This window comes from Chrysemys picta, chromosome 3, assembly GCF_011386835.1.
Source record: "Chrysemys picta bellii isolate R12L10 chromosome 3, ASM1138683v2, whole genome shotgun sequence".
NCBI lineage: Eukaryota > Metazoa > Chordata > Testudines > Emydidae > Chrysemys > Chrysemys picta.
This window is the reverse complement of record NC_088793.1, coordinates 166,229,462-166,373,640: the sequence shown is the minus strand read 5'-3', so window position 1 is coordinate 166,373,640 and position 144,179 is coordinate 166,229,462. Positions and strand designations below refer to the sequence as shown.

Here is a 144,179-nt window from a genome sequence, read left to right as displayed (position 1 = left end):
TCTTCAAAAAGCTGTGGACCACCATATAGATTTGTCATGCCAAGTCATAACGTTGGTCCAAATCCACTGTCTGGTCTCTGAGAGTTGCCCCTACCTGATATGCCAGGGGAATGAAAAAAAATGCATAGTTCAGTTAGTCTTCCAGTGCTATATGTAGTAACTGTGTATTCCTTTCTGACCCCCTTAGCCATCGGTGTGCACCCTGAAGTGTAGGATTGACTTACCTTTCCCTTAGCAAGTGAAAACTGCAAGTGTTCTTAGGAGCAATAGAATTATACAGCCCCTTTAAGAAATTCAGTGACAGTATTTGATGCATTAACTGCCTGAAGCAGTTATTTGAATCGCAGAGGCTGACTCAGTGGTGTCTGAGCCAGTATTACCTTCCACTCATTGCATTTCCGTGTTCTTCTAGTAGGGGATAGCATGTGTCACACATCCTACTGAGCATCCCGTCCTGTCCATCCACGAGGAGTGCTGCGAGGGGAATCCAAACCAACGGTGGTCTGGATCCCTAGGTGTTCCAAGTCCCTGGAGCCTGAATAGAGTTTAGTCACTGCCCCAATCTCAGGTCCTTAGGCACACTGTCAGGGTGTGGACATTATCTGGCATCCTCCTCTGAGTGTTGGAACCTGCTGTCCAGCTGCCTAGCTTCTCTGGGCGCAGTGCTGACTTCAGGTCCCTAGTACTTAACAGCCCACCTCTTCCAGAACTCCACCCAAAAGATGTGAAGCACATACACACATACACCCATGCTTTGCCCAGTCTGACATCTTTATGCTCTTTGATTTAATCCTGTTCAGCACAGGAGAGTACAGATTCTAGAAAACAATAAATGCACGAAAGCACAAATGTCCCCCGCTTTCTATCGCCCTTTCCTTGTGAGTCCTGGAGGAACCATCTGGGTCCGGGAGGGCAGGGTGTCCCCTCTTCATGCTGGCTGTTGCACCCTGGCTGAGCTCTCTCTTATGGAGCCTCTTCCCAGCTTCTGTGACCTTGCTCACTCTTTCCTGCCCCATGCTTCCTCTTTCTGGCCCCTCTTCCTGTGTGTTCCTTCATTTAAAACCCATCCTGATCCGCTGGTCTCTCTTGTTCTCCTCCTGGTAACTTCTATTGCTCTGACAGGATACTGGGCTAGAGGGACCTTTGGTCTGACCCAGTATGGCCATTCTTATGTTCTTATGTCAAGAGGTGAGGGTGGTCAAGTACCTCTGAAAAGCAGACTGCCCATTGAGGGGCCTGGCCATGGGTTTAGGTGCTTCACTTTGGGCATCCAAGTTTGAAAATGCTGCCTTGTTTCTCTAAGCCAGAGGTCCCCAAACTGTGTCCCTGCAACCTTTGGGTTGGGGGGCTGGGCCAACCCCCATGTGGGGCAGGGTGGGATTGCCATTCAGCCCCTTCCCACCCCCCAGCTCTGCTCCGGTCCTGCCCACAGCTGTGTCCCTTGCTCCTGGCCCCATCCCCATCCTCGGTGCGGCTCACCTCCGGGCCCAGCCCCCAGCCTCGGCCCCTGGCCAGGCATGGAGCCACACATGGCAGTGGGCCGGCTGCCAACCTCCACCACAGCCCGGCTGCAGCTCCGCTCCTGCTCCCATCTCCAGCCTTGGATCCTGGCTGCAGCTCTTGCCCCAGCCCCAGCTGCGGACCCAGCCTTGGCCCCCTTAGCCCTGGTCACGTACCCCCCCTCCCAGAGCTGTGGCCCCACTCCTGGCATGGTCCTCAAAATTTTGGGGACCACTGCTCTAAGCACAGGTGCATTGGAAGGCTGCTGGTAGTGACCTCTTTTCAGTAGGGATGGGATTTTAATTCTTAACAGCAAACTGAATAAGATGAAGAAAGAGATACTTGTTAGGACCATTTTACAGTGTTGTTGGCTAAGCTTGTGAAGGCCTTACACTCCACTGGACAGTATTTCTGTCCGTGTATCTGTCAAATAAACGATAACCTTTTGTGACAGAGTGTTAGGTAGGAAACCCTGAGTCAGCACTCTGTTCACAGCAGCGCCAATCAGGCATAGCATAGCAGATTGGAGTTGATGAGGCAGACCTGTCCCTAATTTGTGGGTGGGGCATGGCAGGGCAGAAAGGCTAATTAAGCCATTAGCCAGAGCTCACAAATAGGTGCAGGAAGGAAGTGAAAGGGAGGAAAGCAGGCAGGAGTGAGTCAGCGCTAGGCATGCTGCCAACGTGGTGGGACTCAATTATAAATAAAGCGCACATGGTGTTGAACCAGCACAGGGGTCTCTGAGTGGTTTGTCGACTGAGACAGAAACAGGACCGAGGAAGTCTGTTACACCTCTAAACACCGCATCTGAGCAATTCCAAAATTTCAGGGAACGTTGTAGGCATTGCTGGACAGAACCCTATTGATTTTGGGGAAAACTGAAAAAAACAAAAGGGGGGAAATGGGGAACATATGGAACCCCTGCCATGTGTTTAGCAGACCCACAGCTTCAACCACCTCTGTGATTGTCTGTAGATCAAAGAACTGATTGACAGCAGCCATTAATGCCTTCCAGCATAACAAGCCCCCTAATCTCATCTCTGCTCATCTTCCCAGCAGAGTTTAACACACTGTGACATCCTGAATGACTAATCTCCCAGACTGAAAGAAAACAAATCATAATGGTTGGGTTGGGGAGAATAGGGGAAGCATGGGGTGCACACAGAGCCACTGTCATGGGGGAGAAATGGAGGACTCTGGTATGAGGGGAGGCATAAGTGGGGCATGCAGAGCCCCTAGCAAGTGCGGGGAGGGAAAGAAATGGGGGGTCATACGGAGTTCCTCGCATAGGAGAGAGAATGGGGGAATGCTAGTCTCGAGGAAGGGGGAATGGAGGCATGCACAGAGCCCCTACAATGGGCAGGAAGTGGGGGGACCCTGCTTGGGGGGAGGGGGTAACAGAGGGCACATAGAACACTTGGCCAGGGGCAGGGGATTGTAGGGCCTTGGTATGGGTGGAGGAAGGATGGGGGTACACAGAGCCCCTAGTATGGGGGGGAAGTGGAGAGTTTGGAATTGGGAATGCACACAGCTACAGCCATGTGAAGAGAATGGGGTCCTCAGTATGGGAAGAGGGGAATACGGGGCACATAGAACCCCTGGCAGGGAGAAATTGGGGGAGATTGGTATAGGGGAAGGGGATCACAGAGAGCCCCTGGCAGGGGGAGACTGTATGATGCTGGCAGACCAGGTGCCAGCTCATGCCAAGGTCCCCATGTCTCCACTGAACTCCGACATATATAGCTGGAACCAGTCTGGCTCACCTTGGTGTTAGTATTGTTAACACAGGTGTTAGAATTATAAGAACCTGTTTAGTGATTCGACTTTATGGAATGCTTGTAAACTGCTGCATGAATTAATTTCACTTACAACATCTGTATCCCATATTGTAAGATAATATTTGAGCATTTGCACTGTTAGCCTCTGTAACTGTGTAAATCACCAGACAGGAGAGAGACACTAATTATCAATTATTTCAGTGTTTCCTTGTACTCCCCCATCTGTATCTCTCTCTTGTCTCTTATACTGGGATTGCAAGCCCTTTGGGGCAGGGACCATCTTTTAATTCTGAGTTTGTACAGTGCCCAGCACAGTGGGGTCCTGGCCCATGCCTGGGGCTCTTAGGTGCTGTGGTAATACAAATAATCGTAATAAGGGAGTAGGTTGGGGAGAATTGTAGGGAGTCCCTGATGTAGAGGGGGATGGGAGGGTGGCCCACGGTAGCTCCTGGGATGGAATGAAGGAAGGTAAGGAGTCCCTGCTATGCACAATGAGCTACACAAGCTAAGAAGTGTGTGACCCTCTAGTACATACAACATTCAAGCTGGCAGGAGGATAAAAGAGGATTTGTGGAAAAACAGAAACCCCGACATCTTTTCTTGACTGAAAATGTCCAGTTACTGGGCGGGGGGAGGAAGGAATTCAGTGTGTGAGACTCATACAGACGCTCATAAAGCTACCTTCCTTACCACGTATTAACAGGGTTTCTTTAGGAATGTTAGGATCATGCAACCGCATTTCATTTGAGTCATCCACCGGACGAACATCTTCATGCAAAGCCTAGACAGAGGGAGCCCTCCACCGTTCATTTCATGCACTTGCGCCTAGCAGTCCAAAGGACTGTTTGCAAGCCATTGATAACAGGAATAATGGCCATAAGTGTTCCCACTGTTGCTGTGGCCTTCATATATGCAAAGTAGGGCAGGGCACTATGGCTTTGATACACAATAGGACTGAATTTATTAGTATAAATATTCAAATTCATGAACAGATTCTAACTGGAAAGTATAATATTATGAGATATATATCTATAGATCTCAACATGGCTACAACACTGCAAACAATATTATGATACTCTGACAATGCATAGCATTCCCTTGGGTTTATATGATATCCTTAGAATATGATTCTTTTTAGACAAGGTAGAAATGTTAATATCATGCGGCTACTGTGGTACTACAGGTCAGATTTTAAATCTAACCTTTCAAATCTAAACCCTCAGATGGCTTTGTAATTATACGGAAGGGTCTTTTTTGTATCACACTTAAATTAGCTGGCAATTAAAATAATGAAGGTAAAACTCACTTCTATGACTTTATGATCAAATTAGCTGCTGTGGCCAAGAAAACAGCGCTGCAACAATCTCCCTGCATTCGGAATTAGATTGCAGGATAACAATATTATTCATTTTAGCTTTAGAAATGTATAGCAGTAGAGTGTGGCGTGCATTCATAAACCAGTTAATTACAAAATCAAAAGCATAATGAAACCTCTGCTAACAACCAGCCATCCTCCTAGTCCCTAATTTTACCAAAGGCCAATCAAAAGCTTGACCAAATAGTGAGGTCAACACAGCTAACAAGTACTGTTAACACAACTAGGAGTCTGGTGGCACCTTAAAGACTAACAGATTTATTTGGGCATAAGCTTTCGTGGGTAAAAACCTCACTTCTTCAGATGCTCAGTGAGTGCCTGAGCTTTTGAAAGTCAGACCTGTCTCCCGTTAATCAGTAATGTAGGTGCAACCATGGGGCATGTCCTGTCCATTTTTCTGACTCATCTTCATTTTCTGCTCAGTGCAGCTGCAGGACTCATTTGATTTCACTGCTGGTCCCACAATAACCCCAATTTTTAAAATTTGCATCACTGGTCTACCAACACCCTTATATGATACCACAGTATCCGAGCACCTCATAAATGTTAAAGTAAGTATCCTCACAACAGGCAGGGGAGTATTTGCATGGCCAATTTATGGATGGGGAACTGAGGCACAGAACAGTTAAATGTTTTGTCTCAGGTCACACAGGCAGTCTGCAACAGAACCAGAAACTGGCCCCTGCTCTCCCGATTCTTGTTCTAATGCCTTAACCACAAGACCACCCTTTCATTCTGTACTGACTCCCAGTGGGTTGTGGTCACTCTGTAGTTGTATCACAGAGTCACCGGGCGATGCTCTGGAACTACTCCAGATGAAGCCAGTCAGGACTCTGGGGGAGCCTCCTCTCTCTGAGCATAGTGTCTGCAGGGCAAGAAGCTTACACAGCTTCGACCTTCCTGGGTCTGACCTCGGAGCATTCAGCATCCCCTTCCACGCCATGTGCTTCCTGCAGCGAGTCCGCCCAGGCAGGGCTCCTGGGGAAGCCAGAGGGCCCTGCACCCCAGCTCCGCAGTCAGACGTGACTCTCAGCCAGTGTAAACCGGAATCATTTCCATGTTTATTAGTCGACAGGAACACAGCATAGAACAGAACTTGTTAGTGCAGAAATCAGTGACTTTCAGCCACGTCCATCTTGGGGAGTCCTGGGCCAGGCGGCCTGGAGTCCCCCTCTTCCAGTCCCCCGAAGCAGACTGCCAGGTTCCAGCGACCCGACCTCAGACACCGCTGTTGGTCCTCCTCCTTGTCTTTGTCTCGCTTCCCAGGCAAAGAGTCACCTGGTCATCCCCTGGTTGCATCCCCCTCCTGAGTCTCAGGTTACGAAGGGCACTGGTCATGGCATACATGCAGACAGCTGGAACAGCCTCACCTGCCCCAGAGGTCTCAGCCAAAGTCACACACCCCTATTCCCACCACAGAGGTATTGGTGCCACACACAGGGAAACTGAGGCACACATTATTCATGCAAAACAGTAAAACTCACATAGGCTCAACAGTGAGACTCACATACAACCTAACAAGGGAAAAGCCCCACTTCGTCACAAGCTGCATATATATACATTTATGAATATAGAGTTCTTTTAAACGTGTCAGGGGCTTCTGCGGTGGGTTGTCTGTTAACTGGGATGTCTGTTAACATCTTGGTGCCCTTCCTAAATGCTTGCTGCTTATATTGCTCTGGAGCCCCATCATGGAATTTACACTGCCCATTAGGGAAAAGGGGAGCAGCTGGCTTTGCAAGCATGGATCAGCTGAGTGATGGAAGTGTTGCACAGGGAAATTAACAGCTGTGTATGGAGCAAAAAACCTGGGAAGAAAATAAATGTGCATAGTTTGCTTTAGGGTTTGTATATCAGGGGGGGAAGTGCCCTGCGAACACTGATGGAAGAATCACCACCACTGCTTCTGATTTAAAAACAAACCATAAATCATTATGGAAGTGCTAATGAGATGCTGGTTACAGGCCAGCAGCACCCAGCTCCCCGCAGACTGTCAGCTCCAGAATGGTCTGTTAGCTTTGTTCCTCATCTGGGCCTGCTGCTTATTCCTCACGGAAAGTCACAATCCCATTTGCAAAATCACAATCATTTCTGTGTATGCCGTGTAGCTGTAGCCATGTTGGTCCCAGGATATTACCTCACACTCCCCTTATCTCTCTCTAATCATTTCCATGGCAGCCTATTGTGATGTTAGGCAGAATTATACTGATTTCGCTAGAGGCAAGAGGGGGGATGGCAAGAGGGAGGTGGTGAAAGCATAGGATTTGGAGAGATCTGACTTCCCAAGGGCCTTTGAGCAAGTCATTTAATGCTTCCGTGCCTCAGTTTCTTTATCTGTAAAATGGGGACGATGATAATACTGATCTTCCATTCTAGGGTGTTGCGAGGTTGGGCTTTGAGATTCATTCCCAGAGGGAAGTATAGTACACGCAAAGGGGATATTTAATTTAGGGTTCAGGACTCATGCATCCAATAGTTTTTGCCTCCCAGGATTCCCACACAAATGCTACCTAAAACCTGGCCTGGATTATACAGTCATGGAATGGAGTGTTGACGCCCCCACAGGAATTTACCACATTACGGAACTGCAAAGTATTATCATTTATCATATTTTTCTGCAGGAGGAGTAAACAGAAATGAGCAAAAATGAACAGTACAGAAGCAAAATCCTGTTCTCATGCCAATGTCCACAGTTAAGATTCAGGGTCAATGGCAGAGAAATATGGAAAGCATGTGATGAATTGTCCATTGCTACCAACATTTTCCGCAAGGTTGTGGAATCCCACGGTATTCTAGCTGGGCAAAGGTATCACTGAAATTATGATCAGTTGGGCTCTTTTGTCTTTCCTTTATCATTTTCTATGGCCCTAGCTATGTTGCCTTGGGCTGTGATCCTGTAGCTTTGCCACAGCTAAAGAGTGTTGGACTCAGGCAATACTTAGAAGTGGGATTTCCAGGGAAGCCCAACAAATGGTGGTGGTAATTCAGTAGGTGGCACTGCTTCCCTCACAGTCAGTACAGAGCTAATGTGCTCTGAGGGGCTGATGTGCTGCTCCTGGGGGGATGGCTTTCATATAATATAGAGTGTAAAAGCAAGGCAAGGGCCCGGCCAGTTGTGGTCATTAAAAGTCTTGTTCTGGAGCCTCAGTTGAACTAGGACCCTCCTTGGCTCACCTGTTAGGGGGACAGAGGTGATGTTATGGCAACTTTCTGCCCCCCTCCCAAACCTGAGGGGTAGCTGTGGACCACCAGAGGAACTGCACTTGAAAAGCCACAGAGCTGCTGGAACTGGCTTGAACAGGTTCCTAGGGACTGTTCTGTTGGCCAGGGCCGGCTCTAGGTTTTTTGCTGCCCCAAGCAAAAAAATTGTGGCTGCCCCCCCCCGCCCTCAACCCTCCTGCCGCCCCAGCCTTGGGTCACTGGTAACTCGCTCCCAGGGCGGGTCATTCAGCAGGAATTTTGGATGTGCACAGAACACAGACAGGATTGGTTCCCATATGGTTACAGAACTGCAGTAAAGTGGAACAATTTTCAGCTTGTGTGATTGAAGGCTATCTGGAGGCATATTATAAGACTGTCCTACATAAATGAGGAAAAGTTGAGGTGCCTTTATTATTCTTTTGTTCCACTCTTTGTTTCTATGTGGAATTTGCCAAGGCAATATCACTGTCTTCCTTTTAAACAAATAAAACTAAAACTTAATAATAATAATAATAATAATAATAAAAAAAGCAATGGCTGTTGAAAATAGCAATTCCAGTCCTAATAACCACTGGGAAGCATTTCTTGCTCAATTTATTCTACTTTTTCCTACAGCAAGTTACAGTGGATCAGTATATTTGATTTGGGAGAAATGAAGTAACAGCTGCCCAAATTGAGCTTGAGCACTCCTGAATTTTGAGGGTGTTCAAATCTGGACGGCAGGTGCTAGATTCCCTTTCTGAATATTAGCTAAATCTGGAAAAGAAAAGTCAATTTCTGCTTCCATGGCTCAGAAGTGTAAATCCTCCTACGTGCCTGGTACTGTATCTAAAGCTGCCCAGTCTAGTAGAGCCTCCCCTCCCTTACTTTTCATTTTAAATTCTAGTGGGATCCATATACCTGCCTTGCTAGGCTTCAGATAGAGAGGTGCAATGTCCATTTAGTCCACCCAATTCTTTCTTTGGGGGAGAGCCCAGGCTGGGGCGGCAGGAGGTGCGGGTGGGGGGGAAGAGCCCAAGGCTGGGGCGGCAGGGGGTGCGGGTGGGGGCCAGATATGGGGCAGCAGGGGGAGGCCAGGGCGGGGGATGGGGGGGACAGCAAAAAACCTAGAGCTGGCTCTGTTCCTACCATTCACAGCAAGCTGCAGATTTCAGTTCCATACTCCTTTCCCACACCCTTTCCTGTTGCTAGTGGCCAAGGGAATGCTGGGAAATGTAGTTCTTTCCCTGCTCCGGGGCTAGCTCTATAGGCAGGGAGTTAACCAAGGAACTACAGCTCCCAGGGCCCCCTGTTGATTCTCAGCTCCCATGCTGGATTCTTGTGCCCCTTGCAAATCTGCCGCCCCAAGCAATTGCTTGCTTTGCTGGTGCCTAGAGCCGGCCCTGTTTGGGACCATGAGCGAGTCTCTTCACCACTGGGTGCCTCGGTTTCCCCAACTATCAAATAGAGCTAATCAAAGTTTTGTTTGTTCTCCCCATTTTACAGGGTGGGAAACTGAGACACTGTTGGGACCTGTCTACACTACAGGTCTGTAGTGCATTTGTAAGCTGCTGACCCCCACATGCTGTTCAGAGCCTATGGACAACACGGCTCCTAAAGGTGTGTTTCTTCTGTGCTTATCCCCTATGTACCAGCAGGGCTGGATGGCCTTTTCTCACTGTGCTGTGGAGAGCAGGTCCTGGGTACTAAGGGTCTGAAGAAGCTCTCAAGGACTAATTTTTTTAAATAATGTTTATCAATGAATTGGGAGAAAACATACAATCACTGCTGATAAGATTGGTGGGTGACAAAATAGTGGCAGAGTGGTAATTACTGATGAGGAGAGGGCATTGATACAGAGTGATCTGGCTCATTCGGCAAGCTGGACCCATTCAAAGAAAACAAGTTTGACCAGAACCAAATGCAAGGTCCTATACCAAGCAACGAGGCCTGCCGGCCACACCTTCAGAATGGGGAAGTGTATCCAGGAAAGCAGTGACTCTGAAAAGGATTTAGGGGCCATAGTGGAGAAGCCACTCAACATGAGCTCCTAGTGTGATGCTGTGGTGAATAAGCCCAGAGTCCGGTACTATTCAATATTCTCATTAATGATTTGGAAAATGGAGTGGAGAGTATGCTTCTAAAAGCTACAGATGACACCAAGCACTTTGGAGCACAGGATTGGAATTCAAAACGCCCTTTACAAATTGGAGAATTGGTCTTCTTGAGCCAAACTCCCTGGCTGGGCCCCTCTCTATAGACTGGGCTGAAGTGAAACCTCCAACAACCACCTGGCTCCTTCCTGCCGTAGGCCGCAGCCCCTAGGTTCCATAGGGAATTTCTGAATTAACCCTCTAGAAAGCTGCCTCTGGCTCTCTAGAAGCTCTCACACAGCCCTGTCACGAGAGGTAAGGAATAAGGTCCTGCCTCCCCCAACTGCTCAGGGGAATCCTCTCAGAGAAATCAGAGCAGGGCTTTATGCATCTTTATAAACAGATCACTTTGCATGGTGTTGTCAAGAAGCTGCACGCCCCTTGGCAGCTCTTTTTAGAGCAACATTAACTCCCACAGGGATTTCTGCTCTAAATGCTCCAGACCTGAGGGAAGGATTCTGTGGAAAACAGGCCTTTCCCTTGCTCCAGTCCAGGCTCTGCTGTTCTGATGCTGCAGAGCTGATAGGGAAGGCTTGAGGGTTCCTGGTGAGCATGCTGCAACGCCACCAATCCCATTCTGCCTCAGCCCTGGGGACACGTCCTCTTTCTCCCCCCAGCACCTTCCAATGGAGGGAAGAAAGGGACATGTGAGATGGAGTCTCTCCCTGCTTACAGATGACTGGAATGTTAGTGTCACTGGTTACAACCCACTGAGATAGGGAAGAGAGGGGAAAAAAATAGTGGTGGGCAGGGTTGCACTTTACATTAGACCAGCGGTTCTCAAACTGTGGGTCAGGACCCCGAAGTGGGTCGCAATCCCATTTTAATGGGGTCACCAGGGCTGGCTTAGACTTGCTGGGGCCTGGGGCGAAAGCTGAAGCCCGAGCCCCACTGCCTGAGGCCGAAGCCCAAGCCTGAGGGCTTCAGCCCTGGGCAGTTAGGCTCAGGCTGCAGGCTCCCTGTCTGGGGCTGAAGCCCTTGAGCTTCGATTTTGGCCTCCCCACGCAGGCTTTGGTTTTCCCCCCTCACCTGGAGTAGTGGGGCTTGGGAGGGGTCAGACTTCGGTCCCCCTTCCTGGTATCTTATAGTAATTTGTTGTCAGAAGGGGGTCAGAGTGCAATGAAGTTTGAGAACCCCTGCATCAGACACATCATGACCTGTTTTACATTCTTGGTCATTGAGAACCCCAGGACCTCGAATGGACAGGGATCAATCTGCTAATGACACAGCCCAGCAGGGGAAGCGGTGGGGGGCTGGCACAGTTCACTGAATCCAAACCAGCAAGCAGGAAATGTTTCTCCTTTTACACCTGTCTGTGACTTGTGGGAAGAAATGAGGTTAGCATGGGGGACTTCCTATTGGGAGACAGACAGGGGAGGTCTCACGTAGCCAGGAGTAAATCATCCTTGGAGATTTTGAAAAATGATAGATACTTTTCTAATACAAAGTTTTGTACCCAACTAGGAGTGACTCTATTGTGGGCCTCCTTGTGGTGGATAAAGATGAACTGATCACTGGACTGGATGTTTGCGGTTGCTCTGGGGCCACTGATCATGACTTGACTGTATTCAGTAAGGACCAGTTTTGGAACAAACTGATAAATTAAACAGCAATAGGTCACCAGAACCAGATGGTATTCGCCCAAGAGTTCTGAAGAAACTCAAATGTGAAATTGCAGTACTACTAACTAACTGTGGTATATAACCTATCCTTTAAATCAGCTTCCGTACCAGATGACTGGAGGATAGCTAATATGACATCAATGTTTAAAAAAGGCTCCAGAGACGCTCCCAGCAATTACAGGCCACTAAGGCTAACTTCAGTACCAGGCAAATTGGGTGAAGTTATAGACACATAGATAAACACAATTTGTTGGAGCAGAATTATTAGACACATAGATAAACACAATTTGTTGGAGAAGAGTGAACATGGTTTTTGTAAAGGGAAATGATACCTCACAAATCTACTAGAATTCTTTGAGGGAGTTAACAACATGTGGATAAAGGTGATCCAGTGGATGTAGTGTACTTAGATTTTCAGAAAGCCTTTGACAAGGTCCCTCACTAAAGGCTCTGAAGCAAAATGGGGTAAGATGGAAGGTCCTCTCTGGGATAGGTAACTGGTTAAAAGGCAAGAAAGAAAGGGTCTGACTAAATGGTCAGTTTTCAAAAAGGAGAGAGGTAAATAGTGGTGCTTTCAGCTTGGAAAAGAGATGACTAACGGGGGATAGCATAGAGGTCTATAAAATGATGATGGGTATGGAGAAAGTAAATTAGGAAGTGTTATTTACTCCTTCTCATAACACAAGAACTAGGGGTCACCAAATGAAATGAATAGGCAGCAGGTTTAAAAACAAAGAAAAGGAAGTATTTCTTCACACAATACACAGCCAACCTGGGGAAACTCTTTGCCAGAGGATTTTGTGAAGGCCAAGACTATAACAGGGTTCAACAAAGAACTAGATAAGTTCATGGAGGATAGGTCTGTCACTGGCTATTAGCCAGGATGGGCAGGTGTTACCCCAAAATCTCTGTGTGGAATAATAAGGAGGTGACACATACAACAGGTTCGACTCCTACCCGCATCTATCATCTGGGAGAATTAGAAATCTGTGTGCCTCCCGCCCGTGTTGCATTGAAATAAAGAATAGAGAGAATATAACCTTAAACAGAAGATTTATTAAGGGATAGATACAACTGGGGGAAAATTCACTATAGGGAACACTACAATATCCACGAATAGATTCCAGTAAGGGGCATAAAGCCCAGGCCCTTAAACTGTCCCTTGGCTAAACTAATAAATGCCAAAAAATAATTACTGTCTCTCTTCTAGTTGCAGATGGAGGACACTGGCAACCGATGGTCCGTCTCAGGATCTCTGGAACATCAGAGGATTTGGCTCTCTACTGCCGAAGCAGGAGATCAACAGATCTGAGCGGATAGCACAGACTTCACTGGATCCTTTGGTGGATTACAGGAGTCAGGTAAGTATCAGAGTCCTTGACAGATGTTAGTAGCCGAAGTCTTGATCTAATGCCGCACAAAGGACCTGGACGTGGCTGCCTCGATGGTGGACAGCACCTGCATCACACTAACAGTCCCTTATACGCTCTCTGAGGCGCACATTCCTGAGGCACACTCTGACAGGCTCTCAACCGGTTCCCGCCAGTTCTCTGTCCCTCAGGTTCCATGAGGAAAACAGAGTTTTGGCGGGAAAATGCCATGAAGAAAGGGTACCATAATGGAGTTCAAACCCTTCCTATCATATGCGCCATCTTCAATTTCTAAACTCCACTTTGAATTGCAGCAACATTCATAACAGAATATGACCATGTACCAAAATCACCTTACACAGGGATCCAAAACCATGCTCTTGAAGTGTCCCTAGCCTGTGTTTGCTGGAAGCTGGGAATGGGCGACAGGGGATGGATCACTTGATGATTACCTGTTCTGTTGATTCCCTCTGGGGCACCTGGCATTGGCCACTCTGGGAGGATAGGATTCTGGGCTGTATGGACCATTGATCTGATCCAGTATGGCTGTTCTTATGACCAACAGAGGGCAGTCCCAACCAGCAATATTTATATTTGGTGCACTGAAAGGGCTAACTTTCCAAAGATGACCAAAATTATTAGTGAAAGTGTTTTGGAGAAAAACATTAAACAGAACAATGTGAATGAAAATTAGGAGCTATTGTTTAAGAAGCTTGTTAGATGGGGCATATGCCACATTGCATAATTAGCTGAGCTTGCAATAGTCTTCTGCTCAACTCACTGACATTTCTCCATCTGTAAATGTGGTAACCGTTTTAAAATCTAGATCCAATCAATTACAACATGTCAAGAAACATTCTAGGCATCAATGGTCTGATCATTGGGTTGATGGCGGTAAACAAGAGATTCCCATAGGGCTCCTGCCTTCCCTCCCTCTCCCTAGGAGCCATCCTCATCCTTTCTTTCCCTTTCTGCTCCCTCATCCTCTGCTGAGTTTTGGCATTAGTGAAGAGGAGATATTTAAAAAATTAAAGAAAAAAAATAAAAAATTATGCCAGCCAAGTTAAGAAAGGTTAGGCCAAAACTACTGACTTCCTGATACATCAATAAAATTCCTTTCAAAGAACAGGTTGCAAAGCCATGCCCACATAATATATTTACTGCAGTCTAGAAATAGATTTGCTCCCATTTGTAGTGCAGCAGGACTAATAGAAGTGCTGCACGTTGAGAATCAGGGAGTTTTCATCCCAGGTGGATATATTAGTTTCTCCCATGGGCTGTTTTTTTTATTATTATTTCTTTTGGGCTTCTGCAATTGACAATTTTTTTTCTACTATATAATTCAGCCTTCTGCATTCTTTCCTGAAAACTGGGATTCTCATGTTTTACTCTTTCTTCTCTGGTATATCACAATTTGAAGTTATTGTGTATCAAAGCAAGAGTTGGATTAATGAGACCTTATTTTACAAGCATGTTGCTTCCAGTATATTTTAGGAGGAAAAGTTAAAATAAGTGAACTTGGATTTGTGGTTGTTGTTATTAACTCCGATAACCACAGCATGGAGCTGTTCGCTTACACAACCAAGTTTGTCCTAAAGGGCTTAATTAACTTTAATGGTGCAGGATCATTTCACAAACCGCTTGAGCTTAATATAATATAGATATTTGCATTATATTTTTGATAATCTGATATTTCATTTTGATAAAATTATAACAACAACTGATTACAAATGTATGATGTTCTCTTTGGCTGAAATTCATCCCACTGCAGAGGGTGGTCTGTACACTGTCTTATGCACCATTTAAGCCCTTCAGTTAAAGTTGTTTGTAAGGCCACACTCAGGCCTTCCAACTGGGGTGAATTTCACTCTTTATGTACTATATGCTACCAATAATCAAGATATCTTCATGAATACTACAATCTTTGACCCCATGTAGGGTCAAATTCACTGCTTGGTGGATGCAGCTACAATGAGGTTGCACCTACTTATGCCAGCAGTGTATTGGACCCTTAGATTAATTTGCACTTCAATTAATTCATATTTCTGTCAATGTCTACTTTTTGGTCATTAGTCAATTTTTAACAAAGTCAAATAAGGGAGTATAGAATTATATACAATAGATAGAAAAGACTTTCAACATTATTAAAAAAAAAGTAGGAATTAAAAACCAATCTCTAGAATGTACCCACCAAACACTTCCCCTCAATTAGATACACTGACACATATTATCCTTTGTGTTTAAGGTCCATCAGCCACTTTTTAATCCACGTGACATTGTTTATATTCAAGACAGTATGAATTGATTTTGATCTTATGATAGTTTAGTAAAATGCTTTAACATAGTATAATTCTGATCCAAGGCCATGAGGATTGCAGCCAGCACTCCTAGGAGAAAACGCAGGGTAGTGGTGGTTGGTGACTCTGAGGGAGATGGAGGCTCCCGTCTGTCGGCCTGCCATGGCATCCCAGGAGGTATGCTGCCTGCTAGGGGCCCAAATCCGAGCCGTTACAGAAGGATTTTCGAGGATCAGCCGGCCCTCGGACTACTACCCCATGCTACTCATCCATGTGGGCACTAATGATTACTGCGAGGTATGACACTGAGCAGATCAGAAGTGACTACAGGGCTCTGGGAGTAAGGGTCAAAGAGTTGGGAGCACAGGTGGTGTTCTCTTTGATCCTTCCAGTCAAAGGTAGGGGCAGAGACAGATGCATCCTGGAAGTGAATGCCTGGCTGTAAGAATGGTGTTGCCAAGAGGGCTTGGGCTTCCTTGACCATGGGATGCTGTTGTGGGAAGGACTGCTAAGCAGAGATGGGGTCCACCTATCAAGGAAGGGGAAGAGCATATTTGGATACATACTAGGTAACCTAGTGAGGAGGGCTTTAAACTAGGTTTGACAGGGGCAGGTGACAAAAGCCAAAAGCATGGAGACCTGGGAGAAAGGTCAGAATCTGAGTGTAGCATGAGCCATTATAGCAGGGATAAGGGAGAGACTAGAGAGAACATAAGGATGAAATCAAATCAGTATCTTAGATGTCTGTATACTAATGTGAGAAGTATAGGGAATAGCAGGAAGAACTTGAAATCCTAGTTAATAAACGCAACTATGACATAGCTGGCAGGTGGGATAATACGCATGACTGGAAGATTGGTATAGAAGGGCACAGTTTGCTCAGAAAGGACAGGTAGAGAAAAAAGGGTGGTGTTGCCTTTCATATTAAAAATCTATACACTTGAACTGTGGTTGAGATGGAAATAGGAGACAGACTTGCTGAAAGTCTCTGGGTTAGGATAAAAGGGGAAAAAACAAGGGTGATGTCATGTTAGACATATACTACATACCACCTAACCAGGAAGAAGAGGTGGATGAGGCTTTTTTTAGACAACAAAATCATCCAAAGCACAGGACTTGGTGGTGAAGGGGGACTTCGACTACCCAGACATCTGTTGGGAAAATAACACAGAAGGTCATGGATTATCCAACAAGTTCTTGGAATATATTGGAGACACTTTTTTATTTCAGAAGGTGGAGAAAGCTACCAGGGAAAGGCTGTTCTAGATTTGATTTTGTCAAATAGGGAGGAATTGGTTGAGAATTTGAAAGTGGAAAACAGCTTAGGTGAAAGTGATCATGAAATGATAGAGTTCATGATTCTAAGGAATGGTAGGAGGAAAACAGCATGAGATAGATAATGGATTACAAGAAGGCAGACTTCAGCAAACTCAGAGTTGGTAGGTAAAATCCCATGCGAAGCAAGTCTAAGGGGAAAAATAGTTCAAGAGAGTTGGCAGTTTTTCAGAGAGACATTATTAAGGGCACAAGAGCAAACTATCCTACTGCATAGGAAAGATAGGAAGTATGGCAAGAGACCACCCTGGCCTAACCAGGAGATCTTCAATTATCTGAAACTTAAAAAAGAATCCTACAAAAAGTGGAAGCTAGGTCAAATGTCAAAGGATGAATATAAACAAATAACACAAGTACATAGGGACAAAATTAGAAAAGCCAAGGCATAAAGCGAGATTAAACTAGCTAGAGACATAAAGGGTAACAAGAACACATTCTACAAATACATTAGAAGCAAGAATTGAGACTAAGGACAAGGTAGGCCTGTTACTCAATGAGGGGGGAAAAACAATAACAGAAAATGTGGAAATGGCAGAAGTACTAAAAGACTTTTGTGTTTCATTTTTCACCAAAAAGGTTAGTAGCAATTGGACGTCTAACATAGTGAATGCCAGTGAAAATGCGGTAGGATCAGAGGCTAAAATAGGGAAAGCACAAGTTAAAAATTATGTAGACAAGTTAGAGGGCCTGATGAAATGCATCCTAGAATACTCAAGGAGCTGACTGAGGAGGTATCTGAACCACTAGCAATTATCTTTGAAAAGTCATGGAAGGTGGGAGAGATTCCAAACTGGAAAAGGGCAAATATAGTGCCAATCTATAAAAAGGGGAATAAGGATAACCAGGGGAATTACAGACTGGTCAGCTTAACTTCTGTACCGGGAAAGATGATGGAGCAAATAATTAAGCAATCAATTTGCAAACACCTTGAAGATAATAAGGTGATAAGTAACAGTCAGCATGGATTTGTCAAGAACAAATCATGTCAAACCAAGCTAATAGCTTTCTTTGACAGGGTAACAAGGCTTGTGGATGGGGGGAGGGGAGCAGTAGATGTGGTATATCTTGATTTTACTAAGGCTTTTGATACTGTCTTGCATGACCTTCTCATAAACAAGCTAGGGAAATACAATTTAGATGGTGCTACTATAAGGTGAATTCATAATTGGTAGGAAAACCGCTTCCAGAGAGAGTTATCAGTGGTTTGCAGTCAAGCTGGAAGGGCATATCTAGTGGGGTCCCACAGGGATCAGTTCTGGGTTCGGTTCTGTTCAATATCTTCATCAATGATTTAGATAATGGCATAGAGAGTACACTTATAAAGTTTGCAGATGATACCAAGCTGGGAGGAGTTGCAAGTGCTTTGGAGGATAGGATTAAAATTCAAAATGATCTGGACAAACAGGAGAAATGGTCTGAAGGAAATAGGATGAAATTCTAGGAGGACAAATGCAAAGTACCCCACTTAGGAAGAAACAATCAGTTTCACACATACAAAATGGGAAATGACTACCTAGGAAGGAATACTGCAGAAAGGGATCTGGGGTCATAGTGGATAACAAGCTCAATATGAGTCAGTGTAACACTGTTGCAAAAAACCCAAACATTCTGGGATGTATTAGCAGGAGTGTTGTCAGCAAGACACCAGAAGCAATTCTTCCACTCTACTCCATGCTGATTAGGGCTCAACTGGAGTATTGTGTCCAGTTCTGGGTGCCACATTACAGGAAAGATGTGGCCAAATTGGAGAAAGTCCAGAGAAGAGCAACAAAAATGATTAAAGGTCTAGAAAACATGATCTGTGGGAGAAGATTGAAAAAGTTGGGTTTGTTTAGTCTGGAGAAGAAAAGACTGAGAGGGGACTTGATAACAGTTTTCAAGTACATAAAAGGTTGTTACAAGAAGGAGGGAGAAAAATTGTTCTCCTTAACCTCTGAGGATGGCACAAGAAGCAATGGGCTTAAATTGTAGCAAGGACAGTTTAGATTGAACATTAGGAAAAACTTCCTGTCAGGGTGGTTAAGCACTTGAATAAATTGCCTAGGGAGGTTGTGGAATCTCCATCACTGGAGATTTTTAAGAGCTGGTTAGACAAACACCTGTCCGGAATGGTCTAGACAATACTTAGTCCTGCCATGAGTGCAGGGGACTGGACTGGACTAGATGATCTCTCGAAGTCCCTTCCAGTCATATGATTCTATGATTTTTCTTTTAAAGATGCATGGCCTAATTCTCATTTACACTAGCACTACTTTACCCTTAACTGTGAGAGATGGCTTTATAGAGAAGGTAAATGTAATTTATGCTCAGTTAAAAGTAATTTTACACTGCCAGAGTGGTATACCGTGGTGTAAATGAGAATACATTTTTAAAAGAAGTTCAGTATTACATTCATGTTTGCAGAAGAGGGGGCTAACGGAGTTGGCTGTCCAAGATCCATTGGCTTTTAGTGGGAGTTGGGTGCCTAACACTGTTAGGCGCCTTTGAAAATCCTAATCTCAATCATTATTAATTTAATGCCCATTTATTTCTGAGATGCAGTCTTTTTTCTTCTGACACATGTGGTGCTCCACTCCCCTATGAGAATGTGGGAAAAGGTCTATTCAGTCTCAGAGCAATGCTCATTACCAGGCTACTGGGGATACATAGGGTTCCTTTGGCAATTGTAGATATCTGAATACTTCTAATGAAGGAATGGGCTTGCTCTTTTTACATTGGATTGACAGGCATTGCTGAAGTTATGCCTTATGCAAAGAAGCACGAACTTTGGAATTGAGGACAAAGATGCCTGAGTATTCATCTGTATGAACACAGGAAAGCCCTGATGGCATAAGGAGAACAGCTGAGTGCAGGAAAGGTGTTCCTTTTGGCTATGATTGTGTGAAAACTTACAAACATGCTTACCTTTACACACATGAGTAGTCCCGATTGTTGCTGTTTAGATTGCTAAACTGCTGCAAATAAAAGCAATGCAGTACAATATTTCATACAATAAACTAGCATAATGTTTTCTTTGATCTATGAAGACACCTTTATTGAGGTATTTGTATGTGTAAGCTGCTAGGCTCAGAGCAGCCCAATGGAACCAGAACTAATGCATGGCCAAATTAATGAACAATGGATGACAACAATTAAATTCAAGCATCTATCACAAGTGCTAAAGGTAGAATGCACAGCTGTGGACTAAAGTACTGGAAGTGAAGGAATAGTTTGCAGTGTCTATTTGCCATGTTGTTCACGATCTCTTTTTTAGGTAGGCATCTGAAAACATACTGTGACCATGCTGCTCCACTGATGTTTGCTATTGTCCACATTTGTGTGAGTGTTCTGATGGAATCTTTCCTGGGGTGCACAGTACATATGTAAACATTTGTGCCAAGTAATTACCCCAATAGCATTATTTAAAAATATTTTCTTTAAATTTTATAGTTTTCCATCTAGTTTCACATAAAATCATGTAACCAAATCTGTTTGGGTTGGCTTGTTATTTATGAGTGATTGACTGCCTGTGTTATTAATAAAATAAATGATTATTATTGTCCCAAAATTATAGAAAGGAATCATGCCACCAATCAACTATAGTACTTATGCACATGCTTTAAGCATGTGAGTAATCGCATTGACTACCGAAGTAAAATTAAGCAAGTACTTTTGCATGTTTCGCAGGATAGGGCCCATGTGCTAGAACCATAGAAAAGTGGTGTACTGAGTCAATCTCTCCAAAGATTACTGAGAAAGGATCACACATTGTACTCCCTATATTTTCTCTAAACCTCTTTGGCTGCCTTTAATGTATTCTGTCTTTTTCCTGAAAGTCTTGATTGAATCTATAGACTTGTTTAGATGCCTTCCCCCAGTAAGCTGCAGGCTGCTTTGCACTACTCCAGTGAAGTAAAGTGGCTGTAAACTCATTTTAAAAGGGCTGGTTAAGCCATGAATAGAGCTGCTTTGTGTTGCTAGAGTGGAGCAACATAGCCAAAGTAGACGGGTGAATCTCTCCCTGGATGTTTACAGCATGTGTTTTGTTTTTCTTTAACCTCGGAGCTTTGATCAGTCCCTTGTGAAACCACATTTCTACTGATTATTCCTTATTTTTTTTCCTTCTCAGAGATGTAGCCTGTTGTGCCTCAATTAAGAAGGCACATCATAGCTTTGAAAATCTCTATTCTTAGGTACAAATAAAATTGCAGTACCTAGAGATAGCTTCAGGTTTGTTAGCGGCATTGATTTTTTAACTTACCCACTTGTCATCCCAAAGCATTCATGTACAGAGGAAATAATAAAGTAAACACAGTGAAAAAACAGGACTATATAAGTTCTTGGACCCTGAAACCATAAGCTCACTCAGTAAATGCTGTGACAAAGCTCCGACCTTGTCTCAGTGGGTCTCATGCTTTCAGGCAGATTACATTAGCCTCAGAGTCTCACTGTGACCCTCCATGTAGCCCTTCTCTCTCTAGAGTCAAAGGTCACAGCCTACTGAGCCATTTTTATCATAAGCCAGCAAGGGAGGTGGGAAGAAGCAACCCTTCCTTGCACAGTGTCTGTTGTCTCACAGCCTCTGTGATTAATCATGGAGGGGATGGCAGAGGGAGCCTGGGCCCACCCTCTACTCCAGGCTCCAGCCCAGGGACCCTAATAGTAGCAGCTATTGGTAGCTGACTTTTTGAAATAGGATGAGTACAATTCCCTGGGCCACTTCCCCACAGCAGCCCCCACTTCCTCAACATCTACTTCACCCTTAGCTCAGGGCCTCCTTCCTTGTGCCTGATAGGATTTGTCCTGGCCAGTTTCTCCAGCAGTGTGGCTTCCTCCTACAGCTCCTGACATGTGCCTCTAACTGACTAACTGGGAGGCTTTTAACTAGTTCCAGACAGCCTTTGATTGGCTTCAGGTGTGTCCCAATCAACCTAGCTGTCTCCACTGCTTTCTAGAAGGATCTTAATTGGCCCCAGGTGTTTTGATTAACTTGGAGTAACTGCCATTTGGTTACCATGGTAACAGGGATTTGTTTAGCCTGAGGCTAACTCTGCCACGGCAGAGCTTTAACGTGCCTTGTGTGGTCGTGGCTCTGAAAAAACTGCCTCCACAAGGGGCATAGCTACCAGCGTTGCAGTGCTGTAAATTGCCAGTGTAGACAAGCCCTTAGTTGCTGTTTGGCCCTCTTTACCCTGTTCCTCCAAGCCCACAACCTATCCACAATGTCTTTTCTGAATCCTGAGGGGCCTCTAAAGTGTGCAAAGTGGAGCCTTGCTCCCACATATCTTAGTTGCTTCTCAGTTGGGGAAGGTGGCTGCCCTGCAGAGCTCACGAACTCTGCCAGAACAAAGGCACTGTTCCAGCTGGCTTTAGGAACTCCACAAGACACACACTTCCACAATTTAAGCTTATGGCCTACCTAGGAAATCTTTCCATAATATCTTATTATTGAGTGTAATTTGGACTATATTAGAGGTACCACAGGTTTAAAATTCCTTAAATTGGTCTCCTTAGATGTGACCAGAGATTTTGCCTCAGTTGCCCGAAATCAGGATGGATTAAAATCAGTGATTTTTTAAATCGGATTTTTAACGGAAAAAACCTATCTAAAGATAGTTCTAATTAAGATACATTATAGCTCAAAGATATCTCATCATGGAATATGGGTTATAAATGCTAATTCTATAGTATGAGACAATATATTCATGTAATGTTTAAGAAAAGTTTTGTAAATGAGTTCCAATGATTCATGGATTAGGAACCCAGTTTTATGGGGTTCCAGGGGCTTCTGCATAAATTATTTAGGTTAATCTTTCTGTTGAATTGGAGATAGTCCACCTCTTCAAAAATATCTGCTTCAATTATCTTTGGTAAGTGAAATAACCAAACAATCATTCATTTTCTGATATAGCTGTAAAACTAATCTGAAAAGTTTTCAAAATAAATGACTGTTTAAAAATATATAGTGTGTACCTTCTAAAAATGAAACCTACATCTATCTCTGAGTTGTGAAGAATATGTATTAAGGTTATAATAACCAACAAGAATGCACTTTTATGTAGACATCCATGATTAAATCGAGTCTTCCTGACTAGTGATTTAAATCAAATCCACTCTGCCCGAAATGCCTTACAACACTTTAAATTGGAGATTTGCAGGGGGGGGGGGGAACCAACCCTCGAGAAAGGGTTTAAATTTCAGAAAAATTACAATTGGTTTAATGAGACATAAAATGAGTGGTGATGGTATCAGGACCCTTTGAAATGCTTAGACTAATAATTAGTTTGAGGAATAAATCTTTAATTAAATAAAAATTAAGAATAGTTTAAATTAGAAAATCTAGTAATGGCGGCTATAGGGTGATGTAATATAGTGGGAGATTCCATTTCTAGGGCACATAGGGGTCTACTGCATATGATGTAATAACTTCACTTCCTATGACGCAATGGTAAATTCCACTTCCTGTGGGGAATGACTCAGCAAAATCCCACAGAGCTACATTGTAGCCCATAGGAATACATGGGACTTTCAAACAGGAAGTAGCTAGGGTTCATCCAAAGGTCAGCTGAAAAACTCCATAGGAATACATTGAGCCCACAAAAGTCTTGGGAGGAGGAGCAGCCACTAGTACACGTGACTAATTAGCATATAATTAACATACGCTGATATCTGAAAGCTGATTGGCTGAGTTTGGCACATGACATAAATTAGCATATGTAAATCCCTGAAAGCTGATTGGCTGAAGTATGATAATACATTATAGCTAAGGAACTGCAAATCATATATAAAGGTGACAGCCAGCAGGCTAAAACCTTGTAGGGGACAGGGACCTGAAGGAGAGCAGAACGCTGCAGGACACCTAGAAGAAAGAACACACTCACAGAACTACGGCAACCACACCAGTGGAACCCTGCTGGGTAAGAAAGCTAACTATTGCCTTACAGCAGCAGAGTAGCTAGCTATCCACGATCACAGCATCAACACCACTCACTAGCCGCAAACAACAGTCACTACTGCAGCAGCACCACAAGCCGTAGCAACGGCTTCTGTAAGTAGCTAACGGCCTTTCCATCCTATCCACGCCGCACAGTAGCACTGCAACCCACGCTCGCTAGCACCCAAGGGTGAAAATAATATTAAATTCTTACCTATACCGGGACCAGCTCCGGCCCCCTTGAAGGGGCTGGGCCTGGGGCAGAAGGGGCAGGGCTGGGAGTCAGCCTCCCCTAGCCAGCCCATCTGTGTTGCCTGGCCCCCGCCACTCGGGGCTCCAGCAGTGATTTAAAAGGGCCTGGGGCTCCGACCGCTGCCATGGTAGTGGCAGCGGCGGCTGGGAGACGAGGGCCCTTTTAAAATGCTGGCCCCGGGGCAGCTGCCCCTTTTGCCCCCCTGTTAGGGTGACCAGATAGCAAGTGTAAAAAATCTGGACAGGGTGGGGGGTAATAGGTGCCTATATAAGAAAAAGACCCCAAAATCAGGACTGTCCCTATAAAATCGGGACATCTGGTCACACTACCCCCTGTTGGCAAGATTTTAAGGCCAGATGGACCATGGGATAATGGAATCTGACCTCCCTGGATAAGAAAGACCATGAAATTTCATCCCCTCCACTGAGCCCAATAACTTGTGTTTGAGTAAAGTATATCTTCCAGAAAAGCATCTAGTCTTGTCTTAAAGCATCAAAAAATGAAGAATCTACTACTTCCCTTGGTAATTTGTTCCTGTGGTTAATCTCCCTCACTGCTAAAAAATTGTGCCTAATTTCTAATTTGAATTTGTCTGGCTTCAGCTTTCAGCCGTTGGTTCTTATTACACATATCTCTACTAAAGAACCCTTTATTAGCTGATATTTTCTCTCTGTGAAAGTACTTATACCAGCAATCAAGTAATCCATCAGCCTTCAGTTTGATAAATAGATTGAGCTCTTTAAGTCTCTAATCATATGGCATTTTCTTCAGGCCTCAAATTATTTTTGTTGTTTTATTTTTGTATTTTTGTTGTTCTTAGCAGCATCCTCTCCAATTTTTCAACATCCTTTTGAAAATACAGTCATAGAATCATAGAATATCAGTGTTGGAAGGGACCTCAGGAGGTCATCTAGTTCAACCCCCTGCTCAAAGCAGGACCAATCTAAATCATCTAACTAAATCATCCAAGCCAGGGCTTGTCAAGCCTGACCTTAAAAACCTATAAGGAAGGCGATTCCACCACCTCCAGCAAATAGGAACAATAGAACTGTAAAAAAAGTTTTCATTTTTGGCTGAATAATTTAAATTCAGGAATACTGGCACAGTGCCTCATGGGAAGTGTAGTTCATTTACCTCCTTTCTCCTCTGTGGACCAGGTTCCCCAGTCTCAGTACATGTCCCATGATGCACCATGGGCTTGATGCAGTATGGTGGCTCAGCAAGAGACCATGGTGCATTATGGGGAGATGTAGTCTGGCCAGGGAGCCTTGTCCATAGGGAAGAATTGGGACATGAGGCACTTGAACAACAATTTCTATGAGGCACCATGGTGACATTTCCATATAGACATATTTGGTTTTAATTCAAAAGATTTTGGCCAAACTGTTTTGTTTTTTAGCCAAAAATGTTTGGTTTTCAATTTTTTTACCAAAAAGTCAAAATTTTCTGTAGGAAATTTCAACAAAAAATATTGTTGATTGTTTGCTTTTTTGACATTTTCTGTAGGGGAAAAAAGCATTTTCCAACCAGCTCTATGAACAATGAAAAGTGGAAATTCTCCTTCATTCTTCAGGGCATCAAACACCTTTCTTGTGATATCCTTTTCCCTTCTCCTGAAGAGGCACTAAGGAAACTGCCTTGTTTTCTTTGTCCATGAAACATTTGCCTCAGACCACATTCATTATGCTAAATGATTATTTGTCTACTCTTGGGGGAATTCTGCACCAAAAAAAATCAAAAATTCTGCAATAAAAATATCAAAAATTCTGCACCAAAAATCGGCATATTTTAATTATCAAAAATAATGCAATATAATCATACCATTTTCACTTATTTTGGTAATTTATTTAAACTACCACACAGAAAAAAAAATCACAATAACTGTTTAGCATTATCTAAACACATGAAACTTGGTAACCAATACCCTGCATTCCAGTTATAATCCTGGATTTTCATTTAAATTACATTACTTTTATTTTGGTGTTTGGTGTTCTGTAAAGTAGAATGTTGCTTTAAATTGCTCAGACTTTCACACATGAAAAGTTTTGCTAATAATTGTCCTGGATTTTTTTTAATAGATAAGTAAAATAGATCCTGAGCTGTAACCTAACCCATTGTGCATTTCTGGCACAGGAAAAAAAGTGAGAAAGCCCATAGACCTTCCTAGCTGAGATTCCAATACTGTCATTTACAATAAGGCTTCTTTACACCACTCTGGCAAGGTAAAGGAGCGGGGGGAGCCAAGAAATGTGCGGAAGATACATGGGCGCAGAATTCCCTCAGGAGTATTTGTCTTTTCTTTCTGTCTGAAGATCCCCTTTCAGTACTTGCCTCTTCAGGGCCGGCCCACAACATTTTGATACCTGAGGCGGGGAGCTCAACTGATGCCTCCATGCTCCCTCGCTTGGGCCAAAACTTTGAAAGGTCTCAATTCTGCCTTCTTCCTGTTCTACTCCTCTCATGGTACTGCTCTGCTACCTACCCCAATAAAGGAGAACAAACAACTTAAAATGCCTTGTTCAAAAATTTTAAGTAACACTTAACTTTCAAACTCCTGAACAGCAAATGTAACTTTTCTTGTCTGCAGAGTAAATACTGGCACTTTTATCTGTTTGAATAATCAAAGTGGTGCTTTACGTGCCTTCTTGGTTGCAAAGATCTGAATTGCTTCCTGAAGGTCCACAGTCTGGGCCAGCTCATGCTCTATTGAGATGGTTGCAAGGCCGACCAGCCTCTCCTGTGTCATTGTGGAGCGTATATGTGTTTTCATTAACTTCAGCTTGGAGAAGCTGCGGTCTCCACTGGCAACTGTTACAGGAAGTGTTAGAAGTATGCGCAGAGCAACAAAAGCCTTTGGAAAGAGGATGGTCATCTTATTTGTGCACATGTATTCCAGAACCGCCTTTGGAGTTGATCCTGCTGAAATGTATCTTGAAAGGGCTTTCAGTTCATCACTTAAATCACTCGCATCAATATCACGCATGTCATCATGTGTCAACACTGTCTCTAGTGCCCTGCATTGCTGGTGTAGGTCTTCTTTAGGTATAGTGAGCAGTTTTGGAATATCATACAACATCCAAAATATATTGCTGTGTTCCTTGAGCTGCATCAGGGTATGGTTGCAGTATGGGCACCCAAATGGTGTAGGGTTCAATCTGTTGTGGTCAAAGACACCCACGCAGTGATTTTAGTTCAAAGACTCAAGCCTGAGGCCAGTTTATTGACATACATACCAGTGCACTGGGGTGCAGTCCGAAGACTGACACCCCAAGGACCGCTCGCAGGCGGGTTTTTATTTCATTAAACCACAAGCAAAGTACAAACAATACGTCATGAGTTAAGAAATTGGGGTTGTGGGTCAGCCCCCCCCCCTTCTCCACCCTCCTCATTATTTCCCAAGAGTTGGGTGTTTATTTGGGTAGAGGGGCGTTTGATGGTTTTCCCCAGGGGTGGTACTTGGCACCAGTTTGAGTACATTTCTCGGCAAGGCACATGCTATTTTCTGGGGGTTTTCGGTGAAGGGTTAAGGGGGGTTACCATGGGATGCCTAAAGACGATCTATGATTGGATAATATTGCAGATAGCTGCAACTGCAAGAGTGATTAGCTCTTTGCAAAAGCAATTTCTTAATGTATTTCATAAACTTGCGGTTATTATATTGCTAAAGCAGTTTGCATTGTTCCTTCCCCCTCCCTCCTCTGGCCATTACCCTTGACTGAGTTTGGCAGAAAACGGTGTTGTTCAGTCTTGCTCAGGCTTAGGCCTGTACTACTTTGTGTAAGGGCAGTCAGCATAACAGCCTTTGTTGGAGGGTTTATTTTGGGGCCTTCAGATTCACAGCTCTGGCTATTAAAAAAAAGGCCCCCCTGTTCTATTTCCCCACAAACCAAAGCCCCATAGTTCCAAATGTTGGTATATTACTTATGTCACCCACTCATCTACACACATGTTCTGCCAGTGTGGGAAAGTAAATATCACGTGCCCCAAACAATTTCCAACATCCCTTTTAAATTTAAAATTTTCAGTGCATTGGTTAGCTGTTATTCCAAGTATTATTAATATTTCTAACTATATTGTGTTTAATTTTTCATGGATTACACCCAATGTTTTTCTCCCATTGGCACACACCCGGGAGCAATTTACCATGTTCCAGACAGATGCCTCCTCCTTTACAATGTTGCAGCACACATTCAACCTAAAAAAAGCTGCCTTTGCCACAGCCATTGGATGGGGCATCTATGTCAACAAGGAAATGTATTATGCTATGTTACTAATAAAGCCAAAAGCCACTACTGGCTTGTATATGCAATTGTTGCTGCCCTAATAATTTTGTTTTTGCTATATTGCTGTTTGTGTAGGAGGCCAACGGTAACTCTAGCCACAGGGTTAGAGGGAGGGTGAAAACCTAAGTGGTGACCCCTTACAATGGGGTGTTAATTCGGGATCAAGGGGGGGACTGTCACAATAAAATGCCCCCCTCCCATGGGGTCCCTTGGGTAAGCACCAGTGTTGTGTATTGCTAATGCCTTTATACGCATTGAAAAGTATTTTGGAAAGGGTTAAAGGTGTAAGTGTGAAGTGAAAGATTCCTTTGCAGGTTACAAATGGCTAAAGGGGAAGAAAAAAAAAAAGGGTTAACTCAAAAATCCAGCTAGGCCCAAAGATAAAAAACAAAACTGCAACCCAAGGCCAGCGCACATAAACAAGCTCTCTGCTGCCAAACAACCAGAAGCCTGTGTCTCAACCCTGGCCAGCCGTGAAAAAGAAAAACCGAGCCAGACAGAACTGAAGGGGTGCAAAACTTGTAAAACTGCAAAGGTCAGTAAGTTAAAAAACAACAGTCTGGCAACCCTAAGACTGGTGTGTTTTGGGAAAACTAAGAAAGCTGCAAAAGGCCAACTGGTACCAAAAGCACGGGGAACAAGGGTCCCTAAACAAAAACACTCCCGAAAAAACCCAGGGCTTAAAACCCTCCCAAAAGCTAAAGCAAGTCAAAAATTTACAGCAAACCCTAAACAACCTGTGCACAAGGCAGAACTCTCATCTACTCTTCCCCATCTTCTTCTTATGTTACACCCAGGCTTGGCCTGCCTTGGGTTGTGCATGTGTAAGTATAAAAGTGGGTTAGGGCTCGGGCAATAATGCTTTCTTCCTCCCTCTGAGTAACATGGGGCACACCCAGCACTCACCGCTGTTATTTGGTTTATAAAGCTTTAAACTTAGTGTGCTCCTTCATCTCCTCCCCTAAAAATCCTGCGGCCTCAGCCTATCGCCTAAATCCCCAGGCAAATTGGTAACATAAATCTGTCACAACATCCCAAATATACTGCTGTGTTCCTTGAGATGCATGAAACATTCTTCAACTGACTGTATTGCACAATCTAGCACCTGGTTAAAGAATTCAACTTTGAATTGTTGTTTGGGGTCTCTTATGGGATTATCCCGTGCCTCGTAATCAAAATGTCGTCTTCTTCGGTGACTCCTGTATTCTTGAATGGGTGGGAAAATAGCTTCAGTGTGAAGTTCCTCTGCCAACTTCTGTGCACTCTTCAGAACATTTTGAAATCCCTCATCTGACCAGTAAGACTGTAGGTATGGCTTTGCTTTGTCCAGTTGTTCCATTGCTCCAGCTATATCAAGGTCGACACCTTGGAGTCTCTTGCTTACAACATTTATTTCAAACTGTATGTCATGTCACAACACTAAGCCACACAGAAATTTGAAGTTATGTATGTTTCTGGTGATTCCATTTCCCTTTGCCACTGTTCTCCCACGAACAGTTCCTGTCATAGCATTATCCTCCATAATGGCAACTATGGCATCATCTATCTTCCCAATATGGTGTTTGATAGGCTTTATCGTTTCCACTTGACTTTCCCATCGTGTGGAACTCAGTGATTTCAGTGTCAGAGAGGCTGTTCCCAGATGTTGCTTCAAAATTTGCCATTGATGAGTTGATGCAGAGAAAAATACATAGATGCTTTGAATTACATTAAAAAATTCAGCAGCCTCACTAGAAGCTGATGCTGCATCACTGACCGCCAAGTTCAATGAATGAGAACTGCATGGGACAAAAAAAGCTTGAGGGTTTAACTCTCGGATCTGTGGCTGTACTCCTCTGTTCTTTCCTCTTATGTTGGCACCATTATCGTAGCCCTGATCTCTCATGTCACCTATCGCAATTCCCTATTCATATCGTCCAGCTTTTTAAGAAGCACATTTGTCATACCAGCTCCTGTAGTATCATCAATGTCAATAAATTCTAGAAAATGCTCTCTGATAGTCACCATTGCAGGGACATTTTCACTAGGTTCTGTTGTTGTTACAAAACGCACCATTAAAGTCATTTGTTCCGTATGGCTGATGTCAGGTGAGCAGTCCAGAATAACAGAGTATTATCTTGCTGACTTCAGATCTGCCACAATCTTCTGTTTTACTTTTGTTGCCAGTAATTGTGTGAACTCATTTTTATTGTTTTTCCAAGGTAGGTGTGTGTGCGCATTTCTTGGGTGGTGACTCTTAGATGCTCCTGGAGTACAGCATCAAACTCAGCCATCAGCTCCACAATTTTAAGGAACTTTCCATTGTTTGGCACATTCAGCTGATCTCAAGTGCCACGCAGTGCTAGGTTTTGGGTAGGATGCATTCTCACAATGGGTGGTGACTCTTCTTAGATGGTCCTGGAGTACAGCATCAAACTCAGCCATCAGCTCCACAATTTTAAGGCCTTTAACCTTAGTCTCATCTCAAGCTCTTTCCACCTATGGAATGCTCTCTGGTGATTTGCTGCCTTCTCATGGCATGCCAGATTTCTAGCCAGATTTTTCCAGTCCTTTGTTCCCGTAGAACCCAATGTGGCTGGAACATTAGACTGGAAGAGTTTGCAACAAAAACAGTATGCAGCATTCTGGGTTTTTGAGTACATAAGCCATGGCCTCTCCACTTTGTCACCATTTGGGATTTCATGCCGGTAATGTGTTGGATAGAAACTTCTATTTTCATTGTCTTTGGGGAACATGAAGTTTTTCACTTGCTGTGGCCCATACAGTATAAGGAAGTCCCTCAGGTTGCTGCTCAAGTGGGTCCACAGTCCTGGATCATCTAGACTTAAGGAACTAAACTCAGCAGTAGCTGTTTCATGCGCCTCCACCACACTCTTCTCTGATCTACACTTTTCTTCAGGAATGTGCATGGTTACATCCATTTGAGATGGAGATATGGATGCTGCAGTAGCTGCCAGGTCACCTGCACTCTAACTGGAAGATCAGGCATCTCCTAACCACTCACATCCTCACTGGGGCCGGAAGGCTCACCGTGAACATTTGTGTCTATGTATCTCAGGGAGCTCCTTCCTGCTTAGATAGAAAAGCTTCCTTTGCTTTCTTTCTTTTTCTGAATGCTGCCCCAGAGGGGCATTGTCTTCTTTCACTCATGACTGCAGTTTTGTGCCAGATATAGTGGCTCTCAAAACTCTATTGAAGGGGACAAATAAGCAGGCTGGTAGCAGGGCCTGAGTTAGGGAAGATATCGGCGTCTTAAGGGTCTAACGGGCTCCTACTACTTCAGTTGACTGCCTGTTCTCCTCAAGTGGGTTCAGGGAAGCTGCAGGAAACAGGAAGCTCCCTGAGAAGCTGGTGTTAATCAGTCCAGGCTCCTGGGGGTGCTAGAGAGGTACATAAGAGGCTCCTCCTCCTCTCTCTCCCTGCAGCTCCTGCAGCTTTCTGTTATTCCCTCTCACCTTTTCTCCTGCCTGCCTGTTATGTCTCTTGTGACCTCCTTCCTCCAGCACAGCACTCCACCATCTCTGTGCAGCTAGAGCAGAGAGAAAACATATGCACCAGCAGCAGACACAATTTTCTACACTCTGGGTCCTAGTGGCGTCCACCCACAGTCTGGCACCTGAGGCGGCCACCTCATTTCGCCTCATGGTAAGGCCAGCCCTGTGCCTCTTGCTACTGGTTAGGGTTATTGATCTTCATGCAGCTTTTTTTTGGTCTAGTCCTCTTCCTTCCTGTCCAAGGCAAAATACTTGTTGCAAGTAACAAAGTTAAGGAGCTCCATCCATCCATGTCATTCAATTCCTACAGTTTTTAGTCTTTCTCAATGCCAAATCATTCCACCTACCTTCATTTTCACCTTCCCCAGGGCCAGCAGGTACCATGGGCTGGGGGAGGCGGTGCCTCCGCAAACAGCCTGGCATGGTCCCTCCCATGCTACACCCCCAGGTTCTCCCCTTCCCACCCGCACTGTGTGGGGCAGTGTGCAACTCCAGTCCCCCTATACGGTAGCCGTGGCTCAGGCTGGGGCCGCATTGCCTGCCCTCCGTGAGTGGGGAGGCTGCGGCTGCACGCTGCTCACCCTCCTGGCACTGTGGAGCTGGGGGGGCTAGCCTGGGACAGGGGCCTGTGGCTGCAGGGGGCTGGGCAGCTCTGGGCTCCGGCAGACGGGTGGCTGTGCAGAAGGGGTGAGGCTGGGGGCTAGCCTCCCCTAGTCTGTAGTTCATGCACTGTCCACTACCTTCCCCTTGTCCAGTGTCTCTATCCTTCTTGTCCCTTCTGCTGATTATTGCCTTTGGTCTTTCATCTGATTTGGTATTGTCTTTTTTGAAAGGCCATAGCTACGTAGTTTGTGCTAAATACAGGAATTCATTGTAGAGGTCACATTAGCAGAGATCCTGTTTTTGGCGGGGAGGGGAATTGCCTTCCTCTGCAGCATGGGTCATGGGTGACTTGCTGGTTTGGACTAGAATAAATAAATGGTGCATTTTCTGTAACTTGAAGTCTTTAAATCATGATTTCAGGACTTCTGTAAGTCAGTCAGAGGTTATGGGTCTATTACAGGTGTGTGGGGGTGAGGTTCTATGGCCTGCGATGTGCAGGAGGTCAGACTATATGAACATGATGGTCCCTTCTGGTCTTAAAGTCTATGAGGGCTGTCAACATGGCATGTTTCAGAAGCACTAAATTAAACAAAAGTTTTAAAAATTCCAGGTCTGATCATAATAAAAAGTGAAGTAAAATTTTACACTACATTAGTTTAATGTCCTCTTTACCTCAGAAGTAATTAGTGCTACATCATCTTTGTGTTCAAATTACAGACACGATGCTGGACTCATGAAAGAGAAGAAGTAATTGCCAACTCAGACGCTATATTACACACACACACACACACAGTCTTATTCATGACAGAATATTCAAATTTTGGACATCAGCTCTTAAATTACATGAGAAAGAGAACATAAATTAATAATACATATTGAATCCATTTATCATTTACTGAAATGGGCTAATTATCATGAAGGCTGCCAATAACTTGTATTGTTCCATTTGCTTACAGGGAAAAAAAAATCACATTTTAGAGAGTATGTAAAGAGAAAAGAAATCAAATTGTTCACACACGCCCAAAGGAAAATCTTTGTCTCACTCTGAAGTGCTCAGATGGTAGTATTAATTTTTTTCTTATTAATTTAGTACTTCTGAGAAGTGTCAGATTAACAGCACTAGGGAATGAAGGTCTCTCTGTTTATCCACAGAATAGGACCAACTTGATGAGGAATAGAGGTGAAAGCTTCCCTACACCGCTGTACTAATGTGCCTCAACTCTGATGAGGAGGGACTACGTCTGAGGCTCAGGTAGTTTACAGGCTAGAGTCTGGGTGAAATTTTTTGGCAGAAACTTTTTTTCAGCGAAAAATGAAGAATTTTGTGAATTCATGTTGGTTTTGCTAAATTGTGTTGAACCTCTCTCTCCTCTCAATTTTTTTTTAAAAAGAACACACACAAAAATTTGGTTGAAAATTATTTTTTATTTCAACGTTTCCTCCAAATTTATTATAAAAAATATAAAACTTTAAATTTAAACCTTTTCATTTGACAAAAACTTAATTTTTTGCCTTTTCAATTTGATGAAAATGTCAAAAAATAAAAATCATTTTTGCGTGACTTGAAAAGAAGGTGTTGTGTGGGGAGGTGGTTTTCCCCCCAGAATTGCCAGCAAACCAAAAAATCTTTATTTGTATAAATCTCCAACAGGTCCATTTAAACATCTCTCAGCCAACTGGGTTGCGAACAAGGCAAACAGTTACTGCCAACTGTCTTAGTATTTTTTGTCACAGGGACAGCTGTCCCTCTAGGTTCCAAACAGAGATCACCACCATCACTTAACATTTATATAAAATAGTGTTGCATCCTTACCTGGAATACTGTAATTAATTTTCAGTCATCGTATCTGGAAAAAAATAGCAGAAATAGAAGAGGTTCAGGGATGGGCCATACATTTTTTAAGAGGCCTTTTTATGGGGAGAAACTGAAATGTTTAATTTAGAGAGAAGATGTGTTAGAGGGGATATGAATTGATATGATAAAGGCAGCAGCAATTGAAATAACTCATTTTGGAGAGCAATGTGCAGAATATCTAGAGGTCCTTTATTCAATTCTGGATTTCAGCAAGGCTTTCTTCTAGGATGCACTCAGATACTTTGGTGATGGCAGTATACGAACATAGAAAAGTAAATGAACAGATAGAAGGTAAAATTGAGTACTCTTATTTACTCTCATGTAAATAAGTAAAGAAAATGGCAGATGCAAATAAATTGATAGGCAACACAAAACTAGTAAATAAACTAAACTATAAAAACTAAGAGGATTTTTTAAAAACATGATGCACAGAGCTTACTAGCAATTTTAAAAGAGTATTAGACATTTATGTGCATAATAAGAACATCCACAGTTACACTAGACACTTATGAAATGCCAGACACTAACTGATGTAAGTTAAAAAAAACAACAACACGTAACCATATGTTGTTCCATCCACTACAGGGCTCTTTGAACCATTCTCTGACGGTGTCCATTATCAGATCCTTTGGAGGTAAGATACTGAACTAGATGGCTCATTAGTATGATCCTGTATGGCAATTTCTATAGCAGGGATCAGCAACCTTTGGCCCGCGGCCCGCCAGGGTAAGCACCCTGGTTGGCCGGGCCGGTTTGTTTACCTGCCGCGTCTGCAGGTTCAGCCGATCGCGGCTCCCACTGGCCGTGGTTTGCTGCTCCAGGCCAATGGGGGCGGCGGGAAGTGGCGGCCAGCAGAACCCTTGGCCCGCGCCGCTTCCCACAGCCCCCATTGGCCTGGAGCGGCGAACCGCAGCCAGTGGGAGCCGCGATTGGCCCAATCTGCAGACACGGCAGGTAAACAAACCAGCCCGGCCAACCAGGGTGCTTACCCTGGCGGGCCGTGTGCCAAAGGTTGCCAATCCCTGTTCTATAGTCTTACATATGCTACTTAACTGTAACAATTCCCTTGGACTATATTTGCTGTGGTTAACTAGAGATGAAAACCGAGTGTGAAATCCTGGCCTTATTGAAGTCAATGGTAAAACTCCCATTGACTTCAATGAAACCAAGATTTCACCTCAAGATTTTCAAAAAAGACTAGTGCTTTTGGATGCCCAAACTGAGACACCTAAAAGGGAACTGACTTTCAGAGCGTGGGTACTCAACATTTTCTGAAATTCAGTCTTCTTTGAAGTGCCTTAATTTGGGCACTCAAATAGTGAAACATTCAAAGTGACTAATCACTTTAAAAAAATCTTGGCTGCAAAGTTCTACATCTTGTTACCGTCCCTTGAGCCATCCTGTTAATCAAACTCTAGTTATAGATTTTTGCTTCCATATTGGCAGAGAAAAAATTTATATAACTATGGATGAAATATCTGTTTTATGGAAACTTTGTGAGTCATACAAAGGAATAACGAGCCCATTTAAGGATTTAATGCATGAATGACATTACTATTTTTTATTTATTCACTTTTGAATTTAAATGAATAGTTGCCCTTTATAATTTGTGATTTCCTGTGTTTTCAGAAAAGCAGCTCGCATAGTACATTAATATCACATTATGAATGTCTGTTTTTCTATGAAAAGAAGAGATAAATCATCTCTGGAACAGAGAAACAACAAAATGTAGTTCTGCTTATCAGGTAAAGTTCTACTAATGAAACATACTTACCGGTTTGTCCTTTTCAGGTAGTAGTGCCCAAGCCTCATGTTAGTGGACATCATCCATACACAAAAACTACATTGACCTCATGCTGCTTTATAATTTGTCCCCTAAAATGGAGGGTCCTCTGCTTCTCAATCAAGAGATAACAGAAGAGAGTTGTATTGAAATCTTGTTGCTGAACCTTCATTGGTTTAATTTATTACAAAATATTCTTCTATCTAGGTTCTTTTAATGATTTCTATTGCTATATTATTTCAGTTTGCAGGACTGGGCTCCTTGGGCCTGATCCAAAGCCCACTGTAGTCAATGGAAAGACTCCCACTGATTGCCAAGGGTTTTGGATTGGGTCTTCTGTTTATAACATTACAATATTTCATTAAATATGGCAGCTATTGTAAAGGAAAATTTTCCTATCTGAGAAATGGGTTTCTGCAAAGACATCCTCCAATCTTGAACTAATGGATTGTTTCTTCTCCCCTCCTTTCACCCAGGTAAATGGACCAATCCACTTTTTAGGACATTGGCACCCCTAGAAGCAGCACACATTAAATGGAGGTTACTTACTTGTATCTGGAGTTCTTCGAGATGACATTGCATATTCACACTTGTAGGCAAAACAGGTTGCAGGCACTTTTGTTTAAGGACGCTCTTGCTGCTAGACCTTCTGGTTCTGGGAGATCTTCAGACCCAAAGGCTAAGAGGCCCATATCAGCATGGCTTCATTGTCAAATAAGGCTAAGGTGCCTAAGTTGTCTCTGATATCTGTGTTGTTGGTCAGCTCTGGCTGTGGCCCCATGGTCAGGAGCCAGTACTCACTGGATCCTTTTATCAATGCTGCCAAGGTGTTGAAGGCACCAACTATTCTCACAGCAGCAAAGGACCGTATATCAAGGCCATCGGTTCCAACTGTGTTGATTCTGAAGAAGGTGGTGAGGGAGAAGGCTGCCACTGTTAGCAGGTCAGATCTCTCAGATCCTTCTGATTTGGATCTGTCTTGCATGGTTCTGGTTGCAAGACCTAAATCTAATCTATTTTAGGCGCTGTCTGGATTCAACTATAGCTAAGCCTACAAGACTGTTACTGCTGCCTTTATCAGCTCCAGTATTGATGTCTGATCTGAAGAAAACTATTACAATGGAAGCAGAAGTTCCCTGTGCTGTATCAGATCATTTTTCAGATCCTAGTGAGAGATCACTTAGGGAAAGGAATAGAACCACAGTGGTTCCAAGGTCTAAATCCTCCACTTCTGAAAAAAGGGGTAAGAAGGAAGATATATTAAGTTTTTAGCCAGCACAATCTCTGCCACCATCTCTTGCTCCTCCTTCTCCTCCGACTCCCATAGGATCACCAGGGAGATTTTTCTCGCCTTTCATTTCTCTCCTTCCTCCAATGCCTTTGTTATCTTGGGTAATCCAAGGTTGGATTCGCAATTAGAAGAGGACGATAGATTCAGAAGATCTGCCATCTAGGACTGCTTTCCCACAACCTTATGGACAGTTTGTACTGCCTCACCCTATAGGTACGTTTCCTGACCTTACCTATTAGAAAGACTAGCTCCGTCATCTTTGTGCCTAGAAAATTCTTGTAACATCCACAGCATGGATGACTTAGTGGGCCTCCAGCTGATAGGGATCTAGTTGTAGTGAGCTCTTCGGATCCAACTGTCTAACATATTGTCCGGAGAAGAAGAGGAGCTGGTTCCTTTTATGGAACAATAGCAGGTGAATAGAAAATTGGATAGGCAATTGTCTCCTGATGAAATGTGGGCTTTTCTTCTGCATCGTCTTCTTCAGAGGATACACTACTTTAATGAGTTGATGTGTCATAATGGGGTCTACTTTAAACTTACCCTTCTTTTGCTATAGAATAGACATCATATCCAGTTTTTGACATTTTAGGAGCTCCTTCAAGAAATAAGATGTCTACCTGTTTTGGATGGACTTTTGCAAAGTGATAAAGCCGTTTGGGCTGCTCCTGCTTCCTGCCAACCTATCTCTAAGAAGGCAGACAAACTGTATCAGCTCCCGCATTAAGATTTTTCATATTTTCATATTCATCTTGCCCCAAATTTTTTGGTTATTGCAGCAAAGTATTAGATTTAGGAGTGGTCAATCCCATTCTAAACCTGCTGACGAAGACAGGAAGAAACTGTGCCTTTTGGAAGAACGTTGTCTCCTTCTTGTCACTAATAGAGTAGCGAATTATTAGGCAGTAATTAGAGTAGTGAACTACCAGGTGGTAATGTCCCAATACCAGTTTCATTGGTGGGGAGAAAAAAATGGCTATGTTTGTTCAGACTTATGGGACAATCAGAGAAAATTACCCAGTGCTTTTCTTACAGAGGGTCAGAATGTGGCAAAACTTGTTCCTTTGAAATTTCTGATTCTGTGGCCAGGGCATTAGCATCTGCTGTTATTTTAAGAAGACATACATGGTTGAGATTTTCTTTCTTGGCTATGGACACCAGGTTTAAAGTTGAGGACCTCCCTTTGGATGGCTATGTTCTTTTTAGTACCAAAAATGAACAAACTCCTGGAAAAGTTAAAAGAGGCCATATCGACTGCTCAGTCACTTGGCTTGTATTATACTGCTAAAAGGAGACCGCCTACATTTTCATGACCAGAGGCAATTTTATCCACAATCCTCTTCAGATATTTCAACTCAAAGGTAACACAACCACCACCAGCCTCCAACAGCTTTGAACCAGAATCAGAACTTTACTAACTAACTGAAAAACAACTAACTTTAATTTTGCATGTATAAAAGTTCAAGACTATCAGTCCCCATAACTACCAGGTAGCCGTTCCAGACAGGGTGGAACTCTGCAGGAATCCAATTTTCAGCTAGGAAAATAAAATTGCTTTTTGCACTCAAGCTCCCACAGTCTGGAATTGAAAGGCTTAGCTTAGCAGTAGCAAAACACCATTAAGCCTTGTCTGCACTTAGCTGCTTTTTGAAATTTTCAACAGCTATAGTACCTTTAGTTGCTGCAATGGTGGGAGCATTAGCGTACAGAAAAAGCATAAGTATTTTTACCATTGTATTTGGCCTTCCTCAAAGACCTTATAATCTAATACAATATCCTGCTTCTGATGGTAGTCAGTACCAGGTGAACGTCATGGTTATCCTACAGGACCAGGACACACTATTTGTAATTAATTAAAAAAAAAATTTTCTGTGATAAATGTTTTGCTACAGGAAATGCTTAAAATTAATTAAAAAAGAAAACCAATAGCCAGCATCAGAGAGGTATTTCTTGCATGCATATTGGAAAGGAGATTCTAAATGAAACCAAAAGTCAAAAGGCATCAGGATGTGCTGTTGGAAGAGGGAAAAGGGGTAGGTGCAAAGGAAAGGGAAACCTGATGGGGAGAAAAAGATCTACAAGCTTTGGATGCATTCAGCACTAAAGCCTGAAGAATGTTTTTAGTCGTCACTGAGAATAGTGGGGAAAAAAGATGTCTGATGTTTTTTTTTTTTGTTTACTTTTCTTTCAACCATTTTTTTTTTTTACTATACAGACAGCAGGGGACACAAGACAGGACTCTATGTCCATTTCTGCTACTGATTTTCTGGGTGGCTTCAGTTGTCTTTTTCAGAAATTGCTGGGTATCCACAACTCTAGCTGGCGGCCGAGATCAATGAGTGCTCAGCACCTTTCAAAATCAGGCCCTAGGTGGCTAAGGCCTGGTCTACATGGGGGAGGGAGGGGGAGTTTTCGACCTAAGATATGCAACTTCAGCTACGAGAACAGCATAGCTGAAGTCGACGTATCTTAGGTCGACTTACCTCGTGTCCTCACGGCGCAGGATCGACTGCTGCCGCTCCCCCGTCAACTCCACGTCCGCCTCTTGCCACGGTGGAGTACAGGAGTCGATGGCAGAGCGATCGGGGATCGATTTATCGCCTCTACACTAGACGCGATAAATCGATCCCCGATAGATCGGATAGTGTAGATGTACCCTTAGTTTGCTGTCCTCAATTAGATAAAATTCCCATTGAAGTCAATGGATATTTTGCCTGAATGTAGACTAGAGCAGTGCTTCTCAAAGCCAGTCCGCTGCTTGTTCCCACAGACCCCATTGGCCTGGAGTGGCGAACTGCGGCCAGTGGGACTCGCGATCGGCCGAACCTGTGGACGCGGGAGGTAAACAAACTGGCCCGGACCACCAGGGGCTTTCCCTGAACAAGCGGCGGACCGGCTTTGAGAAGCACTGCCCTAGTCTACATTCAGGCAAAATATCCACTGGACTAGAGGATTAGCTATATAAAAAAGCAATGCATTGTTTTATTTTAATATAATTAAAATGATCCAGTGATGAATCTATTGATGCCATACCCAAGTTTCACATGAGATTTAAACATGGGTAGAAGTTAACCAAAACAAGCCAATCAGAACATGTAATAATGCTTAAACCATATGAGAAAATATCAGCCAAAACACACAGAAAAATTCTAGGAAGAATATTTGTTGAAATGAATTACTGAAGGGACATATCAATAAGGACAGATCATATTGTATTGCTGCATGCCAGACCTATCTGGTTTGAATCTTATGAATTTCTAGCTGCAGTTACTGGGAGTATGAACATAGTATCTGCCATTCAAGAGTGCAATCTGATTGCAATGAAGAGGCTTCATCTTTGAGAGGAATAAAAAACAGTTAAGATGAAGGCTGCTGATTTGAATACTGCCTGATATAGAAACACAGAATAGCAGATTAGATCTGTATTTGGAGGAGTCAGATTTGATTTGACAATTTTCTTCAGGCTATAACAGCATTTGTATGTAAACAGTTACACTGACAGTGGTTTTCATGTGTGAGAAAATTCTTCCTGAATATTCACAATTTTCCTTCAACTTTTATTCCGCAAATCATTAGATACTCATTTGTACGTGTCCACAGTTGTCTGTAATCACAGTACTAATAAAAGCAGGTGCTGGTGACATATTTTGAAAGTGAACTAAAAAAGCTTTTTACTCAGCATAATGCCAGCAGAGGGCTTTGTGTTTCCCTTGACTAGGTGATGCCATCACTAATACTTAACAGTGCAGGGAACTATATTCTTTGCACTGCTTTAGGTGTTTACAAGATCAGTAGTAGTATGGAAGCTTAGCAGCACCTACGACTCAGGTCTTGCCAAATTAGCAAAGGAAGGAATAATTTTCCACTCAGCAGATATCCAGAGAGAGGTCAATGGTACCAGCATCTGTCTTCTTTCAAACTGAATTGCTCTTCCCTGCTCCCTCACTTTGAAAGAGTTAATTCCACATTTCAGACACCTGTATATTTTTGCCACCGCCAAAGTGTGTCCCTTTTAGCATACTCTGCTCTAAGTACTCTTTTGTTATGTAATAAATTATTATTGCTATGTTTTATCTTCTACTAAACAATGAAAAATGTTTTGATTAAAACAGGGACTATAAACAAACTGATTTCCTGTTGTTGTGTTTCCAGCAGGAAAATATTCATTTTAACTGAATTGATTTTTTAAATTATTTTGCAAAGCAGGTTTGCATTATTATTATTTTGTATTAAATGTCTAAATTAATCATAAAACTACTCAAACTTTAGCAAGGGCCAGTTTACGAATGTTATTCTGGGTTGTCATAACACTTTCCCCTACAAATTAAAATTAAAATTACTTGAGGATCAATGCTTTAATATCTCTGAGGTATGTAAGAGCTTTCTCTATATGGACCATTTCTGGGGGAAAGAAGGTTAGCTTTAGTAAACTATGCAGAATCCATATTTATGGCTCTATAATGTTTAATATTTGTGACAGTCAGATGTATCTGAGTGTATGAGTTATAATTTTTATTAGACTTATAAGGCCAAATTTTGCCAGACATAAACCCCATATAACCCACATTAAATCCAATGGATTGCATTTATCCTTGGTGTAGTTCTGAGTTTAGGATCAATTTGCTCAATGAGAATTCATAGTCCAAGTCCTTGTTCTTACAGTGAGCTCAACATAGGCAGACCCCTGAGGTGAATTCCTGGCCCCACTAAAGTCAACGGCAAAACTTCTATTGAATCCAGCTGTGCCAAGATTTCAGCCTGGGACTTTATGCAGATTCTGGGGTCTGCTCATGTAGCGCTCCTTGCAGGATCAGGACCCAAGATGGTGTTTCATTTGTGGGAAGTCTGTTCATTAATAAGTAAAACACACTGTCTTTTTGATACCAGTTTCAGCTCACTCTAATTTCTTTGTAATACAAACATGCATGACTATTAGATTATATTAGCCCTCTCCCTCAAACTAATGACCATCAGCTGCCATTAACAATTCCAATATACATGTTGAAGATAACTTCACAGCTCTGCTCAGCTATGTACTACAACAGAAAAATTATAACTTTATTATAGCATAGGTTTGAAGTCAATGGAGTTGCATAGGGATTACTCATGATAAAATTTAGTCCATGGTTTTAAAATATCTTTGATGTAATTATAATGCAGAGGAGTAGACTATGCTCTTCGGTCTCCCCTATGACCCAGAGTCAGGCCCTATCAGACACGGTCCTTCATAGATAGAGATTTAGGCCACAGAGGAGCACCAAAGCAGGGATGGTTGTCTCTAAATTTAAAAATACTCAGAAATCTTTCCTGATACAAAGAGAAACAAATGTGAAGGCACATTAAGCTAAATTTCATAGATCCAGGATCCAAGAAGTTTGATTCTAGGGAAGAAACAAACAAACAAACAAACAAACATTCTTACGGATATGGGAGCCAGCTCCAGCCCCTGGAAGGGGCGGGGCCTTGGGCAAAAGGGGCAGGGCTGGTGGGTCAGCCTCCCTCAGCCAGCCCATCTGCGCTGCATGGCCCCCCCACTGCCCGGGGCTCCAGCAGTGATTTAAAAGGGCCCGGGGCTCCAGGGCAGCTGCCCCTTTTTCCTCCCCCAGAGGCGGCCCCAGCGGGGCTGCCGATGGGGAAGGGGCAGTGATGTTAAAGGAGGGTCCTTTGCCGCGGCAGTGCTTTAATGTTGCTCCCCCTTCTCCCCCCCCCGCCCGCAGCCCTGATGGTAGGGACCCTGCCAGCAGGGCTGCTGACAGGGGAGGCAAAAGGGGCAGTGACGTTAAAGCGCTGGCTGCGTATGGGCCGATACTGGTGTCTTACTGGTACACCGTACCAGCCCACTTTCACCCCTGCTGCCATGTAAAAGACATATTCTCTGCAGAAACATACAATATCTTCTCATTTTTATAGAAAGAAAAATGGCTTAAATAAGGTTACATTGATTTTTCTGCCTACTATTAGATACAAAAGCATTTATTCTTGTCTCTTGACACTCATTTAAACTCCCATTAAATATAATGGGTGTTACAAACCAGCTTAAGGGAGAATAAACTTGGCTGTGTGTAACTTTAGCTTGTGACAGGGTCAGTTCTGTTCTATTGTACAGATTGTACTTTCACAGACAGCAGTTCATTCTATGCAGAAGGTGTTATTCTTGAAATAAAAGGATTTCTTTTATTAAGCCTCAGTCACAGTATCACAGTCCCATGTTCCTGTATTTTCACAGCTAAAAAACAACAAAATGTATTGTTAATCAAAAGTTAAGGTTAATAGCATACAAATAAACAAAAGCCAACTCATTCTCAGTCAAGGTGCTCACCTCAGCCTTAAGTCTACCTACCTCTCTGAGTCCTCACCCATATTCAACATACAATTTGAGACCCTAACTATACTCGCTATCTGTGTACAGGATGAAGACAAATGTAGTCTTCTTCCCAACAAACAGACACACAATGATGATGATGATGATTTATTATTTGTAATACCATAGTGCTTAAGATCCCTAGTCATGGAACAGAACCACACTGTGCTGGGCAATGTAGAAACACAGAAATAAAAGATGGTCCTTGCCCCAAGGAACTTACAATTTAAGTATAACACAAGAGAGAACAGATGGACAGACAGACAGATAGATGGGGGAATACAAAGCAACCATGAGACATTATTGGTCAGCAAGACAGGCAGTGGTCTCTGCACACCAACAGCCTAATCGTTGTCAAGGTTTTGTAGGCATCCTGGCAAACGAGAGTTTGGAGGAGAATAATGAGGTAGCTTTGCATATGTTTACAGGGAAGGCAACCCTGGTGTGTGCAGCAGCGTGGGAGAAAGCATGAAGGTGCTTGTTTGAAAAGGCAGTAAGTGGGAGATGGAGGCTGGCATCATGGGCTGATCAGAGGTGAGCCTCAACAGCTCTATAGCAAATAACAGATAATAGGTAGGGTGGGCATTGACTGTGGAGGGCCTTGAAAGTGAATACAAGCAGCTTATAGTTCATATGATAGAAAAGGGGGAGCCAGTGGAGGGATTCAAAGAAAAGGGTGGCATAGGAAAGGAAAATTAACTTGCATTTGTCAAGGCCAGAGATGCTGTTGCAGTAGTCAAGATGAGAGCTGGGACAAGAGTTTAGCTGTGTGGATAGACAAGGTCTTATCTTTAAAATGTTAGGCAGAAAGAATTGGAAAGACTTAGATATAGTCTGGATGTAAGGACCTAGAGAACGGTCCAAGCTGAAGATAATGCCTGCATTACAAGCCTGAGTTACAGGCAGAATAATGGTGCTGTCCACTGTTAGAAAGGAGGTAGTGCAGAGGCCTTGGGAGAGGGTGATAATTAGGAGCTCTGTTTTAGCATATTTAGCTTGAGCTAATAGCTATGAGGAGATGTCAGAGAGAGAAAGGCTGAGATTTTAGTTTGGGCAGAAGGAGCCAGGCTTGAAGTAGAGAGAGAGAAATTTGTGAGTTGTCAGAGAAGTTAGTTGAATTTGTGTTTGCAGATCAGATTACCCAGAGGCAGAGGGAGAAGAGAAGTGGATCAAGGATAGAACCCTGTGGAATGCCCCCAAAAGGTTGGAGGGAAAATGAAGAGGACCCTCGAAAGGACACGGTGAGTGACTGATTAGAGAGGCAGGAGGAGAACCAGTAGAGGTTAGCAAGTCATGGAAGCCAAGATAGAACAAGATTTCAAGAAGAGCATAATTGACTGTGTTGAAAGTAGCTGATAAGTCAAGGAGGATAAGGATGGAGTACTGATGCTAAGCTTTAGTTAGGAAGAGGTCACAAGAGGCTATGGCAAGAGCAGTTTCAATGGAGTGCAAAGAGCAGAAGCTGCATTGGAGAGGATCTATGATGGGATTGGAGGAGAGGAACTCTCCAGTGATTGTAGATGGTGCATTGAAAGAGCTTATAGATGAAAGAGAGGTGGGGTGGTAGTTGAAGGGGTAAGTGGAGACAAGAGTGAGGTTTTTGTTAAGATAGGAGAGACTACAGCATGCTTGAAATTAGTGGGGAAAAGAGCCAGAGGAAAGCAAGACGCTAAGAAGAAAAGTAAGGGAAGCGATGAGAGTGGGCACAAGGGAAATCAGGAGATGAGATGGGGTCACTGAGGCAAGCAGAGACATTAGAGGAGAACAGATGAGACTCTTCTTTGCCTGTGATGGGAGAAGGAGGCAAAACGTGTAGGAGGGGAAAGGGGAAGGTTTAGGTTGTATTTTGTCAATTTTCTCTTGGAAGAAATGCTTCCACTTGTCCAATACACTCAAGTTTGAAAGCTGCGTCAGAACTGAATTACTATTTTTTAACTCAGAGAGGTCTACACAATACCATGTGGTGGAACAAGCTGCTGACCAAATGTGCTTTTACATATTATTCTCATTACCAATAAGAAACCATGTCTAGAGAAGCAATCAATATAAAAGTAGATATACAATACTGCAGTTAGAAAGTTTTTTCTCAAACAACCTCTGAAAATCATCATCAACAATATGCGCTGATGCAGAAATGTTAATAGAGAAGATTACAGGGTTAAATTCCCAATGGACAGGCACTTAAGGCTATATTTAAAAGCATTTAGGAGCCTAAAAATGTAGATAGGTGCATAGAGGGATTTTTCAGAAACACCAACCTGCCTAACTCCTATTGAAATCAAGGGAAGTTAGGCACTTAGATGCTTTTGAAAATTCCACTATGTGCCTAACTGTGTCTTCAGGCACCTAAATCTGACCCTGGCAGCTCAGTTGTGCCTTTAGGGAACAGCACTGGGCAAGGAGCAGTCTGGAGCTGTACTAACCCAGGGAAAACTCCAGGAGGCACAAGAGCTACCACAGTTGCTTGGAATGTAATGAGAATTTGCATGTTGCATCATCCCACATATAATGTGCTTCCTTCTCCATTGCTAGCCACTGCCAGTTCTGCTGGCTGTTGCAGAAGGATGGGAGCGGTAGGCACCTCAGGGGTTGGCTAAGAGGTGAGTGCAAGGGGAAAAAGACTCCTTGTGCCCTTCATCTGCTGCATCTGATGCGGGGAGGAATAGCTCAGTGGTTTGAGCATTAGCCTGCTAAACCCAGGTTTGTGAGTTTAATCCTTGAGGGGGCCACTTGGGGATCTGGGGCAAAATCAGTACTTGGTCCTGCTAGTGAAGGCAGGGGGCTGGACTCAATGACCTTTCAAGGCCCCTTCTAGTTCTAGGAGATAGGATATCTCCATTATTTATTTATCTGAGCAAGTCAAAGTCTGAATTTTAGCATGAACATATAAAATAGCTTTTAGTAATAATAAAAATGAATGTTTTTTCATGCGTTCCTGTTGTTCCAATGCTGGTCACTTTTCCAAAACTATTTTGATAACATTCTTCTCTCTGGAGGAGCTGCTTCATGGGCATTGACATTGCAGAGAGGGTTGAGATCACAGCCCTCAGAGATAGTGAACACTTCTGTTAGGTTTCATAACCCTCATTTCTTGCATTTCATCATTGCCTCAGGGCAACGGAGGGGCCCCTATCACTTGTACTAGATCAGTAGTTGTGATGGGAGACTGGCAAAATGCGGGAAAGACTACAATCTGGAATTTAAAGATACACATGCTGGTGATATAGAAAAGGTAGACTTGTAGCTATTGGAAGGAAGAATTCCTTCAACTATTAGAACAATGCTCTTTGAAAGAACAATGGCCAAAAGGTTTGATCCTGGAGCACCTTTATATTATATATTATGATTTACTATTTGTATTACCATAGCACCTAAGAGCCAGGTCCCCACTGTGCTAGGCGCTGTACAAACACAGAACAAAAAGGTGGTCCTTGCCTCAAGAAACTTACAATCTAAGTATAAGACGAGAGACAACCGAGGTATACAGACAGATGGATGAGTACAAGGAAACAATGAGACAATATGTGTCAGCATGGTAGGCCGGGGTCTCTGCACATCAGTGGCCTGTTATCAAGTATTTTGCAGGCATCCTGGCAACAGGGCCGGCTCCAGGCACCAGCGCAGCAAGCAGGTGCCTGGGGTGTGTGTGTGGCAATGGGAAGGGGTGGCATGTCTAGGTCTTCGGTGGTAATTCGGCGGCGGGTCCTTCAGTCCCTCTTAGAGGGAAGAACTTGCCACCAAATTGCCGAAGAATGAAGTGGTGACGGCAGAGCTGCCGCCGAAGTGCTGCCAACCATGTTTTTTTTTTTTTTTTTTTTTGCCACTTGGGGCGGCAAAAACGCTGGAGCCGGCCCTGCCTGGCAAGAAGAATTTGAAGGAGGGATTTGAAGGAGGACCCATTTGTAAAGTTAATGGGAGTTGCAAGAGCTTCCTGCCTCAAAGAAAAACCAGGCCCCTTATGTATGTGCCTAAGTATATTGCCTTTTGTTCGCTCTTGTAACAAGAATTGCTACTATTAAAAACAATTTCTGTCTCAATGCAGCTACAGCAGTTCCTTGCACACTTCGAGTGGCTTAACCTAAATCTGTTTTCAGAACCTATTATAAATGCATGATATTCTGCCTAGTTGCACGACAATAAATTAACATGGTTAACAGAGCTGGGAAAATAGTTCTTCTGGCACACTGTGTAAACAGGTCGGCCAACCCCCGGTAAAGCTGAACTTTGAAATGAAAAACCTGCTCCATTCTTGAAGGAGTATTTGTTTTGCAATGAGAATTGTTTATCATTTCTGAAAACTGCAGATATGTAAATATTGGTTCAGATCCTCAGATTGCGTAAATTGCTCTAAATCTAGTCTTTGTTTTTCCAAGCTCTGATCATCACCCTTGTTGGGTTCCTTCCCTGTTCCCTTAACAATTATCCGGAGCAATTCACTGTGTCATCATTCCCTCTGTGTAACTGACAGAACAATGATGATTTCCTTAAGGAGCATACATTTGAATGAAGTTTCTGCTTCTCTTTATGGAATAAGTATTAGAAATTATTTTTTTTTAAAGTTTTGAAATATATAACAAATGCCATGGGGGCACATGACCAGTCTCCTGAAAAGGTTAGACATGTGCTAATAAAACCAATGCACATCTAGGGTTAAATTCTGGCTTCTGGTGCCTATTAAGTGGGGGGTGGGTGGGTAGGTACATGCAGAGCTATCATTCTGAAGCCACGGTGCTCTGAGGTTCTCCTCCTCTGCAGGCTAGACATAGGTAAAAAGACTGATGTATTTGTGAAGAGCGACTCCTTATGCTCACTGCAGAATATAGTGGGTACATTAACTCTGACTGTGCCTGCTTCCCAGCACCAGCAGGAGAGCAGGACTGTACTGTAGTGGTGTCGCCAGCCGACAGGTGTCACTTTGGAGGCATACTGCAGCTTTGAACATACCAGCCAGACCTTTTGTCTCAGGGAGAGCAGTGGCAGTGTTCTGCTCATGTTCTGTGCGGGTGCAGTGAGGGAGGTTCAATGGGTGGGGAAAAAGTTCTCTCTTTCCCCTGCCCAGTGGGCCTGTACAGGACAACACAGAATATGGTGCCTACTTAAATTGTGCTGACAATATGCTCCCATGAATCTTATTAAATCAGCACGCCCCCTTTCAAAGCTTCTCTTTGTTCATTTGAAGATTTTCAAGATTATTTATTAACGTGTTTGTTCACTAGTATCTGAAACCTTGTCTGTCTAGTTTGGAGACATGCTGTTTTTGAACTATTGTACAATTCACCCATTGCAATGTAATTTACTCTGTTTCTTATAGCACCTAATTATGGACGTCCACCACCATGCAAACCTGTTTCTAACCAAGATCTAAACTAGGATTTCTCAGTACCAGATTAGCTAATCCAACCATAGGGAAAACATAAGTGTCAGTGCTATGCGTTCCAGTATAAGACTTACTGTTTTGGTGTGTAAAGTCAAAATGGTGTTGTAACCGAGACTGGGAAAGAGACAGTTTTTGAACTGCTGGAACAATGCTAGCCTAGTAAAGGAATAGTGTTGTGCTAGGACAGTAACTGGAGCTTCTTCTGTAGCTTAATGCAAGGTACCATGTGGCGTGGGGCTTGCTGATATGGATACTTAGTGTGTGGCAAGCCAGGGTGGGAATGTACAGTGCACTAGTTGTGATGCACACTAAGTTGCCATGTGGACCCTGCTCCCATGCACTAGACATTTCATATAACAGTATGTCAAAGCGCGCCACAGAACTTCTAGTGTATGGGAGCAGCATCCAGGTAGTGACTTATTGTGTGACAACCTAATATGCTGTAGATTTACACCCCATCTTGCCACGCACTAACTGACCATGTAGACAAGCCCATAGAAAGTAGTTTACAAAGTGTTCATACACCAGTGCTTAAATAAAAAGTGGACGCTCACTTTTAAAAACATTATTTGAAGCTCACCCCGTTGTTAGATCAATTTAAGCAATCATTTCCCCTCTCTACTACTAAGCACCTCAAAGAAGAGAGAGGCTAAATTGATTTAGTACGAGTATCATGTAACTGCAAATGAAAGGATATGTCAGCTTCTTACCTACTTGACTTACCTCTGAAATTGTGGACATTAACAGTTTTGAAGATGGCAATCTTGAACATACTGAAAGCGTTTTTTCCTAGAGAACATCACAACTTCAGACTCCTCTGCTTGCGCAACATTAATTTCTTTCTTCAAAATACTGCCCTCCAAATGTAGTGATTCTTGAAATGTTTTGCAAATGTGGCAGGCTCCCACTAGCTCAGCATTCCCACTAGAAAGGAGGATATTTGTGGTATGTCCATAAGTTAACAACTGGGGTGCAATATCTAGAGCTGTGTGGAGGATGGAAGTTTTGTTTTGTGAAGGATTTTGAGATTTCAAAATTTGGATTTGTTCCAAATCAGAGCGAAAACCCCAAATTGTGAAATTCTTCATGAAGGAAATTTCAGAATAAAATTTCTTTGGGGTCATTTGAAACATTTTGTTTTGGCAAAATCATTTCATTTTGATTTAGACTTTGTTAAAAAAATGGTATTATATTATACAATTTCCAATACAAGTAAGATGTTTCAGTTTGTGCCAGCTCACTCCACTGCAGTACACTCAGGCTGACCCTTTCCTTGGAAAGTTTTATTTTTGTGGTGGCATCCAAAGCATCTAGACATGGAAACCTCTTACCCCAATGTTTGTGGAAGTGGGAGATTGAACAGGTTCACAAGCAAAGTAATTGTCCTTTCCCAGACTACACCTTCATTTGTGTTGGCACTCATTCTGCAGCGTGAAAGCCAGAAACTTGTCCCATTCATTGGCTCCTACCAGTGGACTCAAGAGCAATCCAGTCTCAATTATACACCATATTCAAACCTATGAAAGAGGTTTGTGTTAAAGGTGAAATAAACTATGAAAGGTAATAGTCGTTCAGTGTTCTGTATGACATACAGTTGTATAAGTATAGAGGAATATCTGTGCTAGGCAATTATATCTTAAAAGTACTGTATTGTTTGCTTCCAGAAACTAGACTATACCTAAGAATGCAAATTTTACAGTTCAGACCCAGCAGTTTTAAACTTCTCTGTTAGTATGGATTGCAAAAACCAAACCACCCACAATTTCAGATTCACCCTTTGTTTCTTATATTCAGCTTTAAAACTCTACAGGTAAAAAAAATCTACAGGTTTCAACTCAGGTTCTTTGTATTTAGGTCAGGTGATTTCCACCCTGAATCTACAGACAAGAACAAGAGCTGTCAATAAGAGAATCACAGAAATCTGTGTGATAATATAATACATATATGAATTACCTTCTGAATAAATGCAGTATCACTTGGTGAACATGTATCTATGCTAGAGGGCATTCAAGTAATGAAAGCAAATTAATGAAACTGTTAAAATCCAGCAGGTGTGCAGATAGGGAAGGACTAGTCTTAGAAAATACCATCATATTCTCCTCTGGGACAATTTTAGGGCCAGTAAATATTTTTCTCTGCTTTCAAGAGCTGGAAGGATGTGTCATTTTCCTCCTGGTGCTTTCTGAACTACACCCCAAAGCAGGGGAGAGGATGCCCATGTGCTTTTCCTCCCGCTCAATCTGGAATGTTAAAAAATAATTTGATTTCAGAATGATTGATGATTTGATACTGACCCTCATGTTTCACCACTTTAACTAATCACTGTTCTGCTTCTTCAAGAGCTGTGTCTTCTCTCCCTCCCACCTACTCTGCTACTGCTGCTCCTAACTTTTTGAAAACCAGAGGCAGGTGCGAGGGCACCATTTCAGATTTTTTGGGGAGGAGGGGAAAACTTTAACCATGATTCCAAGGGCTATTTGGGCACCTGAAAACTCTATTTTTTTGCAGGTAATAATTTAGATACAGTGCTCCTGTCAGCTAATTTCTAATTCCTATATAAAGAAAGAAAATTAAATAAATATTAGACCCACTCAGCTCTAATATATGTTCTGACATCTTGTGTCAAGTCACTTAAGGGACACTGGTTAGGTTTAAAATTTTAATATATATTCTTACTTTGTTACTAACTCTTGAATACAACAATTGAAACAATTGTAGAAAAATCTAGATGAATTTCTATCACTTTTTTGCAATTCATCAAGCTCAGAATAGATCATTTCACTTTTGGAAACATCCTACTAGGGCAAGGCCCCATGAGTTTATACTGCACCTGCCTGGAGCTCTAGGGGTGTTACCCCACTACAAATAATGGACTAGAAACTGACTTCAAACAGGAGTGAAACTGACACTTTCCAGTCACTTTCACAGTATTGTCAACCCCAAATGTTCAAAAATCATCAATCAGGCTCACCAAAAATCATGAGATTGACTTTAAAATCATGAGATTATGTAAAAATAATAGATTTGGTGTTCTTTTTATTTCCCTTTTGCTTTTTGAGACTTTAGGGTGCACTGGGGTCACATTTTGAAGCTTTCTCCACTACCACAAGGGCTAGAAACTTCATTTTTCTTTAAGAATGAAGGCTGAAATCATCACATATTCATTTGAATTCAGGAGCTGGGACTTTAAGGAAAACAATGGTTATCATGAGACTCATGGCAAAATCATGAGAGTTGGTAACACTGCTGTCTCTTCTGTTTAAAGGCTAGTTACTTTCTAGAAGGCCCTTAAACACAACAGTACAGTGATTGAGTTGCAGTTCTCACAGAAGAATATTTAAAACCAAAACACCAAGAAAATTCCACATTTTAAATTTGAGAAAAAAATGGAAACTTATGGGGTATATCCTGGCCACTGCAGGCAGGAAAGGAAAATGAACTTGTACAGGAGCTCTGGGCAGCTCTTCTTCTTGAAAGAATGTTGGAGGGTCAAATCTTCTAGTCCTTAATCAATTAAAACTTCTATTGCCATCAGCACCTCCACTCATAGATATTAACATGTGCTCAATAACTATACACTTCATACTTAAATATCTGAGCCATCTTATCCAGGGCTACACATCTTATATGCATTGGATCAGGGACTACATTTTCTGGCATATTCTGAACAGCGCTGAGCATACAGATGGTACTCCGTTAATAATACAAATCATGACAATAATCGTCGATTTTATGTACTCTGTGGATGCAATTTTTGTTATATCTTCTGGAATTGGCCTAGATACATCTGAAACCCTAAAAATTTGAGGCATAAACACGTCTGATGTTCATGTGATACTTTTTCATTCCTTCCTTTCCTCAAACTCGGAACAAAAAATGACAAAACAAAATGGTTTTCAGTTAAAATGTAAAATTGCTTGGTGCAGAATCTGACACCCCTTGGGGTGTTAAGTGATCTCCTCTCATCTGACTCTCATTCTCTCTCTTTCTTCATCCTTCCTCACCTCTATGCTGATTTTCATGCTGTCAACCATGACATCCTGCCCAATGGCCTGGGAGCGTTTGCTGGAGTCTCAGAGAACTGGCCTTCTTGGTTTTGCTCCCATCTATCAGAGTCCTCTTTCTTATTTTGCAGCATGCAGCAGAGAGATAGACTGGTCCAATGGATAGGGAGTTAGCCCTGAGAGACCTGGGTTCTACTTCCCCCATGGACTTCCCATATGAGCTCAGGCCAGTGCCTTAGGGACAGAGCTTCAAAGGTTTTTAGGCACAGTCACAGGGTCCACCTTCTTGTGCCTGTGCCCTGTGTGGGCTGGTTAAATAAATAGCCTTCACGCCTTCTTCAGTGCTTCACCCTTGTGTCTTTATTTACAGTGCAACAGTGCAACCCCACTTGGTTCTCCCAACAGTTATCCACATTTAGACCCTCCCCAGGGTCTGCTGGCCCATGAAGCTCCTTTCCTTGGGTGGGGAGACAGAGATATAGCCCTTCTGTCTCCTCCCAGGCTAAGCCGCCTCACTGAGCTTTCCTCAGGGCTTTTATAGCCCTTCTTTACTCAGCCCAGCTACTGGCATGCAACTCAAGTCATTGCTGTGAGTCAGCCCTCATTAGGGCCTGCAGCTGGGCCCTCTGCTGGCTGCTCGAGCCCCTGCACTTGGCCTCCTTACCAAAAAGCAGGGCTTAACCAGCATTTTAGCAGGGCATTCAAGGAGTTTACCCCTGCCCTGCCACAGGCACCCAAAGATCCAGGTAGACTTCTAGTGGCGTTTACAAAGCACCTAATGAACCTTCTAGGTTCATTGATTTCAGTGAAGTTACTCTGGATCTATATTAATGTAGTTGACATCAGAATCTGGACCACAGCATGCAGTCAATATCATTTTATTTTACCAACAAGTTGCTGATAACATTTTTGAAAACGTTTGCAGACCTGTGTTCCTCAAGAGTTTAGTAATGTTATATGGAGCCTTCAAAGTAAGGTCACTAGTTTGAATGTGACACAAGTCCAATAGTGATTAAAAGCTATTACTATCTCGAATAGACAAAGTGGGTTGAGGTAATATCTTTTATTGCAACAACTTCTACTGATAAGGGAGACAAGCTGTCTTGTCTATTTAGACTGTAAGATTTTCAAGGCAAGGACAGTCTCTGATTCTGTGTTTGTACGGTGCCTAGTACAATGGGGCCCTGATCTCAGTTGGGGACCATAGATGCTACTATATTTTTATTAATTATCACAACAACATCTGTAAGCAAAATGGGGAAAATTGTCCTGACTTTAAGCATGTGCCACTCTTGTTCTGATAATAAATAAATAGTTCAGTTTCCAGAACTTGTCAGCCATGAACTTTTATTCAGCAACATTAAATTCACTTTAAAAAGGCTTTTTCTTTTTTTTGTAGAATTAAAATGTTAAGTTACAACGGTTAATTTGTTAGAAAAATATTTAAATTTTTCCATCCAAGATATCTTCTTGTCCCCAGAAGGACTAAGTCCATTTTTATATGCCAACAGCAGCTTTATTATTTATACTTTTAAAAACTGCTCTATAATAAAATAAACAACAATAATGACAAAATAAGCAAAAACTTTTAAAAACTTTATAATCAATCTTTCTGTTAACTGAACATTAGTAATGGGATAACCTTGAAAGGTTTGGAAGAACAAAGCTGAACTAAGGGTATGTCTACACTACGAAATTAGGTCGATTTTATAGAAGGCGATCTTTAGAAAGCAATTTTATACAGTCGATTGTGTATGTTCCCACTAAGCGCATTAAGTCGGCGGAGTGCGTCCTCAATACTGTGGCTAGCATCGACTCACGGAATGGTGCACTGTGGGTAGCTAGCCCATAGTTCCCGCAGACTCCGCTGCCCATTGGAATTCTGGGTTAAGCTCCCAATGCCTGATGGGGCAAAAACATTGTTGCGGTGGTTTTGGGTACATGTCATCAGTCTCCCCTCCCTCCCTTCCTCCATGAAAACAACGGCAGACAACCATTTTGCACCTTTTTTCCTGGGTTACCCATGCAGACGCCATAGCACGGCAAGCATGGAGCCCGCTCAGCTCACCACTGCTGTTGTGAGCATTGTAAACACCTTGTGCATTATCCTGCAGTATGTGCAGAACCTGGCTAGGAAACGCCAGCACGAGGACAATTGTGAGGAGGACACGGACACAGATGTTCCTGAAAGCATGGGATGTGGCAATTGGAACATCATGGCGGCAGTGGGGCATGTTGATACAATGGAACGCCGATTCTGGGGCTGGCAAACAAGCACAGACTGATGGGATCGCATAGTGTTGAAGGTATGGGATGATTCCCAGTGGCTGCGAAACTTTCACATGTGTAAGGCCATTTTCATGGAACTTTGTGAGTTGCTTTCCCCCGCCCTGAAGTGCAGGAATACCAAGATGAGAGCTGCCCTGACAGTTGAGAAGTGAGTGGCGATAGCTCTTTGGAACCTTGCAACGCCTGACTGCTACCAGTCAGTCGGGAATCAATTTGGAGTGGGCAAATCTACTGTGGGGGCTGCTGTGATCCTAGTAGCCAATGCAATCACTGACCTTCTGCTAGCAAGGGTAGTGACTCTGGGAAATGTGCAGGTCATAGTGCATGGCTTTGCTGCAATGGGCTTCCCTAACTGTGGTGGGGCGATAGATGGAACGCATATCCCTATTTTGGCACCGGACCACCTTGCTAACCAGTACATAAACTGCAAGGGGTACTTCTCAATGGGCTGCAAGTACTGGTGGATCACACGGGATGTTTCACTAACATCAACGTGGGATGGCTGGGAAAGGTGCATGACGCTTGCATCTTTAGGAACTCCGGGCTGTTCGAGCAGCTGCAAGAAGGGACTTACTTCCCAGACCAGAAAATTACCCTCAAAGAGGCATTGAAAACCAGTTTCATGACTGGCCAGGCTACGGTGTGACAGTTGTGTGTGTTTCTCCTTGATGCAAACCCGCCCCCTTTGTTGATTTTAATTCCCTGTAAGCCAACCACCCTTCCCCCTTCAATTACAGCTGGCAAAGGAAATAAAGTCACTATTGTTTGAAACCATGCATTCTTTCTTTATTAATGAAAAAAAAGTGAGATAACTGACAAGGTAGCTCGGGTAGGGTAGGGGAGGAGGAGAAGAGGGAAGGACAAGGCCACATTACTTATTGTTGCCACACTACAAATCAAAACTGTTTGAATAACAGCCTTCTGTTGCTTGGGCCATCCTCTGGAGTGGAGTGGCTGGGTGCCCAGAGCCTTCCCCCACCACGTTCTTGGGTGTCTGGGTGAGGAGGATATGGAACTTGGGGAGGAGGGCAGGTGGTTATACAGTGGATGCAGCGGCGGTCTGTGCTCTTGTTGGTTTTTCTGCAGCTCCACCAGACGCCTCATCATGTCCATTTGCTCCTCCCTTAGCCTCAGCATTGCCTCCTGCCTCTTATCGTGCTCACTGAATGCTTTCCTCGCCTCTGTCACTGAATGCCTCCATGCATTCAGCTGTGCCCTATCAGTGCGGGAGGACTGCATGAGCTCGGAAAACATGTCATTGCAAGTGCGTTTTTTTCGCCTTCTAATCAGTGATAACCTCAGGGACAGAGATGATAGGGGGAACATAGAAACATTTGTACATGCCGGTGGGGGGGAAGATAAAAAGGGAGAGTAAAATTTAAGATGATATATTTCTGAGAACAAAAGGGAGATGCTTTCACAGTGAATCAAGCAATTCACAGCAGACAGCACATGTGCTTTAGGTACAAGGTCGCATTTTGCCTTTTATATTGGGCGCCTGCTGGTATGGTGACACATCACACATGGCTGGGCAACAGAATTCGGTTTCCAGGCAGCCATGGTAAGCCAAAGGGTACGCGGGGTTGGCTTCGTCCGCCTTCATAACATATGGAAATGGTTTCAAACTGCAGCTTCCTCCTTTCCCATAGGAAGCAATGCTAATTGGGTTTGCCATTTAAAAGGAGGGGCTGCGGTTTTCGGGTGGATGTGCAGCATACACCTCCCTCCACCCCACCGCGTGGCTATTCTCTGGGATGATCCCTTCACACCTACCCCGGTTGCGTAGCTATTCTCAGGGATGATCCCTTTTAGACAAGCACAAACAGCCCAGCATGAACGGGGTCCTTTTACTGTTCCCTTACAAAAATTCCCCTATTTCAACCAGGTGATCATGAATGATATCACTCTCCTGAGGCTAACACAGAAAGATATAGACTGAATGTTGCTTGAATGTGACCAAAACCCAGGACCATTCGCTGCCATTAAAAATGCTTTTTTTTTTTCCAAAATGGAAAATTCAGTGGGAGATGCATGTTTTTTCTAAATGTGTCAGGGGGCGGGGGGAGGGTCACTAAAACCCTCGAAACCCAAGTATTCTTTTCGACAACCCCAAAACTGATTTTTGTGTTGTTTTTTGTTAATTGAAAACTGAAAAATTTTGATCAAAAACTGATCTGATTTGTTTTTTTGAATTTTTGGTTTTCCGATGAAAACCTGAAACTTCTGAAGAAAAACTGCCAAAAATAAGGAATTCTTTAGCTCAAGTGTTGCTTGAACACAAAGCATTTCCTGACCAGATCATATATGGAACAAGTGATAGGGAGGATGACCATAATTTTATCTGCTATCTCCAGCACTGTAGCGCTAACACTGTGCTGTAGAGGTAGTTCAGTATTGATACAGGATGGAGGCGTGCACCTGCTGAATTAGCAAGACCACTTCCTGTAGCATTCCTGTGTTCCTTGCAGGTCTTCCATTTAAGTACTGACCAGGCTTGATCCTACTTAGCTTACAAAATCTGACAAGATCACAGTGTAGGTTGCTGCTCCTTCCAGTCCCAGTTTGTACACAGCTGTTATTTCTTAACAAGCTGTGGAGTGTTTTACCTTTTGTTGTGACTGTCTGTGCCATGCTGTATGCATAAAGGTCAGCAGTGAGGAGGAAGGTCTTCAGCGACTAGGAAAATCACAGGGAGTGGGAGTATTATACAAGATCATTTATTCTGAGAAAGGCATGTTAAATCTAGCAGTTGCCTTTTATCTGTCATTTGAGCTTGCTGACGGTGTGAAACATTCCTTGTAGTTCTTTTCTGTGTTGGATCATCGTTCCTTTCTCTGTTACAATAAGACAGGGAACGAGGCTATGGAGACAAAATGACTTTCCAACTTTTCAAGTTAGAGTGCCATTGCTCTGGATTGTTCTCTAACGCTTAGACTAAGTTATCCATGCATCAATACAAATCTGGGTAATCGTATTTCAATTTCTGGTCCTTATCTTATACTATTTGCCTTCAAAAGAGATCCAAGGATAACTTTTTTTAAAGGTGCTAATATAAATCATTATACCTTTATTTTCACCCAGGCACTGTGATTCAATATGCCACCGAACTTCTACAGCAAATTCTCCAACTTTAATAAAATGTGCCAATGACAAAAGAAATTAAACAATCTAATGAGACAGCATTCATCACTCAAGATTATTGAAGTAATAAATTATTGGCTTTGAGTGAAGGGATAGTGTGGTCAGGAGCAACATTCTGGAACTCAGGGGCCTCTTACATACTTTGCACCTATGGTTTATGGAAGACTTATCAGTAAATCTTTGCTGAAACTCCCTGGGGTGAGAAGATACTGGAACAAGTTGGACTCTCTATTCTAATACACTGCTAATAATTTATATGCTAGATTCAAATATGTTTAAATAAATATGCTAAATACACAAATTCCCTTAAAATGTTCATAGTCAGGTCCTAGTAGGTGCACCCGCACCAGATTTAATTTCACAATGCATTAGATAATGCAAAATTAGACTGAAATTTACCTCATTTGTGATTTGTGTGCTATCTTTGAAAGATGAAACCTGTTACCATAGAGATACCTCTGCTCACAGACTTCTGGCCCACATCTGGCATTTATAAATGCCAAGCACAGTATAATATGTGATGCAGAAGAGTAAATTCAGATTTAAATCTCATAGTTTATTTTATGCAAAACGCTTTTTTCATCCCCAATGAAAGCATTGCCATATTTTCTCATCTATTGAATAATTACATTTTACATTCATATAGCCTAATGGAGTATTAATACAATTACATTTTGATTGAAATGAGATGTTCCAATAGCCAATACAGAAGCAGATCCCCCAGTACTATATAGTGGCACAAATATTTGTACTGACATGCTATGGAATTTCAGGGGCAGAGATTATACTTGCTGATGCCAATGCTGAAATGTGAGTTACACTGAAATTCAAGGGTAAATATGTCAGCATAAAGAGTCAAGTAGACCTAAGAAGAAATGAATTATGGAAAGTGGGTCAGCAAGAACTAATTTCCTTATGAAGAGAACATCTGAGCACCAGCATATCTTTTTATGCTTTTTCACAAACCTGATATTTCATTTTTCATTTTTGAGGGATAAAGTATCAGTAAGTGCTATGATTTTGTTATTGGATGCTTTCAAAGAAGCATTTCAGAAGTATGCCTTAAAACAGCAAAACGGGCTTTTTTTAAAGCTGCTATATTTATCTATCGTTAGTTATTTAGATTTATTTAAAAAGTGTCCCTTAAATCCAAATCTCTGACAGCATGTCCAAAATAGAATACCTGTAATTCGTACAAATTAGACTCAATATTCAAAAGTGAGAAACTTCCAAATCCATTCCTCCCCACAACTCAAAAACGTAGATTCTCCCAGTCCTCTTCTAATGGAAGAACAGGTAAGCTTTGCAGTGTGACCGGAATGCCCTTAAATCCAGTCTCTGGTGGACCAAGGGTCAGAGGATGTGGGGAAGGAAATACATTCAAAAAGCAAGGATCCTTCACCAAGAATTCCTTTCCTCATATCCGTTCCATTTAAATGAGGCAACTAGTAGCTCATGCACTTCAGTAGATTGGAAATGGTGCAGTATCATACAGAGGACCCATAACTGATATAGCAACATCTTAAACATCACCTGGAAATCCACCGGTAGCCAATACAGAGCTGCAATTTTAAAATGTGAAGGTATAGCCTCATGTAAAGCATATTGCAATTATCTAACCCTGGGGTTACAAAGGAATGGATAGTGTGGGAAGGCCCACATATAAAAGAGACAAACTTCTTGCCAAATGATAGAAAACATTCTAGCCAATCACTGTGACTTGCACATCTAGGAACAGCTTAGCCACTAGCCCACACTTCCTCTCAAACAGCTTTTTTATGTAAAAATGCAGTTACCCCTTAACCTACTTTTGATATATTAAATATTTATTTTACTTGTATTCATCTACCAGGAGAAAATGCATTATTTTGGCATCGGTAAACAGAGATAGCAATGATTCATCAGTAGTGAAACAGAGAACCAATCAATAAATTTTTTTAACAGGCATACTATCCTGTTATGTTGTCAGCAATTTTACTAACATACACATGCTTAAGGTTTAATGATTTAGAAAACAATGATTTGATGATAAGGTATATTGTATACATTTTTTTCTCCAGCTGATTTATCAATAGCTAGACAACAAATTATTGTAAGTGCGGTGCAAGCCAAGATGTGGACTGTGGAAAATAAGAGCTAATGTCATGAACTGTATGCTGCCTCTTGATGACAAATAGGCATTTGCTCAGTCTAACAAGACCTGTCACAGTTTGACTCTCCTACAATCATGGTGTTTAATAAGTGAAGCATATTTTCTTTGACAAACAGGCTTGCCAAGACAGGTTAGATTCTCAAATCACCAAAAATAGATTCATGAAAGGTATTTTTGTACTTAAATTATATAGGCTAGCTTTTGCAAACGTTACTGAAGTGAATAGATCTTTTTCATACAAATAATAGATTGCAGAATCCAGATCTGTATAAATGGTGCTAACAGATTTCATTAATAATTAGAATGGGGTAAAGGAGTGTGCTGTTTCGCTTTTACAATGTTCCCAATTTTTAAATAAGAAATTACAGGATACAGTATCAATCCATAAAATTAGTGACAATAAAATTACCTACAACAGCATCTAAGGAAAGTTAGAACACATTTTAAAGAGCATAAACTGAGAAAACAAACTAATGCAGACTATTTTTGGTAAATGAATATAAACACCTCATACATACTGAGACCGTACCCTTTCAACTACCAAAGGTACAGATTAATGGACCACTAAAACATGCTGTGTTATGTTTTATTATTTTGTTTTGTTTTCCATCTCTTCATGTTCTACAAAGTTTGTATTTTAATGAGACTACAGTACAGCTGTACATCTTAAAAATAATTCTTCCTTAAATACAGTCTGGTTTTCACCATCCCTTTATGAAAAGAAAATATCTAAAGTGACACATGGTGTTTTTTTGTTTTTTGTTTTAAATTCTCTACTATCATGAAAACATTTACTCCTGAATTAACAGGGAGGCAGGTTTTCCTACTGGTTGCTTTGAGAGTGATGTAGAATTGGCAGTGGCATATGAAAAAAGTAATTTATAGGATGATAAACTATGATTTAAGGAGGGCTCCCTTCAGCAAAATTAATGAGAAAAAATGAGGTATGGAACTATGGACAGGATAAAATGAATTCTTTAGAAGAGTAAAGCATATAGGGCCCATTCGTTCATTCTTTTCACACCCAGGAATCACGCTGACAACAAAGAATACTGGATTGGGTTTGTATTGGTTACTAGTTTTCACAGCATTTTGGGCTCCATCCTGTGAGTTAAGAGGGCTTCTTATTGAAGATGTTAAGTATCTTGTAGGGCTTTTTATAACCATTTTGAACATTTGGGGTGAAATCTTGGCTTCATTGAAGTCATTGACTTCATTTGGGCCAGGATTTCATCCTTGAAATTTTTACATTCTACTGGAAAAACTTGTGGTCTAATTTCAGCCTGTTGCCATGTAAATGTGTTTGGAGACAAGAAAGTATGAGAACATAGCAGTGAACAGAGCAAGAGGAAGGACAGGAATTTAGAGCTAATCCTAATCTACTGCACAAATGTATGGGAATAACCATCTGAGTTGCAAATGAAGGAAAACACAGATCAGAGAAAATGGGTGTGATGAGAAAGAAAAGTAGACATGGCCAATCAGAAGCCTGCAGGCACAAATGCAGCTACCCAACAGAAGCATAGCACAGCTACAATAGCTCTGAGCAATGTATTCCTTGGGAATCCAACACGAACTAGCACTCTGCATCATGTTGGGTCACCCAGTTATGCTACTTTGCCCTATTCTGGCAGGATTACTTTGGGAAGGATGCATCTACTGGAGCATCTAGGTATACATAGGGTGACCAGACAGCAAGTGTGAAAAATCGGGATGGGGGTGGGAGGTAATAGAAACCCCCCCAAAATCAGGACTGTCCCTATAAAATCGGGACATCTTGTCATCCTAGGTATACACTATTGCTCATATTGCATGAACTTTTTGGCCTTGTCTTGAGAAAGCTTACTCTGAGGTGATTTGCAAAGAGGGAAAGAGCCTCAATTATGTTAGGTGTATGTCTCTCTTTGTCCCCACCAGAACTTGAAAAAAAGATTTGATTCAGAGGGGCCTAATTCTCCCCTTGCTTTTACCAGTTTTTCCACTAATGTAATTACATTGTCTTTAGCAAAGTTATTCCTGATCTATGCCAGTGTAAGTGAGAGAGTAATCAGGACTTTAATATTTATTTATTTTTATATTTTACCTTTTCTATTCCTCAAATGACATATTTCTGATACATTCCTATTTCAACCCAAATGAAAACTATAGCCCTAACTGATACAGCATATGTAAATAAGCAAAGGCCAGATCCTCAACTCCCACTGAGGACAATAGGAATTTAGGGTTCTAAGCACCTTGCAGGATTAGGCTGTATGGTAAATCATCTCATATCAAGGCTGGTGCTATCATACCAAGGTTTCAGATGTGGTTTAAAACAGCAATACTCCTAACAGAATACAAGAAGCAATATCTAACTGGTGTTCTGTTTTGTGAGGTTCAGGTTTACTAACTATTGATATTGGTTGTTTCTGATTGCTAACATTCTGCTGCTACAAATGATCAAATAAAGTTCACGTGACTATAATTTGTTGCTGTCCATTGTTATTCGACAAAATGCTACAACCATATTCTCACTATATATGTATAAGTGTTAAATTATGTAGACATACACAGAAACCAGTTTCTTTACCTAATGAAAGGTTCCCAGTTTATGTTCTGGACATGCCACAGTGCTCATCATTTTTGTAAAGGCTGAGCATAAATCACGTCTCTTATGCTGCCATCTCATTTCCCCAGTTTTCCCCTTGCACAGTCTTTTAGGTATGTTCTTTACCTACATTTCTAAGGATACTAGGATAAAAATGATGGGAGGAACATTATATGAAAGGTTTGGATGACACTTTATGCTAAAGACCTGTCATATTGCTTTTCTCATATTGGACAGAAGTTTCTCATGATTAGTCTCAGCATAGTAATGATTTGGGAGACATGGGCCAAAATCTGCTTGGCCATCTGATTTATTCAATTGTAGGGAAAGAAAAGAGTTTACCAGTCAAGAAAAATTTCAGGCTTTTTTTTTTTTTTTTGTTCAGATCATTCAAAACCAGTTTTGACTAGTGGCATAAGTGAAGTACTGAGTATGGTGGCCTCTAATTCCTAGCGGACAAGTGCCACATCCCAGAAAAACCCATCAAAATTATTGGCACTTTACCTGCAATATCAGAGAAGCCAGATATTGAACTGGGTTGGAGACTGAGTTATCCTCTCATTTCTAGAGGTGGTCCACCCCGAACAGACACGTTGGCACAATAAGGCTATGATAAGGAGTTCTACACATCTGTTGTCTATGCTACTCCCACTCTTGTTCTGTAGATAAGTCAAGGAGAGGAGACATAGCCGGGGAGATGAGATTGGACACAGGAAGGACAGGGGGGACGGACACAAGGAGGCCCGCAACATATAGTGCTGCTAATGGGAGACGGGCTAAACGACATACATTAGGATGTTTATACACCAATGCCAGAAGCCTAGGTAATAAAATGGAGGAATTGGAGCTCTTGGTCCAGGAACTGAAACCGGATATCGTAGGAATAACGGAAACGTGGTGGAATGGCAGTCAAGACTGGAACACAGGTATGGAGGGGTATGCGCTGTTTAGGAAAGACCGGAACAAAGGTAAAGGTGGGGGGGTGGCCTTGTATGTCAATAGTGAAATAAACTGTAAAGAAATAATAGTGGATGGATTAGATAACACAGAGTCTGTCTGGGCAATACTCACACTGGGTAATAGGACTACTAGAGCCTCTCCGGGGATAGTGCTTGGAGTGTGCTATAGACCGCCGGGATCGACCCAGGATATGGATAAGGAACTATTTAATGTGTTTAGAGAAGTAATTACTAACAGAAACTGTGTAATTATGGGGGACTTTAACTTCCCGGATATAGATTGGGGAACAAACGCTAGTAGCAATAACAGGGCTCAGATGTTCCTAGAAGTGCTTGCTGATCAATTCCTCCATCAAGTGGTAACTGAACCGACGAGGGGGGAGGCCATTTTAGATTTGATTCTGGCAAGTAGTGAGGACCTTGTTGAGGAAGTGGTAGTAGGGGACAATTTGGGCTCCAGTGATCATGAGCTAATTCGGTTTAAAATACATGGAAGGAGTAACAGAATTAAATCAAAGACTAAGGCCTGGTCTACATTAGGCGTTTATGTCGAAGTTAGCGCCGTTAAATCGAATTAACCCTGCACCCGTCCACACTGCGATGCTATTTAGTTCGACATAGAGGTCTCTTTAATTCGACTTCTGTACTCCTCCCCGACGAGGGGAGTAGCGCTAAATTCGACATGGCCATGTCGAATTAGGCTAGGTGTGGATGGAAATCGACGCTAATAGCTCCGGGAGCTATCCCACAGTGCACCACTCTGTTGACGCTCTGGACAGCAGTGCGAGCTCGGATGCTCTGACCAGCCACACAGGAAAAGCCCCGGGAAAATTTGAATTTGAATTCCTTTTCCTGTCTGGCCAGTTTGAATCTCATTTCCTGTCTGGACATCGTGGCGAGCACAGCAGCACTGGCAACGATGCAGAGCTCTCCAGCAGTGATGGCCGTGCAGTCTGGGAATAGAAAGAGAGCCCCAGCATGGACTGATCGTGAAGTCTTGGATCTCATCGCTGTGTGGGGCGATGAGTCCGTGCTTTCCGAGCTGCGATCCAAAAGAAGGAATGCAAAGATCTACGAGAAGATCTCTAAAGACATGGCAGAGAGAGGATACAGCCGGGATGCAACGCAGTGCCGCGTGAAAATCAAGGAGCTGAGACAAGGCTACCAGAAGACCAAAGAGGCAAACGGACGCTCCGGATCCCATCCCCAGACATCCCGTTTCTACGAGGCACTGCATTCCATCCTCGGTGCTGCCGCCACCACTACCCCACCAGTGACCGTGGACTCTGAGGATGGGATACTGTCCACGGCCGGTTCCTCGGACATGTTAGGGGACGGGGAAGATGAGGAAGGAGATGAGGAGGGCGAGGCAGTCGGCAGCTCTCACAACGCTGATTTCCCCGACAGCCAGGATCTCTTCATCACCCTTACAGAGATCCCCTACGAAGCGTCCCCAGCCGTTACCCCGGACACAGAATCTGGTGAAGGATCAGCCAGTAAGTGTTGTAAACATCTAAACATTTATTTTTAACAAAACAGGAATATTAACAATTAAAAGAATGGGTTGTTCATGATTAGTGTGCCCTAGGCGCTTAACGGTTTAGTAATGGGCAGTGCAAGTTTTGAAAAGAAATCTAGCAATGTCCGGTTTTCAGTGATTGTCCTGCACAAGCCGCTCTACTGTTCATTCCCTGCTACTGCAGCTACAGTAAAATGCGGTCTATGTGTCCGGGGATAGAGCAGTAATCCTCCTGGGACATCTCGATGAAGCTCTCCTGGAGGTAACTTGAAAGCCGTTGCATGAGGTTCTTGGGGAGAGCGGCCTTATTGGGTCCTCCGAAGTACGACACGTTGCCGCGCCACGAGATTATCAAGTACTCGGGGATCATTGCTCTGCACAGCAGGGCGGCATACGGCCCTGGTCTTTGGAGGCTTTCCCGGAGCATTCTCTCTTTGTCGCTCTCGGAGATCCTCATCAGGGTGATGTCGGCCATGGTGACCTGCTTTTAATTAGGTAGGGGAATGTTAGTGTTGGGACTGCTTTCCCGTTCCTTTACAGAACTGTAACCGCTGGTTTGCAGCCACGCGGTGGAGGCGGGAGAGGGGCAGCCGAAAGGGATCGTTCCCGGGGACAGCCGCGAGGGGGTGGGACAGGGGCAGAGTTCCCGCTTGCCGGATTGCTGGCAGCAGGGACTGACATTGATTTAAATGTGAAATGAGGCCAGTGGTAATATAAAAGTTTTAAACTGCCACAAGTGTACGGCTTACCATGTCTGCCTGCAACAGAAATTCCGTTGTGCTGCCTCGCTTCTCAAATGTGCTGTTCAAGACCCCAGGCACTGAATGCGAAGGCCGAGAATTCGACCTTGTGCTGAGTGCGCATGTGAAAGGTGCTGTGCATGGTCTTGTTCACAGAGAAAGACTATGTTCTTTGTTCACAACTACATTTATCTTTCTGAGGAATTCACTCCCTTTTTCCCATTTCCACAGCCCCGTCTGCGACTGTCTCACAACCTAGCCTGGAATCACACTCCCAGAGGCTAGCGCGGATTAGGCGTAGGAAGAAGAGGACACGGGAGGACATGTTCTCTGAGCTTATGGCCTCTTCCCAAGCCCAGGCAGCACAGCAGACCCAGTGGCGGGAGAACTTGACCCGAATGCACCAAGCCAACATGGATCGGGAGGAGAGGTGGCGGCAGGAAGACCAGCAGGCGACTCAAACGCTGCTTGGACTACTGAGGGAGCAAACGGACACGCTCCGGCGCCTTGTGGATGTTCTGCAGGAACGGAGGCAGGAGGACAGAGCCCCGCTGCAGTCCATCTCTAACCGCCCTCCCCCGCCACCAAGTCCCATACCCACCTCACCCAAAGTGCAAAGAAGGAGAGGCGGCAGAGTCCCTGCTAAGTCTCACTCCACCCCTGCAGAGAGCTCTAGTAGCAGAAGACTCTCATTTCCCAAAATTTGAAAAGTTCTTTCCTTCCCGCCTGACACAAGCCCCTGTCCAAGTTTCACCTCCCAATGCCATGTGTAGTTGATAATAAAAAATTCGTTTCTGTTAACTACTGTTTCAATCATGTTCTTTTGGAGGAGGAGGGGAAAGGGGGTTGGTAATTGGACAGGACAGTCTCCTTTGGCAGGGTACATAGTCGGGGGCAGGCACAGCAGCAGGGCACATACACAGTGCAGTGATGCAGTGACTAGTTGCCCCGGTTAGTCTGGGAGGTTGTTTTGATGTAATGTTGGGGGGGGGGTGGGTTGCTCTGTGACTTTGTGGCGGGGGAGGGCAGTTACAGATCTTAAGCGCCGGTCCTTAGGCAGGATGACAGAGCCACACAGCATGGGATCTGTAACCGTCCTCCCCCTGCCACAAAGTCAAATAGACCCCCCATACACACAGTCCCGATCAGGAGGGTTGACAGGCTCCGTTGAAACAAGCATCCCACCGCAGCGGAGCCTGTCAATCCTTGAGTTTAGAAGCTGCATTCGCGTCACAACACTACACCCGCCCCGCACCACAGTCTGCGTCCCAGTTTTAAAAAATTCCCGCGAAAACAGTATTAAAGAAAACGGTGTGCTTTAACAAAGTAGAACTATTTTTATTTCGACAAGTGTGTTGGAGGGGGGGTGAAGGGGGTATGTAACTGGATAGGATAGTCAACATTAACTGGGTAAAGAAACGGGGGCAGGTTTAGCTTCTCAGTACACAAACTATAAAGTCACAGGTTACCCTGCTCACTCAGGAACTTTGCTTTCAAAGCCTCCCGGATGCACAGCGCTTCCCGCTGGTCTCTTCTAATCGCCCGGCTGTCTGGCTGTGAGTAATCACCAGCCAGGCTATTTTCCTCAACCTCCCACCCCGCCATAAAGGTCTCCCCCTTGCTCTCACAGAGATTGTGGAGCACACAGCAAGCTGCTATAACAATGGGGATATTGGTTTCGCTGAGATCACAGCGAGTCAGTAAGCTTCTCCATCTTCCCTTGAGACGGCCAAAAGCACACTCCACCACCATTCTGCACTTGCTCAGCCGGTAGTTGAAGAGTTCTTTTTCAGTGTCCAGGGCGCCAGTATAGGGCTTCATGAGCCAGGGCATTAGCGGGTAGGCTGGGTCCCCGAGGATGACTATAGGCATCTCCACATCCCCAACAGTTATTTTGTGGTCCGGGAAGTAAATACCTTGTTGCAGCCGTCTAAACAGACCAGAGTTCCTGAAAACACGAGCGTCATGAACCTTGCCCGGCCATCCCACGTAGATGTTGGTAAAACGTCCCCTGTGGTCCACCAGTGCTTGCAGCACCATGGAAAAGTAGCCCTTTCGGTTAATGTACTGGGTGGCCTGGTGGTCCGGTGCCAGGATAGGGATGTGAGTTCCATCTATGGCCCCACCGCAGTTTGGGAATCCCATCGCTGCGAAGCCATCTATGATCGCCTCCACGTTTCCCAGGGTCACTACCTTTGGCAGCAGTACATCAACGATTGCCTTGGCTACTTGCATCACAACAACCCCCACGGTAGATTTGCCCACCCCAAACTGGTTCGCGACTGACCGGTAGCTGTCTGGCGTTGCAAGCTTCCAGAGGGCTATGGCCACTCGCTTCTGTACACTCAGTGCAGCTCGCAACCGGGTGTCACTGCGCTTCAGGGCAGGGGACAGCAACTCACAAAGTTCCAGGAAAGTTCCCTTCCGCATGCGAAAGTTTCGCAGCCACTGGGATTCATCCCAGACCTGCAGCACTATGCGGTCCCACCACTCAGTGCTTGTTTCCCGTGCCCAGAATCGCCGTTCCACGGCATCAACATGACCCATTGCCACTGTGATGTCCTCGGCGCTGGGTCACCTGCTTTCTGACAGGTCTGTGCTACTCTCAGACTTCAGGACATCACCGCAGTGCCGTAGCCTCCTCGCCTGACTTTTCTGCATCTGCCTCAGGGAAACCTTTATGATAAGCTGCGAGACGTTGAGAGCGGCCACAACTGCAGCGATGGTCGCAGCGGGCTCCATGCTCGGAGTACAGTGGCGTCCGCGCTGTCAATGACTGGAAAAGCGCGCGAACTGTTTTCCCGCCGGCGCTTTCAGGGAGGGAGGGCGGGAGTGATGGACGGATGACGACAGTTTCCCAAAAGCACCCTCGACTCATTTTGTTACCCAGAAGGCATTGCCGGCTACACCCAGAATTCCAATGGGCAGAGGGGACTGCGGGAACTGTGGGATAGCTGACCACAGTGCACCGCTTCGAATGTTGACGCTATCACCGTTAGTGTGGACGCACAAAGTCGAATTACTGTCCTTAGTGTGGACACACACGTTCGACTTTGCAATATCGATTACAAAAATTCGATGCAAGTAAAATCGAACTACTCTCGTAGTGTAGACAAGGCCTAAGGTTTATAATTTTAAAAAGGCCAATTTTAACAAACTAAGGGGACTGGTAAGGGAAGTGGACTGGGCAAACGTATTAATGGATTTAAAAGCAGAAGAAGCCTGGGATTACTTTAAGTTAAAGATGCATGAGCTGTCGGAGGCCTGTATTCCAAAAAAGGGAAAAAGATTACTAAGCAAGAGATTTAGACCGAGCTGGATGAGCGACCGACTCAAAGGGGCGATTAGGAAAAAACAGAAAGCGTATAAAGAGTGGAAGAGGGGAGGGATCAGTAAAGCGTTTGATACTGTACCCCATGAGGAATTATTGGTTAAACTGAAAAACATGGGGATCGATATGAAAATCCAGAAGTGGATAAGGAATTGGTTACTGGGGAGAATGCAGCGGGTTGTATTAAAGGGTGAACTGTCGGGTTGGAGGGAGGTTACTAGTGGAGTGCCTCAAGGTTCGGTTTTGGGACCCATTTTATTTAATCTATTTATAACTGACCTCGGAACCGATTGCAGGAGTGGGCTGATAAAATTTGCAGATGATACGAAGGTGGGAGGCGTTGTAAATTCGGAGGAGGACAGGGATATCCTGCAGGGAGACTTGAATGAGCTTGTGAATTGGAGTATCAGAAATAAGATGAAATTTAATAGTGAAAAGTGTAAGGTGATGCATTTGGGGATGACTAATAACAATTTTAGTTACAAGATGGGGACGCATTGGTTAGAAGTAACGGAAGAGGAGAAGGACCTAGGGGTTCTTGTAGACCGCAGGATGACTATGAGTCGACAATGTGACGTGGCGGTGAAAAAAGCCAATGCTGTCTTGGGATGCATTAGGCGAGGTATATCTAGTAGGGATAAGGAGGTCCTGCTTCCGTTGTACAAGGCGCTGGTGAGACCTCATTTGGAGTACTGTGTGCAGTTCTGGTCTCCCATGTTTAAAAAAGATGAACTCAAACTGGAACGGGTGCAGAGAAGGGCCACTAGGATGATCAGAGGAATGGAAAAGCTGTCGTACGAAAGGAGACTAGAGGAGCTTGGGTTGTTTAGTCTGACAAAGCGAAGGCTGAGAGGGGATATGATTGCTATCTTTAAATATATTAGAGGGATTAATACAAGGGAGGGAGAAGAATTATTCCAGCTTAGTACTAACGTGGATACCAGAACGAATGGATACAAACTGGCCGTGGGGAAGTTCAGACTTGAAATTAGACGAAGGTTTCTGACCGTCAGAGGGGTGAAATATTGGAACGGCCTACCGAGGGAAACAGTGGGGGCGACGGACCTGTCTGGTTTTAAGATAAAGTTAGATAAGTTTATGGAGGGAATGGTTTAATGATAAAACATAGTAGTCAAGGAAAGCCAAGCAATGGTGGGTAAATAGTATAAAGGCTAACGGGGTCGGGCTGGAGACTCTTGCCTATATGCTCGGGGTCTTACTGATCGCCACATTTGGGGTCGGGAAGGAATTTTCCTCCAGGGCAGATTGGCTGAGCCTCTGGAGGTTTTTCGCCTTTCTCCGCAGCATGGGGCAGGGATCTCTAGCAGGAGGGTCTCTGCCGATTGCAGTCACTAAAAACAGGATTGGGGACTTCAACAGCAGAGTCCAGGGAAGGGGTAGGGATGGTTTTATGGCCTGCAGCATGCAGGGGGTCAGACCAGATGATCATAATGGTCCCTTCTGACCTTAAAGTCTATGAGTCTAAGTGTTGCAGCATATGTGTGGGGCCCACCTCTTGTCCTGATCTCCAATTTTGCAGCCAAAATAAAGGTGATAGGCTTTCTTAACCATAGTGGTTATACTGTGCTTTTGTGATGCAAAAGTCACTTCACCACAAATATAGCAGAAGTTATCTGCACTGTTCACACAAGTACGAGGCATCTCTGCTCACTTTGGCTAAACAGAAATGTGTCCCTTTGCAAAACCAAACACTGACAAATAAGAGAGCACGACACTGTATGATTTCTAGAGCTGATATAGGGCAATTTGTTCAGCAGAGTGATGTAAGCTTCATTATGATTGCATCATCCATGACTTCTAGGAATAACATGATGCAATTCATATCATGTATGACGCAATACCAGCTTCAGATTGCATCATTCATTGTTTTGCCTAAAAAGCAAGTACTGTCCAAACCCAGTCATAGATTTATTCATAGATCCAGTCAAAGATGTATTTTAGTCATTTCTGGTTTAAATTGAGATCCTTTCCCTTTATAACTCACTTATCCTCCGCCATTCCCAAGTCAAGGGTCGTATATACTGACCCAATAGCATATCTTGAAAACTAGAGATAATCAACAATTTTAAGCATCAGTTTCGTTCTCAGTGACCCAGAATTAGTAAAGTTTGACAACATTTATTTCAGAAGCATTTTGGCTGTAGAGCAGTGTAATTGAGCCAAAGTAAGTATGACAAAAATAATCCAGATTTTACTTAAAAGCAAAGTTTCATGAAAAATAAAGTCAAATTTTAATTTTTGTTATAGAATAGATAATAAAATACATGAAATGGAGTTATTTAACACTGTGATATTACCTGCTTTTCTTAAAAGTGTAGCCCCATTCACTTCATAAGGGAGTCTCTTGATTTCTATGGGACTATGTGCATGAGCAATATTTGGCCCATTTTATACTTATGTTTTCTAATCTGGTATGTTTAGTCAAGTGGCTAGTGTGTCTGTTATCAAATTAGGGGCTCTAGCCCCTTGTATCTCTCAGTTATGAGAGTTCTAATGAAGACAAACACAGGAACTAACCGGAACTAGCCAAAACCTGGTTCACTGAGGCTAATTGGAAGACTCCCATTGATGTTAGTGGTACCCAGCATATGTTGACTAATTGGAAGACTCCCATTGACATTAGTGGTACCCAGCATATGTTGACTCAAAGCAATAACCCTATCTTTTAGCAAACTTATGTCTCTCCATCCAGATAGGCAATTACAGTGCTTCCTCTTAAAGGCATTCATACAATATTATCACGTCAATATATATTACCATAAGGTATGTATGTGACGTCCTAGTTATAAGCAACAGGTGTAGCTTAAAAACACAAGAGTTTTTATTTTTATTGTAAAGAGAACTAGCACTTGGGTGAGGATTAAAATCTGTTTCTGGAGCAGGCGTTTTTTTGTTTCAATACATATTCAAGAGTTCTTGGGAACCCAGCTCTTTATAAAAATGTCACCACTCAAGCACTTTTAGGTGAGGGGACTGTGGAGTAAATCTGAGAGGTTTGTTCACCCTGAGCAGAAGCAGCATAACACTCGAATACAAAAAAAAAAAAAAAAAAAAGGATGACAGACTTTGGAAAATAAATAAATGTTGGATAAAAGCATCAGAGCACTCAATAATTAATTTTTGGCAAGAAGAGGCCATTGCTGCAACTAGAGCCGTTACAAGAAAGAAAAATAAAAGCCTGCAAACTGCAAAAAAATTCTGAATACATTTTATGAGTAGGCGAAAGCAAATGAGAGGTCCATTCTGATGAAAAATCAGATTAGGGCCTGATCCAATGCTTACTGAAGCCCATTGACTTCAATGGTCTTTGGATTGGCCCCTTAATTTTCTATAGTCATCTGCCTGCCACCCAAGACATTGTCTGTTACTACAAGATGTGCTAGAATGTTTGCATGGCAGCACCCTGGCAGCCCACATTTACCATGATGATATGATTATGGTATGTTTTGTACAAAGTATGCCTGGTGAGGTATCATTCTAAAAGTCTTGATCTGTTGAACATTAATACCCTGTTGGACTGTCTGTGCTGTCATTGTATGTGAAGTTATGAAATTTTGCTATGTGCGTGTTACTGAAATATGTTGTGAGGTTGGAAACACCCACAACCAGCCTTTAAGGTACAACAATGGAGAAGCCAGACAGTGTGGATGGCCCATTAAAGGGAATCCATCCTACCCAGGACTATCACAGGATCTAAATACAACAAAGACTTCTCAGAGGGCGCACAGACAATGGACACTGCTTGACTCGCATCATAGCAAAAGATCTTTCCAGCAAGCTGGAAGAACCTATAAAGGAGGGGAAGTGACATCATCATTTGTCCTCACTCCCCTCACAACTCAACACCTGGAAACAGGTCTGAAGAACAAAGACTAAACTGGGCAGGTGATCCCAGGCTGAAAAGAGGAATTTCAGCCAGTGTATGAAGGAACTTTACCATCAGGGTGAGACACTGCTTGATTCAAATCTCGTCTAGTTTACAGAACTCAGATTGCGATTCTACTTTTATTTCTTAGGTGACTAACTTTGATCTGTATGCTTACTACTTAAAATCTATCTTTCTGTAGTTAATAAATCTGTTTTATATTTTAACTGAAGGTTTTTTGCTTGAAGTGCTTGGGAAATCTGCTCAGGAACAAGAGTTGGTGCACGTCCTCTCCACACTGAGGGAGGGGCAGACTGGGTAATAAACTTACACTGGTCAGGCTTCTGATCAGGGCAAGATGGTACAGCTCTGCGGTCCTAGGCTGGGGAGCTGTGGGGAATTGGCTGGAGCCTCTCTATTGTTGGTTCATGAGTGACTGGTGAAGGCATTCATGTAACTCAGTTGGGTGTGTCCCTGTCCATGGATGTCTGTACAAGTGCAGTACCTGGAGGGATTTGCAGCTTACCACAGGATCACAGTGTGAGGGGGAATCCAGGTTGATAAGACAAAGAGCTCAGCGGTACCCCAGTTCCAGGTTGCGCCGGGGGAACCCGTCACACCAGTCTTACAAGCCTACCTCAGCTTTTCCCTGACAGGAATTGCCATTGCTTCAAAACACATCATGGAAATGTGGAGTAAACAACAAATTCATAATCAGTACAACTAGAGAGAACGTTCCGCAAATATCAGTATTAATAAAAGAAAAGTAATGTGTTTAGTTTTGTTGTAGCTCCCAACAGAGTATATCCATTATTTATTTCCAATTGCATTAAGAATTTAAGACAAGAGGGAATAGAAATATTTCTCTCTTGAATTTATTAGATGCGTTTCAGTCTGGGTGAACATTCATAACAAAAAATTGTTATGCAAGATGTTGATGGTACCTGCTGGGAGTTTTTCACATAAGATGTATTTGTTCTATTACCAGCATTATAATAAATGCATGCATGTAACAGCTTCATATAGAAAAACGTTATTTAAATTCCAACAGAAAATATAACACTTTTTGAAGAAAAATTTTAAGCTGAACATCACAAAATTCAGAAGGTTCTCCTCTCTGCTCCCTGAGCCTTTTTTAAAAACAACTACAACTCAGTACTCTTGCCTGCTAAGTCAGTTTAAGAAAGGACTAAATTTAGCTTGACTAAGGGCTGAAGCAAATAGAATATGCAAAGTTACAAATAATTTAGAACAAAGCTGGGAGCTTCATTTAACAATTTAAGGTGAGATGCATGCACATAATATTTTACTACACTTTTTTTCTCAGAAATTAAAGTTGTTAGATAAGCTACTCTGTACTGATGTGGTTCATCAGTTCAGCATGACATCTTTAAGTAGCATGAAAATTATTTACAGGATCCCAGCTGGCTTAATTAGTGTCAAGGTGTGATGCCTGCCTGCTGCCCTATCTACCTGTTCTGACTGACTAACTGTGTCCCCCCCTACTTCCCAGGTCACCTGCCTGCCTCCTGCCTGTGACTGCCCTATTCCAGTGTCTTATGTCCTCTCCTACTGCCTTGTTCTTACAGCTATTGTACCCAGTGAATTAAGAATTTTCTTACAAAATGCATCATTTCTTTCTTTTCCTCCACAGGTCTAGAGAGTGGACTCCTTCAACAACTGTCACTAACACAATAGACATATGTTTTACAGCCACATTCAGACTATCAGGCATTAGGTTGTGTTGCGGGAAGATGAGGGCCGCACAGAGTCAGGGAGACCTTCGGAGGCATTGGGCCTGAAAGGACATATACAGTGTGTCTAAGAGCAACCAGGCATGCAAAGAAAATAAACCTGCTGTCACCTCTGCTGGCCAGGGAAGAAGAGGGATGAACTATAGCCTTGCCTCTTCCCCACCCCTCTTTCTGTCCTATTGGGTGCCTGTGGGATACTAGAATGGAGGAAAAGGACTGCCATTATGCCTAGCCACTGCAAAGAGGTGCAAGAGAGTGAAAGGCTCCTCGTGCCCTCCTATGAACAAGAGACATTTCTGTAGTATCTGTGTGCCTCACAATTTTTAATGGACTTATTTTCCCAACACTCCTGTGAGGTAGGATAGTATTATCCCCATTTAACAGATGGGGAACCGAGGCACAAAGAGACTAAGCGACTTACCCAACACCAGGCACAAAATCTATGCTGGGGAGGGAAGTGAATCCAAATCCCAGGCTAGCATCTTACCCTCTAGGCTATCATCCCTTGCATGCTTTGCCTAGGGCCAGGCACAGTCTAACTCTAGGCTTTTTAGGGTATATGTACACTGCAATTAAACACCTACAGCTGGCCCATGTCAGCTGACTCAGGTTCGCAGGGCTGTTTAATTGTGGTGTAGACATTCTGGCTGATGCTGGAGCCTGCACTCTACTGAAATTTGATGGTACTTGAGCTCCTAAATCCATTAGACAGTTTTGAAACTCTCCCCCCTGGAAAGGCAAATCTTTTTTGTTTCATAGTCTGCAAAATACCCAGTTTCATTATTTTGTCTGAATCTGAAGATGTCAAGAAAGATTACAGAAGGATATTTTCCATTCTGCAATATACATGTTTTGTTCCTGTCTTTGAATCCTTTATCCCAATATAGAGAAAACTTGGTAATACATCTTATAAACTTGTTCATATATTTTTCTTTGTACTCTTCATCAAATTTACTAATGAAAGTAAAGTTCTCTGGAATGCTTACCACCACCACAAAATTCAAGGTCCCTGTATTTCCCTTGAGACACTGATCCTCATTTTTGCAGCACTCTAGTCTGGAGGTATAAGATGAAGCTTACCAGACAGCTGATGTGGACTTGATTAAAAGCTATACTATTACTTGGCAAAAATCCAAAAACATAAAGTATGCAGTACCTGTAAAAGTATATATGACAGGGTGAGAAAGTGGAAGTCATTGGCTAGTTCAGCAGTGGAAAAGACAGACAGTGTATAAGAAATATGAGAAGAAAAGTTTATCTCTAGTTAGAGAAACAGAAAAACTCCAATCTTGAGGTAAAGCTTATAATCAATAGATAGGAGTTCTGCCAGCTCACAGTTCTTCTGCCAGCAAGTTACTATTCTTATAACGTTTCCTTCATTCCTGTAAGCCCCCTTTTGTAAGGTTACCATATTTCAACAATCAAAAAAGGGGACGGGAGGAGCCCTGCCCTAGCCCCGCCTCCGTCCTGCCCTAGCCCCGCCCCTGCCCCTTCCACTCCCTCCCACTTCCCTCCCCCTCAGAACCCCCAACCCTCCCCCCCCACTCCTTGTCCCCTGACTGCCCCCTCCTGGGACCCTTGCCCCTAACTGCCCCTCAGGACTCCACCTCCTACCTAAGTCTCCCTGCTCCTTGTCCCCTGACTGCCCCCTCCTAAGACCTTCCCCACATCCTAAGTGGCCCCCTAGGACCCTACCCCCTCCCTGTCCCCTACTGTCCCAACCCTTATCCACACCCCCACCCCCTGACAGCCCCCCCCAGAACTCCTGACCCATCTAAACCCCTCTGCTCCCTGTCCCCTGACTGCCCCCTCCTGGGACCCCTGCTCCTAACTGCCCTCCAGAACCCCACCCCTTACCTAAGCCTCCCTGTGCCTTGTCCCCTAACTGCCCCCTTCTGAGACCCCCCCTACCTGTACTCTAACTGCCCAAATCCTTACACCCCCAACCCCCAGACAGCGCCCCCCGAACTCCTGACCCATCCAACCCTCCCCCTGCTCCCTGTCTCCTGACTACCCCCTCCAGAACCTCCCTGCCGCTTCTCTGACCCCCTGGCCCTCTTACCGTGCTGCAGAGCAGCGCGCTCGGCAGCAGGGGGAGGGGAGCAGGGTTGGAGCTCCAGACTGCCGGAGGCTCGAGGCGAACGGCCGGCCGGCGATCTGCGAATGCAGGGGTGGGGGGGAGGGAGGGAGGGAGGGAGAGAGAGAGGAGGGGAGTGGTCTCAAGTTGCAGGGGAGAGGAGCGGGAAGTGGAGGAAGGGCTCTGGCTGCCGGAGCCCCGTGCGAGTGGCACGATCCGGCCGGCTGCCCTGTAAGCCGCGCGCGCTCTGCATGGGGGGGAAATCCGGACAGTTACAAATTCCCCCCGGACGCTATTTTTAACTCAAAAAAGCCGGACATGTCCGGGGGAATCCGGACGAATGGTAACCCTACCTTTTGTAACTTACCTGGGTTTCCCATGTGTCATCTCTGCAGGAGTTAACTCCTTGCTTGCTGAAAATCAGGTTTGGGCTTCTGCTCCATCATAAACCTGTATTAGTGTATTCAAACAACTTTGTCCAAATTGTCTAAAATGTCAAGTTGAGAAAGATGCACTGAATATTGGAGATTTAATTTTAAAACAATGCATTGGGACAATTTCTGCTCTTAGCTACTCCAGTGTAAATCCAGAGTAACTCCAATGAACTCAGTGGAGTTTTTCCAGATTTACACTGGTATAACAGAGAGCCAAATATGACCCAATATTGTTGTGTATGTTTCCATGCACAAAGAGCTAAACATACTTCCTGTTTATAACGATTCACTTTAGATTAGGTAAAACAATAAGAAATTAAGCATCGACATGCAAGGCTTGGTATGTTAGTCTCCTTGGCAGCAATAGCTCTGATAACAAAATGGTCCTGGTCTTTGCATGCAGGCAGAGTTCTTAGAAATTTTAAAGTTGTAGGACACAGTAAACAAAGACATAACATTTTCAAGATGCATACACGAGAAGTAACTTTTACCCACTTCTACAGAATTCATGTTAAAAGCAGCAACATAAGCATAATGTAACTAATTCTGGCACTCTCTCTCTCTCTCTCTCTCTCTCTCACACACACACATAGTGTTAAAGAAATGTTTTAAATAATCATAAATAAAAAAATAGCTAAGGATGATAGAATCTGATCGCGTCAATTTGCAGTAATGTAAAAATAAATAAAGAGACCTATGTAGTCTCTCTTGGCTCGTTAGGCCTTTGTGCTAATTGTTTCCTGTAGGTTATTCAACAATGAAACATTTCCTTAGGAAACACCCTGGGCCTAATCCTGAACACATTTGTCCACATGCATGATTTATGCACATGGGCCTTCCCCATGAGTTCAACAGCATTGCTTATGTGTGTAAAATTAAGTATGCGCCAAAGTGTTCACAGGATCAAGACTTAAGATTGCAACTAAGGAGACGCTTTGAAAATTTGGGCCCATTTTTATTGGGCTTGCATTTTTTTGACACTTTATTCCTATTTCAGTTGGCACAGTTAAAAAAATAATACCAAGATGCATCTATGCAAGCAAGCTCTTGTGATGATACAATAATGGCAAAAATTCATTATATGAGGGAAAGCAGCTACAGATGTTTTATGAAGTAAGTGATGAGACGTACAGAGGGCTTGGCTCAGAAAAGGAGGGTGCAGTCAGAGGTCTGTGATCAATGGCTGGTGACAGCTAATTGAAATTTTAAAGGAATCATTTTAACAAGAAAAGCCTTGTGCATTTGTTGTGGTGGGTGCAGTGATGAAAAATTCAGAGAGCACATTTCATTCCAGTATGATTCAAATACATGTTTTTATTTTAACCAAAATATCACAACAATCTATATGGCTTATTTTCTCTGCTGGCTAATCAGTGTATTGCTGATGATTTTAAGTACTTAACTGAAAGCACCATTATTTCCTCCTTAGCTAAGTAAGAGATAAAGCCCATAACTACTCACCGCATAGTGTTTATTCATGACAAAAGAAAAAAAAATCCATAACTATCTTGTGTGTGTGGGTGGTTGGGGAAGGATTATTAAACAATGAAGCTGGGGAACTATTATTTGCCCCCCGGTAATGATGGGGGGAAATGCAAGTGTGAAATGAGTAGTAACAGAGACAGCACACAATAAATATAAAAATACTCCTGGTCTTTCAAAATCTGCCATGGATTTTTTTATGCCCACAGGGGGGTTAAGATTTAACTAGTGCAGAGGTCGGCAACCTTCAGCACGCAGCCCATCAAGGTAATCCGCTGGCAGGCTGTGAGACATTTTGTTTATTACGTTGACCATCCGCAGGCAGGGCTCCACGCAGCTCCCAGTGGCTGCGGTTCACTGTTTCCGGCCACTGGGAGCTGCGGGAAGCAGCGGCCAGCATGTCCCTGCGGCCTGAGCCATTTCCCACAGCTCCCATTGGCTGAGAATGGCGAACTGTGGCCACTGGGAGCTGTTGGGGGCCATGCCTGCAGACAGTCAACGTAAACAAATGTCTCGCGGCACGCCAGCAGATTACCCTGATGGGCCATGTGCTGAAGGTTGCTAACCCCTGAACTAGTGGGTAACATTTTCAAACACACTGCCTCCCTTGTGGTTCACCAAAGACACCCTCAAAGGTTTACAGCGCCCAGCTGTCACCTCTCTTGGGCAAAGACCTGTGTCTGTCTTCCTCCTGACCCGTGTTTTTCCAAGCTCCACAGCATCCTGTCCACACTGTGATATTCCCAACAAGCCACACTGTCTAAAAGGCCAGTGTCTACACTTTGCTTTCTCTCTAGAGGCTATGCCCAGTATATTGTTACCATACAGCTCTTTATAACCAAGCACATTTATTCTTAAGGTAAAAGCACTACAGAGAAAACATTCAAAACAAACAACAACAACAACAAAAAGAATCTACCCACATGCTAAAATGCTTACCAGTGGTCACCCCAATGCCAAACTCAGGCTCTGGTAGGCGTCAGTCTTTCAAAATCCACAACTGGATTTTCCCCATGGTTACATGTTCATAACTGTCTTAGAGTCAGAACCAGAACCCAGGCTGGGCAGAGCAGCACTTTCTTTATACAATTTGGGCCTTTAATCTTGGCCTTTGGTAACAGGTAATCAACAGACAAAAACTTTCTCCTCAGGAGTAGCTTCAAAAGGCTGGGTTTTTCCATAACAAGAATTGGGTAATTAACATCCTAGGGTATCCCTAGGAAATTCACTTAAAACTTATTGTCCCAAAAGTCCATACTTGTCTGGCACATTTTCAGTATAGTTTCTTGAACTTCTGTCACACGCCCCTAAGTGATTTAGGATTTTAAGTCTCACTGACTTTCAAGTTGCTTAATTACTTTTTAAAATGTTGCCCAGTATTTCTAACAGCAGTACTCCCAACAAAAAATTGAGTCCGCACCTACTGACTCCCAGTAAACCACTTGCTGCAGCACCATAGGTGGCAATCTCCCCAGCAGTTCCATAGAAGGGATGAATAACATAGCTGAATAGCATGAATAGTAGTGCTATTCTGTCACTTGAATATGCCCTAAATATTCATGACCTGGATATACAGCTGCCTTGGGCTGCAGTAGCAGACACTTAGGGGTTGAACACCCTTCCAGGTCTAATAGTGAAAGCAAAGTCAAATGTGAAGCTGCCCAGATCAGCTTCTTCCCACATGGCCTGCTTAGTGCAGAAGGGCTTGGTTTCTGAGCCATTGAGTCCTCAGTCCTTCCTTCTACCAACACAGGGAGAAGAGTGAAAGAGAAAGAAGAAGTTTGTCCTTGCTTGCCTCTTCTAGGCGGGCAGGACAAAGATGAGTGACTCCCCTTCCCTGTAGCCAATGGGAGAAAGAATGAATGATTGGTGTTCAAGGAAGTGATGAAAAAGATCAAACCTGGTGTTGCGACCCTAAGCTCCATAGATAGCTCAAGGAAAGAGACATTCACAGTGTTACACATTCTCCTCGGAGGGATCAGGTTTTAAAGGCAGCATTGGTGCTTCTACCCTGATTTTATTAAAGGAGTAAAGAGGAGAAGAGTGATCAGATAGGCCCGGGAGCAGAGGGGAAGAGAAAAAGTCCAATTCTATCAATATTCAGATTTGGGATGACCATCCTGCAAATATTAGGACCTAATTCATTCCCTACTATACCCTCAGTAATACAAACATCATCCAAATCTATGTAGTGGCCTAACAGGCACAACCATCTTTTGCTTAGGAGATCACAGTCCAAAATTAATCACACAGCTGCAGCTCTTGCTCTGATTTAGGTGTTTGGGACATCATCGGTTGCCAGGAAAATATGGACTCTTGACTGCAGCAGGTCTTGGCAGGTAACTGAATACAATGGACATGATCCTACAGGACTGAGCCCAGACTGATTTGTGAATATTTTGTTTTAAAGTGCAAATTGATATGTAATTTTTAAGTCTACACATCTATATGGTGGTACTAATTCAAAATTTGAAAAGAGATTTAAAATATTTTTCAGTTCACATTTAACAAGGCTGCTTTAACATGTTAAAGAGAGTGAAACACTCACGTACATTAGGAATTAATTTAGAGAGAATTATTTATTTTACTTAAATATAAACATATTAAGTGTCTTCATTACTGGCTATATATGTGCAAGTGTTATCTGTTTTGCATGGACATGAAATCAGACGGCTTGCTATTTATTTTAACCGATTTGCCCAAACTGTGGGACATTTTTTAATATCCAAGAATTTTTATAGTGTCTCTTGTCCATTGAGAGAGAGAGAGAGAGAGAGGGAGAGAGAAAAGGAGGGCAGGGAGAATTATTTTAAATCCCAGTAATCAAACTAATCCATAACAATTACAGTAGCTGTCTTGGTCTGTAACTCCCTTTAGTTGTAGCTGTGGTACTCTTAATTGCAATATAAGCAAAGATAGCTAGAAACAGATTATTTTAGAAGGAGACATAATGTTCTTGGGTATTTGAGGAAGTTGATTATAGATCAATAATTGCTTAGTAGAGGACACCAATCTTCAATAATAGTGGAATCAGCATAAAGGTCTTCTGGTGCACAACAGAATGCTTGTATGTCATACAAATTAATAATTCCTTTAGAAGGGCAGCTATTTGATAGAAACATATAAATATAAAATAACTCTGTCTGTTGCCTTCCATTTCTGTGGGAGATCAGCAACAAGGTAAATCAAATATTGTGGGTTATGTCACAGAACATGAGAAGTTTGCCATTCCCACCCATTACATTAATGAGACACTATTAACCTGAAAATCACACTTATGCATGAAAAGGGGTTGCCTATTATTGCTATACCTCATGCCTAGGGCCCTGATCCTGCAAACACTTATACGTGTGCTTAACTGTACACGCGGTGAGTGGTCCCACTGGCTTCAATGGGACTATCCCTGGGGCTAGACTTTCAAGTGCTGAGCACTCACAATTGGAGCCAGGTTTTCAAAAGTTCCCAGCTCCCCTTTAGGCACCTAAATAAAGGCCAGATTTTCCAAACTGCTCAGCAGCAATGTGCTGAATTATTTAAAAAAATTGGCGTCAGATTTTGGTGCCTCAATCGGAGCTGAACTCTTGAAAATCTGCCCACAATTGTGGGTACTGAGTCCTTCTGAAAGTTCTGGCCATAAGACAAAGTTAAGCACATGTGTCAGTCTTCACAGGATCCGGGCATAAAACAGTTAAGACTGAAAAAAAGTTAGTGAACAAAGCTACACATTTTTTCAGTTTGTTTTCATTTGTGCACTGTACAGTACTTTGTGCGCAGTGTCACTGTGAGCTGACAGCCAGTTGCACTTTCAGTAACACAATAATGGCATCCCTCTCATGAACGTTTTTGGCTGGAATCCTGTGCATGCTCTTCCCCAGGCACTGTAAGAGAACGTTCTCAGCTTGCATGGCAACAGAGCTCCTTCTGTTTCTAAGATCAGAGCCAAGAGGCTCTCCCTTTTACTCTTGGCACCTCTTCATAGAATTGGGGAGTAACAACAGACAGGAGAAGGAGATCAGGGGAACCCACTCCCTCCCATCCCTAACCTCTGCACAGAAGTAAGGGGAGTGTAGGGCCTAGGGGAAACCCATACTTCATTTCCCAGCCTCTCGCACAAACTCAGGGAGCACCAGAAATTGGGGGCGGGCAAGAGTCCCCATCTTCCCTCCAGTGCAGAGGCGTTGACTTTCTGAGTTCCCCGGGGGGCTGCTCAACCCCACTCTGCCCCAGGCCACTCCCCTACTCCATCCTTCCCCCAAACAGCCACTCCCGCCCCTTCCCACTCCCACTCTACCCCCTCCCCCTGCTTCTTCCGTCCCCTCCCCCACCTCTTCCTGCCCCACATCCTCCCACCCCATTCCACCCTCTCCTCCGCCTCTTGCTGCCCCCGCTCCTCTCCCACCCACCCCTAGCGCCTCCTACATGCTGCTGAACAGTGATCACTGGTGGGCGGGAGGCACTGGGGGGGAGGAAGAGGAGCTTATTGGCGGGGCTGCCACACAACCACTATTTTTTTTCCCAGCCCTGGAGCACCCATGGTGTAGGCGCCTATGTGTCCAAGTCAGATTTGAGGCATAGTCCTCTGCACAGAGCCAGGGAGCCTCGGATGGGACAAGGAGAACACTTTCATTCCTCTGTGGAGATCAATGAGAGCTTTGGGGGAAAGGAAAGAGTTGGGAAAAAAACAGTATGTGATCATGTAACTACAGATTATATCATAAAGCGCATGCAAAAAGAGACAAATTAACGTTGCAGAGGCAACCTAAATTCTGACACTTCCTATCTTTTGAGTGCTTGACTTTACAGCTTTATATTCTTGTAATGTATTTTTTTGCATGTAATATCTTAGAATAGTTAGATTTTTAACTTGTAGAATGCAAAGCTCCTTACAAGTATTATACCCCCCATTCTAAGATACCTGAGGCACATCAAGGTGAAGTGACTGGCTTAGGATTCTGATTCTCTTCCCAGCTTGCATCCCAGTTCGCCAACTGACATGTTATGTGACACTAAGCCAGTATATACTCCTTAGTAAAGGCTATAGTGTTGATGTGATATCGTTAGGGGATGTCTACACTGCAATAAAACACCTACAACTGGCCTGTGCCAGCTGACTTGGGCTCGTGGAGCTTGGGCTCCAGGGCTATAAAACTGGAGTATAGATGTTTGGGCAGAGACTGGAGCCTGGGCTCTGGGACCTTCTCCCCTTATGGGGTCCCACATAGAATCACAGAAATGTACGGTGGGAAGGGACCTTGATAAGTCCAGCCCCGTGCGCTATGGCAGGGCCCAGTAAACCTAGACCATCCCTGACAGGTGCTTGTCCAACCTGGTTTTAAAAACTTCCAATGATAGGGAGTCATAAGAAAATACATAAGAACAGCCATCCTGGGTCAGACCAAAGGGTCCCTCTAGCCCAGTATCCTGTCTTCTGACAGTGCCAATGCCAGATGCTCCAGAGGGAATGAACAGAAGAGGTAATCATCAAGTGATCCATCCCTTGTCGCCCATTCCCAGCTTCTGGCAAACAGAGGCTAGGGACACCATCCCTGCCCATCCTGGCTAATAGCCATTGATGGACCTATCCTCCATGAACTTATCTAGTTCTTTTTTGAACCCTGTTATAGTCTTGGTCTTCACAACATCCTCTGGCCAAGAGTTCCACAGACTGACTGTGCATTGTGTGAAAAAATACTTCCTTTTGTTTGTTTTAAACCTGCTGCCTATTAGTCCACCACATCCCTTGGAAGCTTATTCCAGAACGTAATTACCTTAATAGTTAGCAAGTTTTTACTAATATTTAACCTGCATCTCCCTTGCTGCAGATTAAGTCCATTACTTCTTGTCCTATCTTCAGTGGACATGGAGAACAATTGATCACATTTCTCTTTAAAACAACTCTTAATATATTTAAAGGCTATCACTCAGTTGCCCCTCAGTCTTCTTTTCTCAAGATTAAACATGTCCAGTTTCTTTAACCTTTCCTAGTAGGTCAGGTTTTCTAAGCCTTTTATCGTTTTTGTTGCTATGGTCTGGGTTCTCTCTAATTTGCCCACATCTTTCCTGAACTGTGGCATCCTGAATTGGACACAGTACTCCACCTGAGGCCTCACCAGTGCCAAGTAAAGCGGGACAATTACCTCTTATGTCCTACATAAGCACTCCTGTTAATATACCACTGAATGTTAGCCTTTTTAATAGCTGCATCACATTGTTGACTATTCTAATTTGTGATCCACTATAACACCAGATTCTTTTCAGAAGTACTACCACCTAGCCAGTTATCCCCCATTTTGTATTTGTGCATTTGATTTTTCCTTCCTAAGTGAAGTACTTTGCACTTGTCTTTAGTGAATAATCTTGTTGAACTCAGACCAAATCTCCAATCTTTGTCAATGTCATTTTAAATTCTAATCCTGTCCTCCAGAGTGGTTGTAACCTGCTCCCCTGCGAGCTTGATGTCATTTGCAGATTTTATAGGTATACTCTCTGTTCTATTATCCAAATCATTAAAGAAATTTTGAATAGCATTGGTCCAAGGACTGACTCCCATGCAATCTCACTAGATATCTCCCTCCATTTTGACAATGAACCACTGACAACTAATCTTGGAGTACAGCCTTTCAACCAGTTGTGTACCCACCTTATAGTAAATTCATATAGACTGCATTTCCCTAGTTTGCTTATGAGTGTGTCATGCAGGACTGTGTCAAAAGCCTTACTAAAATCAAGATATATCACATCTACTGGTTTCAGAGTAGCAGCCATGTTAGTCTGTATCCGCAAAAAGAACAGGAGTACTTGTGGCACCTTAGAGACTAACAAATTTATTAGAGCATAAGCTTTCGTGGGCTGCTTTCGTGGATTACAGCCCACTTCTTCGGATGCATATAGAGTGAAACATATATTGAGGAGATATATATAAACATATATATATAAACATATATCTCCTCAATATATGTTTCACTCTATATGCATCCGAAGAAGTGGGCTGTAGTCCACAAAAGCTTATGCTCTAATAAATTTGTTAGTCTCTAAGGTGCCACAAGTACTCCTGTTCTTATCACATCTACTGTTCCCCACCATCCAGTATGCCAGTAATGCTGTCAAAGGAAATTAGATTGGTGTGGCATGATTTTTCCTTGACAAATTGATGCTGGCTATTCCTTATAACTCTATTATCCTCTAGATGTTTACAAATTGATTGTTTGATCATTTGTTCCAGTATCTTTCCAGGGTATTTAAGTAAGGCTGACTGATCTGTAATTCCTCAGGTCGTTTTGGTTCCCCCTTTTAAAAATAGGTACTATGTTTGTTCTTCTTTAGTCTTCGGGGACCTCACTTGTCCTTCATAAGCTCTCAAAAGATAATCACTGAAGATTCCAAGATTGCTTCAACTAGTTCCTTAAGTACCCCAGGATAAATTTCATCAGGCCCTGACAACTTGAATACATCTAATTTATCTAAATATTCTTTAACCTGTTCTTTCCCTATTTTGGCTTGTGTTCCTTCCACCTTGTTGTTAATATTAAATGTGTTGAGTATTTAGTCACCATTAACCTTTTTAGTGAAGACTGAAGCAAAATGGGCATTAAATGCCTCAGCTTTCTTGATGTCTTCAGTTATTAGCTCTCCTTCCGCACTAAGCAGAGGACCTGTTTTTCTCTTGTTCCTAATGTATTTAAAGAACTTCTTCTTATTTCCTTTTATGTCCTTTGCTAGGTGTAACTCACTGGGGAACAAATATGTGGTAATAGTTCTCTAGCAGCGAAAGGTATAATACAATCCAATGGTTGGAAGTTGAAGCTAGACAAATCAGACTGGAAATAAGGCATCTATTTTAAAGAGAGAGAGTAACTGACCATCGGAACAAATTACCAGGGGACATAGTGGATTCTCCATCACTCACAATTTTAAAATCAAGATTGGATGTTTTTCTAAGAGATGCTCTAGGAATTATTTTGGGGAAATTCCATGTGTGTGTTATATAGGAGGTACCTTCTGGCCTTGGAATCTATGATATAATGATATGTAACTGAAAACACTACACAATGACACAAGGAGAAACTAGAGGCATCTAAGCTGTGATATACAGAGTAAGAAGAAGATTTGCCTCCTGATGACACAGAAAGAAAGGGACGAAGTCTAATGCGAAAGGTGGAGATCAGAGAAGTGACATGACAAAACAGGTCAAAATAACAGTAAATGAAAGAGTTAGCTTTTCATTTAGTGAATATTGAGCTTTTTATGGTGCCTGGAACACAGTGGCATAAGAAGGGAGAAAAGCAAAATTGATGAACCATAAAGGTCAAAATTGGAACAGCTGAGCAATCCCTAACTGTTAACTTGTCAGGTTAAAAAAAGAAAAAAAAAAAAAGACAAAGCACAGTTGGAGACTAAACCCTGGCATAATTTTAATTGAGTCCCTTAATTTACATCAAGGATGTAACCCATTTTCCTTTGTTCCTGTTCAAAGACTGAACTCTGACTGCATTAGAAACTGGAATTGCTATTGAAACTTTTTTTTTTTACCGGATGGTTAATAAAACAAGTGGAGGTGGTGAACACAAGACAAGATGATGGAAGACAGCCAAAGTAAAAAGGAAGTGTAGGAATAAAGCAGTGTACAAGACGTACCATATTCGTGCTTAGGACTGATTCTACATTCTTTGCTCATCCAAAATCCCTCATGACTTTAGTGGGAGTTTTTGGTGCAATGCAAGATTAAAACAGAATGTTAAGAAGGACTGAATAATACAAGAAAAATTCTACATACTGAACTAAGATAGTTTAAAAAAACTAATAGAGCATTAAGATTACATCTACACTTGTGACTGTACATATTTACATGTGCATTGTTGTGCCATAACCCCCCTATTGTCCACATCTGAAGCCCTGCAGCACATTCCTGAAGGAGAGCGCACAGCAAGAATGCTAGCATGCATGAGAGATATCAGTCTGTACGTGTCTTTTCTGTGGCATGACCCCATAACCATTCTACAATACAGAGTAGGCAAGGGGCCGCATGGGCTGGGGAGAAAAGAAAGGAGGGGGCAAGTTTGGAAAAGGCCAGTGTGGGGAAAGAACAGTTTTATGACAGGGTCTTTGGAGAACACCCAGATGCTCATCAGTGTGTGGTCAGAGTATGTCGTCCTCTATGTCTTTGCCCAGAGTGGCAGGAATACACACTTCTACTGGGAGATTTCATGGAGGCTGGTATTCAATGGACTCCGTCCCAGTGCTGGGAGGGCTTAAAGTACCTGAGTTTCTTGTATCGGAGGGTGAAGGACAATTGCTCCAGGAGGGAACCTCACATTTGCCCATGCTACAATGAACTGGACCGGATGCTCTCTAGGGCTGCGAGTACGGAGCCCGAAGTGACTCACGACCCCCTACTCAACCCCTCCAACCTCATCATATGATGGGATGCTGATGAGGGGCAGGGCGAGGAGGCAGTGGGGACATCTGAGGAAGCCCCAGGAGACCTGGAGGAAGAGGATCATATAATTCTGCACCTCTATCTGGTGGACCCAGTTAAGGAAGCCCCCTGAGGAGCCTGAAGCTGCAGGAACCAGAACTTGAGGCTAATACATTTTACAATGGACTCCACCCCCCAGAAATACCCCTTCTTGCTCCAGTGCCACATGGCTTGGCCCAGTCCCCCCACCCCACCCCATCACAGCACTCCCCACCCCCACTCCACCCAGACATGGTCTCGGAGCAACACAGTGCTGAAAATCAATGGTATTACTGAAATCCCACCAACCATTGTAATACACTTAACAGAAGCTACAACAAAGAGTGTTACTGAGCAGTTACTGGGCCCCTGTACCTGTGCATTTCTCGGCCAGCACTTTGGCAGGGATAAGCCCTAGGCCTCATGGACTGGGAAGAAAGGGAAGGAGGGGGCAGGTTTGGAAAAGTCCCATGTGCGGAAAGAACAGTTTTATGACATTTATGGTTGTTCAAAGATTCACTCCCACTGCCCCATCTTTCCTTCCACTTAGAAACAGGAGCCATATGGAAGGCAGGGGTGCTTTTGCTTAGGTTTGGGCCTGCCTCGGTGTGGGAAGGGAAAGGACCCCTTTTGTTGACTGAGGAACTTAAAAGTGGTCCCTTCTCCCTGTGATAATTTCAAATGTTTTGTATCATTCCCAGTCCCTGGTATCTGGCCTCTCCCTGCGTTGAGCCACTCAGCAGAAGCCGGGAGATGTTGGGGTGTGTGAAGGATCCGCTCTGGTAGTTGCGAAAACACAGTGTCATGTCCCTTAGCAGTGGAGAGGCAACTGACTTGCAGTGTTAAAGGGAAGAAAATACACTTGGGGTATGACTCTGTTTCCCCATTCCTTTCAACACTGTTCACTGGACACCGGGACCGGACTTTCTGGCGATGTAGAAGGATTTGGGGGTGGAAGGATGTCCTTTGTGGTTCTCTGTTTCTCTTTCATGGGAACTCCATCTGCTAGCTTAGAATACAGTTAATCAGTTTCCTCTCCAATTGCCTCCCAGTCCTGTAAGCATAATTCAGCAAATTTTTGGTGTAGCAGAAACTTAAGCTGATTCTTCAGGTTTAAGAGCAGGGCATGTGCTTGGTCCACCTTCATAGCTCACCAAACTCCTCCTCGCAGCACTACGTAGAGTATCAGCAGAAACCCCTCTCCGGCATAGGTGGATGGATCTCCTCAACAGTCCTGGAAATATACCTCTCTTTTCCATTCTGGTACCTTCAAAACTGCTATGTTCTCCAACTGATGGCCAGCCCTTAAAGAACAGATAGGCAACTGGTAATGTAAGTTCTGAAAGGAACTGAACCCCACTCCGTCTCCAACCAACCCGCTCATGCACTGGAAATATTAAATTTTAACAATACTAAAAGTCTCTTACCATTATTACCTTCAGCTCCTTCCTCATGGGCTGCAAAAGTTGTCTGAAGGAAGGAGACTGTAACAGCAGCATTCCTGAGATGCTGAAAAGTATTTACATTGTGGTCTTTTGTAGCACACTTATGTTTTGTGGAAGGATTTCTTATGCTTCTTCAAAGGAGAAATGACATTAAAACTAGCTTTGTCTTTGACTTGGTGGGACATTCTAATGCCAGCAGGGAAACCATTCCACCAGGAGGGCAGGAGAGGCAACAGAGAGACCGCAGAGGCAGATGGAAAAAGACCCTGGAGGGCTTGTCCATTGGCACTGAGAGGAGGCGTCAGGAGCAGTTCAAGTTCCTTAGGGCATGTGAAGATTGGGCTCTTCAGCAAAATGAGGCACTGATGAGCCGGTTTCTGGAAATGGAGTCACACCACCGGGAATGGGGGTATGCCAGAGGGAACAGGACCATGCATTCATGAAGTCACTAGTACAACTGGTGGCTGAACGCTTTCAGGACATGTCCGCTGGCATGGCTGCTGTTCCTTTCTGGAAACAGGCACAACCTCCTCCTCCTTCGGCAGCTGCCACCCAGGCTGCTGCTGAGGTGGTTGATCCAACCCTGCCCCCATGACCGGGAGGAGCATGCTGGATGGCTTGTACAGTATCCTCCATTGGCACCTGAAACCCTTCAGAGGTGAACCCAGCAGGACATCCAGGAGGAGAATAAGCCTGATCTAGTCCCTGCAGCCCAGCTTGTGTTTGGCCCCCAGACTCCACGCAGAAGACAACCCCGTTTGTCCCCCCGCACACTATTCCACTGTCGTCGTCCCCTTTTCAGAGGAGGAGGGAGGTGGAAGGGCCAGGAGACAGGTCCAGAGACAGTAATGTTGGTTCATTTCTCAGGGAATCTCACCCTTTTTTTGTTCATTTGGAGTTCCTGTTAAAAATTGTTTTAGTTTTGTGTTCCATGTATCTCTTCAAAGTTATTATTCACTTAACTTGTGCGTGCATCTTGCTTTCTGAATATGTTCAATGGGATATTTCCCACACATCTGGAATGGGTCAGCAGGAGTCATAGCACATAACTGTCTGGTGGCATAGAAATGCAATGAATTCTCTGTCCATTCCTATGCTCCATGAATTTACTAGTGTTAAAAAACAACAACAACAAGGTTCTTGCCAGTGACTTAAGCTCTGAACTAACGGTTGCTGTCAACAGCACCGGAATGAGAACAGAAGAGTCATGTACATAAATGTCTTTATGGCTTTGTAAATAACAAAAGTGACAAACCAGAGAAAGGAAACAAAACTAAAAAATGAGCCGTGCAGATATCTGACATCGAGCTATGCTTTAAAGACCCCTCATCCTCCACCCCCAGCCAACTTTCACAGCTTGCAGTCTTGGGAGTACTGTTGCATAACTGTCCTGAACTGCTTTACTTTTCTGTGTCCCTCCCACAACCCCTCCTCCCCAGTGATGAATTTCCTAATTTCAAAAAACCAGAGACCCAGGGATGAGAACAACTGTTGCTGTCCAAAACACCACAATGAAAAACAGAAGAGAAATGTACTTAAATGTCTTTACGGCTTTATTAATAATTTAAGTGACAATACAGGCAAAGGGAACACAAGTAAATTAACACTGAATATATCTGACACTGAGCAGTGCTTTTATGATCTGTTCTCTTCCCCCAAATTCTCACCACTTACAACCATAGGAGTACTCACACACACAGGCTGATAAGTGCTGTGAGTACAGCATCAGAAAAGATTGTGAAGAAGGAATGTGTGAAGCCCTTCCGAAAACCTTACTGAACTGTTTTTCAATTACTTTAACAATGAAAGTGCTTCCCATAAAGCACCCTGAAACAGAGCTGTTAACATGACAAAAACATTGCTCCATGCTGGCAAAAAATGTGTATACACCCTCTGCAGCACAAAACCAGGGCCAAAGCTCGTGGAGGGGCTCTCCTCACACAATTGTCTGCTTTCAGTTGGTTCATTAACATTGGTTGCCAGGGACCAAAATCCACCAAAGTATGTCGCAACACAGCCACATAGCAATGGTCCCTTGAGCTTTTCCAGCAGCATCATGTCATGCTGTGTCTTTTGGCACAGTCCAAAGTGACCTTCTGGCTCCCCGCTGCTCTGTGATGTGCGAGCAAATAGCATAGGGTGACCAGACGTCCCGATTTTATCGGGACTGTCCCGATATTTCCTTGTTTGTCCCGCGTCCCGACCGATGTGCGGTCGGGACACTGGACAAACAAGGAAATGCTCCGGGGCCTGGAAGTGCTTGCCCCCCCCCACCCCGCCTCCGCCCCCTCCTCCCCCCTTTGGTTCCCTCCCCAAATTCCCGCCTCTTCCCCAGGCTCACCATTCTTCCTCCCTCCACAAGCACTGGAGGGAGGCCCCGGAGACACAGGGGAAGCCCGGGGCCGGGGTGAGTGAGAGTCCGGCCTGGCCCCAGTGCAGGCAGGACTCAGTCGGGCAGTAGGGAGAGTAGGGGGGCGGCCCGCGGGGCCAGGTGGCAGCTGTTCTCCCCCCTGGGCAGCGGGACTCAGGAGCAGTTGCTGCTGCAGCTCCCATTGCCGCGGGGGGAGGAAGCAGCCATGGCGCTTGGCAGTTGTGGCTGTGGCGCCCGGGCCCGAACCCCCCGAGCCCGGGCCTGCTGCGGGGACCCAGCAGTGCGCACGCTGCGCCCAGCCCCTGGCCAGTTGCGTCTGGGCTGCTGCCCAGCCGGTGCTATCGCGCGGTGGCCCGGGGCGGAGGCATCGGCAGCCCAGCCCCGTTCGTTCCCCTGCAGGACCTGAGCGGGACAGGGGGGCTGGGGCCTGCTGCCCCTACTCCGGGGCCGCCGCGGGATAGCAACAGCTGGGCAGCAGCCCAGATGCGACTGGCCAGGGGCTGGGCGCAGCGTGCGTGCTGCTGGGTCCCCGCAGCAGGCCCAGGCTTGGGGGGTTCGGGCCCAGGCGCCAGAGCCACAGCCGCCGAGCTTGGCCATCGGCCGCTTCCTCCCCCCGCGGCAGTGGGAGCTGCAGCAGCGGCTGCTCCAGAGTCCCGCTGCCCAGGGGGGAGAACAGCCGCCGTCTGGCCCCACGGGCCGCCCCCCTACTCTCCCTACCGTCCGACTGAGTCCTGCCTGCACTCGGGGCCAGGCCGGACTCTCACTGACCCTGGCCCCGCGCTTCCCCTGCGAGTCCCGGGCCTCCCTCCAGCGCTTGTGGAGGAAGGGTGGGTTTTTTTGTTTTTGTTTTTTGCCCCGCCCCTCTCTCGCCACGTCCCCCTGCTCCCCCCGCGTCCCGATATTTGACTTGGGTGATCTGGTCACCCTAAAATAGCATCACAAATTTCCCTTGCCTGGTGGGAACCAGAGCAGTGTGTGTATGTGTGGGATCCAGCTGCCTATACAGGCTTTGAAAACCATATCTGCCCTGTGCCCACTTTCTCTGGAAATAGTCCCCTATAGCCTCACATATGTTGTGCAAGGCATAGTACTCCACGATTATGTGAATCACGTTGGCCACATTGGCATGGATATGGGTCTGCAGATGACACCATTCTGCAGCTCCTCAGTTTCTAGTTGAATTCCCTTTTTCTTGGGTAGGTGATGTCAGCATATGGCTTCAGGATCCATGTTAGATGCATTATACGAGGTCCCCCAAAATAACTGTTGGCACAGAATCACAATATAGAACCACATCATTTCTAGGGAATAATGTCCCTTCTTTCCGCTCAAGTACAATCCTTATCTCCTGAGCACACTGGCATCATGAACCTTTCTTGTGTGTCCAATGCTCATGTGGTCCACCAAGCCTTGGAGAACAAGTGTATCATGTCGGTTCCCATATTCATTGGCCCCTTTTGGTGGGAAAAGTATTAGGATGTGTGTTCCATCAATGGTTCCCACACAGTCCTGAAACCCCTCCTCAGAAATCCAGCAATAAATTCAGGGATGTGGGTTTTAGCACCCACCCCTGGGTAGATGACAGTATTGACAGCATGGCAAACCTGTACAACCACCACTCTGAGAGTTGACTTCCCAATCCCGGACTGGTTGCCAACTGAGTGGTAGCTGTCAGATATTGCTAGTTTTCAAAGGGCAATTGCCACCCTCTTCTGTACTGGTATGGGTTTCTGAAAATGAATGGGTAAGCACTGGGGGGGGGGCGTGGAGCAAGCTCCTTGCACAACTCCATTAAGGTCTGATTCCTCATTCGGAAGTTATGCAGCCACTGTTGTCATCCTGAGGTTTTCAAGGTGATATGGGATCAGATGTGGCTGTCCACTCATGGGCCTACCATTGCCATCCCAACATTCAGCACATCTGTTTCATGGAACCCCAATGGATTTTCATTCACCCTCAAATATTTCTGGACCCATTCCATCCAGTATCTGATATTGCACCACATGAACATTTGTCCCAGGAGCAGGAGAAGATTCACATCATCATGGACTTGCTCCATGTCTTCCATGCAATTTGGCAGAAGGAAGAGATGAGCAGGAGCTGCCACCACCAAATGTGTGATAGCAGCATACAGTAGTAGCAACATGCAGCAAGGCTGGTCCTAGAGTATCTGATGTGATGGACAGAACACTGGGATACCGACCCTGAAATGGTAGCGGTAACAACATGTACCAAACAGGGGCAGCATAGACATGGTTGTGTGCGCGCACACAGCATGTATCTGTGCTCATTGTGACATTTGTGGACAGGGTATACGTACTAGCAGTACACGGACAAGTACTAAGGGATGCACGTAAGTGTAGATGTAGCCTAAGCGACTATTAAAGGGCAAAATCATTCTGATTGAACAGACAAAGAGGGCTCTGGAGTAACAATGGACTATCACAAATAGAGGAAATTTTGAAACAATTAAAAATACAATTTAAATATCATATTTACAGCAGGCCATCTAAGCAATCCTACAAAGGAAACAGACAATGGTTCAAACTCTGCCCTCATTTACAAATATGTCTGGGAGTAAGTTAATAAAACATTCGGCTTAAAAGAACTTAAAAATTTGTTGAATCATTAAAAGAAAAAAATCAGGACTACATGAAACATCTTTCCTGTGCCATCCACAGTTTCATAATATTTGAACTATGGAAATCAGGATTACATTCCTACAGTGTATACACAGAGTACTGCTGATTTTATTAATGAAGACGTTGATGTAATTGATATAAGGTCCAGTTCTGCAATCCTAACTCATATGAGAAGTCCCACTGAATAGGGTTACCATTCGTCCGGATTCCCCCGGACATGTCCGTCTTTTTGAGCTAAAAATAGCATCGGGGGGGAATTTGTAAATGTCCGGACTTCCCCCCCCCATGCAGAGCATGCGCGGCTAACAGGGCAGCCGGCAGGATGGTGCCACTCACATGGGGCTCCGACAGCCAGAGAGAGCCCCTCCTCCGCTTCCCCCGCAGCAGAGATCACTCCCTCCCTCCCTGCATTCGCAGATCGCCTCCGGCAGTCTGGAGCTCCTCCCCCACTCCCCAGCGTGCCGGGACGAACGGCTCAGGCCGTTCCTGAGCAAGTTCACAGAGACCTTAGGCGAAGGCCAACAACAAGGGGGCCAGTGGGTCGGAGAAGGGGCAGGGAGGTTCTGGAGGGGGCAGTCAAGAGACGGGAGGGGGGTTGGGAGTTCGGGGGGGGCTTTCTGGGGATGGGGGTGTGGATAAGGTTTTGGGCAGTCAGGGTACAGGTAGGGGGTAGGGTCCTGGGGGGCATTTAGAGGGGGGGTCTTAGGAGGGGGCAGTTAGGGGACAAGGAACAGGGAGGCTTAACTTGGCTCTCTTAATGGCTCTCCATGCGTCTCTGGACCCTCTCAGCTGTCGGGCTTGGACGGAAACATTGCCTGAGGGTAGTGAGAGAATGGGTTATCGGTGAGGTGGGGGTGGGCGTGAGCCCGGTCAATAGGGGCAACCCCTACCAAGATCTGAGCCTTTTCTCACACGCCCGTTAGAGCTCGACATTATGCTGTTTGGGACCCCTCTTTGAGGAATGCCTCTGGATTGCAAGTCCAACCGCTACCTCCTCGTGGTGAGAGTCGGTAACTGGCTTGGATAGCCAGGCGGATTGCGGAGGACGAACCCACATCCCACATTCAGTGGGGTGTGGGACTGGGTTGGGCAGCCCCATATGGTGCCACATGGATGCCCCCCTGGTAAGGGTAGCCTCCCCCAGGTACGGGTTGACTCCCCCTGGTAAGGGTTAGATTCCCCCTGGTAAGGGTAAGTTTCCCCCAGGCACGGGTTAGTTTCCCCCTGGAAAGGGTAAGTTTCCCCCAGGTACGGGTTAGTTTCCCCCTGGAAAGGGTTAGTTTCCCCCTGAGAAGGGTAAATCTTTTAGCTATGGAAAAAAGTAATTTATATTTTTATACCGGATTGGCGCTGGACCGGGTTAATAACGCCCCCGCTGTTGGCTTTGATGCCCCGGCTGACAGTGTTAAATATATTAGGGGTGTGATCAGGGTCGCTGGACCAATGGATAAAATGGTGTGGACTATAATGAAGTCTCATGAGAATGAGAGTGAGAATCAAGTCCTCCCAGTGGAGCATGGAGAGGAGGTAGAGGAGAATGTTTGTGATGATCATGGTGAGGAGATTTTATCTATCTTACCGATGGTTTTTACAAGGGACACTTTTAATGATTTAACTATGGACAGTTTTAATCCAGATTTTAAGTATTTAAGTACATTTGATGATCCATATGTTAGGGAATCGGGATATCTTAATGCTCATTTAGTTAATGGGTCTAGTTTATTAAATAGTTTTAGACCAAGTACTGATTTTAATAGGGATCGTAATAAGGATCTTAACAATACTGGTAGTAATATAAATATATTAGAAAGTAGTTCGTGGAAGGATGGGGTTTTTTATTTAGAGTATCCCGTTGATAGTTTTAATTGTCCAATATGTCCCCAGATATTACCAACATTTGGTAAATGGGCCAAACACATTAATGTGGTTCATAAAAGTAAAGCCATACGAGTTGTATGTAGTAAATGTGGAAAATCTTCTCAATATCGTAATATAGCTTGCCACTACCCCAAGTGCATACCCAAGAAGGCGGATACCCCAATGAAGAGCCATACGTGCTCGGTCTGTGGGCTTGGTTTTCATACTAGATCTGGATTGAGCCAACACTGTAGACATAGACACCCTGCTGTGAGGAATGAGCAAAGAAAAGAAGATATGGCTGCTAAAAGTAAGATCAAAGAGGGATCGACTAGATCTCGTATATGGACCAAAGATGAGGTTGCGCAGCTTATACAGTTGGAAAGGAAATATATTGGGAAAAGGAATATAAATAAATGTATTGAGAGCGAGATGAGGACCAAAACGAATAAACAAATATCAGATAAAAGACGAGAATTAGCAAAGAAGAAGTTAGTGGTAACAGGAGATAGGGAGGAAGTGACTGAGGTAGAGGACATTAGAGTAAATATATTAGAAATTCCGCCCCCAAGAGAGAGGATTTTCCCACTAAAAGGACATCCAGAAGTGGATTTAGTGGAGAAAATATGTAAACGGGGAAAACAAAGTAGGGAGGGAAGAGAAATAATAAATAGTTTAGGGGAAATTGAAGGATTATTAAAGGAGGATTTAACAAAAGCTCTCGGATGGGCAATGTTGGAAAAATTATGTTATTCATTAGTAGAGGGAAAGGACCCTAGAAATGAAAGTCAAATAGAGTTGAGGAATAAAGGAAAAGGGAAGATGAGAAAGGAGGGGAGAAGGAAGCAATTTAATGCAATTAGGAGATATGCTACAAAGAAAGCTAAGTATAAATTCTATCAACAACTATTTGATAAGGATAGAAGAAGATTGACTCGCATTATAATCGGAGAGCCAGATAAGGCTAAGTGTGCTATCCCTATGAAAGAAATTGAGGAATGCTATGTAAATATTTTGGGAACAATTGGACATGGTAATATGATAGGGTGGCCATCATCCACAGAGAATGCGGATAATGATATATTAATGAGTCCGATCTCTGTGGATGAGATTAGAATAGCTTTAAGAGAAATAAGAAAAGATAGTGCTCTTGGCCCAGATAAAGTAAAAGTGAGCAATTTGTGGGATATTTTTAATTTAGACTCCTTAATACTTACAAAAATTTTTAATATATGGTTTCTAAATAGACAGGTACCAGATGAATTTAAGAAAAATAGAACGATTTTAATACCAAAGACACAAGATGAGGAGGAAATGAAGAAGTTAACATCTTGGAGACCATTGACAATTGGGTCAGTTTGGATTAGAATCTATACCAAAATATTAGCAAAAAGACTGGTGGAAACAGTTAAGATATGTAGTAGACAAAAAGGGTTTATATCCGCCCCTGGGTGTGAGGAAAATATTGCTATATTAGATAATTTGATTAAAGGGGCTAAACGAAATGGGAATGAAATTGCAATAGTGTTCGTAGATCTGGCTAAAGCATTTGATTCTGTGGGACACGGACATATAATAGCCGGGTTGAGAAGATTTGGTATAGATGAACATTTTATAGATATTATTAGGGACCTTTATGATAATTGCACAACTAGGGTATGGGTGGGTGATGAAGCTACTGAGTCTATTTTAATTAGGAGGGGGGTCAAGCAGGGTGACCCGTTGTCCCCAATTTAGTTTAATATTGCTATGGATCCCCTTTTAACTAGATTAGAAGTAGAAGGAAGTGGTTTTTATGTTAAGGGTAATAGTGTCACGTCATTGGCTTTTGCCGATGATGTGGCAATTTTAAGTAGCTCATATAAAGGAATGATCAAAAATTTGGGTATCTTAGAGGAGTTTTGTAAAAATACTAATCTCTCTGTTAATGTGAAGAAAACGAAAGGCTTTCATATTTTAACTAAACATAAAACCTATGTAGTTAATCCTAAGGATAATTGGCAGATAGGGTCAGAGAAGATTGAATATGTTCAACCAGGGGATTTTGAAAAATATTTAGGGGCTAGAATAGATCCCTGGATAGGTGTAGGGGGACCGGTACTTAAAGAAAAATTGAAAGATTGGAGTGAGAATTTAATTAAGGCCCCATTAAAACCGGCCCCAAAAATATTAATTTTACAGACATACATCTTACCGAAGCTATTTTATAATCTTCTTTTAATAGAACCCCCTTTTAATCTTTTAGACGATCTTGATGTGTTAGTTAGAAAAATAGTTAAAGAGATTTTACATTTACCTCAGTGTACCACAGATGGGATATTTTATTCTAGAGGTAGGGATGGTGGTTTAGCTCTCACTAAGTTTAGTGTGCAAATCCCAAATATGTTAATTCGTAAATGGAGGAGACATATTGTCTCGAGAGATGATTGGATGGACCTATCTTATCTATATGCAGGAGAAAATCTTGTGGATAAAATATTGTCATTTAGTGCAGTAACATCTCATCCCAAGAAATGGAGGGAAGAGGAATTTTTAAGATGGTCGGAACTGAGATGTCAGGGAATAGGGATAAAATATTTTAAAAATGATTTAATTAGTAATTCGATTTTTAGAAACTCTAGTAAAGTTAAATCGTCAGCGTATATCGCAGCATTGCAGCTTAGGGCAAATATTTATCCTACTAGGGAGACATTAGCAAGAGGAAGAGGAGGTGTGAATGCTCTTTGTAGATGGTGCGGTAAAGTGCGGGAGACTGTTCCCCATATCTCAGGACAATGTTATAAGACTAAGAATGCTAGGATAAAAAGGCATAATAGAGTAGTGTCTGCAGTTGTAGATAAGGTTGGTAAATTAGGGTGGAAGGCAATGATAGAGCCCCATTTGAGAAATAGTAAGGGTGAGTTAAGAAAGCCGGATATTATATTTATAAAAGGAGATACAGCAGTGGTGGTTGATGTTACAGTGCGATGGGAGGATAATGCCGGAAGTTTGGAACAAGCCCACAGTGAGAAGGTGGCTTATTATCTTGAGTTAGAGGAAGAAATTAAAAACTTAACGGGAGGTAAAAATATCCACTTCTTTGGTTTTGTGCTTGGGGCGCGTGGCAAGTGGAGTGAAGGTAATAATGATTTGTTACAATTATTGGGAATGGACAGAAGTAAAAATTTTAAGGAGAATATATGTAGACTTGTTTTATATTCCACTATTGGTATGATGGCTATATTCAGTGACAGGTAAAGATCCCGGAGTTTCCATTCCGTGTATCTTGCCAAAACTAAATTTTAGCTATTTTGGTTTCCATGCTCTAAATTTTCAAATTTTTAATATTGTTTTGAACATTAACATATTTAGTGTTATTTAATATCTGTCCTTCAATAGAATGGTTTTAACTATATAATAAATACTTATTAATGGATGAAATTCCAATTTAAATTATTAGTTGTTTTTTTTTAACTACTGGATGTGGATGCGGACTGGCCGCGTATAGTAACCAGGAAAGGGCAGGTAGTCACGCCTGTACATAAATAGGGGGTGGGGTTCTGGAGGGCAGTTAGGAGCAGGGGTCCCAGAAGGGGGGCAGTCAGGGGACAAGGAGCGGGGGGGGGGTGTTTGGGAGTTCTCGGGGGGGCTGTCAGGTGGCAGGGGTGGGGAGAGGGATCGGAGCAGTCAGGGGACAGGGAGCAGAGGGGTTTAGATGGGTCGGGAGTTCTGGGGGGGGCTGTCGGGGTGGAGAGTGGTTGGATGCGGCGTGGGAGTCCCAGGGGTCTGTCTGGGGGTAGGGGTGTGGATAAGGGTTGGGGCAGTCAGGGTACAGGGAGGGGGTAGGGTCCTAGGGGGCCAGTTAGGATGGGGGGAGGGTCTCAGGAGGGGGCAGTCAGGGGACAAGAGGCAGGGAGGCTTAGGTAGGGGGTGGAGTCCTGGGGGGCAGTTAGGGGCAGGGGTCCCAGGAGGGGGCAGTCAGGGGACAGGGAGCGGTGGGAGGGTTGGGGGTTCTGAGGGGGGGAAGTGGGAGGGGCAGGGGCGGGGCTAGGGCAGGATGGGGCGGGGCTAGGGCAGGACAGGGGCGGGGCTAGGGCAGGGCTCCTCCCATCCTCTTTTTTGCTTGCTGAAATATGGTAACCCTACCACTGAAGCAAATGGAACAACTGGCTGTAGCAGAGACTATCTGTGTAAGGGCTGAAGGATCAGACCCATAGTGCTGTTTATAATAGTAGTAGTCTGCGTTAGCAAATTCTCATGATGAAGAGATGCAAACTATTTTAGAAATGTTTGATAGTTTTGATAAGCAAAAGTTGATAGATAAAAATAACTTCAAATCTAAAAAATATAAAAATATCTTTAGAAACAAGAAACTTGCATGGTTTCTTTAAGGCGCTGGTAGAGAAGAATATATCTGTACATTAGACAAGAGAATCCTTTATGATGGAATTTGTCACTGTCATTTGTGTCATGCTCGCAAGATAGAACTAAACATTTTGGAAAAAATGGACAATATTGAATGATAACAGTAACATTCATGAGCATGAGAGTATCTAAAGAAAGGAGAACAGAAATGTATGGAAAACCTACCAACAAGAACAACATATTATACATGTAGAATAGTTTCCATCCTCCATCTGTCTAAAATGGATTAATCTTCCATCACATTTAAAAGTGAAACTAACAGTGAACGGTGATGGCATATGCATGGAACAAGTGACTGAAATGCAAGGTTTGTGGAAACAGGATTCAGGGAAAGGAATACAAGCTCCAGTGGAGGAAATAATAGTACACTTAATAAGACAAGAATAACAACAAGAAAAGGAAGGAGGGATAGCAGTACAGAGATCAAAACACCATGAACCTTCTAGATTAATGAGATAAAGGACTCATCAATATTGACTTTTTAATATAATAATCTTTTGCACACTGAGTGATGCCTGCCTTAGACTGCTATCCATGTCCTTCTCCCATTTACATCTCTGAGCCTTTGTCCATATTGACCCTTCTCAAAGAGTTCCGAGTCCAAAACCATCTCCTTCCATAGAAAAGGCAGTGTGTGAGTTCTCAGAGAGGAAATCTGTGCATCTGTTGTCATACCTGTCCCATCCTATCATTCCACGGGGTGAGGAGTGAGTTTTACCCTTCTATGTGGAATAGGCTATGGGGTCTACACAGAGCCCCTGTGGAGTCCCAGGGATCTGCAGGAGACCAGGGCCTCCGACAGAGAGGCCTTGTGCTTCCACATCAACTCTGGATAGAGGCAGCTCCTTGCTCCCATGCAGCACAGTCCCATGAACCCAGCAGCATTACTGAATCCTCATTTTTCCCTTGGAAATTGGGCCATGAGAGTATATGTATAGGATATGCGGTTTCCTTGACCAAAGCACCATATGGAGCTTGCGTACAGGGAAGAGCAGTAAGTGGAGATCATTCCACATAGTCTCATTCCTCATGACACCACTTCTGAGGGCTTTCCACTATAAAGTGATATGATTTGGCCTATGAAAAAAGAGCATAAGGTATTAAACTTGTCTATTTTATAGTTTAAATTAAAGAATATTCTCTCTGGAGACATAGGATGCTCTTCCTTTGGGCCCTTTATAAAATGTCCTAGTATTGTTTGAACTGCACAACTGTTTTAACATTTAAAGAACAACATAAGTGAACTTGGTTAATATTCATTTCATGTTAGAAAGCTGATGATTCCTAGGATTTGGAAGCAGCAGTATTTGTTACATCCAATGAATTACAGTCCTCAGGGAAATAACTAAGAGTGCTTTAGTTTGGATCATGTTCTAACCATGCATTTTTTACCCCCTAAAAACTACTCCTAGAGAGTATTTTAGTTTTCTCTTACATGTAAATTATTGTGGCTGTTCTGCTGTGGGAATGCTATAATTTCATATTTATACTGCAATAGCACCCAGAGACCCCACTCTAAAGAACTGCAATTGCACTGGAGTTTCTTCCTTCCTTTCAGTATGAGTGAAATTGTATCTTAGTGCTATTATTTTTGCGTCAGGTGATATTTAGTGCTTAATCGTGTGTTTGTTTTTAATTGCCATTATTTGTACTTCAGTGTGTTAAGGCCCAGTTATTATTATTGACACCAGAGTAGCACCTACAGCGCCCAACCCACATTGTCATAGGCACCATATAAACACACAGTAGGAGACAGTCTCTGTCTTGCAGAGCTTACGATCTAATTAGATAAGACAGAGACAAGAAACACTGTTATACTCATTTTGCAGATGGAGAAATGAGGCAAAGTGATAGAGTGACTTGCTCAGGTCATGCAGGACGTCTGTGGCAGTAGAACATAGATCTCCTGAGCTGCACAACAGTTCTTTAGCAACAAGACTTGCCTTCCATCTTTTCTGTTCCCATTAAAATCAATGGCAAAACTCCGATTGCTTTCAGCGAGAGCAGGACCCTGTGTGTTCCACCTCACAGTAACCCAAGGGACAAGCTGTCCTTACAAAGGCGTTCTTTCAGGACTACTGCCAATGCACAGATGCAGGGTGGCTTCCATAGAGGAGCAACTGGCACTATTTCACTGTCCCCAGGAATGATGAGGATTTTGCAGGAGTAATTTTGTGCCTACAAATAACTGAGCCTGCAGCAAATTGTGCAGATGTCTCTGTGCTACCAATTTCACACACAAATTGTTGTAGGATGAAAATTGTAGGCAAGTTATTTACAGCCAGGTACAAAATTGTGCCGACAAAGTTAGAGGCCCTAAGAGTATTAAAATACATTCTCCTCCCATCTTGACCACTTCCAAACAGGGGTTTCTTTCCCCACACACCTTGAAGAGAAAAAGAGTCTGAAGGAGGAGGAAATGGAAGCTTGGACAACACAGACCCCCACACCATTACTTCAGAAGGCTGTCCTGGCACTGAAGAGACAAAAGAGGAGCATCAGAGAAGCTAGACTGCTAGTCTCCAAGTCTCCAGTCTTCTCCCTCCCGCAGCTGAGACACTTAGGAGAAAAATACTTACTCCACTACTTCCTCAGCCCCTGCAGTTGCTTCTTTTTTTCCTGAGGGTGAGGACCAAGCAGAAGTAAAATAAGGGGAAGCAAAACAAAAGTTCCTCTCCTCTCCCTGACTTGGGTAATCAGCACTCTCCCAGAGCCCCCCTCTTCCATGGCTGGTGCAGTGAGAGCAACCCCTCATAGGAGCATGGCTGTCTGCACCCCAGCCATTTGGGGTGGGGAGACACTACAAATTTCAGCCCTGAGGCTTGGTCTACACTACCCCCCTAATTCGAACTAAGGTACGCAACTTCAGCTACGTGAATAACGTAGCTGAAGTTCGAAGTACCTTAGTTCGAATTAGTTCGAACTTACCTTGGTCCACACTCGGCAGGCAGGCTCCCCCGTCGACTCCGCGGTACTCCTCTCGGCGAGCTGGAGTACCGCAGTCGACGGCGAGCACTTCCGGGTTCGACTTATCGCGTCCAGACTAGACGCGATAAGTCGAACCCAGAAGTTCGATTTCCAGCCGTCGAACTAGCGGGTAAGTGTAGCCAAGGCCTGAATGATTACAGTTTGGCAAAGTCATAAAGAAATGAAACTAGGATCTTACAAAGAGAACTGTTAGGCACCTTTAACTAGGGGTGTCCCTTCCAGCTTCAATCTATAGTATCAATTTGGGGCTATTTGTGTCCCCTATTTTCATTTTTACAAAGAGACTGAAGGGAAAAATGAGGGCAGCCATGCTTAAAATCTGGCAGAGGTCAGAAGTGACTAAGGGTCATCACCATCAGATAGTTCTTTGGTCGCCACGGTGATATAAATTGGCATTCTCACTTCCCAAGCCATGTCTTAGTACTCACTTGGCTTAGAATTCCAACCTCCACCCACACAACACTACTGTTACTCTGAAGATAATATTTGGACACAGAATTGTTGAGGACAGATGTGTCTAAATGAAACTGGAATCCATTCAGCTGGAGGTGCCTGGTTATAAATAAAATCTTCACATTAGGTGAGGAACATCTTCCATTTAAGCATTTTAAAAACTTCTGACTGGAACCACCATGGAGCCATGATCACCAAAGAAATATGTGTCTGACTGTTGACAAAAATAAATTGTCTCGAGGGCCAACACTAACTAGAATGCATTTGAACATATTAAGAACCTTTCCAGGCAGAAAGAAAGAAAAGATGAAGTCATATTTACAGCTTAAGTTACCCAATAAAGTGTTAAGCACTACATAGACCCAAACTGGGGCTGGATGTTCCCTTTAAGCTTATGTCATTTGAGTGGGAGCACGCTGGTGGGACTGGATAGCGGGCAGGGAAGGAGAAGCAGACAATGACATCATGGCTTCTGAGTGAGCCATGCTGGGCTGCCTCTCTTCACTGCATCCCTGAGATCTTTGGATTTCCTTCGTGGCCTATGGCTCCAGAGGTTTCCAGTTCCTTGCTGCCAGCATAAAGTACTCCACTCTAAGTGGAGACTGGGAAAGAAAACTCAACTTCATAGAGTTTGCAATGGAGATCTTTCCCTCCTACAGATGTATACATAAGTGGGTGTAACCCCCAAGGAGATTACCTAGATTCCTGGGTCTCTGTCTGCTGGCAGCTCAGGGAGAGGCACACTGTCGCTGATAGGCAAATGCAGAGTCTGCCTGGCAACCAATAGGGAGTCAGATGTCCCTCCCAGGGAGTTCAGAAAAGGGGAGAAGCCATTTTTGAGTCCATCTGGAGACAGTCACGGCAAGGGCAGCACTGGCTGTGTGAGGAGCTGGCCTGCGTGCAGGGTTCCCCCTGAGAATTGGCCTCTAGGGACCTGAAAGCAAGATCCCTCAGCTGGGCTTTTCCTTCTCCACTGATGATTCCCTGTTTGTAGAGTTTTGTTGGGAAACATCCCCAGCCAGGCTAAGTTAGCCCTCCAGCTCCCTAGGTGAGACCAGTCACCACATGGTCGGCTCTGCTCTGTTTGCTAGTTCAGGGCTACTGCCTGCTGTGTGTGTGTCTGGACGCTGGGCTAGGAGACCACAGTTTGAATTTTAGTACAGTTGTGTAATCTGCACCTTGAGCCCTGCACCCCTTTGTGGTGAGGGGAAATCCTGGGACCGAAGCAGCCTGACTCCTGCCTGAAGAGGATCCCTGCCAGCAGAGATCAGCCCCTCTGCAGTGACTGAGGAGTCCAGAGGTATCTCTGAACCTGAGGATCATTCATGGCGTTTGTGAGTGCACCATCTTTTAGTTAGTCAGTCAGGGAATTTGTTTTGGGTACCCCCTACTTCCTGAACTGTGTCCTCAAGCCAGGGAGTGAGGGTTTGGGGATTTTATAACCAGATGCATATTAAACCTGTGGAGGGATTTACCACCTTCTCCCACTTGTGAGTCCTTTGGGCTGTACTGAACCTCATCAGCCACACTGCTAAACCACTGCAGAGAAGAATTTTGTGGTCATAGGTCATCAAGGGCCCCAACAAAGTACGCGTACCAACGGGACACTAATCTTACATTTGCTACATCAAGTCACGTGACTGGGGAAAGTCAGTTATTAGCAGCGTGAGCACTGGTGAACCTAAAAATAATGGTTTACCCTGTTATGTTAGATTTGTCTCCTGTTTAATATAATTATTGTGTTGACTATATTGTATGTGTTTGTGTTATTTCTTGGAAGTCTCCAACTACCTGGCAAGTAAGTGGGGATTATCCTGTGGTTAGAATTTTCCTCCCAAGCTGCCCTGGTGATCCTGCCAGGAAGGAGCGAGAGGGGTGGAGGCACCGCCAAATAAATTCATAGGAAAAAATAAAGATGATACACCCTGCTGAGTGGGCAGTGGGATCCAGAAGAACCCAGACCTGTCCATCAAAACCTGTAAGCAGATTGGCATTAAAGAAGGTAACCGGGTGGAGAGGGGGCGCTACATGGGGATAATCAGTGTCTAGCCGATTTGGGGGGAGAAAGGGGTTATTTAAGCATTATTGGCCAGATTTTCAAAAGTGCTTGGCAGACTGCAGATCCCTTTGTTTTTAATGGCGGTTGCTGGATACCACATACTTGTAAAAATTTGGCCATATAGGACCACTGCTGTCTCCCCTAAAATCAATGTTAAATCTCCTGTTGACTTTCAGGATGCAAGATCAGACCCTCCTTAGTAAAACTAAGTCATTCAAAGCAGAACTGAAAAGAAAGAAATCAAAAGACATTCCTAATTTGGTCATGAAAATCAGATTGACAAAACAGATTTTAGCTGTTTCCCATCTGGGTCAAAGATACAAGAAGGTATTTAAAACCATGAATGTACAAACCTGTGGAAGTCTTTGCTAGAGGATGTTGTGAAGGCCAAGACTATAACAGGGTTAAAAAAAGAACTAGATAAATTCATGGAGGATAGGTCCATCAATGGCTATTAGCCAAGATGGGCATGGATGGTTTCCCTAGCCTCTGTTTGCCAGAGGCTGAGAGTGGGCAGCAGGGGATGGATCACTTGGTAATTGCCTGTTCTGTTCATTACCTTTGGGGCACCTGGTATTGGACGCTGTTGGAAGACAGGATACTAGGCAAGATGGGCCTTTGGTCTGACTCAGTGTGGCCATTCTTATGTTCATATTTTTTTCCACAGGATACAAAAAGTCGCTATCTGAACATTTTTATTAAAGATCTTAGGAGGTGGAAAAAAGCCTTCATCATTTGTTTGCTGTACAGCTGTTATTTTATGTGATTTAATTAATCACTTTTTTGCCCAATAACTTAGTTTCAATGCCGGTTTACTTTTATAGAACTATTTATACACAACTGATACAGTTCCGGGGACAAATCCTCAGCTAGTGTAAATCAGCATACCTCCACTGCTGTCAGTGAAGCTGATTTATACCAGGGGAGAATCAGGCCCTCTATTGTTTAACTTTTTTATTCTACAGTTTTCATAGTGTCTAAGGACCAGATCATATGAGGCACTGAGCACCTCCTGAGAGATGCTGCGTACCTTCAAATCCCACTGCAGTTAATGGGAGTTCCGCCCCTTCCCCGCCCCAACCCCACCCCTTCCCCAAAGTCCCTGCCCCAACTCTGCCCCCTCCTCTGAGCACCCCGCATTCCCCCTTCTCCCTCCCGCTCTGATCTTGGTTGGGGGTTGCTAAGTGCTTCCCTGCTCCCCACTCGCCCTGCAGCCTCTATGCCCCTGCCTGCCCTGCTCTGCCTCACCCTGCAGCCTCTGCACCCCCCCACCCTTGCAGCCTCTTTGCCCCCTGCTCCCCACTCGCCCTGCAGCCCCTGCACCCCCCGCCCCTGCAGCCTCTGCACTCCCCGCCTGCCCTGCTCCCCCCCGCTCACCAGGCAGAGGGAGAGTTGCAGGGCTCCAGGTGGAATCAAACACTGCCGGCTGCTCTGTGGGGGAGGAGGGAGCGGGAGAGGGGGAGGGACTCTGGCTGCTAGAGGCCCTAGTGGCTGCGAGCGGCTTTCAATCAGGCCAGGCGTCCAATCAGCCGCGCCGCACTCTGCATGAGGGGAAGGGGGAAATCCCGGACATTTCTACTTGATTAGAAATCTCCCCCCGGACGGCCATTTAAAGCTGAAAAACCCGGACATGTCTGGGGAAACCCGGACGGATGGTAACCCTAAAAAGTACTGAGCACACACAATTGAGACCAATGGGAGCTGCAAGTTGCTGAGCACTTTTGAAAATCTGGACCTCAGTACATAATTTTTCTCTACTGAGTTTAGAACACTGCTCTATCTAGCCTACGATCCTGCTTTTGACAACTATATTTATCAGAGACTTCAGAACAATGAGTGGGGTTGGGCAATGAGATTTTTTCCTTGCTTTCTCATCCCACTGCCAAGCCTGGCAAATGAAGCGCAAAACTTGTATCAGATGCAGGTCACTCAAATGAACAGGGCCTGAAGGAATTGCTTACTTTGCTTTCTGTGTATGAAAGACTGAGTCCCTCAAACTTGAAAACAAGAGATGCCAGAAGGCTTTACAAAAGGTCAAAACATTTTTTTACAGGGCTGGTTGGAAAATGGGTTTCCTCCCCTCCCCCCAGGGAAAATCGTGACAAAAAGAAATAATATTCTTGTTGAAATTTTCCACTGAAAATATCATCTTTTCATTGAAAAACCAAAACCTGAAGATTTGTTAGTGTTGACAGCTTTCTACAGAAATTTTTGGTTTTCAGGGTTTCCATTTTCCTTTGAAAAAAATAAAAAAATTGAGGAAATGAGGCAACTTTTTATTTTGTTGAAAACCCAGTTTTCTGTTGACAAGTTTTGAGAGAAATTTTTCAACCAGCCCAAATACTTTATTTAAGACCATGGCCCAGATGAGCTCATTATTATATACTAAGGTTGGAATCAGTACAACTGGATTTGGAATGAGACACAGCAGAAAATAGGTTGTCCTAGTCTGGATGAAGATGGGGTGGTAGTTTATTTAGGTAAAAATGTGTGACCGTGTAATCAGCTAGAAGATGGATTGTTATATTACCAGAGAACATATGTATACATGCAGTATCTTGACAAGGACGAATCATTTATTATTAAATGCCAAATCACAATGGTCTGAAATGGGGATGGTACAGAGTACTTTCTGTGGGATTTTTTTAAACAAACAATACTTTAAAACTGTCAAGATCATTTTTATCATGAATTTGATCAAAAGCATATGAAAGCCTGGGAAAAATATATTGTTTCGGTGTTTTATCAATCAAAAGAGGTTAAACAGGTTTGAACTAATGGGTAAATAAAACCAAAAATAAAATCGCATCCAGGCTTACAACTTATAAAACACATTTCAGACAGATGTGATTTGCAGCTGCCAATATCTAGTATTAAACATTGAAAAGTGGGGCTTATAATGAAACAAGCTAACAGGCTCTGGCAGCAGCACCGGAACACTAATCTGTAGAGAGTGGAGATACTAATTTGAAGAGGAAATGCTTTGTGGATCCAATTTCTATTCCCACCCCCTGCAATACACTTAGCAGCTGGTACAGATACCTTTCTATACAACAAGCAATATGACAGCTAGCTGTGGATCATGGACTTGCCCATAAAAAATGACACAGCTATATAGACCAGCTGTCACTCATTAGCAAGCCACTCAAAGTGAGTAAGTGTAAGGAACCCTGAATAAAATGTAAAGTATTGCTTTTAATAAGAAGAGTACCGTGTCTTTTAAAACATTCTTTTGTTCCTTTTTGCATATTTGAGATTTTATTATCTTATGATCTCTGGCTATCCTACCATCTATAAAATCTTATTTCTAGTATTATGCATCTTCAAATTGTTTTTGATTTTGTCCAGTGTCTCACAGATTGTTGCTAGCACTACTGGCTAATCTATAATCACTTTTGAATAATAACTTCTTGTACATTTAATCAAATAGACCGAACTCTTGTTTCAGACTGTATGTAATATTTCAAAAACATTATAGGGTCTTCAGATGGTTTTAGCCCTGTAATGTAATTTTGCCTCCCATTGCTTTGCCATTGACTTCACTGAGTCCAGAATTTCACCCATAACATGCTGTTATATCTATCCATATTAGTGTCAAGTATCAGAGGGGTAGCCATGTTAGTCTGAATCTGAAAAAGCAACAGAGGGTCCTGTGGCACCTTTGAGACTAACAGAAGTATTGGGAGCATAAGCTTTCGTGGGTAAGAACCTCACTTCTTCAGATGCAAGTCTGAAGAAGTGAGGTTCTTACCCACGAAAGCTTATGCTCCCAATACTTCTGTTAGTCTCAAAGGTGCCACAGGACCCTCTGTTGCTTTATCCATATTAGATTACTTTTGGTTTCCCATTATCAGGAAAAAACAAACAAAAATTACATTGAAATTTCAAAGGATATAAAAAGCTAACACTATGAGGTTTCACACTGGAAGGTTCTCTACTTGTAGAGAAAAAAACAGTAATTCATACTATGCAGACATCTAGTGTGTGAAGGGAGGCCTCCCTGCTGTCATTATGTGGTTTCGGAAAAAATACGATAAGTAAATGGGCTGATTTAAATGGAACGGTGAGGCGACCTGGGGCATGAATTTAGGATCTGGTCGCAGGATTACTTTATCTTTGAGGAATGTGATATAAGGTGGGTGTGCCATTAGGGCACCTAGTTCTCCCACCCTTCTTGCTAACGTGATGGCTACTAGGAAGGCCACCTTCATCGATAGGTGTAACAACGAACAGGTTGTGAGTGGTTCAAACGGTTTGCCCGTGAGAGTATGGAGAACAAGGTTGAGGTCCCACATGCAGGTGAGGTCTCCGAGTGTAGGATAGGTATTTTCTATACCCTTAAGGAAGAGTTTAGTCAATGGATGGGCAAATATGGTAACACCTTGTTGTAGAAGGCGGTGATGGCAGCTAGGTGTACCCTGAGTGAGCTGGTGGATAACCCAGATTTTTTTAAGTGCCAGTATATAGTCGAGAATACGGAGTAGTAGGGCCAACTGTGGAATAATCTGTTTGTCTTGGCACCAAGAACAGAATCGGCTCCACCTACACATGTATGTTTTTCTCGTGGTTAGCCTCTGGCTGTTCAGTAGTATGTCTTGTACTTCATTAGAACAGTCTATCTCGAACCATTTCATCCATAGAGTAACCATGCCTTGAGGTGGAGTACGGCAACGTTGGGGTGACGGATGCATCCAGCATCCTGTCAGTAGATGAGGTACTAGGAGAAGGGTTTGTGGTGGTTTCACAGCCATCTGTCTCAGGTATGGAAACCATGTTTGTCTTGCCCATGTTGGTGCAATGAGAATGATCCTGGATTTGTCTTGCTTGATCTTGTGAAGGGCACGGCTCAGCAGTAGGATTGGAGGGAAGGCATACAGTAGTGGAGCTTCCCATTTCAGAAGGAAGGTGTTGCCCCATGAGTTGTGCCCCAGCCTGGCCCGGAAGCAGTACAGTGGGCACTTGGCATTGTGGGCAAGAGGTGAGCAGCCATGACAGCGAGAACCTTGGAAAACATCCTTGGGGTGGTGGACAGGCCAAAAGGAAGCACTGTGTATTGGAAATGTTGTTTCCCTAGAGTGAATCGCAGGAATCGTCTGTGCGCTGGGTAGATGGTAACATGAAAGTAAATGTCTTGTAGGTCGAGGGCTGAGAGCCAATCTCCTTTCTCCAATGCTGGAATTATTGTGGATAGGGTAACCATTTTAAAACGTCGTGGTCTCATGAACTTATTGAGTTTTCGTAAATCCAGGATGGGCTTCCACCCCCTGGTTTTTTTCTGAGTGGGAAAATAATGGGAATAAAACCCTTTTCCCCTGTGTTGAGCTGGTATGCGTTCCACTGCACCTAACTGTAGGAGATGGTTTATTTCCTTCTGTAACAGATGCTTATGAGAGGGGTCCCTGAGGAGGGACAGTGAAGAGGGGTGGGTAGGTAGAATAGAGATGAAGGGGATGAAGTAACCCTTTTGGATAATTTCCAGAACTCATTTGTCTGTAGTGATGGTCTTCGAAACTGGGTATTATGGTGACAGTCTCCAAATGGGCTGGAGATAAGATGTAAATCCGGAATTAGTGAATGTGGGATTCTCGTGTCCTTGACCAATGCTTCAAAATGTTTGCCTGGAAGTAGATAGTTGAGACATGGAAAGCTGATCTTGGGGCTGCCGGCGTGTCATCTGCCTTTGTTTGCGGTGTTGGTCATAGTGTCGTTGAGGTTGAGTGTATGGGGCGGTGCAGAATCATTGGTTGTAAAATCTGCCCTGTTTCTTTTTGTTTGGAGGGGAAAAGGTTCCAAGTGTCTTTACGGTCACCCGGGAGCCCTTTGAGATGTGCAAAGATGTGTCTGCAAACAGTTTTTTGGCCTTCAAAAGATAAGTCCTTGACTGTGGCTTGAACTTCCTTCAGAAACCCAGGCAGATGTAGCTGGGAAGCATGATGCATGACAACGGACATAGCGATTGAATGTGCTGCCATGTCTGCAGAACCAAGAGAAGCCTGGAAGGCCGTCCTGGTGATGAGGGAACCTTCCGTGATGTTAGTCTTATATTGTTCCATTTTGTCGTCTGGGAGCTGTTTAATAAAAGTTGACATTTGAGAGAACAGGTTGTGTGCGTATTTGGCTAGTAAGGCCGAAAGTTGGCTATGTGGAATTGGAGGACAGCCAATGAGTAGGCTTTCTGTCTGAAAAGGTTTAGCCTTTTCCAGTCCTTGTCATAAGGGGTAGTTCTAGACTGATGTTGCTTTTCCCTTTGATTAACTGCTTCTACCACCAATGAGTTTGGGTTAGGGTGGGGATATTAAGGGGCTGATTCTAATTGATGTCAAAGTATACTAGGTTACATTCCTTTGAAAACATGGACCAAATTCTCTCCAAGTTTAATCAGCCTACATATGGAGCGACTCCATTGACTACAAATGAGAGCAGAATCTAGCCCAATTCCTTTTGTACTGGTTACAGTTTTCATGGATGTATTCTCCCCCCTCCCCCAATTATTTACTCTTTTAATGTGTATTTTACTATTGTGAATGCTGCTGGCTTGGCAGTCTTGGAGACTCAAGTCATTTGTTTAGCTACAGAACATGGCCAGAGATAATGCAAGCTTCCCCCATGCCCTGCTGTGAGAGAATAGTCAATAATATGGTCTAGCGGACTGAAAATGGCATTGGAATCAGAAATTCTTGTGCTCCTACTACTGAGTTTCCTAAACTGATGTAGAATCATATAGGAATTCCCTCAAATAACAACTCCCCAATCATTATATTTTATTAAATATTATTATGTACTCACTGAGCACCCTAAGATGTGCTAGGCAACATGCTGACTAATAGAAAAAGAAAAAGGGGGAGGAGGGGTTAAACCTAGCTGATTTGCCTTAATCTCCAACCACTGCTTTTAGCTTCTGGAGGAGCTGTGGTAGCTGTCCACAATGCAGTAGAACATAATCATATACAAAATCATTCATTTAAAACAATGAACCCCAAAGATACTTCATGGGGTTGCATTATCTATCACATCTCCCCCATAGAAAGGTTACATACAATCCCAGCCCACAATACTACATAAACTTAATACAATAAGGTTTTTCAAGGATATTGCAGGAAGTTGCCATATCGGTCACACACAGAGCTTACAATCTCAGGACCTGCATTGGGATCCATTAACACAGAACCCAGCACCCATGTGGCACGAAACCAATGGTGCGCTACAAAGATTATACTAGCAGATCTAAATCAAGATCAGGGCCTTTGCAGAGACATACGAGTAGAAGAGCTCAAACAGAGGGAGGAGGGAAGGGGGGCAAGGGTGACAAATCACAGAATATCAGGGTTGGAAGGGACCGCAGGAGGTCATCTAGTCCAACCTGCTGCTCAACGCAGGATCAATCCCCAACTAAATCCCCAAATGGCCCCCCTCAAGGATTGAACTCACAACCCTGGGTTTAGCAGGCCAATGCTCAGAGCTATGAACTTGCTAAGCAGTACTGCACCTGACATCTTGTGTTTTTATGATTGATATAACCAGGTTAAGCATTCCAGAAAAAATGATGCATGCAGCTAAAAAGTCTATATAAGCCAAAAAATATCATGAAGTCCAGGCCAAAATTCGTAGGGTTTTTTTCAACAGAATCCAAGAGACAGAGTTCAAATCTGGATGTGCTTTATTTGTATGTGAGGTAAACACATAAGTCAGTAAGGGTTCCTCAGTGAAGTTAGCATAAATGCAGAGCATGCCTTCCCACGGAGCACACTTTCTTGTAAAACCAGTAAAACCAACAAACAAATTTGCGAAAAATAACACGAAATAAAATATTTTGTGTTCTAATCTGTTGTGAATGTTTATCTAGTAAATACATAGTTCAAGTGCCTGAGCTACCCAGATTGATTTGATTTAAAAAATTTCCTGTACAGATTGTGTCCCAGGGCAGACAGGTTTTATTACAGTGCCTGACATGCAGTTTCTCTGGCCCCACAACAGAGCTTTCAAACAGTGCTTTGAAGGCCTTGTTTTACTGGGAGGAATTCCCCACTTCTCTCCTGGGTCGCTGATCTCACATCCTGGTACAAACAAGAGCTTCTGTCCCACATACCAGTTTTTTTTTTTTCTTGTGGACTGTCTAGTCACTAAAAATTCTGGTAAATATCTTCCCCGCTCAATCTGTGGCTTTTGGGCCATTTCCACTTTGCCACCTCATCCACTTTGGGAAACAGGGACCAATAAAATAAAATAAAAAGATTGGAGGAACCGCTAGTGGGGCATGATCTAGACAAATACAAAAGGTGGCTGCATCAGAAAAGACAGGAATAGGTTGAATTCCTAGTCCATGCTGTACCTCAAGCAACATGCTAAATTGCCCTGCAGCCTGCTGTTGATTGTCTCCTCTATTCCCCTTTAGCCATATGTTTATACTACAGTAACGGATGCTTTCAAAACGCAGGCAGTAATAGGGCCAAATCCCTTTCAGAGAAGTGCAGCAACAGCTATCAGATACTACAATGTGGGACACACTTTGCTGTTCTAAGCAGCTATACACTTCATACCTACCATCTGCTGGATAGCACATGCTGCTAATGGCATCGTATGCCCTAACCAGTGTAGGGGGCTGGGTAGGCCAATAAGCGAGAGACCACAGTGATTGTTAAGGATAGAATCAGCAGCCACTGATTCTAGCATTCCTCCAATCTCCTATGCACAATGAAGAAATCTTTTTTCATTGTTGACAGAAGGAAAGGACCTTCCTCTATCTTCTTTCCCCCCCACTCCTCCTTTTATGCATATAAAGGCAGAAGTAATCCCATGGGGGAAAGGACTGGGCAGCATATGCCCCAGAAGAAAGGTATCCAGTGATTTTCAAAACCTGACTTGGGCTGAAAGCATGTGCAGCTCTTTAAGGCAGAGCAAGTGACTGTGAGGAGTCAGTTCTGTCCAGTAAAACTCCATGTAGGATTTAACTATATATATATAATTCAAAACTCAGGACACCCTTTTTACCATGAGGAGGAGGAGGATAATGTGCTTGCCAGGGAATATTATTTTACCTGCCTACCTTGCATTTGTTATTATAACTGCCTATGTGAATGGGGATGGATTTGATTAACTTTTAAAAAATTGCTTAGAAATTATGTAGTTTTCGAATCTTAGTCATAATCAACACATCTTTAATGAGCTGTTCCATCTCTTTAAATGGCAGGTGATGCCATACAATCTAATTAGTAGATTTAAAACATACAAATTATCCACCTTATTTCTCATTAATTCTATATCTGTTTTAAGCTTTAAACTATAATAGGGTTTGCGACTGCATACAATTCCATTTTAAAGAGGAGCAGAAAGGCTACAATGAAAATCAAGTTAAGGAAAAATTTATGTTCTGAATAGTAACCAGGCTGTTCAGGCATTCAGCACAGAAAAACATTTAACTTCCCTATTTCTGAAAAATTTCCCCCTCTTCTCTGAAATCCTCTGGCACTTCATGGCTGACTAATGACTTCCCATCATGCATCTTCTCAAGAACAGCTTCACTGATATTAATTGTTTTGTGCTGTGTGCCTTTTGGAGTCTGAATAATGGAGGCATTCTGAACATATTGGGTGTGCCTATTTTAATTTTAGTTTTGCAGTTTACCTTTAAGGATTATCTGGTTAACTAGAAGGCTTTGGAAAAGCAGAATATTTTCATAAAACCTTGGACAAAAATCAGCTAGGGTTACCATACGTCCTCTTTTTCCCGGACATGTCCGGCTTTTCGGCAGTCAAACCCCCGTCCGGGGGGAATTGCCAAAAAGCCGAACATGTCCAGGAAAATGGCGGCTCTGCTCCTCCACGACTGTTCGGCTCTGTTTAAGAGCCGGGCTGCCCGAGCGCTACCGGCTTCGGGCAGCCCCCGTGCCTCCAGACCCTACGCCCCCAGCCGGGCACTTCCCCTCCCGGGCTCCGGAGGCGCAGGGTCCGGAGGCACGGGGGCTGCCCGAAGCCGGTAGCGCTCGGGCAGCCCGGCTCTTAAACAGAGCCGAAGAGTCGGGGAGGAGCAGAGCCGCCGCGGCTGGAGGCTCTGCTCCTCTTCGGCTCTGTTTAAGAGCCGGGCTGCCCGAGCGCTACCGGTTTCGGGCAGCCCCCCGTGCCTCCGGACCCTGCGCCGCCGGAGCCCGGGAGGGGAAGTGCCCGGCTGGGGGCGCAGGGTCCGGAGGCATAGGGGCTGCCCAAAGCCCGAGCGCTACCGGCTTCACGGTTTGCTGGGCAGCCTCCAGACCCTGCGCCCCCGGCTGGGCGCTTCCCCTCCCGGGCTCCAGCAGCGCTGGGGAAGCGCCAGCCGGGGGCGCAGGGTCTGGGGGCTGCCCGGCAAACCCTGAAGCCGGTAGCGCTGGGGCAGCCCTTTTCCCGTGGCTGGGAGTGGGAGGGAGGAGGGGGCGGAGTTAGGGCGGGGAAGGGGTGGAGTTGGGGCGGGGCTAGGGGTGGGGAAATGGGTGGGGCCAGGGCCCGTGGAGGGTCCTCTTTTTTTATTTATTAGATATGGTAACCCTAAATCAGCCCTTGTGTAAATGAGTGAATGCATGACTCACTAAAGTAATAGGAGTTGTGCCCACTTACACCAAGGTCCCTTGACTAAGAGAACAAAATGTTGTTTACTAAAATCATGCTATATTCAATTTGTGGTGCACTAATAAACCTTTATACAATAATACAAGCAACATTCTGCCCTCTTCTTCACCCTATGGACCATTTATCCAGAGTGCATATGCTGTACTTTTTACAGGCTGAAAACTCCTACTTTAAGTCATATATTCAGTACAATATGTAATTAGGATGACCAGACAGCAAATGTGAAAAATCAGGAGTGTGTGTTTGTGTGTGTGTGTAATAGGAGCCTATATAAGAAAAAGACCCAAAAATCGGGACTGTCCCTATAAAATCAGGACATCTGGTCACCCTACATGCAATGCAGATCCATGGTGTGCTGGATTGTTTAACTATAAATCCCTAAAGTGCAGAAGCAGTATATGAATTAATATGATACTGAATACTCCAAAAATCTAGCTTTGGAGGGAATGCCAATACAGTCTTAAGTACTTGACTTTATTGTTACATACTCAGCAGCTGAGGATAAAACAATAGTCATGAAAATCTGAAATTGTTACATTTTCTTCTATTCAGCAGAAGAACATCTGGCTCCCATTCCCCAAGAGCTCAACTTTCAGAGGATCTCTCATGTTACTTTATTAATTAGCGCCTCAATCTAAAATCAATTTGATCAGTTCAAGTGAAATGGTGGTATCCTCTTTGCTTTAATGAGGGCTCAACAAGAATAGACACTCAGATGTTCTGCTACAGCAGCTTACAAAGAAGTATTCCATTGATTTACTGTACATTTTATCTATTCAACACTTTTGCAGAGTTAAAACAAAGTAAATAAGTTTGTGGCTTCTAAAAGACAGAATATATTAGGTTAGCTTTGCAAAATGCCACTTGCCCAAGGCCAGTAATATCTTCTGATTAGAAAGCAAATTAAAATATCATTAGATATATTCATTGTCATCATCATCTTCATGATAAAGGATAGACTGATCCATTTTTTACTTATTTTTATATTATATCCCAATGCAACTTGTTAAAAGTTAAGATTGCTACAATAAATGGTCTCTACACTAGAAAAAAAAAGTACCAAGAGAATTTCATAGCTAAAACAAACAACCTAAACATCAAAAAGCGTGGCAAGCATAGGCCAAGGAAATGTACAGAAATATGGGCCTGATTCTGCAAAGACTTATGCATGTGTTTAACTTTATGCACTGTAAGGATTATTAATTTTTTTTATTTGTATTGCTGTAGCACTTAAGAGCCCTAAGTGCCCTATTGTGCTAGGTATAGCGTTTCCAATGAATGTGATGTTCCTAGAGCAGGGATGGCCAAACTGTGGCTCGTGAGCCACATGCGGCTTTTATCGTTAAAGTGCAGCTTGCGGAGCCCCCTACATGCCCTCCCATTCTCCACCTACCAGATGGGGGGTGGAGGGAGAGCTCAGGACCTCTGTCTTGCAGTGGAGTGGTGGGGTAGGGGCTTCTCCCCAGCAAGGAGGGGGTCTCAGGGCTTCAGCCCCACATGGCGCACCTGCCAGGGCTTGGGGCTTCAGCAGGGGTGAGGCGGAAGCCCCGAGCCCCATTAGGTGTGCCCCGGCTCTCGAACTTCTCAAGATTGTTCTATGCAGCTCAGCGGGTCAGTAAGTTGGCCACCCCGTCCTAGAGTATGAGATACATGAAAATGAAATATAATCTAAATGAATTTACTAATTGTATAAAAGGAATACAACAGGGTTTTTCCCCCCTGGGTACTTTTCTTTCTATATAGCTGTAAAGTATCTAACATGCTATGGTGCCTGTAGAGAGGATTTGTCCCTCTCCGGGGAGGCAGGGAACCACACCGCCTCCCATAGTCCTTGCACAGCTCCTTGGGGAATCGGTTGGACCGCAGGAGTCCTGGCTCAAGCCGTCCGGCAGGGGCTGAGCACACACAGGTAACAATTAGCAGATAACAAGCCCAGGCCCTGGGTCAGGATGGGGCAGTAAAGAGTCACAGCTCAGGCCCTTAGGCAGGGGCTGAGCAAACACAGGTAAATAGCACACCTCCAAGCGGCCTGGGAGAGGGGAGACTGCCACCCACGCGTTGGGTGGCAGGGGGGACGCAGGCCTTCCCACTCCACTGCATCCCAGCCCGGGGCCCTAGCAGCGGCCAAAGACCCCCTGCTGTGTCAGTGGGGATCCCGGCCACAACACACTGACATGAGTTCCGGCTGTGTCGCAGCCAGACTCGGGTCAGCTGCCCTTGGGCTACTTCCCAACTCCCCCTCTGGAGGTACCTGGGTCAAGGTGGTGTCCTCAAGGGGGTCGATCACCATTGGATTCTCGAGGTAGCTGGCAAGGGGTAGACTCAGCGACTCTTCTGGGTAGCTGGCGAGGGGTGGGCTCGGCAACCCTCCCACATGCTGATCCGTGTTGAGTATTGGCCGGTCAGGCCAGTCTCCAGGTCCGCTGCTGGTTGCTGGAGTCTCCCCAGCAGAAGCTCGGCCATAGGCGTCTGGCCTCTCCAGCGGCTGCCTCACGAGTGAGCTCTGGGGTTGGGCTTTTATACTCCCTGTCCAGCCACTGACCCTCTGCGGGGGCGGGCTTGAAGTGCTCTGGCTCCGCCCACTCTGATGTCTGGTGGAGCTTGTCCCTCTCCGGGGCACCAGGGACCACACCGCCTCCCTATAGTGCCATATGAATAATAAAATTATATATATATATATATATATATATATATATGTGTATACACACACACACACACACACACACACACACACACACAACCCTATAATACATTATTTAATACAGACCCTAGGCCTCCGAAGGGCTGTGTACCAGTATGCAAGGTCAGGGCCTTATTTGGTAAACCTGTTGGCAGCAAGTGTTTTCTGTTGACCAAAATCTCCTATTCTGGCCACCATTTCCTACATAAAATCACTTATAAAGCAGCATTAATGTGTTTTAATCATTTTACAATATGTTCAGCTTTGATGCCAGAACAGCTTAATTTTGGATCAGGCTACTGTATGCAAATCTTGTTTTTTAGACATATAATTGTTGAAATGAGTGGTTTTCCAGCTATTAAAATGCTACAACTTCATTTCTTTGCAATAAAATATGTGAAATGGCAGCACTCAACTCTTGAATTCCTGTTAGACCAAACTCTTTTGCAATCTCATATTTAGATGCATTGCTACAACAGTGTTTATGGCCGCTTGCAGTTTCTAATAGGAATACCATAAGCATACATTCAATTATTTTGGATGTTCCTTGAGGAAGTGGGAAGCTAAAACATTAAATTGTTTTAAAGTTTTTTTTTACAGCACCTAGCATCACCATAGTATGCGTGTGTTATTTTAGTGCCTGAGTCTATTCCTTTTTTGTTGTTTTCCAAAACTCCCTTTACTTTCAATGATGTGGGATTGAGCCATTAATTAGGATTTGGTCCATTTCAAAATATAGTTTATATTGTCTGTTTTGTTTAATAGGAAAATCTTGTTGAATTTGATGTTTTTCATTTTCACTGCTGAAGTCTTTGAATTGGCCAAAAACTACCCTGGTACCTTTAAAATTATTTCCCTATTCAAATGATCCATTATTAGATTTCTTCCAGCCAAATGAAATTGTTGCTACCAGAAATTAATGAGGCAGATAAACTGAATGGAGCAGTACAAATGCTGAATTCTTTACTTTATATTTTCAGTTGAATGAGTTTTTATGGTGTGGTAAAATAGAAACTAGGAGCGAGAAGAAAAAATATATATATTCAAAGATACTCATCTTTAAAAAGGGGAACAAAGAGGACCTAGGGAATTATAGACCAGTCAGCATAACTTCAATACCTGAAAAAAATACTGGAACAAATTATTAAACACCAATTTGTAAGCAGGTAGAGGATAATAGGGTTATAAGTAATAGCCAACATGGATTTGTCAAGAACATATGCCAAACCAACCTAATTTCCTTCTTTGACAGGGTTACTGGCCTGGTGGATGGTGGGGGTAAAGGAGGCACCTGTAGACGTGATATATCTTGATTTTACTAAGGCTTTTGACACATTCCCACATGACATTCTCAGAAACAAACTAGGGAAATGTGGTCTGGATGAAATTACTATGAGGTGGGTGCACAACTAGTTGAAAGACCATACTCAAAGAATAGTTATCAATGGTTCACTGTCAAACTGGGGAAATATATATATATATATATATATATATTGGGGAAATTAATTATATATATATATATATATTAATGATTTGGATAATGGAGAGTATGCTTATAAAATTTGCAGATAACACCATGTTGAGAAAGAAGTTGCAAGTACTTTGGAGGACTGGATTAGAATTCAAAGTGCCCTTGACAAATTGGTGAACTGGTCTGAAATCAACATGATGAAATTCAATAAAGACAAGTGCAAAGTACTACACTTAGAAAGGAAAAAAAAATCAAACACACAACTACAACATGGGGAATAACTGGCTAGGCAGTAGTAATGCTAAAAAGGACCTGGTAGTCATAATAGATCACAAATTAAATAAGAGCCAACAAGGTGATGCAGGTGCAAAAAAGACTAATATAATTCTTGGATGTATTCACAGTAGTCTCATATGAGAGACACAAGGGGTAATTGTCCAGCTCTCACTGGTGAGGCCTGAGCTGGAGTACTGTGTCCAGTTCTGGGTGCCACAGTTTAGGAATAATGTGGAAAACTTAGAGAGAGCTTAGAGGAGAGCTACAAATGTGAGAAAAGGTTTAGAAAACCTAGAAAGGTTAAAAAAAAGAACCTAATTAGTCTTGAGAAAAGAAGACCGAGGAGGGAGCTGATTATAGCCTTAAAATGCATTAATGGCTGTTCCAAGGAAAATGGTGGTCAATTGTTCGCCATGCCCACTAAAGGTAGGACAAGAAGTAATCTGCAACAAGGGAGATTTTGGTTAGATATTAGGAAAAACGTTCTAATTATAAGAATGGTTAAGCTCTGGAATAGCCTTCCAAGAGTGGTTGTGGAATCCCCATCATTGGAGGCTTTTAAGATCAGTTAGACAAACACCTATTAGGGATGCTCTATGTATAATTAATGCTGCCTCAGCATAAGGGCCTGTACTGGACCTCTTGAGGTTCTTTCCATACCTATGTTTCTATGATTCTAAGAGTTATACAGTCAGCTGCATGGAGTTCTGACAGACCACAGAAGCACATGCTGCAGAAATTCACAGCTGGACTTTGTAACTTTCCTTCAAACTCACATAAAGCTCCTTTTTAACAGTGATGTTACTCTAAAAGCTGTAAACATACAGATAATCCTTGGTTACTTTGATTCAGTGAGATGCTAAATGCCCCAGGTGCCAGTGAAGGCACTTGAGGGAACTTTATGCCTCTCAGTAGACACTGAAGACCTTGAGAGAGTAAACCCATTCTCATTAAAAGAACAGAAGTTACCAAGGTCAGCCACGTGGACAGGCAACATGAAAGACAACTCTCTTTCAGCCACTTGCTCTGTCAGGTTCAATCTTGGTGGTCTTTGCCATTGCGGTTCAGTGACTGACAGCTCTTCATGTTCTGTTGGGAGCTGGCAGTGTAGGGCAAGTGGGCTTGCATGGCACAAGTAATATGGTATGCCCAAGCTAGAATAGCACTGATCCTTTTTTATCTCTCCTTGTGTGTGGATCATTGCTCCATGTGTACATTTTGGCCTGCCAGTCTGCTTCTGACATTGACAAGGGGTGGTTCAGTTTTGAATTATACAAAAACAGAAAAGGAAAAAGGATTTCTTCTGCTTTGCGGATGTTTCTGCATGGACAACTAAATGTGGGACAGCACCACTTCTGCAAACTTTTAAACCTCTCTCCCGAGAGAGTTGCTGAGATGATTAAGCACAGTACAGATTATCTGCTTATGCTGCCAAGAGACCACAAGAAACTTGGGGAAAAGGAGTGCATGTAGAGTGGCAGTCCAGAAGCAGGAGACTCCATCTGGCTGAACCTTTTCTTCGTATATGACAGGGGAACTGCAGATTTAAGGATCTGAATCTCCTGGTTTAATTTCCAGAGAGAGCTAGGAGGGGACTATTTGCATTCTAATCAACTGAAGAATAGTAAGGAAATTCTCTCTCTCTCTCTCTCTCTCTTCAATGCTTAGCTGCGCAATCAGCTGTAGTGATCATTCGCCATTTGGTCCATTCCTGTGCGTCCGCAAGGGCTTGATGGCCTGAGAGTCCAATATCGGAACAGACTTGATGAACCCATGTAACAGGTGGTCTGCCTCTGGGCTGTTTCCACCCCTTGTTTGGTGGAATTTTATCACGGATGTTACAAGCCACCCAGAGACCGGCATTTGCTGGAACGTCATGTGGCATTCTTGCAATATGTTCGAAAAGCGTAGGGCGCCATCTGCAGACAATGGCCCCAGTTGTCTGTAGACTGCAGTGACAGTAAACATCTTCATTACAGAGGAAGTCATTCCACTTTATGCCCAATATACGACATTGGCATTGTGTGTGGAAAGCTTCCAACTTTGCCCAGTCTTCAGGGCATAGTGTCCATTTTTTGCAGCCATAGAACAGTACGGGGAGTTCAGGAATAGATCCTGAACTTGGTTGTTGTGCTGAGATGATTTTGGTTCCATATTCGTTATAAACGACTCATGGCAGGTGCTGCAATGCCAATCCGATAGAGAACCTCAGTGTGAAAGTTGGAGGAACTGGTGAGTATAGAACCCAAAAGCTGGAGACTGCTTCGACAGTTTTGTTATTCAAAGAGATTGGAGTAGCGGGTGGATCTGGTCCTAGATTTTGCAGCTTTGTCTTTGACCATGAAACGTGAAGGCCAATCTTAGCTGACTCCTCCTCCATTTGCTGGAGTGCCTCATGAAACCTCTGTATTAGAAGAACAACGTCATCAGCATCGTCAAGGTCTGAGAGTGAGAGATCATCAATCTTAATGCCTATGGACCTGATAGAATGTTGCATTATGAAATCCATTGCCTGACAAAAGAGTGCTAGGGCCAAGACGCAGTCCTGCCTGACACCAGATATTTATTTAAAAGGTGCTGACGTGGCATGGGTCAACTGAATCAAATGCAGCCTTAAAATCAACATACACTATGTGCAGGGGCTTCCTGAACTCAGGGTGCATCTCTGACAAGAAGCGGAGGGTCAAAATGGTGTCTAATGTGGACCTGTTCCTCGTAAAGCCTGAGTGTTGGGGGCAATGCTTCCGATGTAGCAGAGGCTCCAAGCATGCTAGCAGAACATGCACAAACACATTCCCTGGAACGGACAGCAAGGTGATCGGCCTGTAGCTCTAACATTCACTGCATGGTCCCTTGCCCTTGTAAAGTGCGATTGGAAGGTTCCAGTTCTCCACACCAGACGAAAGATGGCTCAAAGTGATTAGTATATTTTAGCAGCTCTAGGGGGATGCCATCAGCACTGGCTGTGTGTACATTTTTCACTTTACAGATGGCACGCTTCACTTCATCCAATGTTGGTGCATCAGTACAAGTGTCTGGGTCTGGAACCACAGTGGCTGCCAGATCATCCAGCTCTGAGCATGTAGGGTGGTTCAGGGTACTGTGATAGTGTTCCACTCTGCATGTGAGGATGTCATCATACGATTTACATCGATGGCCTTGGCTGTCGTTCCCAATGCCATTCGTAGCGACTACCTCTTGACCGCTGAGGTTGTGGATCACGCGGAATGCTGGCTTTAAGTCTCCCCTGGCTAAGCCAAATTCAGCATCATCCACCACTTGGTTATAATATGCCTCACAATCACGGAGTGCCAGGGTGTTAAATTTTCGCTTCAGCTGGTTATGAGTGCACTTATTGCCACACTGGCGGGCTGTGGCCTTCAATGTAATTATCTAGAAGGCTTCTTCCGATGGCCATGGTCGGCATGCTGCTGGATACCTATAGCCAATCATCTGCTCAGCAGATTGGTGGAGGATAGAAATGAACAGAGACCAGGCAACCTCCACGTCGTCCAGCAAGTTGGCTAGAGCTGAGAATCTATTGCTGACATCAATACAAAACCTGTTGGCTAAACCTGTTGGCTAAACCTGGCACACAAAGTGCCTCGATGTCAAACTTCTTCATCATTGGAGCAGGATAACCTGTTTTTGGAACGTCAACACCATACGGGCAACCACTTAGCAGTGATCTAAGTGATCACTTAGCCACACATTCCGAACCACAATATACTCTACAGGAGGTGGAGAGATTCCTGTCATGTGTGATGATGTGGTCCATCCTTCTGAGTGATGCCATTGTGAGAGATCCATGACATCTGGTGTATGCGTCGCCGCTTGAACCATGATCCAAGAATGGAAAGATTCTGGGCGGTGCAGGATGTGAGCAAGCAGTAAGAGTTATCATTGTGTATACCTGAACCATAATGACCAAGGACCTGTTCAAACCCAGTTCGCAGGGAGCCAGTAACTGCATGTAGGTCACCCAGGATCACAAGATTATCATGTAGAGGGACTGTGCGTATTAGAGATTCCAATTGATCGTAAAAATGATCTTTAACTGAATCAACAGATTCCTCTGTCGGTGCATAGACTATTATGACAGAGAGGTAACCATGCCGATGTTTAAGATGTGAAATAAGTAACCAAAAAGACATGGGCATCCAGGTTATCAAGGAGGACTTGGGCTCACCTCGCATTAGTAGTGCTACCTCATGTAAGTGGTTGGGGCTGCCAGAATACAGAAGTAAGGAATCTTCCAACTTGTGATGTCCATGATCTATCAGCCTTGTTTCTGTTAGGCCTGCAATTGAGATGCCAAAACAGTCCATTTTGCATGAGAAAAAGTGACCTGATGACCACGCCTGTGAAGAGTTGCAACATTCCAGGTTGCAATTTTGATGGACTGGTGGAGATCCCAGATATGATTGGATGCATTGTCATAGTATACTGAAGACGGGCCTGCCGATATCAGAGGACACGCATCCCCAGGGGGGCTTTGGCATAAGCCCATCATATTTGCACCGAGGGAAGATGGCACTGGCAAGGCATCTACAGCTGAGAGTAAGGCAGGGGCTTTAACCCTGGTGCCGAGTGTTAAGTTATTCATGGTCAAAAGCAAAAGCAAACAATTGTCCTAAAAAAATCCTCATCCCACTGGGATGAGACAGAGGCGCAGTAATGCAACCCTTTTCCTAGTTTACTAGTACTGGCTTCAGGCTACGCGACCCGAGCCGTTGAGTCTTTCTCAGTGACTTCCTTCACCTCAGGTAGCTAGGTGCTGCTGCTGCCCTCCATTTTCGCCGCTTGTGTTAGCCATCATTTTCAGGGTTCTCGTTGGACCTGTCCACTTCACATAATGCCCAGGGCAATATTTTGGACAAGCCTTCATCGCTGATGGCATAGTTCCAATGAGCGATCCCCTACTTCAGGTGTTACACCCCTCCACCACGATGAGGTACTGGTCAGACTCGGGGAGGGAGGACTGAAATTTGTATAAGGCAATAGTATATAGATGAACTGGAGAACCAATTCAGAAAGGAAGGAATAAAAGTTAAATCTGCCTCTTCACCCAGATCTGTCTTATTGCACGGCATTCAATAAAAGGAATCCATAAAGCATGCACTGTTCAAACATGTACCTGACCTCAAATTTCAAATCTTGTTAGACAAAATCCCCCTCTAAAAATTATAAGTATATTGTAAGGCTTGTTAAAGGTGCAGGCCTGACAGCTCTGGAGACAGATGTTTTCTGTTTGTTCACAAGAATAGCACAGCACAGTAAGGGGCAGGGTCAGCTTCCCACACCGCACCATCAATGCCTCAAACCTGACTTGGATAGACAGCTGCTAAAGTCTTTGTGCTGACTGCAGAACATGGTCAGAAGCAGGTAATAAAACAAAACAACAACATAGTAATATCACCTAACTTTTACATAGCACTTTTCATCAGGAGGCAGAACTACAAAGGCGAGCTCTGAGGCAATGAATCCCTAGCCACGTATCATCACTCCTGCCCATGTCATACTAGGAGGTACATGCTCAAGGGACTGAAAGAGAACTCAGTCATGTTAGAGATTGATGAGACAGAGGAGATTCAAAAACAACAACATGGTGCATTGGGGAATTATACACAGACACGCCAAGTTCCAAATCCAAAACATTAATATATCTAGCTAAGACGCTGTACATGTGCAATGCTAACATTACTTTTAATATATAACTCACAGGGATTGAAAGAACTCAAACATGACTAGGAAATCCGTATTTTAATTAAGTTGTTAATTATGGTGCATCCTCAAAGCAATGTTGTTGCCAACAGAAATCTTCAATCTAAATGAAAAAGTAGATAATTAATTCTAAGGGTTTTTGTTTTGGGCTTTTTAGATTTTTTTTTAGCAGGCAATGTACTTTACTCGTGACAGATTTCTCGGTCTGCCTCAGCTGTTCTAATGGTTTCTTCTTGTGAAAGCTTTGAATCAAACGGAACACATATGAAACATTTATTATGGTGTCAGGCTGGGTATGTATTTTAATAGGAGACGATAGAAGCCATTAAAAAGTCAACATCTGTCTACAATTACTACAGAGTTCCCATAAATATCTCCTGTTCTAAGTCCAGGGAAAAGCTTCAGTCATCTCAGATGTTTTGGTAGCTGTTGTAAAATGCTAACTTTCTGACAACAACCACTGCAGGCAAACTTCCAGTCTGAGACAAATGTAAATCTGTTACTGCTACCGAAGAAAATTGCTAACAGATTAAATGTGCAATGGAACCATACAGAAGGCTCATTTTTATAAGCTATTTTGACTTAAAAAAATTCCCAGTTGGGTGCCCAGGTTTGGTTTTGTAGCCTACAAAGTTCACTTTTGAATTAGCAGATGCTGTCATTTTGTTTTTATCATTCCTGAAGGTAACACCCCTTTCTCAGACCTTCAACAGTAGGTAACTTCAGGAATAACCTCAGCATTGGACAAATTACTTCTAGTTTCTCTTTGGAACTGCCTCTCAATTGAGATTTTCTCTGGATTTCTTAATCACAGAATACAGGTATTAGGTGAATTGCAACCCCCTACACCTGCAGAGTCATCTGATCTGGTGGAGACATTCATCCCCCTGGGAGGGTAGACAGCAGTACCATGCCTTTTCTTCCTCTAGGGTTTCAATGAAGAAAACACTTTTAAATGCCAGTCACACTCTACAGGAACTGCACAGGTAGAAGCTCCTTGGGAGAACAGTGGTTTCTTTTCTGGGCCAAACCCAATGATTTGGGGGATTGGTCTGGCTGGTTATGGGGAATCGGCATAGCAGGAGGATTGTCACTGTGCCAACTGCCAGGTGGACTTTCTCCACAACTGGGGACCCTCAGCCCAGATTCCAAACCTATAGGAACTCTAGGGACATTCTAACCAAAGCTCACCACCACTACATCCAGAGTTTTTCCTTTGTTTCCAAGCCATCCCTTCTTCCCTTAAGCAAGCCTTTTAACCTAAAACATATACAAAAAGGCCCAGTTAAAACTGTAGGATTATTTTACCAGAGAGAGTACCTATGACAGAGAAGTACATTGTCTCATTTGTTGTGATATTCCTCCAACAAGAAGGCTACAACGTGCATTTTCCTATTTGGGCACACACCTGGGCAACCCCAGAAGTTCAAAAATCTTGGGTCAGATGCCAAGAAATCATGAGGCTGGCCCCCAAATCAGATTTTTTTAAAAGAGATTATATTGTGTTTTTTTTCTGTCTTCGCTTTTTGAACTTCCAAAGCAGGTGTGGCAGTTACTCTATAAATCTGGGAGAGTTGGAAACACCTTAAGGTGTTTCTGGCCCCTTGATTCAGGAACTCTCACGGGCTGCCTGATGGTGCAGAGCACCTGCCCATCCCAGCAATTAATTATGCACATCCCCTGCCTCCACATTAATTCTCTCCCCCCCACATCTGCCCTTGCCCCTCAGTGTACCTCTGCCACTTCTGCACTTCTAGTGGTTCTTCACCCCCTTCTCCCAGCTGTTGGGGTGCAGCTGCAGCAGGACACTCTTCTCCTTCTTCCCAAGTTTTGAGGGGGGGAGGGAACCCCAGGGAGTCTTCATCTCACCTCTCCTAATACCCAGGCCTGATGTTGCAAGGATGGGGGTGGGGAACAGCAGAGAGTAGACCTACCCATTATTTGTAATGGGTAGAGGACACAGAGCTGCCCAGCTCTTTCTGCTCCCTTCCCTTCCCTCCTTTCCTTTGAGAATCAGATGCTCCCGCTCCCCTACCCAAAACTCCTCCTGTGTCCTGAGGGGAGGAAAGGGGAGAGAACACTACTTGTCTCCTGCAACAGGGATGGCGCGTGTCTGGTTTCTCTTCCCCAGGAACGGGGGGGAAGGCAAATGGAGCAGGCTTTCCCCTGGGCAAAGCTGGAAATTGTTGAGGGCTGCCTGGTGCTTCTGGGGTCATAGTGAGACTGGCTGCAGCAAGGACCCAATTGATGTTACTGGAGATGAAATTACACGAGTTGGCAGCACTAGGCCTCTCACCTCTAGTGCTGTATAATAATGACTGGATTCTGATGGCCTTACATACCTACCCACATTTAGTCCTTGTGAGGATGTTGGTGGAGCCTGTGGAAGTGGCTCAGAACCATTTCTCTGCAGTAGCAGAGAAATCCATCTTTTCCTTACTTGGCACTCAGTAATGCATTTGAGGTACTGCCCAGAGTTAGGGACAGTGTGGAGCAGATCCCCTTTCTGAGTTTGCTGCCATGCAGCTGGAATGTGCCTGGTGCTGTATCCCTTCAAAAGGTGCAGCACTCTCCCATTGCACTCATGCTTCATAGCCCAGAGCAGATCAGAGCCTGGACCCTGTCCTCGCCTTCTCCCTTTTGTTACTACAGATGGAATAGGGCAGGAGTAGTTCTTGTGAGTCCATAGAGAGCTGGTAACCCCAACCTAGACCAGCAGCCCATGGTCTGTACAGGCAGCTATTATTATTATTTGCAGCTGTCTTTGATTGTTGCCGAGACAGTGCCAGCTCATTTCTTACTAGCACAGGGGAGAGGAGAAGGGGCAATGAAAAAAATTGTGATTAAATACAGTACCCCAGTGCAGCGATTGGAATTGTGATTAGCTCTTCTATGAGCAATACAAATGAGTGTCCTACCCCAGGCCCACTGAAGAGCCAGGTATAATCTGACCCTTAATTTTATGAGTTCTGCTGTTAATTGCTTTATAAGATGTGAATAATGATATGCTGACATAAACAACTACAGATGTTACAAAATGGCAACAATTTAAGCCAGATATGATGGGAATGTGAAGAGAAATTTTATGCTGAAAGATTTTTGGGGGGTGAAAGCCACAGGTTTCACAGCAAAATCTGAGAGGAAAAGTCAAGGTCTTAGTGCAACTGTGATCCATTCCTTAGTTTAAAAACAAAAGTTTCACTTTGGGTTCTAAGTTAGAATAACTGGTATGCCTGAGTTTAGTCTTTTTCTTAACATTTCTGTAGCTACAGCATTTAATTAACTCAGCATCACAGTCTAATATTTCAAAGCTTGGCAGGTAGGCAATGACCTGGGGAACAAGCTATAATAATGCTAGTTAGGTGCTAATACAGCAGTATCAGACAGGGCACACCAGCACTACATCATCCCCATTATACAAAAGGTTAACTGTCCCATTCCCTTGCTCAGGACTGTTAGTGAACCACCAGAAAGAAGGGAGAGCTTTATAGGGTGAACCCCAGGCTGATGAGTCAGGAAAGCACCTGTGTATGCACAGGTAAGGCCTCCCCCAGCAAACATCCCTTCCCCCCAGCATAGCTACCTTTCACTCCCTCAACAAAGCTCTTTGTGGCAGGGGAGGAGGTAGGGAAGTGCCACATTCAATGCACATTTTGCTGCATACATCTGGGGTCTCGCATGTTTCAGGTTCAAAGTGTTGACTAAGGGACAGGACTTCAATTACAGTTGTAACAGGAAAAGTGTGGGATTAGGATCGGGAAGCTGGACCACAAGAGGTTCCTCATCTTTAAAAGTATTTCACAATATGAAAAAGTGTGAAAGTCAACATAGGAGATGCAAGTACCAGGAATCAAGAGGGATTGTTCTAGAAAAGAACAGCAGGTGGAGGAAGTTAGTCAGAGAGCGAGAGAGTGCAAGAGCACGCTGGCAGCCAGTTGGGAGACAGCTGTCACTCAGATAGTGAGCCATGAGCCCAGAGCAAGAAGTGAAGGAAACTGTTGTGGAAGTGCTAATAGGAAGTTGGTTGCACATAATCATCCTGTGCCTTGTTAGTCCTGTTGCAGTCATTGTCTGAAAAGATTCCCCTGTGCCACCACCTGAATAAAGTTAAAGGGTTAGGAATTCTTTAATGATGTGTATTTTGTAGGCCCTCAGGATTAGGTTTAATTGCTCTGATTATTTACAAGGGACTCTCAGTTAAAGTTAGAACACTGCAATGGCCAGCAATTTCACAGCTGGCAGAGATTCAGGAAAAAGTTTTCTTTGATTTCAATTGAGGTGAGTTCACAGCCCTCCAAATGAATTCCCAGATTCAACCCATGGTTTCAAGATGAAACTAAAAATTAGCACAGGTTTTCTCAAAACTGTGCCCAGATTGATTCAAATCAAATCAAATCTGTTGGCAAACCTGCACTAAGCTTTATGTTCAGGAAAAAAAAATCTGGTGAGTTTTACATGGTTTTCTTAGGATTATTTATCACATCTTCACCCAATAAAGAGCGGGTGAAGAAAATAATTATTAGGGAGTGCTCTAATGATTGTCACTTTGCATGCTACAAAATGTTCCAGTCTAAAATGAAGAGCAAACAAAACATAAATGGATTCTTGCAGTTTTTACACTCACTAGAGGGCCAGTCCACAAGAACAGTTTTCCAGGTTGCTATGAGAAGGGATGGGGGCTTGGAAGAACTAGAATTTGTCCTTTTTAAAATAATTTTGATGGATAATACTGTTTACTTTTAAGCATTTTTTAGATTTTTATCTCTTTACCTTTTCACAGTTGCACTAAATTATAGGTTTCAAGCTTTTTAAAATATTTTTATCCATTTAAATTTGTGGGAAATTATGGTGGGAAGGTCAGGCAATTATTTAATGATTGTAGATGTCAAGATTCAAAAAATTAAAGCTTTATAAACTGTTAAAACACAGGTTTCAGAGTGGTAGCCGTGTTAGTCTTGTTAAAACACAAACTGTCAACCCATCATGTCAAAATATACAAAAAATAGCCTTAAATCAATAAATCATACTGTTTATTACTATTCATTCACTAGTCCATTTGTAACAAGCCTAATTAAAAATCCAGTGATTTAGACTTTTGACACTAATAAGAAAAATGCTGCTTAAGAACTTACTTTCCCTATCTTTAAAATTTCAATCATTGATTGAAATATTTTTTGTTGTGTGAGTGTGTATGGTGAAATCAATGTTTACTGGCATTCACCAATACAAATCTAATCCTTCCAAGCCTATATATATATATTTATTTATTTTGTATGTTGCATCTTACTGGGTCTTGTTAAACTGGAAATTCTCATTTCTAATGAAAAAATGTAAAGCAGCTCTAGCCCTCAGCAATGACACTGCCTTTCTAGTTTTGTAAGCTAAATGTTTACATTACCCAAAAATATATTTTCCAAATTTTTGTTTCTACCAAAATATAGTTTGTTCTGAGACAAGAGAAAGATAAAACAACGTGTGCTACCATTATTATTTTTATGTATTGTTTTTATTCCAGTAGCATGTAGGAAGAGCCTCAGTCATGAACCACGACCCTATTGTGCCAGGCACTGTGAAAATGCATAAGAGCAGATTGTCCTTGCCTTCAAAGATCTTACAATCTAAGCCAGGAGGAGTGCACAACAGAATTAAATCCACCATACCTATGCCATAAGTGTTCAACATGTGCAAATATATTGGAGTCCCAAGCCTGGCATCCTTGTTAAGTTTTCACTCAGTCCTCACTCGGGCAAAAATTCCATCTCCATCAACGAGAATTCATCTCAGTAAGGACTGAGTAAAAAAAGGAACCTCCTGATACATGAACAAAACTAGGGTCATTTGTCTTGCTTGTCTGATGCTTGCCTGCTTTTCAAGGTTATTCGCCTTCTGCTTCTCTTATGACTGACGGAACAATTTTATTTTATTTTTAGCTGCTAGCTTCCAGCTTAAGCAATTTACACAGAAAATGAGTTGAGCAAGTGTACCAGATTACAAAGAGAATTGGGTGTATAATGAATGATACAAGAGGATGACATTGGAATCAGCCAAACTAAGAAATAACTGTGAGCTGGAATGAACGGTGGGGGAGAGACAGTTCCTTGTAAAATTATAAAGAGAGGAGATAAACTAAATGAGGTCAATGGAAAACAAACAACTGCTACATAGTATTGGTATAAAACAGGCAGTGGTGCCACATATAAAGGAAAAGGAAAAAGTATTCCGTGCACACAAACATTCTGTCAGAATGAATTATTGCATCCCTATCAAGCAGAAATGGAGCTAGCATTTTGAAATTTGTATAGAATCATAGGACTGGATGGGACCTCGAGAGGTCATCTAGTCCAGTCCCCTGCACTCATGGCAGGACTAAGTATTATCAAGACCATCCCTGACATGTGTTTGTCTAACCTGCTCTTAAAAATCTCCAATGATGGAGACTCCACAACCACCATAAGTAATTTATTCCAATTTATACTTCAACTGTTGCCTTAGATCCCATCCCCCTAAAGAGTATAGCCACAGTTACATCAGTGTAAATTTGTAGTAAAATCTTATATATATATATACACCTGTCTAACTGAGATCAGAATCTGCTCATTGAAGTACATGGAAATATGCTCATTTGCAGCAGCTGAGAATCTGGTCTGTGTCACTGTATGGAATATGTGGAACACCTTGTGATATTATTGATATCAATGTTCTGAAATTGCAATGAATCTTTCCACATATGCCATGTAAGGTATCTGTGAAAATGTTATGATGTGCCAAGTACACCTCTACCCCGATATAACGCTGTCCTCGGGAGCCAAAAAATCGTACCACATTATAGGTGAAACTGCATTATATCGAACTTGCTTTGATCCGCTGGAGTGCGCAGCCCCACCCCCCCAGAGCACTGCTTTACCGCGTTATATCTGAATTCATGTTATATTGGGTCGCGTTATATCGGGGTAGAGGTGTATGATGATCTTGTTTATATCACCTGTGTATTGTGAGTTATAAATATGTATGGTATATGTATTTCAAAACTTGTGCTGTTTCTGAGTGACACCCCCAGACCAAATGGCATCAGCATTAAGCCTGCTTGATGGCACATCAAGAGACATCACCTGTTCAATGAACCCATTTAGAGAATGTAGAGGCTACACCTTATGAGACATCAAGACATGTAGGGGCATGCCTATGGCCAGAACTCTAAGGCCTTTCCATAGCAGGTGCTGTGAAGCTTGTGTTTGGGACACAGGAAGTACAGGCCACATGGCAAGGGATATAAAAAGGCAGCTGCAGCTTCTCCATTTTGTCTTCATTACTGCTTCTTACCTCTGGAGTAACTTTTCTACAAACGAAGCTCTGAACAAAGGACTGAATGACCCATACTAAGCTTTAGATGTGTTCCAAAGGGACTCTAAAAGCCAACAAACTCACCAATGCTGCTAAGAACATAATATATAGACTTGGAAGTCTTATGTATGTACCCGATTGCTTTACCATTTAACAACTCTCTTCTTGTCCTTTCTTTCTTTTATAATAAACCTATAGTTTCAGATATTAAAGGACTGGCTGGCAGCATGGTATTTTGGGTAAGAGCCAAACTAATATTGACCTGGTAACATGGTTGACCCTTTGGGGTCAGAAGAATATTTTGTATAGTGAGCAGAGCTTTTAAGTAACTTCTCACTTTACTGGACCTATGTGCTAAGTAGGAGCCAGAGAACTGGAATGCAATAAAGGGAGCTGTGTGATTTCGTTTGGCTTCTTGATAACCAGTGTGGGGGATCAGGAGCACAGTTTGTGACTGGTTGATGAGTCTAACTTCAGTGTTAACCACCAATTCAGGGAGAATCTGCTCTCCTTTTTGCAGCCTGCCCTGACAGTGGCATTTTCAGTGAGGGCTACTCTAGGCACCCTAGCTCACATGGTCCATCATGTCTAAAGAATTTGATATGTAGGTTGCTTGAAAAATAGTTTCACAAAGGTCAGTTTTCTGTCTCATGGTACAACCTTTCAGTTAGGGTTTATCTATATAGGGAAGTTTTTGCAGAATATGTTTTTGCATATAAACATCTATGGAACTAAAACAAAATTATTGTGTCCATGCAGTCAGCTTTAACCTCCTTCCTTTTGAATCAGTGGCTGCAGATGGCCCTGAATGCACAACATTCTGGACAGGTATCCCATAGTGTATTATCTCACTGCTGGGCTCTATGTATTTGTGATTTTTCTTGCATCTCATTGTGGAATACGTAGCAAAAAGTGACTGGAATTCTGGGATGTGGGGTCAAACTAGAAAATTCACACTATTCCTCTCCTGGCAGCCCATGATTCATTTGTCTTTTGGGAGCCAGCATCATTTTTATGCTAGCCAGCATGGAGGGAGCAATGCTATGCACCACAATCATGATATGCTTCTGCATATAAACATTTGAGGAACAATTAACCCAAAATCATTGTAGTTATGCAGCTGGATAGCTTTGGCAGTCAGCCCTTGTGCTGGCAAGCTGATTTGGGTGGAGGAGGATGAAACAGAGTAGCTACTTATGGATGAACTTTTCCTGAAACTATTTCACTCAGTAGAGTGTCATTTCTGGGCTTGGGAAAGTAGCACTGATTGGTGGGAAAGCATAGTGATGCAGACCTGGGATGACAAGCAGTGGCAGGAGAATTGCAGGATGACAGAGGCCAATTTTCTGGAGATCTGTGCAGAGCTCCACCTGGAGCTGCCACTGTGAAACACTTAAGTGAGAACTCTCCTCAGTCTGGAGAAGCATCATCATCTGGAAGCTTGCCATCCCTGACTGCTGCTGGTCAGTAGCTACCAGTTTGATGTTGGTAGATCACCTGTTGGGGCTGTTGTCATGGATATTTGCACAACTATTTAGAAAGTGCTGGTGCCCCAGTTCATATAGACAATGCACAGGAAATTTGATGGATCTTCACAATTTGGGAGCCCCAACTGTATTAGGGTAACTGATGAGACCCACATGCCTTTTCTTTATCTCCCTCTACCAGGACTCACAGTTGGTCAACAAAAAGGGTTTTTTCTCCACGAGCTGGTTGATCGCTGTGGAAAGTTCACCCATATCAACATGGGCTCATCTGGAAAGGTCCACCATGGTGGAATATTTAGAAGCTCATGCCTGTTCTCTTCAGGGAGAAATGGCATTTCTGCTCCCAGGGCAACTATTGACATTAACAATGGTGTGATTCCCATTGTCATTCTGGGAGACCAGCTCACCCTCTGCTTCCCTGGCTTATGAGGCCTTTTACTGGACACTTGGACAGGAGAAGGGAGCTGTTTAGTTATACCCCAAGTACCTTCAGAATGAGAGTGGAGTGTGCATTTGGAAGGCTGAAAGGGAGACAGAAGAACCTCATGACAAGGATGGAGGCTGCTCAGCAGTACTTGCCATGTGTAATAACTGCTTGCAGTAATTTGCACAACATCTGTGAGAACACAGGAGGGAACCCCATCAATAGGTGGGAGGCAGCAGTGCAGAGACTTTTAGAATATTATGAATAGCAAGAGAAACTGCTTCTGCAGACTGCAGCAAATCGGAGTACAGGGCCAGGGATTCCTGGTGCTCCTGCTTTGAGGCTAGGAGCTAAAGTATTGAAATTAAAGTTTATTATTCATGGTGTAAGGATTTCATTAGTCTGTGTGTAAGGATTTTGCTTTTTCCAAAGGGAACTTCATTATATGTATGGCATGTGTAATTTTATGAAACTGTACTAAGCCTTTGTCAATAATAACCTTTAGTGAAAAATCAAATACTGCAAACAATGACCATAACAGTGAAAACTTTAAACCAGTGGGATATAAACCACAACAGGAAACAATGCAAACTTTATGGAACATAACAGTGCAAATGTGGCACACATGCCTAAAAGTGCTAAGTGCACATGTTTGTGCTGTCCAGGTCTAGGGTGACCAGATGTCCCAATTTTATAGGGACAGTCCCAATATTCGGGGCTTTGTCTTATATAGGCACCTATTACCCTCCACCCCAATTTTTCACACTTGCTATCTGGTCACCCTATTCAGGTCACAAATCTGTATAGGTGCAGGATTTCTGCCTGTTGTTCTTGCTTTCGGGTGTAGAATGACAAGGGAAAAAATATCACTTGTAGCTGCTCAGTGTTATTTTCTCTTATTTTAAAATAATTGTTCTTTATGTTTTGTGTTGGGAAAATACAGATTAACTAAATGACTGATAAGACAGTACATCTTTTCAGCTGGATGGTTAAGAAGAACCCTCTGCTCTAACATTTCATCCACTCTTATGGTCAATCTGGACTCATTTCAGCTTTTGATAGATTAATTAGAATGAAGAATTTTATTCCAGTTGATGTTTATTTAAAATATAATTCAAATGTCCATTATTTAGTGATGTTTTTAATGCACTTCAGACTCTTCTAATTCAAGATCAAACCCATTCCCCAGCAAAGTATTTTTTTAAAAACTTGGTTTAATAAAATGCTGCCTGAGAGGCAATTCATTGCATTGTTCATTGGGCTGTTGTTGTCAATTTAGTATTCTCTATGAAACAGCCTATTAATAGCTGCTAATCAGTGAAAGATATCCTGTAGACAAAACTATCTAGGTTAAAGGCATCCTGTATGCAAAGATTCCTATGAACTAAGGAAAAGGAATGTGCCCCAACACGTAACTGTCAGAGCCATATGAAGTTCATGAACATGGTCAACTAGTTTTAAGAAGTATAAATTGGCTAAGGACCTGAACCTGCAAACACTTACATACGAGAGTAAGACTATAAGAACTCCCATATTGGATCAAACCAATGCAGCATCTAGCCCAGTATCCGCTCTCCAACAGTGGCCAGTATCAGAGCTTCAGAGTGTGTGTACAGGACAGGGTGGTTGGAATGATCCACCAATGTCTTCCCCTCCCAATTTCTGACAGTCAGCGGTTTGGAGTAACCCTGAGGCTGGGGTTGCATCCCTGACCATCTTGGCTATTAGCCACTGATGGACCTAGCCTCCCTGAATTTACCTAGTTCTTTTTTTAACCCAGTTATACTTTTGGTCATTATAACATCCTATGGCAATGAGTGCCACAGGTTAATTGTGTGTTGTGTGAAAAAATACTTCCTCTTGTTTGTATTAACTTCTGCCTATTAATTTCATTGGATGACCCCTGGGTTTTGTATTGTGGGAGAGGGTAAATAACACTTCTCCATTCACTCTTTCCTTGCTCATCTTTGTTGCCCTTCTCTGAACCTTTTCCAGTTCCACTGGATAGTTTTTGAGATGGAGCAATCAGACTGGACACAGTATTCAAGGTGTGGGCACACCATGGATTTATATAGTGGGATTATGATATTTTCTGTTTCTTTCCTAGTAGTTCCTAACATTTGTTTGACTGCTGCTGCGCATTGAGCTGAAGTTTTCAGAGAACTATCCATAGGGACTCCAAGATTTATTTCTTGAGTGGTAACAGCTAATTCTGTATGGATAGTTGGGATTATTCCCCTCCTCCCCCACATTGTGTATTACTTTACACTTACCAATGTTGAATTTCATCTGCCATTTTGTTGCCCAGTCACCCAGTTTTGTGAGATCCCTTTAACTCTTCACAAGCAGTTTTAGATTTAACTATCTTGAATAATTTTGCATCATCTGCAAACTTTGCCACTTCAGTTTACTCTCTGTTCCTGATCATTAATAAATATGTTGAACAGCACAAGTTGAAGTACTGATACTTGGGGGACCCTGCAGTCTTCATTGTGAAAACTGACCATTTATTCCTATCCCTTTGTTTCCTATCTTATAACCAGTTACTCATTCATGAGAGGACCTTCCCTTTTATCCCATGTCTACTTAGTTTTCTTAACTGTCCTTGGTGAGGGACTTTTATCAAAGGCTTTCTGAAAGTCTAAGTACATTGTATCGACTGGATCACCCTTATCTGCATGGTTTGACTCCCTCAAAGAATTCAGATTAGTGAATCATGACTTCCCTTTACAAAACTCATGTTTAACTGTGTGTCTGATGAGAGTTTTTTATTGTAGTTTCTACCAATTTGCCCAGTACTGAAATTAGGTTCACTGGCCTGTAATTGCCAGGATCACCTCTGGAGATCTTTTTTTAGAGTTGTGGTATATTAGCTACCTTCCAGTCATCTGGCACAGAGACTTGTTTCAGCAATAGGTTACATACCACAGAGTAGTTCTGCAATTTCATATTTGAGTTCCTTCAGAACTCTTGGGTGAATACCATCTGGTTCTGATAACTTATCACTGTTAAAATTATCAGTTTGTTCTAAACTTTTTCTATTGACATATCAGTTGGGACAGTACTTCAGATTGGTCACCTAAAAAGAATAGCTCTGAAGTGGGTCTCCTCCCATCACCGTTTCCCCTCCCTCTTTCCTCCCCCCCCCCACTTTCTCTGCAGTGAAGACCAATGCAAGGAATTCATTTAGTTTCTCTGCAATGGCCTTGTCTCCCTTGCGTTCTCCTTCAATACCTTAGTTGTCTAGTAGATCCACTGCATGTTTGGCAGACTTCCTGCTTTTAATGTACTTAAAATTCTTACTCAACTTCACTCACATGAATGATGTTCCTGCATTTTTGCAAACCTGGACCATAGTTTGAAATAACTGTAATCATCATAATAGAATAACAAATACCTAGCCTTTCAGTGGAGTGGTCACCATTGCAATAGTTACATGTACCATTGCAATTAACTGTCTGTATGTATAAGCAGGTCAAATTTGTAACTTTTGCTAAGGTGCCAGTTAGATTTTAAAGCTGAAATCTAATCAACTAGAATTGCCAAGTTGATAAGATATTACAGCCAATATTTGAATAATGTTTAATAAGGTTGACCCCTTTTTTAGTGAGTGCAGGGAGCATTGGCTTACTGATTTTAATACTAGATTTTTCTCACCAAGCAGGACACTTAGTTATTTTTAACTAAGTTTAAATCAGCAAAATCCAAATAGATATAAAATCAACAGTTATCAGTTTCTTTAGTATTACCAATACATTTAGCATGTGTTGAATTCTCCTTGATGTAAAGTTGCACTTTGTCTCAAGGCACTCTTCTGAATGTGGTCACTGATATTAATAGCTTTTGGTTTGAAAGGGAGTAGTTTAAAACACCAAAGCTATTGCTTAGAACTTTTCTTTGAGGTTTTCTTAGGCCAATTTACTTGGACTTACAAAGGAGAAACATGCATATAGCAGTAGTTAGCAAAAATCCCCAAATCCCTGAGTTCCTTGGGGCTCACTAGGAAAAGTGCAGACTCAGCAAAGGGAACTTTGTATTTTTCTTTGAGTTACTCTAATTTCAGATTGTGTTCTTTAATATATTCTCATCACTTCTTAGTCCAACCCTGGGAGAGCCCACGTGGTCCAGGCTTTCAGATTTTTGCTCCCGCAGTTTCTCTGCTACTTGTATCCTATCTAGTAGATGTCATCAATGTATAACTAATTTCTTAGATCCTTTTCCTATCACAGGCTTTTTATGTATTATTAACTTCAACAACTGTATTCCCACATTAGCATATTACTAATTGGAATTCCTCCTTTTAGCCAATTTCTTTTAATATTTTAAAGATTTAAGTAGGTTAGATGCTTGTACTGTTTTAACATTCTTCTGTAGTTCCTCCAACACATATAGAGACAGATATCTGATTCTTAAGGCAGACAAGTGTCCATTTTCTAATTTGGAGTGAAAGCTGTATTGAATTTGGGGGAATCAGAAAGTCTGATATCTGGAACCTATCCTGGGTCCTAACTTAAATGTACTTAAAATGTACAGTTTTCACTTCTCTGTGAAACTTTATTAACTCAAGCACACAGTGGGCCATTGTGCTGTGGAAAAGAGGCTACTACCCTCGTTTGCCAACTGTTGGGGGTTCTTTTTAGCTAGAAAAAGGAGGAAAGAAGTTCAATTTATATGTAAATCAACACTTTTCTGAAGTTATTAACAATAGCGTCAAGATTTTGTTTTTAGCCTATTCCTTGGGTAACAGAGGTAGAATAAACAAAGGTACATTTTGTGACCTTGCTTGTGTCCTTAGCAGAGGAATAGAGTGATGAGTTCCTGATTTAAGGGGAAGCAGGACCTATAGTTACTAATAACACATTCAAAGCATATTTGAAATCTATACCCTTTATATATCCCGCTCTTGGAAACGGCACAATTCCTTCTGAGAAAATGTGGGCATCCCAATGTAAATAAACAAATATGCATATGCATGTAATAGTCTACTTAGTGAGGCAAGAAGGAAAGTTTATCTTGCTCTATTTCAAGGCTTTCATAGACCAAACCCATAATTTGTGACTTAGCTCATTGCTCTGATTCAACTATTCAAGGCCTAAGGTTTTATAAATGTACCACTGCAATTAGCAAGTTTACAGAGACATGACAATCCACTCCAAATTGAAGTACTGGAGAATGTACTGATCTTTTGTTCTATGCTGTTATCAATTACTCACTCTCACTTCTTCCTTACTCACTGTCAACTCCACAGTGTGTGAATCTTTCATTTTCAAATGTGGTCATAGTTCTTAATACATAAGAATATTATGTCTATTAGAGAATTTTCAGCTTCATAGATGAATAGGACAAAATCCACCCCAAACAAAAAAGTCTAAAACAACTATATTCATTATATACAGCTTACACTAGGCCTTTATAAGATAGCTATATCTAAAAAAAAAAAAAAAAAACAGTTCTTTTCTGAATTCTCTCCAATTAGTCCACATCTTTCCTAAAGTGTGGCATCCAGAATTGAGCACAGTATTCCAGATGAGTCCTCACCAGTGCCAAGTAGAGCACAACCATTACCTCTGGTTTCTTACATATGTCACTTCTGTTAATGCACTCCAAAAACATTAGCTTTCTTGCAACCACATCACATTGACTCATTCAATTTGTGATCCACTATAACCCTCAGAACCCTTTTAGCAGCACAGTTGCCTAGCCACTTATTCTCCATGTTGTAATTGTGCATTTGATTTTTCATTCCTAACGATAGTACTTTGCACTTGTCTTTGCTGAATTTCATCTTGGAGAGTTGGTCTGAATTCGACAATTTCTCGAGGTTATTTTGAATTCTAATCCTGTCCTCCCAAGGGCTTGCAACCCCTCCCAGCTTGGTGTCATCCACAAACTTTGTGAGCATAATCTCCACTTCATTATCCAAGTCATTACATGAAAATATGGACCAGTACCAGAGCCAGGACAGACCCCTGCAGGACTCCATTAGATATTTCCTCCCAGTTTGGCAGCAAACCGTTACAACTACCTTTGACTATGGTCTTTCAACGAGTTCTGCACCCACCTCATAGTAATTTCATCTAGACCACATTTCCATAGTTTGCTTCTGAGAATGTTGTGTGGGACTGTGTCAAGAGCCTTACTAAAAAAACAACAAAAAAAATCAAGATATACCACACCTACTGATTCTGCCCTATCCACTGGGCCATTAACCCTGTCAAAAGAAGGAAATTAGGCTGGTGTGACATTATATGTTCTTGACAAATCCATGTTAGCTATTATTTGTAAACCCTTTTATCTTTCAGATGCTTACAAATTGATTGCTTAATAGTTTTTTCCAGGTATTGAAGTCAGGCTGACTGGTCTAGAGTTTCCCAAGTCCCCTCTGTCCCCTTTTTTAAGATGAGCAAATATAGTGACATTCTTCAGGCCTCTGGAACCTCACCTGTCCTCCTTGAAGATTTCTTGAAGATAATCACTAACGGTTCTCAGATTGCTTCAGCTAATCCCTTAAATACCTTAGGGTTAATATCATCAGGCTCTGCTGACTTGAATACTTCTAGTTTATCTAGATATTCTTTAATCTGTTCTTTCCCTATTTTGACGTGTGTTCCTTTTCCCTTGTTGTTTATATAAATTGTATTAAGTATCTAATTACAATTTACCTTGTTGGAAAAGACTGAAGCAAAATAGGCATTAGACACTTCAGCTTTCTTGATGTAGTCCATTTTTCACTCTCCTTCCCTGCTAAGAAGACTGACTCTTTCCTTCATATTGCTCTTGATCCTAATACAATAAGATAGTCTATATGCTAGATGCAACTCATTTTGTGCCTTAGCCTGATTTTGTCCCTACATGCGTGTGCTATTCTTTTGTACTCTGTAGTAGTTAGTCTATGTTTCCACTTTTTGGATGATACCTTTTTGGTTTTCTGATAATTAAATCACTCCTGAAAGACTAGTAAGAGGCCAATATGTTTGAGAAATTGCGGGTTATCCTGAATTCCCTTTTCCCCTTAGATTTTCTTCCTATAAGCTAATTTTTAATGCATTGAGCCTGAATTCTCATTTATACAATGGTTTATTTACATTGCCTTTACACTGCCCTGGAAGCATGGAGGTGCCTAAATTTGTGTACAAATTTAATGTATATCCATTTTAAGACCACTTTACACTGCCAGAGAGATATAAAGAGAGATTATCATAAACAAGAATTGGGATCTTACTGTGCCTTGAGAAGCTGTGACAAGTATGACAACTCTTTAAAGAAAAATCTAAACAAGAGATCAGTTTATAGAGAAAAATATTTTTTTTTATGATTTTTAGTTTAATTT

At 43.4% G+C, this 144,179-nt stretch overlaps 1 protein-coding gene across 1 annotated transcript; it reads left to right on the top strand.

The window, feature by feature from the left end:
* The first annotated feature begins 64,471 nt into the window (after nt 1-64,471).
* On the top strand, nt 64,472-67,003 carry LOC135982500 (uncharacterized). The gene is made up of 2 exons (XM_065589483.1): nt 64,472-65,451; nt 66,446-67,003. Exons 1-2 carry the CDS (start codon nt 64,875-64,877, stop codon nt 66,919-66,921), a joined length of 1,053 nt encoding a protein of 350 aa, XP_065445555.1. The 5' UTR covers nt 64,472-64,874; the 3' UTR covers nt 66,922-67,003.
* The last annotated feature ends 77,176 nt before the right edge of the window (nt 67,004-144,179 follow it).

Excerpts from the sequence above, each read along its gene's own strand:
- LOC135982500 (XM_065589483.1), top strand. The coding sequence starts at position 64,875 with ATGCAGAGCTCTCCAGCAGTGATGGCCGTGCAGTCTGGGAATAGAAAG. Across the intron at positions 65,452-66,445 it reads ATCTGGTGAAGGATCAGCCA|CCCCGTCTGCGACTGTCTCA; the intron begins GTAAGTGTTGTA and ends CCATTTCCACAG.